This window comes from Delphinus delphis, chromosome 1 (genome assembly GCF_949987515.2).
Source record: "Delphinus delphis chromosome 1, mDelDel1.2, whole genome shotgun sequence".
In the NCBI taxonomy this organism is placed as follows: domain Eukaryota; kingdom Metazoa; phylum Chordata; class Mammalia; order Artiodactyla; family Delphinidae; genus Delphinus; species Delphinus delphis.
This window is the reverse complement of record NC_082683.1, coordinates 181,500,470-181,644,648: the sequence shown is the minus strand read 5'-3', so window position 1 is coordinate 181,644,648 and position 144,179 is coordinate 181,500,470. Positions and strand designations below refer to the sequence as shown.

General features: G+C 39.9%; 1 non-coding gene across 1 annotated transcript; it reads left to right on the top strand.

Annotated features, from left to right (window-relative positions):
* The first annotated feature begins 35,784 nt into the window (after window positions 1-35,784).
* LOC132416169 (U6 spliceosomal RNA) lies at window positions 35,785-35,888 on the top strand. The gene has a single exon (XR_009517481.1). It is a non-coding gene; the product is annotated as a U6 spliceosomal RNA (small nuclear RNA).
* The last annotated feature ends 108,291 nt before the right edge of the window (window positions 35,889-144,179 follow it).

Sequence of the window (144,179 nt, the reverse complement as noted above, 5' to 3'; positions counted from 1 at the left end):
CTTATTAAAAAGTTAAACAAAAAGTATTTTATATGCATGTAAGGAGAAAAAGAAATGACTTGTAAAAAATCAAGGTGCTTTAAGTCTTTTCTCCTGTAATATCAAAGATCAGAAGACAGTTCTGAGGGAAAAAGACGTTGACTCCCAAATTTTATACCCAGACACATAATTCATGTTCAAGTGCTCCAAGTTGTACGATTCTTTTTTCTACCTTGAAAAAAATTGCTTAACATCTGTCACCAGGTCGATGAGAGAGAATTGAGTTCAAGGATGGCCACTTCGTGCTATAAAAGAAATGGCAGTGAGTCGCAAAAACTTTTACATATAGAATTTAGAATACATACTTTTAAGTATTTGTGGAAGAGTTTAATGCCAATACAAATACCATTTTTAAAAGAGAAGACATAAAATGTAACAATTGGTTTGTGTAATAACCTGGGAACTGGGGGAGAAGTAGAGATGAGGGGGGAGCAAAAGAGCCGGGTGGTAAGAGCACATAGGGGTCTTGTATGAGGGAGACGCAGGAACAAAGCACAATTCATGCAGAAAAAGGTAGGAAAAATTCAGATTGTAATAACCTATAATGGAAAGGAATCTGGACAAGAATACATAAATATCAATATAAATATGTATAACTGCATCACTTTGCTGTACACCTGAAACATTGTAAATCAGCTATACCTCAATAAGAAATTAAAATTAAAAAAAAATTTAAAAAGTCAGCAAAAAATAAATATGGAAGTAAAAACAAATGTTTCAGTAATCAAAACTAGATGGGTTAAAATTTCAAATTAAAAGACAAAATTTCTCAAAGTTAAAAAACAAAATCCAACATACATGTATATATAATATTATTTATAATCCCTACAAAAGTTTTTAATTAAATGATGAAAAACATTCATTACAAAAAGAAAAGGGTGGCAGTGGTAACCTTGGGTTTACTAAAAAATAAGACAAATAGAATGGAAATGAACAAAGAATAGTATTGATTGGTAAAAGATAAAATTCACAAGCATGAAATATTTTTAGGTTAAAAACATAAGAAAAATTAAGTATAAGAAACAAATGATCTTTGGAGATGGTATTTTTCTTAGCTTTGAACAAAAACATCTTCCGTGACTATTGTGAATAATAGTCAATAAAGTGGATATAGTCAATAGCAAATATATTGCACTATTGTTGGTACATACTTGATCAAAACAGTAACTAATATATCTCAGATTTTGATAATTACTAAACATTGAAAGTAAAATTTTATTGAAATTGAGTCACTTCAGATGATGAATGTGACTATTGCATTTAAACAGGTGGAAAAATACCTATAAACTTGAAGAAAAGGAAGAAAACCGAAACAAACATAGGCACATAGTGATACTAATTGTGAGTCTGTGTGTGTGTCCATGTAAAATATGTGCCTACATAGAGAAAAAGGCTGGGAGAAAATAAGACAGTGTCAACAGTATATGTCTCTTGGTAGCATCGTTTTCTCTATCCTTTGCTTTATTTTTAAAAATTTCTACAATTCTAGAATGGTTCTGTACACTGTGATTGCATCTAAGTAAACTGTGGGTGCTTAACTGTGCATAAGGTATGAAAATAAGAATTGTATTAAGGCAGTAGTGTTACGGGATTTACTATTGCTTCAAATAATTTTAATGTGCTATTTTTAATTTTAACAGATCAGGAATTGATGGAGAGTTGAAGACAAAGACACTTGAATATTTCTGAACCCTCCAGTGAATTTTTTTGTTGGAAAACTATCATCGAGATAAAATCAGGTGAGAGCAAAGTAAACGTGGCTCCGTTTGCTATACTTTCTTGTGCTTGCCTGGGTTCAGGAATGAGGTGCAAAAATTTTGACTCACATCTTCCCTAAAAGAGCTTTGAGAGCCTAAGGACTCTGTGACACATTTTTAAACTGATGTGTGCAATTTTGTTTTGCATTAATGCCCAGAGTACAATAGTAGTCATTTTTGATGAATTGTAAATGTTAAAATTTTAATGTAAATTTATTAGATCACTCTTTATATGCATCCAATGGAATCAAAATAGCTTAGCCCTACAGTCTTGAAACGTGGTCCGTGGCCCCCTTTCTGGTCAACGCTCTTTTCACGACGGTCATTGTCACTTGGATGGGCATTTACATTGATGATGCAAAAGCAGTGGCTACAACTGCTGGCAGCTGAGCGTGAATCAGCCAGTGGCACCCAACAGTGCTTGTTATTAGTCAGTGTTTACTTCGCTGCCACACAGTCTGGTAAAAAATACGCTAGTTGCACCTAAGAACTCCTTCAATTTTACTAAAACTTGACCCTGAGTATATATCTTTCTGATATTTTGTGGGACAACATAGGAAGTACACACAGTTATTTCAAGGAAAAGCATGTGTGCAATGTTGGCAGCTGAACTAGCCTCTTTTTTTCCCATGGGAACCCATTTTTACCTGAAAGAACTATTGACAAACTATGGTTATGTAGACTTGGATGTTTATTAGACATTTTAAAAAAGTGAACCAAGTGAGCCTGTCATGTCAAGAAAATCAACTGACAGTAGTTGTTGCCAGTGATACAATTCAAAGTTTTTAAGCAAAACTTAAATTGTGGAAAATTTGTAATTGCCACTAGGAACATGGCGGCTTCCCAGTACTTTAAGATTTTCTGATGAGATTAGTGGTGATAACTAATGTGAATTTTTCATATTGTAGAGTGAGATGTGTCAACACTTGGATGATCTACTTAACTCAGTGGCAACATGTTTTCTGAGTGAACAGTGCATAATGTTACAAAGTCACGCATCTGTAAAACACATTCAAAGTGCAAGATAGATCAGTGGACTCCCATGTAAAAAGTATGATAACTTTATTGATATGGTTTCAGATTCCACATTTAAGAAGCTAGCACTTGTTGGGGTTTGGTGTTGTGTCAAAGAAGAATACCCACAGTGATACGAAAAGGCTATTAATATACTCCCTTTTCCAGCTACGTATCTTTGAGAGGCTGTATTTTCTTCATCTACTTCAACCAAATGTATTATCGTAACAGGTCACATGCAAAAGCAGATAAGAGAATGCAGCTGTCTTCTGGGCCAGATGTTAAAGACATTTGTAAAAATGTAAAATAGTGTCACTCTTCTTACTAACTTGTTTTGGTTTGGAAAGTGGACTTATCTTTCATAAAACATGAAATTGATATTAACATGGATGGGTTTATCATTACCATAAAATGAATTCATAATTATTTAAAAACTTCTTTGGCTTGAATTTTGAAAATGGTAAATATATATATATTTTTTTAATATTTATTTATTTGGCTGCACCAGGGGTTAGTTGCGGCATGTGGGATCTAGCCCCGTGACCAGGGATCGAACCCAGGCCCCTGCATTGGGAGTGTGAAGTCTTAACCACTGGACCACCAGGGAAGTCCCGAAAATGGTAAATATTTTTAAATGCTGACGTTAAAAACATCTTTTGTGACTATTGTGAATAATAGTCAATAAAGTGGATATAGTCAATAATAGCAAATATATTACACTATTGTTGGTACACACTTGATCTAAACAGTAACTAATATATCTCAGATTTTGATAATTACTAAACATTGAAAGTAAAATTTTATTGAAATTGTGTCACTTCAGATGATGAATGTGGCTGTTTTTCCCCTTCAGTTAGTTCATGTGTCTATGGATAAATATCACTCTTGCTGGTTTTGAGGCAACATTCAAGAAAAATTAACATTACAGGAAGAGAACTTACTGGGCTGCTGGGAAGTACAGCGCTTACAAAAGTTGCATTATTTTTAGGAGCAATTGTAACATTTGGATCCAAGACATCTTGACCTTTTGAGTAAATTTAAATTAAATAGGCGTATTGGAGGAATAAATATATGATCAGAGAAAAGGTTGAGGGTAAGCTGGAGACCAGATCAAGGTTCTTTTGGAATGTTCTTCCAAAATGTTCCAATGTTCTTTTGGAAAAGTAGTGAAAATGTTTCTTTTATGGGTTTGAACACATGGCCAATAAAATATAACCCCCAGCCCTCTGTGTTCCCTCTACCCAAGAGGTAATGTTGAGCTGTCAAAGGTCCACATGAAACTTTTCACCACCTTGAATACATGCAAAATATACAACCGAGAAGCAGACCCACATCTTGATTAACAGACACACACATTTCATGTTGTCCCTTTGCTGCCTCAAAGCACTCATACCCCAGGGGCAATGCACTGAAATAAGATTCGGAAGGGCAGGTGGGTAAGGGCAATTGTGCGAGGAGGGTGGGAAAGGAGAATGGGTATGATGCCTGACCGTGATTTGCTCTTGAGCAGGTCAGTTTAGGAGAGTATAGATGGCATATGTGGGTCTGAAATTGATGACCTTAAAACTAAAATTAATTGCTACATCATTCTTCTAAATTTATCCTATGGGATCCAAATATCTGAGCCATTTGTTACTCATTTAAAAGAATACATGGAAAAGCTCTTCTTTATAGTTGGAATGTACCATTTATTTTCTCACTTAAATTCACATTTTACACTTAAAAGCTTTTTACTAATTACTGTGCAGTTAATGTGCCTTCCACTGGGGATTAACTGGCCCCCTGTTTGAAGATCTCTGTCTTAGAAGTTCACGGTAGGAATGTGAGCTACACCTAGTGAGACATCTGGTTCTCTTGACTCCTTCTTTAACGCTGCCAAAACACTGCAATGGGACTCGTTATTTTGCTTTTAGTTTTGGCGGGTTTCTTACTTTAGAATGAAGGCCAACTAAGGACTACTTATACTTTCTGCAAATTCCCTTGACTTTGATTTCTATTTGAAATATTAAAGGCAAGGGTTTTTTCCCTCTTCCGCAACTTTAAGGGCGGGAGGTATTGACTACAGCTACGTATCAGTAGACTGATCCCAGCAGGAATAATGTAAGAGGTTGGTAGAGACTATTTTGATCTGAGACTCTCTTAATCCCAAATCCCTCCCTATTCAGGGCCTTGGTGCCTAAAAATCTCCCTGAAAGGATGCATTGCCTTTGACTAGTAATCTTGTTGCTTTTCTCAACCAGTGAAGTGATAGGGTTCCCTACACAATGCCAGCCGATTTTCAGACACCAGCGGTGTGTCCAAGAAGTTAACTCAATTCTGACACAATGTACCCAGAGATAACACCAGATTCCATGGGCTAAGGGTCCAGTCCTACAAGATTGTACACCCAGCCCCCTTGCCCCCAACTCAGATGCCAGTCTCAAGCCCAGGTTGTTACCTGTGCCCTGACTGACTATACATGAGAAGTTCCCATGACCCCCTCCTTGGGTTGGGTCATTTGCTAGAGCAGCTCACAGAACTCAGAGACACATTTTATTTACTAGATTGCTGGTTTATTGTAAAAGGATACAACTCAGGAATAACCAGATGGAAGAGATGCATAGGGCATGGTATAGGGAAAGAGTGCGGGGCTTCCCTGCCCTCTCTGAATGCACCAAGCTCCCCAAATCTCCACGTGCTTCACCCAAATAGAAGCTCTCAGAACCCTGTCCTTTTGGGTTTTTATGGAAGCTTCATTACACAGGCACGATTGATTAAACCCCTGGCCATTGGCGATTGACTGAACGTCTAGTGCCTCACCTCTCCCTGGAGGGCAGAGAGGTGGGACTAAAAGTTGGTTCACAGGGCAACCAGTTCCCTTCCCTAAATGGGGTCCAAAAGTCACCTTGTTTACATAACAAAAGACACTCTACGGCTTTCCTCACTTATAAAATTCCAAGCTGTGAGCCAGGAACCGTGAGCACAGACCACATATATATGAGAATGACCAAATATATATTTCTTCTACATGACAGGATCACAGAGGCCAAAACGCTAAGCAGTCCGACTTCACGATTTTGCCTCAGACTAACCTGTGAAACTATCATTGCACATTAGAAAGCCTAGTGCTAGATTAAAATCTCTATCAGGGCAGGCGATGCAGACAGGAAATTTTAGATGGGACTCCTAATATCTGAAAACCAATTTCAGTGAAGCTCTCATGTCAAGACATTTGAGCGATTTTATATTTTTATATATTAAGGAAGTCTTGAATTTCTTGTGTCTTATCATGAAACCTTTGAAAAGGGACAGTGTGGATGGTGTTTGGAGACAAACCAATTTGACCATTTAAACCAGGGGTCCCCAACCCCTGGGCCTTAGGAAACGGGCCGCACAGCCGGAGGTGAGAAGCTATCTGCCGCTTCCCATCGCTGGAATTACCACCTGAACCATTGCCCCTACCTGCCACCCGTCTGTAGAAAAATTGATTGTCTTCCACGGAACCGGTCCCTGGTGCCTAAAATGTTGGGGACGGCTGATTTAAACAGAGTTGAAGAGTTTTTCATCTCAATTGACCTGCCACCTCTTAAAAGGTAGGAATGTCAGTGCAGGATGACCATGGTTAGTAATGATTTTCCTCTGAGGGACACGTTTTCATGTGTCCCAATCATTTTTATTGCTTCTCTGACAAAGCGATGCCACAAGGCAAGCACAGCTCTCAACCACTAAGCCTATGTTGGAATTGATTTCAATTCATGGCGCAGTGAATGGTGGCCAGAGAAGACCTTCAGATTCACACATCTATAGAGATTCTTTTACGTGAACTGGGTCACACAGAAATTAATTTTTAGCTACAGTGTTAAAATCATAGGCTTTTAGAGTTGTAGGAAAAGTTAGATCTCTTTTAGCTTTATTAGTATTTATTTCTATACAATAGAAATAAATATGCAGTTGTAAAATTACATCATATATTAGCCAACTTAACAATTAAATATTTTATAATTAGTGTAATTGAATATATGTGTAGATATATAATTGAATATATGTATAATTAAAAAATGATTGAGTGCATAGTAGGTTTTGGAGTCCTGTTTTTTCTTTTCTTTTTTTTTTTTTTGGTACGTGGGCCTCTCACTGTTGTGGCCCCTCCTGTTGCAGAGCACAGGCTCCAGACACGCAGGCTCAGGGGCCATGGCTCATGGGCCCAGCCGCTCTGCGGCATGTGGGATCCTCCCAGACCGGGGCACGAACCCGTGTCCCCTGCATCGGCAGGCAGACTCTCAACCACTGCGCCACCAGGGAAGCCCTGGAGTCCTGGTTTTGAATCCCAACTATGCCACTTGCTTTGGACTTTGGACAAGTTACTGAATTTCCCTAGGACTCAAGTTTCCTGATCTGTAGAGTGGGGATAACAGAAATACCTCCATAGAGATGCTGTAAAGGTTAAATGAAGTAAAGCCAATGAAGCAAGTAGCACAGCATCTGACATACTACATGTTCGATACACATGAACCACATCATTTTTATTTATAAAATAAGAAATTAAAATAAACTGCTTCTTTTTTGCAGTGACGTGGAGTATATACTCAAGTAACATGGGGGTAGATATACACAAACATCTTATCTTTTCGGTTGATGCCAAGGGTAAAGAAATACATATATATTATATTATGTCTAAATAAATGGGTCAGCACACATGGGAGGCTTGGTTACGCTCAACAGACTGATATGTGCTAACCTGATCATGATGCTGTTGGGGGAAAAGGTCAGGACCCACCGAGACAAAATTAGGTCTGAAGGTACCAGGCTTTCAACTCACATTATATACAGTGATAAAGCCTCTCTGTTACATTAATACCTAAAGGTTTTTTTTTTTAATTTAGTACAAATCTATTTCCTTCTTTCATTCTTTTAAAAATATGAGCCAGGGGAGAATATTACAATCGTTCTTCATTGAGCATTTGCCTTGTAAAGACTGTTTTTTGTAAATGTCCACAGGAGTCCTCAGATGAGAATGAATCTATTTGAATAAAGCCAGTAATCTGAAGGTAATTAAAGTTGTTTTGTAAGGTGCAGTAAACATCCATTGTTGGGTCTACCGAGCATTCGTTTATGCTCTTGTGAAGATGATGTCTTTTTAGGCCGTGAGCTGTTTTGAAAAATTTCAGAGACCTCAAGTCTGAAAAAAACAAGGACAAGATAATGACTGGAGACACAATTAATCCTGGTGCCTCTGCACAGTACAAACTGTTAGGACAAGCAAAGGAAAAGCTGCACAGAGGTTATAGAAAGAGAAGTTAATGCATAGTCTTAAAAAAAAAATCAAAAGCCTAAATGTAGAGCTTATGTCAGTACAATGAATAATAGCGGAGAAATTAAAATAGCACAAGACAACACATTGTGCTCTAAAGACAGGGAAAATGAATTGAAAACGTTTTTAGAAAATAGGAAATAAATTTGTGTTGAGGTATCAGTGAAGACAAGATGGCAGGTAGGTAAACACTTTTATTTCTTTAGGCGTGACCCCAGGCAAGATTTCAAAAGTCTCAGGCTTCCCTGGTGGCGCAGTGGTTGAGGGTCCGCCTGCCAATGCAGGGGACACGGGTTCGTGCCCCGGTCCGGGAGGATCCCACATGCCGCGGAGCGGCTGGGCCCGTGAGCCATGACCGCTGAGTCTGCGCGTCCAGAGCCTGTGCTCCGCAACGGGAGAGGCCACAACAGTGAGAGGCCCGCGTACCTCAAAAAACAAAAACAAAACAAAACAAAAGTCTCGACTACATGACACATACGCCTGACTCAGAATTCTCACCCACCACATAAAGGGGTGAGGAGTGCAGAAGAAATTGCTGTGAACCCTCTGACGGTCAGCTTTTATCTCGTAGCAACTTCTATATGACTTTCAACTCTTTTTAAACTTCTTTCACCTTGACCTATATTTATGAGAATAAACAAGAATAAATAAGACGCTTCTGGATCTGACGTCTGTCCCAGAGGCCTCAAAATCAGGTACCGACCTGATTTTGGAAATTCGGTCTCAACTGTGAAATGTGAAATCGTTAGCTTCCCCACCCTGCTGCTTAATGGTCCAGCAGAGAGATTTTAGCTGCCTTTGCTTCCCATCCCTTCTTCCCAAAACAGATTTCATCAGAGTTTTTCCTTGTTTTAATTTTTTTTTAATTTTTATTTTATTTATTTATTTTTGGCTGTTTTGGGTCTTCTTTGCTGCATGTGGGCTTTCTCTAGTTGTGTCGAGCGGGGGCTACTCTTCCTTACGTTGCGTGGGCTTCTCATTGCAGTGGCTTCTCTTGTTGTGGAGCACGGGCTCTAGGCACATGGGCTTCAGAAGTTGTGGCTCGCGGGCTCTAGAGCGCAGGCTCAGTAGTTGTGGTGCACGGGCTTAGTTGCTCCGTGGCATGTGGGATCTTCCCGGGACCGGGGCTTGAACCTGTGTCCCCTGCACTGGCAGGCGGATTCTTATCCACTGCGCCACCAGGGAAGCCCCAGAGTTTTATTTTATTTTTTATTTGTTTGGCTGTGCCTGGTCTTAGTTGTGGCATGCAGGATCTAGTTGCACCTGGGATCTAGTTCTCTGACCAGGGATCGAACCCAGGCCCCCTGCATTGGGAGTGTGGAGTATTACCCACTGGACCACCAGGGAAGTCCCTCCATCAGCATTTTAGAAAAAGCTCATTTTTCACCCGTGTGGTCACCATTTCACATCGGATTTTAAAATACAACAATGGAGTATTCAGTTAGCCCCAGTGACCTCTTCCAGATTCCAGGTGGGTATTCAGGGTCAATGGTCAGTTGAACTCACTGTGACTTCAGACAAGTAAGAAGCACCTTTTCCTGCTCCTGCGTTCAATTGGGGTAAAGGGGTTTAGCTGGAGCTGGGCTCCGTCACAGCAGTCCTTCTCCAGGTTGCATGAAGTAGACGTGCATCTGATTCAGGTCAAGTATTGCCCCTCATTCTCACCATCCATATGCCAGGTTTTACCCACGGAGACAGCGGCATGGATTCCCGTATCTTGGGGCATATCTTTGCTTCCCTATGTGCAGAGAGCGCTCACCGCTGCTTCTGGGCTGAGTGCAATGAGGCCTCTGAAGGATCCAGCCTTGGGCTTCAGAAGAACCAGGCGGCCTCATCTGAGTGACCTACAGCTTGAAATGCCGTGTGCGTCAGGCACCGAAATCCTCTGCACACACAGTAATCACATTTTTCAAAATGCATCTCTGGCTGCCCAGTCAAAAGGCATTTTTTATCCAAATACCAGTGGTTCTGGGCTAAAGCTCTAATGCTTGCATTCCCTCAGAACAGGGTTGCCAGGTGCTGCAAAAGACAAACAACAATAACAAAACAGGATGCTCAGTTACACTTGAATACCAGGTAAATCCTGGTATTCAGGATTTTTTTTTTTTTTTTTTTTTTAGTGTAAGTATGTACCATTAATAGTACGGACATAATTATGCTAAAAATATTCACTGTTTATGCAAAATTCCAATGTAACCGAGCATCCTCTATTTTATCTGGCAGCCCTATCCTGGAACCATGATGGCTAACAGTTAGGAAAGATGGTCTCTCTTTCACAGCTGGAGTAATGAAGGCCCCGAGGGGTAAAACAGCTTTTCTACAATAATCCAGTGAGTTGCTGCGCTTGGTTATTTCACTGATGGCCCCTTTCAGGAACAGGAACAGAGGAGGCAAGATGATCACGGGCATTTTCACGTGCTCTGGTTCTCTTCGACGTTTTCCATTCTAGGTCTGCCACGCTTGCCATGACAGTACATATTCAGATAAATAGATACTATTTTGCCATTGTGGGTAAATGACTGATTCACTTTGTAAATGGCTTATTTACTTTTCCCTCATGGAGTGAATCTATATTGGTAAAATTTCAGGTACCAGTTAGTGATAGGTGGGAGAAAAAATGTGAGGTTGGGGTGTGTGTTCTCAAAATATTATTAGATTCGGCCAAATTTCAGTAGGTCCTAAATATTAAATCCTGTAAACTTGTAGCTGATGGCCTTACGAAATGCCACTAGGCAAACTGAACAGAATGTAGGTAATGCAGGTTTGTACCTCAGTTCCCCATTTCTGCCCCAGTAACTCTGGAATGGAAGACCCAGAATATATACTTTACCTCCAATATTGTATTATAAAAATTTTGAAAACAGCAAAAGAAAGAATTTTTGAATACAGCAAATTGAAAGAATTATAGTGACTACCCGGGTACCAACGGTCAGGTGTCACCAATGAACATTTTGCCGTGTAATTCGTCTTGCACTTCAAAGTAAGTGAACATTAGTTCACTTTACTCCTAAATATTTCAGCAGGTGTATCACCAACTAGAACTCATTTATTTAGGACTTTTAGGTTAAAATTACATATAGTGAAATGCACGACTCTTAAATGTACCATTTGGTACATTTGGACAAGTATGTACACTGGTGTAAGCTACAGGTGACACGGATGATGTCTGTGTAAGATATAAAATGTTTTCACCACTTTGGAAACTTTCCTCATCACCTGCTCCAGAACAGATAACTACCCTTATGATATTTTCTTTGTCACCACAGATAGTTTTGCCTCTTCTAGAACTTCATAGAAATAGAATCACACAGTGTGTGCTCTTTGGTGTAAGGCTTCTTTCACTCAGTGTTCTGAGACTTATTCCTGCTGTTGGCTGTATCAGTAGTTTTTTTCCTTTTTATTGCCGAGTGGCATTTCATACTATGAAGATACTGCAGAATGTTTCACTGTTCTCCTCTTGAGGAACACTTGGGATGTTTCCAGTTCCTGGCTATTATAAATATAGTGACTGTAAACATTCTAGTATATGTCTTCTTGTGGACATATTTCCTGCCCCTCCCTCTTCCCTCCTCCCATCCCCTTCTTCTGGGGTAAACACTCAGGAGTGGAATCAACCAGATACGGGAAGCATTTTATTTTATTTTTTACCATCTTTACTGGAGTATAATTGCTTTACAATGGTGTGTTAGTTTCTGCTTTAGAACAAAGTGAATCAGCTATGCATATACATACATCCCCATATCTCTTCACTCTTGCATCTCCCTCCCTCCCACCCTCCCTATGCCACCCCTCTAGGTGGTCACAAAGCACCGAGCTGATCTCCCTGTGTTGTGCGGCTGCTTTTGGGAAGCATTTTAGTAGCTCATGTTATTTTGGAAAATATTGGTTATCACACTGATTACCTACCAGCTGTGTTCTAGGGCACAGATCTAGACTGATCCTAATTTTTCTCATGGCTCCTTCTCACTTTGCTTTTCGAGCTCACAAGGACTTACATCCTCTCTCAAGGGCTAGGACCCTCCAGGACACTTTGGATCCCTGAAACTTGCTTGGAATAAATCCACGTTCTATTCCAGATTTGGGGATGCTCCTGGGAGGGTCTTTCTCAGAGTCAAATTATATCATGAGGATAAATGTGTCATTGGCTTATTATTTTCCCCTCCACTGAGTAGACGCTCTATGCTGTGCCCTGGGAATGTGAAGATGAATAAAGCTCGGCCCCTGCTTTGAAGCGCTCATAGGCCTGTGGACAGACAGACAGGACAAATGGCCATTTCAGTGCAATGTGGTAAAGACGAACAGGTACCTTGAAAATGCACTTGACCCCAAATGAGGAGATGAAAACTAAGTCATGCTATGATGAACCCAGGAACCGTCAAACAGCAAGTCGTAGAGGGAAGCGCGTTGCAGGCAGAGGGTTTCCTATGGGGTGTTGGGGGCGGAAGATTGTAAATAGCTTTTTTTGTTTGTTTGTTTGTTTCCTGTCTTTATTGACGGGAGAGAAAAAAAAGGGTCACAGCATTTCAGACTTTATTCAAACACACAAATGGTAACGAAGGGCAACCACAAGTGACAGGCATGGTCCCTAGGGCCTGGCTCAAAGGCCATGCTGGAGGGTGTGGGTGACTTCTCAGCCCTCCTCCCTCAGCATCTCTGTCCCTTCCTTCTCTGCACCTCACGGACACCCCTGAGATCAGTTAAAATTGTGCAGAAACTAAGTTACTCCGGAGGAGGTTGGGCCCTGCCTCACTGCCAAGAAAGAGGACGGGTTCTGAGAAGATGCAAGCGGGCTTCGGGGTGTAACTCAGGAGACGCCAGGCTGCTCCCTGTGGAAAGAAGCTCAGTGGTCACGGGTGAGGCTAGAGAGGGGAAGGAGGTAGATCGTGGTGGGGTTTTAGATTCATCTTAGAGCTACTTCATATTCCGAAAAGCTTCTGTGTACTTACATGTATGCATGTGAAGCGTAGGTCATAGACCACCAGTTATTTCTGTACTAATTTTTATAAACTGAAAAGGGCCCCCGTTTGGTGCCTTAAACATGGGTTCTGTCTTCAAAATAGGGCTCCCTTGAGTGTAAGATGTCCACTTGATGAGGCTGCATGAGATTTTCTTAAAAAAAAAAAACACAACCAACAACTTAGTTATTGGGTCATCCTTGGAGGGACATTTCAGAGTCTTGGCTGGAACTGGATAACTGCTGACCCCAGCATCCTTAAATTGACCTCTCAGGAAATGCAAGATTTATAAGTTGTGGGCTTTTCTTTTCTTTTGAAAAAAGGTCTTAATAATTCAAAGAACTTTTTAATGATTTGAAAAGTGCATGTTAAGTAGTTGATGGATTGGATCAATTCCTTCTTTGTAGTTGAAGTAGCTCTGTGTTGACGTCCTCCTCTCTACATATGGAAATTCGACAGATGTACAGAAATGCCACACAGAATGGGATGTTTCTTTATGACATTTCCTTGTGCATTGCATTGGAGAGAAAAATGTGTATCTGCACTTGATAGTTGGTCATTAACTATAAAAACAAGCTTGTTCGCAAACCTGCTTTGATCTGAACTTCCTGTGATTTATCTTGGGTGTCTCAGCATGCAGTGAATTCCTCATTGTTATTAACTCCCCAAATATTTATATCACTCCAGATAATCAATGCTTATCACAGTCAATGCAGATGTTACAGGATCCTAGAAGAAAGATGGCTCAGCATAATAACATTTTAATTATTATAGCATGTGTCCTCAACTGTATCCTCTGTTTATAGCATCAGCGAACACAGCTACTGTAGATATCTAATTCAGAGAAAGTATTAAAATGATTGAACATGTAAATTATAGCTTTTTCCCATCAAAGGCCGAAGCAATAGTGTGCCACTGCTTGAAGGTATTAATGCTTGTTTAATTCATGGAAATCATGCTGCTAAAACTGTATTTTCACTTTCTGTTCCCCTGGGCTTGCATTCTCTACAGGCTTACTCAACTGTTGTGTAAAACAAATTTGCTTGTGGATGTTTTAATGGTACAAAATATCTGACTTGAACTAGCATATCAGTTTTGTTAATGAAATCACAAGATAGACTATTGTGAGGAAAAATTCAAATTTGGCAAAAATCTGTTTGATTGGTAAATTTCACTTTTGAGCATCGTACACTTCACTTTTTAAAAAAATTTTTTAATTTTTTTTTTTTTTCCAGTATGCGGGCCTCTCACTGTTGTGGCCTCTCCCGTTGCGGAGCACAGGCTCCGGACGTGCAGGCTCAGCGGCCATGGCTCACGGGCCCAGCCGCCCCGCGGCATGTGGGATCCTCCCGGACCGGGGCACGAACCCGTGCCCGCTGCATCGGCAGGCGGACTCTCAACCACTGCGCCACCAGGGAAGCCCCGCCTGTATCTTTTTATATAAAGATCATAATAGATGCTTAATAAATGATACATCCAGTGTGCAGTTATCCAACATGGAAGCTCTAAATTAAGGTGTACATATATGTATATATTGTGAATTGTAAATAGGTTAGATTCATGTAGCAGTTCTGTTTGTAATACTCAGATCCAAGAACTTTTCCCCTCTTCCCTTGCCTGGTGACAAGGTGACAGTAAGTATCCTCAGTTGTTTAGAAAACTAAAGGAGTGGAAAACGATTGAGGAAACATGGGGTTTCAGTTCTCAAGCTTTAGCTTGTTAAATGGATAGAAAGGTCCAAGCAGCCAGTCATTTGTTACATGGACCATCCTGAATTGGTATGCAGTTGTCGTGTTGAAAACAATCCCAGTTGCTCAGTTAACCAGAGCAGCTTCGACTTAAGACACTCTTATTTCCCATCACATCCTAACTTTTTTTTTCTGAGTGTCATTGAATTTTGTTTTGAACAATCAATACATACTTCAGTTCTCAAATTCCAGATTTGCTTATGTAAAGAAATAATTATTTTATGATTGCATACTTTCATGATTTTTGTACGCTCCGTCTTGCTGGTTATTTAAGAATAAGACCATTTATCACTGGAAATGCCACATGTACTTAATAGTTTTCTGAATTGTTGTCCTTTGACATGGTGAAATGAAACCCACGTTTTTTTTGGAATTACACACGGAACTATTATATAAATGAAGTGTTAGAAATCAATTCAGATGTTAAATACAAAGGACATCCTTGGCTCATTAAGTAAAAATATCTCATTTAATGAGCAGAAAAGCACTGGAGCACACTGAACCCTGACACAAAGCAAATTATTTAAGTGATAAATTATATTTTATGGGGAGTGTAAAAGTTAATAATACTCAGGGGCCTGGTAATAAATGCAGAGGTATAACCAACTTCATCGACTGCTTTACTTACAAACATGCCATATGTACTTAGTTACTTGAGGTGATCATAAAAGGGCGGAATAGAAACCACACAAAGATTCAGAAAGTGACCTTAATATGCTTATTTTTCAGTGCATACTTTATATCATATTATTTTAAGAGTTCCTCTCTCTTTCTCTCTTTTTTTTCTTTCTTCTGTCATTTGCAGCATTCTGCTAACTTCATTTTTGTTTTCACTTTTGGTCAAGAATTTGACCTTGCGGCAGTTAAGCTGCAGCTTGGTCCTTATCTCTTGGCAGCCCTCATAAAATCAGCCATGTATTCATCCTCTCTGGTGGCCCACAGATGACCTCAGACCGCACTTGGAGAGGACCAGCCTGTAGTATGAAGAGATGGGTGGCTGAGCTCTTGTGTTGGCAGCCCCCGGGTTCTTCCCTAAGCAAACATTTCTCAGGTGTGTTGAAGAGATCCATAAACAAATGTGGTCCATAACCTCCACCCAGCTTTAGCTAAGATGCACAGAGACAGCTGTCTCCACACAACAGGGGAGCTGGGAAGAGCTCCAGTGATTGTCTGGGTAATTAGGATACAGACTGAGGGAGAAGTGGAAGGAAAGGAACTGCTTCGTTTTTTCCAATTTACTGTTTCTTTCTTTTTTGTTTTTCTTTTCTTTTTTTTGGCCGTACCGTGCGGCTTGTGGAATTTTAGTTCCCGGACCGGGGATCGAACCCAGCCCCTCGGCCATGAGAGTGCGTAGTCCCGACCACTGGACCGCCAGGGAATTCCTTGTTTTTTTCCAATTTAAATGATGCATTTTTTTCTTCTGCTTTGACTCTACTTTCAAATGAAACTTGTTCCTCTTTTTGCTTGACCCCTGCCTGGTTTTAGATTATGTGCGATTCTAATGCCACGTAATTTCGCCTCTGTTGAGGTAGACTTTCGATGAAAATGTAGCTTACTGATGCGACATGAGTGATGTTTTTCCTGGATGTGGAAAATAACATAGTTTTCAAATCTTTATTCAAAACTGGTTTTAGTCTGTGGACCCACACTGAGGCCAGGTGCAGAGCGGGACGGGGAGAATTCCTTCGTGTCGGAGCAGAAGTGCTTTCCAGGGGTGGCTCACACCTCTCACCCTCTGCGTGTCTGTTTCCTCTCCCGAGTTCTTCCTCATTCTCCTTCATCCAGCAAACTCCAACTGGTGTTTGAAACCCAGCTCCAAAGTGGATTCTTCTGCCCACCATCCTCCCCTCTCTCTTCAGGCTGAGTTAATTGTTCTTTTTATGTTACTTCTTATTTATAGCACTGCATTTTCCTCCTGGTGTTATACTTTATCTATTACTATTTCCCACTATGCTGTAAGATTCATGAGTGTAGAAATCTTGCCATGGTCACCATTGCATATCTAACACCTAGGCAGATAGTGGCCCATCACGATGGAAGAAAGGATGGAGGACGGAGGGAAGGAAGGAAAGAAACCTTCCTTATCACTGACAGCACCTTGTGCAAAGCTGGTCCTGTAGAAAAAGACCCTGCTCCCCCCAGACTAATGGTGCCTTGGCCATGACATGAATTAAAAAAAACAAAAACAAAAAAACAGATAAAATTCCCACCTTCATGGAACTTCTGCCTATTTGAAAAGATAAACAGAAAAACAAAACAAAACAAAAGAAACAAAACAAAAAATTTGAATATATAGTACCAGAGAAAGTAATTAAACGCTGTAATGAGAAAGACAGCAAGAGAGAAGGTTTGGGAACGCTAGTTGAGAGGGTGAAGAGTGTGAGTGTGAATAGGACAGTCAGGGAAGGCTTCCCTGATATGGAAACATCGGAGCAGGGCCCTAAAGGAGATGAGGGCGAGCCAGATGGTGGGCTGGGGAGTGCCGTCGGCAGAGGAAACGACAGGTGCCATGTTCTGAGAGGGGTGCCTGGGGTGTTCAAAGAACGGCGAAGAGGCCAGTAGGGCTGGAGCAAGGGGTCACATCATTCTGTTTTTTAATGGAAGTACAGTTGATTTACATGGTTGTGCTGGTTTCAGGTGTGCGGCAAAGTGATCCAGATCTATCTATCTATCTATTCGTTTTCAGATTCTTTTCCATTATAAATTATTACAAGGTTGAAGATATTACAAGGTATTGAATATAGCTCCCTGTGCTATACAGCAGGTCCTTGTTGGTTATCTATTTTACATATAGTGGTGTGTATCTGTTAATCCCAAACTCCTAATTTATCCCTCGCCCTCCTTTCCCCTTTGGGAACCATGTTTGTTCTCTATGTCTGTGAGTCTGTTTCTGTTTTGTAAGTAGGTTCATTTGTTTTAGATTCCACTTAGAAGTGATAACATTTGTCTTTCTCTGTCTGACTTACTTCACTGAGTCTGATAATCTCTAGGTCCATTCGTGGTGTAAGTGGCATTATTTCATTCTTTTTTATGGCTGAGTAATATTCCATCGTCTGTATGTACCACATCACCTTTATCCATACATCTGTTGATGGTCATTTAGGTTCCTTCCATGTCTTGGCCATTGTAAATAGTGCTGCTATGAGCATCATGGTGCTGTATCTTTTTGAATCAGAGTGTTTTATTTTTCCATTGCTGTTTCCACAATGTCTACAACAATACAACAATGGATGATATATAATAATGCTTAATACTGTATAGAATGAGTAAATGAAAGGTAGAAAATATGAAAACTACAGAAAGTATAATGCAGAACAAAGAAAAGCACTCATATGCTTACCTCTCAGAAGTAACATTTTGTTACATTGACTTTCAGAGTTTTTAGGTGTACGGTTTTTACTTAGTTGAAACAATGTAGCAAGTAGAATTTTGGGGAAAAGTATAATTCTCTCTTTTTAGCTGAGTATTACGATGTAAGCAATTCCAAATTATTTAACCTTTTAAATGATTATAGTCTCTGGTCTGGATATACCATATGGTCTACTACCGATCTCATACTGGTTGGGATTTAGGTCATTTTTAATTTTGGATTCTAGCAATGACACTATGATGAGTATTGCTGTGCATGAACCTTCATCTGTGCTTTGCAGTTTTAAAAACAATATACTCAAAGAAGTAGAATTATTGCATTTGAGTGACTGATGCAGGTTGCCAGATACGTTCCCCCAGAGAGATGGTATCCTATCACACTCCTAGCCATGTTACATGACAATGTTAATTCCACCTCATTCTCATCACCAATGAGTATTTTCTAATAAAACTAATTTGCTAGTTTGGCAGGAAAAAAAAAGTAGTTATCTTGTTTTAACTTGCACTTCTTTGGCACACAAGAGGAGGGGGAGAAACCTACCCCTGCCTGTTTAAATATGGGAGGAAGGATGGCAGTGGAGATAGGAGAGTCTGGGGTGAGGTACATCTGTCCTGATGTTCCCTCATTGTTGCCCATCTCTTGTCTCTGTGGGGCAACAGGCAGAAATCCCTGTGGATTTGGCTAAAGCTCATCTCCAGTGGAGATGATGTTCTTGCTTAGATTTTTTCCCTCTCTGCCCTATTATGCTTCTCTCACTCCGTTTTCCTGAGAGCACTCCATGAATAAATCATTTGCAAGGAATATCCATCTCAGGCTCTGCTCCTGGGGAATCCACTCAAGACATCATCTTAATAAGAATACATCTGGTAGGGTTAAAACCTATATGAGAGGTGTGAATAGTGAATTGTAAAGGGAGGAAACAGAGACAGCTTCGCTTACACAAATTATTGGAGAAGACCCAAAACAAGCGTGTGAGAAACTGAGTGGGAGATGGGTGGACAACAGAGCTGATGGGCATCGCTGGACCACGAAGTGAAAGTCAGGGCAGCAGGAGACGCGCTGGGATCCATTCTTATGCTTTCTTCTCCAAACTTCTTGTTCTCTTTCTCAGCTTCACAGCGCTTATCTCGTTCACTAATTATATTTTTCACTTGTGTGTGTGTAAATAATAACTGGCTTTTTGCCAGTAGATTGAAAGCTCTGTGAGTACAGCAACCTTGTCAGTTTTACTCTCCACTAAAGAGTCAGTGCCTAGCAGAGTGGATGTCCCAGAAGATCCACTATTTATTGAGTAAATAAATAAATAAATAAATGAAAGAATGAAGAACACACCAATGGGCAGATGGGGTGACACAGGTTTATGTATTTTGGTTTAATATGTTCAAAGTGACTTCTTCAGTTTAAAGGAAATTAAAAGTGAGAGGAAAAGGCTTTCGTCTTTGCCCCCATCTTTACCTTTTCTGGCACTTTCCACTCCTTTTTATGGATCCAGGTTCCCAGCATCCATTGTTTTCCTGCTACGTGAAGAGCTTCCTTTAATGTTTCCTACAGGGCACGTCTGTTGATATCAAATTCCCTCAGTTTTGGCTTATCTGAATACATCATTATTTAGCCTTCATTTTTTAATGACATGGGAATATGTTTATTGTTTAATAAAAATTCATGCCTAGAGTATGTTTCCATTTTTGTTATTAAACTTATAAACATGCAGAAAAAGATTTTTACATAAAAATATCAATATAACTGCAGCTATCTTCAGATGACGGGATGATAACTGATGATTTTTTTTAATTTTAAAAATTAACTGTATTTCTATACACTTGCAATGAGCAATCTGAAAATGAAATTAAGAAAAAAATTCCATTCACAATCACCCCAAAAGGAATAAATTACCTAGGAATAAATTTAACAAGTAAGTGCAAAACTTATATTCTGAAAACCACAAAACATTTGTAGTTCTTTTTTTTTTTGAATTTTATTTATTTTTTTTATACAGCAGGTTCTTACTAGTTATCCACTTTATACATATTAGTGTATATATGTCAATCCCAATCTCCCAATGCATCCCACCACTGCTGCTTTCCCACCTTGGTGTCCATATGTTTGTTCTCTACACCCGTGTCTCAGTTTCTGCCCTTCAAACCGGTTCATCTGATAACTGATGATTTTTAATTTCCTTTTGCTCATCTACATTTTGTCATTTTTTCTCTTTTTATTATGCTAAAATGTACATAACATAATATTTATCATTTTAGCCATTAGTGAGTGTACAATTCAGTGGTATTAAATATAGTCACATTAAATACACAGTCATGTGTAACATTACCACTCTCTGTACTCAAACCATTTCATTATCCCCCCAAAACTCTGCACACTAAGCAATAACTCCCCATCTTCTGCTTCCCTCATCCCTGGTAACATCGGTTCTACTTTCTGTCTCCATGAATTTGCCTATTCTAGGTCCCTCAAATAAATGGAATCATACAAAATGTTTCCTTCTCTATCTGGCTTATTTCATTTAACATAATGTTCTCAAGGTCCAGCCATGTTTTAGCATATATCAAAATTTCATTCCTTTTTATGGCTAAATAATATTCTGTTGCAGGGCTTCCCTGGTGGCGCAGTGGTTGACAGTCCGCCTGCCGATGCAGGGGACACGGGTTCGTGTCCCGGTCTGGGAAGATCCCACATGCCGCGGAGCGGCTGGGCCCGTGAGCCATGGCCGCTGAGCCTGCGCGTCCGGAGCCTGTGCTCCACAACGGGAGAGGCCACAACAGTGAGAGGCCTGCGTACCACAAAAAAAACCAAAACCAAAACAAAACAAAAAAATATTCTGTTGCATGTGTTCACCACATTTTTTTTATTCATGCATCCGCTGATGGACACTTCTGTGTTTCTACTTTTTGTCCTTTGTGAATACTGTTTCTATGAACATTGGTGTACAAATATCTGTTAAAGTCCCTGTTTTCAATTTTTTTTTTTGATATATACCTAGTAGTAGAAATGCTGGGTCATATGATAATTCTGTATTTAAGCCTTTGAGAAACTGACAGCTATACCATTTTATATTCCCACCAGCAATGTGCAAGTATTCCAGTTTCTCAACATCCTTGCCAACACTGTTATTTTCCAGTTTTATAAAATTATAGCGATCCTGGTAGGTGTGAAGTGGTATTTCATTGTGGTTTTCATAGTCTTTTTTTTTTTTTTTTTTTTTGCGGTACACGGGCCTCTCACTGCTGTGGCCTCTCCCGTTGCGGAGCACAGGCTCCGGACGCACAGGCTCAGCGGTCATGGCTCACGGGCCCAGCCACTCTGCGGCATGTGGTATCTTCCCGGACCGGGGCACGAACCTGCGTCCCCTGCATCGGCAGGCGGACTCTCAACCACTGCGCCACCAGGGAAGCTCTCTGTCTCTGCTTTGAAGATATTCTCTAATCACTGGTTTTTAGGAACTTGATTATGTTGTGACTTGGTGTGTTTTTGTTTATCATGCTTGAGGGTCTTTGAGGTTCTTAGGTTTATATTAATCAAATTTGAAAAAATTATGCCACACATCAAATATTTTTCTGTTCCTCTTCCTTCCTCTGTAATTTCAATTATGTATTTGTTAGATCATTTAATATTATTCCACAAGTTATTGAGACTTTAAGTTTTTTTCCCCAGGATTTTTGCTTTCTGTCTTTTAGTTTGGGCTTTTCTGTCTTTTAATCTACTGTCTTTTAATCTAATCTAATGTCTTCAAATTCACTAATCTTTTCTTCTGCAATATCTAATTTGCTGTTTGGTTTAGCTGGTGAACCTTTCAATTCAGATATTGTAGTTTTCACCACTTTAAGGTCCATTTGGTTCCCTCTTATACCTTCCATTTCTCTCCTCATTATGTTCATGTTTTCTTTTAAATCTTTAAGCATATCTATAACTTTTAATGTCCTTATCTGCTGATTTCATCATCTCTGCCATCTTAAGGTCTGTTTTAATTGATTGACTTTTCTCCTGGTTATGGATTCCATTTTCCTGCACCATTGCCTGTAAAATAATTTTTTATTGGGTGCAGGATTATAAATATTAGTTTATTAAGTATTTGATTTTGTGTTTTCATTTGAAGAATGTTGAATTTTGTTCTGAGAGGTTGTTGCAGCTTGATCTTGTTGCTCTCTGGTTCTCTGCCCCTCAAACTCCAGACACCTCACCCTCTCTGAAATCCCTTTTCTATCTCTTCAACTAGACAACCACTATAATCTGCTTGAGTTCCCCCTCTCTGCTACAATCTAAAAAGAACCTCTAGAGAGACAGCTGGGACAACGGTAGGGATTACCTTGTTTGTTTCCTTTTCTCAGAGACGCAGTCCTGTGCTTTCCATGTCCAGTGACTGAAAACAGTTATTTCATGTACTTTGCCCAGTTTTCTAACTGTTTATGGTGGGAGGGCAATTCCAATTACTCCATGACGGTTTCAAGCAGAAATGAGTTCTTCAACTTGGAAAATACAAATTCCTTGAGAAGATCCTCAAACTGCTATAGTTAATCTGCATGTTTACAAGGCATTTGGGTTATTATTGCTTTTGTCTTGTTCATTTCTATGTCCACTTACCAGGGACTATAGTGTGTTTCCTGGAATCAGATGCTCACTCCATCACCTTATCTTATACCCTTTTTCCTTATTAGACTGTTTTGAGTTCTATGTCAGCCCTCACTTTTGGCTACAGTGAAAGATCCCCTCTAAATTTGATCAGCATCTAAGTAGTATTATACAAACCTTGAAACCTTTGTTATGAAAGCTTCTTTGCTCCTGAAGTATCTTGCTTTTAAACAGCTCTGCGTATTTGTGAACTATTTCTGCACACCAGGTTTGATTGCCCTTACATTTTCACCTTATGGTATATTTTGTTCTTAGCCAGCTGTCCTCTGAGGAAAGTCTTAGGTCTAATTTCATCCATGATCAGAAGGCAGGAATCCCAGATTTCAATGACAGTCGTATTCCCTTTGGAGGTCTTTAAAGTATTATGGAAAAATAAGAGCCCTGAAGCTGGATAGATATAGATTTCAATAGTATATACATCAGATAGCTGTGTGACTTTGAGAACATTTTACTGCAAACGTGAGCTTTCTATTCTACTAAATGGGATTTACTGTACCCAATGCATAGTATGTGAATACGTACTAGGCGTTTAGTAAATGCTAGTTGTCTTCTGCTCCTCTCTAAACTGTTCACTCTGGTTATGCCAGTAGCCATGCTTTCATTGGTTTCATTGGCTGGTGGGTCTTTAATGAGTGCATCCTCTCAGCTATTTGGATGTTATTCTGACTCTTATCTCTCTGCAAGTGTTACAATTTCTCAGTGATGTCACTAAGCCTGTGAGTACAGTGGACACAACCATTTACCATCTCAGGGAAATCTATTTAGTGTTCAAAAAAATCACCTAAGTTTTAGGAGGCCATTTAAAAGGTAGACCCCAGAAAACCTAGGTAGACCATTTATTTACTCAATTTTCCTTTTTTATTTCTGATTTTTTTCTCATTGCATAAATGCTCCTACCCTCATAACCATGGTTCTCCAACCAGGTGCTATGACTATTAGAAAAACTAAATAAAACTATTTAATTGTTTCATACCCTGCAAGAAACTTGGGCTTTGAGGATCTGGAAGGGCAGGGCCTCACAGTGTTCCTCAGAGAAGTGGGAGAAGAGCTTACTGCCATAGAAATGGCTGAGGCTGGATACCCAGAGATGCTGAGCTGGGGTGATGACTTCAAAGACCCTCTACAGAAGCACCATGCACTGGAACTTTCTGTGAGGACAGATATGTTATAGCTGCTCCATTCAATACTGTGGCTACCAGCCAGCCACATCCAGCTGCTGAGCACTAGAAATATGGCTCGGGTGACTGAGGAACTGAATTTTTAATATTTAATTAATTTAAATTTAAATATCCACACGTGGTTAGCAGCTATCATATTGGACAATGCATTTCTATAGCAATCCTATTTTTAGTATAGGAAGAACTTATAAGGATCAGTATAATTCCCTACTGATGGTCCTGTCATTTTTCTATTGTAGCTTTGAAAAATGCTACCTGCAGAAAAGGTATTTGGATAGGTAGTATGGAGAAGAAGAAAAAACCATTTGGGAAATTGCATGTGATGGAGTCCTTTAATACATACAGAGGACCTTGAATTAATGAAAGAACTCAAGTCATATTAATTTGACCCATGGAGTTATGGGCACCCAAATTTTTAAGTAATATTTTTTGTAACTTTATTATTCTGTCTCTGTTATGTACACCTTCATCCTGTACTACATCTTCTATCTAAAATAAGTCCATTTATTTATTATTTATTTTTAAATTTTTTTTATGGCCGTGCTGCATGGCTTGTGGGATCTTTGTTCCCCAACCAGGGATTGAACGCAGGCCCTTGGCAGTGAAAGCGCGGAGTCCCAACCACTGGACCTCCAGGAAATTCCCAAATAAGTCCTTTTAGATTAAATTAAATTATCATTAGGAAAAGATGGAGAGAATTTGTGATACGTTAGAAAGCCATATGTAGAACGTTTCACCTTTAAAAAAAAGTCTTTGTCATTTTATTTCCTTCAAAAATCAATTTTCAAATAAAATAATTTCAGTAACACATTTAAATAGGATTGAATACTATTTTCAATCACATTCATATGTATTATCTCATTTATTCCTGTCATTAGCCCTATGAGTCAAGTAGAGTCCGTGTTATTTTTGCTTTATTAGATGCAACTGTTGTGGCTTCAGAGATGCTCAGTGACTTGTCCTTGGTCACCGAGGAGCTGACAAATAATTTTACTCATTGGTGTTTTTTTAATTGAAGTATAGTAGATTTACTCTACGTAGAAAATCCTAAGGATGCTACCAGAAAACTACTAGAGCTCATCAATGAATTTGGTAAAGTTGCAGCATGCAAAATTAACGTACAGAAATCTGTTGCATTTCTATACACAACAAAATAGCAGCAATAGAAATTAAGGAAACACTCCCATTTACCATCGCATCAAAAAGGATAAAATACCTAGGAATAAACCTAGCGAAAGGAGGCAAAAGACCTGTACTCCAAAAACTATAAGACACTGATGAAAGAAATTAAAGACAACACAAACAGATGGAAAGATATACTGTGTTCTTGGATTGGAAGAATCAGTGTTGTTAAAATGACCATACTGGGCTTCCCTGGTGGCGCAGTGGTTGAGAGTCCGCCTGCCGATGCAGGGGACATGGGTTCGTGCCCCGGTCTGGGAAGATCCCACATGCCGCGGAGCAGCTGGGCCCGTGAGCCATGGCCGCTGAGCCTGCGCGTCCGGAGCCTGTGCTCCGCAACGGGAGAGGCCACAACAGTGAGAGGCCCGCGTACCGCAAAAAAAAATGACCATACTGCCCAAGCCAGTCTACAGATGCAATGCAATCCCTATCAAATTACCAATGGCATTTTTCACAGAACTAGAACAAAAATTTTTAAATTTGTATGGAGACACAAAAGAAGACCGCAAATAGTCATCGTCTGTTTTTTTCCCCCAATATGCCTGCTTTACTAGCTAATGAAGCCACTTAATTTTTAAAATTAGAACTAGTTCTTTTAGTCTCTTCAAATCATCATGGCTTCAAGCTTGTGTGGCCTCACCCTTATAATTTCTACACTTCAAAAGGAAGAGAGCTTCGATTTATGTCAGGTGTTTAAAATTAATGGTATACTCATATTTTATTTAATAAATATTAATGGTTGGCTTTGGCAGAGGGGCTATTTTAGACCTTTACTGTAAAGAAGATCATTATCATGTCCCCAAATTTGATTTCTAGAGTGCTTATTTATCAATATTTATTAGGTGCGTGGGTTGGTTCTAATGATGCTTCCTAATTCACCCCACAGAATCCCTTGCAGGCTGTGTTGCTCCAGCTGAGTGTATTCCAGAGTGCACTTCTTGGGCAGTTTCGTCCTTCAGCAAAGCTTTGTTCCACCGTTGAGCCGTAACTCGGTGGAGGAGGTTTTTTCTGTCAGCACATGATACAATAGAAATCCTAAATCAATAACACTTTTTATTCCTACACGTTCGACGCATAACAGCCTTCTTCACATCGAGGTTTTAACGTGTTGTAAATTAATTACCTGGAATGAACACAGGGTCAATGGACCTTGGTACGACCAGGATGTAATGTTAAAGTCTTCCATTTTCTCCTCCACTTCTCAGCATCCTTAGCCTGTCTTTTGTGCATGTCACTTATGCCGTCTTCTGCAATAAGCTCCCTTAAGAGTAGTTAATGCCCCTCTAGGGATTGATCGATAGAAAAAAATTTGCTTTCCCATAAATTTGCTGGAGTATTTTCTGCCTTCCAGGCAATAACAGGGCCGTTTTTATTTGTAGTACACAGTGTGGCACTTTTGAAAAAAGAACATTTAATTGAAATTTGAAATTGCCCAAGTGAATATAACAGATTTTCTCTTAATTCAGAGTGATATCTAAAAGATTTGTGCAAATACAGGTGGATTTTATTATCTACCACTTCCTGTTGGAAATGAGGATAATTGTTTATTTTCCAGAATTCAGTTCAAGAAAAGATAACTTTATCTGTCCCATCATCTAAATGCGTATAAGATGGCAACCCCATTTCAAATGATATAAAATCAGGTATGGTAAAGTAGATTTTCCATCAGAAGCAGGGCAGTTAAAAAGCAGGAATTCACTAAGTTTTAAAGGACTCAATTTTCTATTTTCTTTAAAATAAGAATGAAAGAGGCAAACTCCATTATAGTTCCGAAGGTAGCTCTGCTATTAGTAGCTATAGAAACAAGGTAACCAGGTAGTGAATAAGAGAGAAAGAGAGAGAGAGAGAGAGAGAGAGAGAGAGAGAGAGGGAGAGGGAGGGAGAGGGAAATAGAATATGAAAAAGAAAACTGCAAACCTAACTGCAATGCTTAAATACTAATACCATGATTTAGGAATTAATACATTGGGAAGTAGATTGGCCAACGTCTTTGCTAGTTTGTCAGTGTGAACCGTTTATTGTTAATGCCTGGTTTCTCCAGGACATAGGCATATATGCAGCGCCCAAACAAAACGAATGCAGCCATCTTCAAAGAAGAGGTAGTGTAGAATAGAGGTGTAAATACACAATGCCAAATTGCAGGAGCACACGGGGGTCAGCTTCATGATTTTTGGCAGAAGCCCTTTCCCTTCTGTCAGGTTAAAGGGAGGAGAGAGCAACCAAATTGACTTGACTTCCCTTGACAACGAGGTCAACACCACTTGTAAATCTGAACTCCTCCCGCTGCAGCTGTAAGTGTCAAAGGTGGGGTGGGGAGTTCAGTGGGACGTGGAAATCGTCCGAGACAGAGCACGTTTTCCAAACTCCAACTTACCCACATGCCTGGTGGAAACGCCTCTGATCGTAGTTTAAGCCCCCCAGTAATATTTTCAGCTTAGACTTTGTCCCCACATCTGTCCTGGATCATCAGGCTGTATTACACTGTCGCTTGATCTTTGGAAACAAGCACCCTAACGACCAAGCTGGATGCCCTATGGGGGGGCAGGCTTTTGAGCTAACAGTGTTTTCTTGCTTATCGAGCGTCCTGGAGGACTGCTCACGTATAAAATATAGCCTCTGTGCTTCTCTTTCCAGAAGGTAGGTTATGGGATTTCCCAACAGACACTTCAAATGGCAGCAATTGCTAAAAACCAAGCTTTTATAAAAGGGACCCGTGCATTTCCAGTGTATCTTGGGCTACTTAACAGAATAACAAACAAGGAGGTCAGTGTGTGCCACGTAGCAACCAAGATACAGAAGCAACAAATAATTTCAGCTTTTCAGAATAAAATTAAATATACTAAGAGGCAGCATCATATAATAGTGGTTAAAGTCAGGCACTCCAGAGTCACATGGACCAAATCTAGTCCTCTGTCTGCCTGCTTTTGTAAATAAAACTTTATTGACACGACCATGCCTATTTGTTTATGTATCGTCTGTGGCTGCCTTCTCACTGCCACGAAAGACTCGAATAGTTGTGAGACAGACTGTCCTGCAGTGCTGAAAATACTTTCAAGCCCTTTATGGGAAAAGTTTGCCAAACCCTGGTTAAGCGTGTGAGCTTTTGTCCCACACTGTCTGGATTTGAATTCTGGCTTCAGCATTTACTGGCTGTGGTACCTGGTGCAGGTATTCTTTAGGCTTCAGTTTCTGGATCTATAAAAAAAATGGATTACTTTACAATGTTGGGTTAGTTTCTGCTGTGCAGCAAAGTGAATCAGCCACACGTATACATATACTCCAATAAAATGTTTATTTTTTATTTTTATTTTTGGCTGAGTTGGGTCTTCATTGCTGTGTGGGCTTTCTCTAGTTGCGGTGAGCAGGGGTTACTCTTCGTTGCGGTGCATGGACTCTAGTTACACGGGCTTCAGTAGTTTTGGCGTGCAGGCTCAGTAGTTGTGGCACTCAGGCTTAGTTGCTCCGAGGCACGTGGGATCTTCCCGGACCAGGGCTCAAACCTGTGTCCCCTGCATTGGCGGGAGGATTTTAACCACTGCGCCACCAGGGAAGTCCCTCCAATAAAAATTAATAAAAAAATAAAGACAAAGAAGAAAGCACACATTCAAAAATAAGTGTTTCACAAGAATGGGAAGATATATCTGAAGATACAGTAACTACACTCCTGCAAAATATAAGTAAATAACTATCCTGTTGTATGAATGCATTGAAATTAATAAGATTTTACTTTGTGTTGCTTTTATGTAGATCAAGTGTATTACTTTATGCTGGGAAATTGAAATTGAGGTGGCTTAAATAGCCACTGATTGATTAAAATGCGATTCTCATTTAAAGAAGAAAATGGATGTACTAATAGCCATGTCACAGGCTGCTGTGGAGGTTACATGAGATAGTGCATATCTTTTTTCTTACTTGCAAAATTTTTATTTTTTATACAAATAAATAAATATTTGTGAGATTAAAAAGAAATGAGTTTTATGAAGGCTTGCTGTTTTATTTCCTTCTGTTTATTCATATACTTCAAAAAAGCTGAGCTTTCTGTCTCTTCCCAAAAGATTATGAGATAATGCATATTATCCTAGGAGTCTGCCTGGTTGGGAGTAATCTATTCTACTGCTCCCCGATTCTTAAACCTCGAAAAAAGGGTCTAGATCTCTACTAAAATCATTTTGCATCTTATCCTGCAGAGGACGACGTGACTTTCCCAATAACACTGAATTTCTAGGCATTAAGACCCTTACTTCTTTTTTCTTTTTAAAGATTTTTGTGATGTGGACCACTTTTTAAAGTCTTTCTTGAATTTGTTACAATATTGCTTCTGTTTTATGTTTTAGTTTTTTGACGGCGAGGCATGTGGGATCTTAGCTCCACGACCAGGGATCGAACCCGCACCCCCTGCAGTGGAAGCGTGGAGTTGTAACCACTGGACCACCAGGGAAGTCCCAAGACTCTTATTTCTTAAAAATGTACACAAAAGCAGCTTACTTTTATTTGACAGAAGAGGTTACAAGAACATAGTCACCTATGGGATTTTCGCTTATCATTTTAAATTTCTAGCATTGTTCAGAAGTTCTTTTTTTTAATTAATTAATTTTTTATACAGCAGCTTCTTCTTAGTTATCTATTTTATACATATTAGTGTATACATGTCAATCCCAATCTCCCAATTCATCCCACCGCCCCCTGCACCCCACTTTCCCCCCTTTGTGTCCATATGCTTGTTCTCTACGTCTGTGTCTCTAATTCAATCGTTTGAACCATCCTACCTGGTAGAGGCCTAGGGTCAGGCAGACACAAGAGCTGTGAGGGGTTCATTTTTTTTTTTTTTTTTTTTTTTTGTGGTACACGGGCCTCTCACCGCCGCGGCCCCTCCCGTTGCGGAGCACAGGCTCCGGACGCGCAGGCTCAGCGGCCATGGCTCACGGGCCCAGCCGCTCTGCGGCATGTGGGATCTTCCCGGACCGGGGCACGAACCCGTGTCCCCTGCATCGGCAGGCAGATTCCCAACCACTGCGCCACCAGGGAAGCCCGAGGGGTTCATTTTGACAGGAGTCAACATCCCTCCACACGGGGGACCCTGGACTCACAGGGAAGGATTCTCAGTGGCTCCAGGCCAGCTGTGCTGGAACATCCTGCCGGGTTGGTACTGTACGTCCCCCGGGGCTTGACAGCCCCTTCCCCTGCCTGGTCCCCCTCTTCTCGAAGCCCTTGGCTGTTCACGGTGCCTAATGCTTCATAGCCCTTCAGGTTTCCCTGCCTCTAAAGTGGCTCATGTTCCAAATGATCCTTCTCCCCTCACCCCACTGGTCCCTGAGCAAAACTTCTCTCAGTTTGAGACCCACCTATACCAAGCCAGAAATTGAGCTGATCGAAGGAACTACTTCTCAAGGAATATTTGTATTTTAAAAGCAAAATGGAACTTCACTGGCGGTCCAGTGGTTAAGACTCCACGCTTCCAATGCAGGGGGCACTGGTTTCATCCCTGGTAGGGGAACTAAGATCCCACATGCTGAGTGGCTAGGCCAAAAGAAAAAAAAAAAAAAGGAGAACGTTTATTGCAAATGAAACTTGAATTAGGGAGGGATTTCTGAACAGAGGGACCTTCCAAGGGCCCGTTGTTTTCCCCACTCGCACCCCCTCTATTTCTCAGTGCCAGTAGTCAGCAACTTAGGATCCCTCTCTGCTGAAAGATTGCCAAACTGTGCACTAGGCCAGATTGTATTTTACTATTTCATTCACCGTATATCCCAAAGAACCATGTGGATGGTCAATTCTCCCCGTGCCATATTGGATCAAATGTGAGTGATGTCATAGTTCTAAGAGCTCCCTCAAACCCCCAAAAGGCCCAGGACTGTGCCTCACATGTCTCAAATACGTCAGTGTGCCAACTTAGGAGCATCACAAGAGCTACAAAATAATCATACTGAATTCCCTTTCTGTTCCCCTCTCAGTTTGGAGATTCCCTGTTCGATGGAGAATTTAGAGTACAATTCCTACGAGGCATCTGGAATTTGTGATTCTTTCTAAGTATTGCAGTTTAATCTGTGCCTCTCTAAGTCTCTGTTGAGACACTTTCAGGTCATTTCAGCTTGTTGTGAGTTTGAAGGAATCTGTAGAATACTTTCCATAAAATATCCTGTATGGTGCCAGGGACATGATCACCTAGCCTTTGTATAACAACATCAATATACACTGGTTAGTTGTGTTAGAACCCTGGGTTTACACAGCTCCTTTCTTCCCCAGAGTCTAACTTATTTTCCCAAAGGTCACTGTGCTTCACTTAAAACATCAGTGTCAGCTAGAGGCAACTTCCATGACTTTACATTTTAGAGGAGAGGCTTGGTCTCCAAGTGGCTGACTTATCCAAGGTCAACGCCTTTTCAGATATGGACTTGGGGTGATGACTCAGACTCCTTCTAGCCCCAAATGGTTCCCATGGTGACCACATCACTCACAGGTGTGTAGTCTTGGACTGCTACTGTGGCACCACGTTGATGGTGCTGCCCTGAACTCACTTTTAAAGAAATCATTTGGTTTGATAACTCAGCCCTTATATTGAATGTCTCCCCAGGGTGAGACGGAAGAGCTACAGCTCAGGGGAGCCTCCGCATCATCACTCACCAGCTCCGAGCAAGCTTCAGACAAACTTGCTTCTGTGTGGAAGGACTTCTTTCTCCACTGATACAGGAGATATGGACAATAACATCCTTTTAAGAGATGAACACAAAGTGCCTACATTAAGACTCTTTTTTTCCTAAGCCAAAGCCATTATCTTTTCAGATATCTATTTTTTTTTATCGAAGTATAGTTGATATACAATATTATATGTTACAGGTGTACAATATAGTGACTCACAGTTTTTAAAGGTTATAATCCATTTATAGTTATTGTAAAATATTGGCAAGACTTTCCTTGGAGAGTAAGTAGGCATATGTTACTTGGACAATAAGGTGTACAACACCTGATTATTTCAATTTCAGTGAAAAGTCAGTTTTCTTTGAAGGAGAAACCAGTGCCTGGGAAGGAACCAAAGCAGGGGTGGAGAGAAGGCGGCAGCATTCTGAGATGGTGGGGGTCTTTTCTGCCCACTACCTACACTGTCTGCTATGAACCTCCATTTCAAAGAGATCTGGTCTTACCTTTGGGTGAAGATCATGGCCCCTTTAAAACGTGCTCTTCATCTTACATCCCGCGTGGGCCGTCTTTAAGTGATGCTGGTGAATAGGGTCCTGAGTCATGTGGCTGTGTGGTGGCTCGTTGGTTTATGTGGACCTGGCTTCTCCACCTGTAGTGAGAGCAGAGACTAACAGCTTCCTAGATCCTCCAGGTTCAACCTGGAGAGCTCCTCTTGGGTGCACTTGACAGCTATGTAAATACAAAGTGAAAATAAAAATGCTTAAATGGCCCAGAGAGAAAAGAAGAGCTTTTATGGATGGCTCAAGTCAGTTCTTTTTGTGTATTTATCTTTTCATTATGTGTTAATATCATTCTTACATTGGAGATGCTTTCCTGATGATGACATTTATGATAAAATGTTGTGTCACAAGCAAGATGTTTCAAATGGACAAAAGATATAATAAAAGAGGAATCCACTTTGAGACAGGAACCAACAGGCAGACTTTTGCACGGTGCGGTTGATGTAAGAAGAGAAGATGGGGTCTGAGAAGGTGAAGAAGAAAAATATTTTTGGAAATTTTGTGAAGAATAGTAATGGGTTCTAGGGAGGATAGTGTCTTTGAAACATGCGTGATTGTCTCCTGTTCTCAGGATTCCCCAGCTTTGAATGAAATTGTTGATTAATTTCCTTTGCTCTAACTGTGCACCTGATGGTGACTCAGGCCAGTGGGTCAGTAACAGCAAAGCAGGTGGAAGAAGCTACAAATTTCAAACCATCTATAAATGGGTTGGTTGACTCTTGAATAACTGAAGGAGGATTATTGAACAAAAGCCTTGGGGGCTTTGGAAAGGTACATTTAAAGTACAATTTTTAAAGAAGAGTAAGGTAAGGACTCTATGTTTTCAGGAAGTCTTAATTTTTTTTTTTATTAGTCATATTTTGCAGGTGAAGAAACTGAGAATTTGAGGGACTAGAAAGCTTAACGAAGGTGACAGAGCTACCTAGCGGTGGAGCTGAGATTCAGGAAGGGGTCTGTTTGACTCTGAAACTTCTCACTCTTTTTATGGTATGAGAGAGAACACCTAACATAGAACAGGATACGTTACAGGGTGAGATGGAGGGAAAATAAAGCAATTCAGGAGACCACAGGTGGGCTTCCCGAGGGCAGAAGCTTCAAGCCTCTTGGAACTTTTGCAACTCCTGACGCCACCCCCCGCCCTACTACCGCCCCAAGTAAAATTGCAAGTTACTTACAACTGCAGCAGAAATACTTTAGTTATTTAAGGAGAAAACTTTTTTTGTTTTAATTTTAAGAATGCTTATTACAAAAACACAATAGCACTATTTTTCTCTGTTTTGCCTGATTACTCAAATGGAACAAAGATGTTATGTGAATATCTCACACTTCCTTTCCCTCTCTTTTCCTCTCCTTTAAATAGTTTGCATCCCAAGATGCAGTGTCATTAAATACATCAGTACAACCCCTTTAGGTTTGGAGGAGAAAGTGTCAAGAGAGTAAAATTCTAGGGAAGAATCCAGGTCCATATATTATAGCTCAAAATAGGGAAAATAGAAAATAGTCAAAATAGTAAATTCACCTACATCTAGCTATTACATTATTTCTGATTTAATTTAATTTAGTTTTTTCTTTTCTTTGGCTTGCAGAATAGGTCCAGAAGAAGAAAAAAGTTCATCCATAAGTAGACTTACTGGGAAGGCTCTGACAGGTGCTACAGGCTGACCTGTAATGCTGCCCTGGGCCCCTTCAGTAACTCTGATGAGGCAGGTGTGGGCTGAACTGTGTCCCTCCAAAGTCATATGTTGACGTCTTAATTCCCAGCACCTCAGAATGTGACTGTGTTTGGAGACAAGGCCTTTAAAGAGGTAAATAAGGAAAAATGAGATCATGTGTGTGGGCCCTAATCCAAAACGATTGGTGCCCTTATAAGAAGGAGAGATTAGGGCACAGACAACATGCAGACGGGTGGGCTACCATGTGAGGACACAGAGAGAAGGCAGCTGCCTAAAGCCAAGGAGAGAGACCTCAGGAGAAACCAAAGCTGCTTACACCTTGATCATGGACTTCCAGCCTCGAGAACTGTGAGAAAATAAGCATCTGTTGTTTAAGGTGCCCAGTCTGGGGCTCTTTGCCATTGGCAGCAGCTGAAGGAGCCAGGCCATTAGGTCAGGGAGATACAGGCTCAGTGAGAAAAGGGTCCACTTTGGACCTTTTCATTTTTGAAAGTGCCCATTAATTTTATTTTATTTTTTTAATTTTAAAAATTTATTTACTTTATTAATTTTTATTGGAGTATAGTTGCTTTACAATGTTGTGTTAGTTTCTTGCTGTACAGCAAAGTGAATCAGTCATACCTATACATATATCCACTGTTTTTTAGATTTCCTTCCCATTTAGGTCACCACAGAGCACTGAGTAGAGTTCCCTGTGCTATACAGTAGGTTCTCATTAATCCATTTAATACCTAGTAGTGTGTATATGTCAATCCCAATCTCTCAATTCATCCCACCCTCCCTTCCCCGCTTGGTGCCCATACGTTTGTTTTCTACATCTGTGACTTTATTTCTGCTTTACAAATAAGTTCATCTGTAGCATTTTTCTAGATTCCACATATAGGCGATATTGTATGACATTTGCTTTTCTCTGTCTGACTTACTTCACTCTGTATGACAGTCTCTAGGTCCATCCACATCTCTGCAAATGTCACATAAAAATGTTCCTTTTTATGAAGTGCCCATTGATTTTAGCATGTACAGGAGAGTGAGCAAACTTGTACCTCTGAGAAAAAGGAAATTAAACCTTGACTTGCCGCCCTGCTACCCCAGTTCCTCTTATGATCTCTCTCCTTCCTTCCCCTTGTCTTCCTTCCTTCCACATCTCCTTTTGCCCGCATCCTTTCCCGTGTAGGCTCATGCCTGCCAGTTCTGATACCGTTAACAAAGCTGTGTATAGGTCCCAAAGTTTGTGATGTATCTGTGAGCACTGATACATTTTACAGCACTGCTTAGAGGGAACCGTATCTTTGCTCATTAGTGAATTTTGACAAGTAGTTTCCATATTTCATATTTTATATTTTCCATATCTCCCATAGTCCATATTCCCCACAGAGACCAGGATGAGAGCTGGTACAGTCTGATCAAGGTGACCAGTGGAAAAATAGGGGAAAATGTTTAAGCCTAAGGGGAATCCAGAGAGTTCTCTTGAAGAAGCCAGAGCTTCCTGATTCCCTGTAAAGGCTCAGGGGTCCTGGGGGGGCAGGGCGGCTGTGGGTGACGAAAGCTCTAGGCAATGTCAGCTTGATTCTGTGGGCAGCATGCAATACTAAAGAGATTTACTTCTTGAGGGTGTCCAAGTTGTTTTTGTTTTTTTTAATAAAAGGTTAAATGTTTAATGGTGGTAAAAAGCACATAACATGAAATTTACCATCCCAACTGCTTCTAAGGATGCAGTAGTGTTAAGTATACCTACATTGTGGTGCTTTCTTCAGCAGCACATATACTAAAACTGGAACGATACAGAGATTAGCATGGCCCCAGTGCAAGGATGACACGCAAATACGTGAAGTGTTCCATAGTTTGGGATCAACATACACACACTACTATATATAAGATAGATAACCAACAAGGACCTACTGTAGAGCACAGGGAACTCTACTCAGTGGTCTGTAATGACCTAAATGGGAAAAGAATCTAAAAAAGAGTGGATATATGTATACATATAACTGATGCACTTTGCTGTACACCTGAAACTTAACACACAGCATTGTAAATCAACTCTACTCCAATAAAATTTTTAAAAAAAATATATTTACATTGTGCTTAAGTTCTTAAATAATGACTCATGTGGTAAGAATTCCATACTTTACATTATTGTTATTTTTTGGTTTAATCATTAGAATATGTATTTTAGAAGTAATAAAAAAAGTCAAAAACCGTCTAATGTAAAACTGGTTTGATTGTACATAAGTCTACAGATCTAGTCCTATGGTTGGTGGTTGATTAGTTTTTTTTTTTTTTTTTTTCGCGGTACACGGGCCTCTCACCGTTGTGGCCTCTCCCGTTGTGGAGCACAGGCTCCGGATGCGCAGGCCCAGCGGCCACGGCCCACGGGCCCAGCCGCTCCGCGGCATGCGAGATCCTCCCGGACCGGGGCACGAACCTGCGTCCCCTGCATCGGCAGGCGGACTCCCAACCACTGCGCCACCAGGGAAGCTCGGTGGTTGATTAGTTTTAAATGAGTCAATGAGAATACATAACTCCTTCTATTCATTTAACAAGCTTTTATGGAGCGCGCACTGTGAACACGCAGTGTTTAGACTCTGCCGATGCAGCAGTAAACAGATGGGCCAGGACCTGGTTCCCACTGAGCTTACGTGTCCGGCGTGAGGCGGCGGATGTGTAGAAGGTGGTTAACAACTGTGATGGCTGTGTGACAGGCAGCAACGTCATGACTCCTGGTTAGAGGTGAAGGCCAGCCTGGAATTCACAGCATCAGCAAGTCACCAAGTAGCCACTGTCTTCCTCGTTCCCAGAGCCCCGACTCCTCCAGCCAAGGAAGAGCTAGCTGGCCGTGCAGTGGCTTCTGTTCTAGGAGAGGGACCTTAAGCTCAGGGAACCCCGGTCTTCATTGATGGGCAGCAAGCATGCCTGACCACTGCTGGGTCAGGGAGACGTCAACTCTCCCTCCTGTCTGTGAACAGAACTGCCTTTTGCCCTGAGGAAGATGCCGTCTCCAGTTTCATTTTATTATTATTATTTTAAATTCTTTTCTCTTTTTTTTAAACCCCACATTTGTTTGTTTATTTATTTATTTGGCTGTGTTGGGTCTTCGTTTCTGTGCGAGGGCTTTCTCTAGTTGCGGCGAGCGGGGGCCACTCTTCATCGCGGTGCGCGGGCCTCTCACTATCGCGGCCTCTCTTGTTGCGGAGCACAGGCTTCAGACGCGCAGGCTCAGTAGTTGTGGCTCACGGGCACAGTTGCTCCGCGGCATGTGGGATCTTCCCAGACCAGGGCTCGAACCCGTGTTCCCTGCATTAGAAGGCAGATTCTCAACCACTGCGCCACCAGGGAAGCCCTTATTATTTTTTAATAATGTTCTATCATAGTATAATGGTAGATTTTCTTTTCTATTCTGTTTTCCACTTCTCCCATCATTTTGGCAAATTACACAGAACTTCATATTGACCCAAACGAATAGATTAAATGTCACTTAATTTATTCTAAAGTAAATTGTACCCGTTTCTTGTATGGATTAACTTGCCATACCTACATTTCATAGAGTATTTAATGTTCATTTTAGAGAAAAAACTGTTAGTAATGTGACTCCTCATTAATGCATACTAGTGGATATTTGCCAGTGAAGTAAACCATTTAATTATTAATTTCAGTGGAAAATAGCATTGAGAAGAAGTCAACAGGGTAAGAAACATTATCTTTAATTTGTTAACTTTCAGAGATATATTGCTGTATAAAAAGGTTATGACAAATTTCAAGAGCAACATAGTATAGTGGGAAAGACCACAGACGCTGGAGCCAGCTTGCCAGGGGTTGAATCCCAGCTCTGTTACAGACTAGTTGTTTAAACATGGTGAGCCGCCTAAGCTATGGGTGGTACATCTCCTTACTGGGAAAATGGGGATAATAAAAATATAGACCTCATGGAATTGTTAGGAGGGTTGAATGAGCTAATATATAAGAAGTACTTTAAAAAGCTCCTTGTGCACAGTAATATTGTACAAGAGCTGGCTATGGTTATTACTATCTTCTTAGCCACCTGACATGTGGTTCCTTTCCAATGCTGTGCTCCTCAGTTCTTCATGTGCACGGGAGTTGGGCCAGTGTTTCTGAGGCATGGCTGCAGGAGACCCTAGAATACCTTCTTCAACAGCATGATTCAAAAGAAATCACAGAAAAGAAAAAAAAAGAAATCACTACTTAGATTGAAATGTTTTGACTGGGTTTGTGAGAAGATCTGGTATTACTGAATGCTTTGTGCAAATCTGCTAAAGAAATATCTTCAAATTATATTTTCCTTTCCAAATATTCTTTGTCAATACAGGTGAGTATTTCTGACTTTCACAGCATTTACCAGTTTACCAATTAAGCTGTTCATGTTGCTCTGCTAGACTTACTATTTTAGCTGTGATAAGAATTCATTTTTAAAGCAATTTACAGCATTATACTTAGTGCTGGTCGTTTGCCTTCTTATTAGGTTTCTGAATCTTGAAGCATATATATTAAATTCCAGGCCCACAGAAATTTGAGGCTGACGGCTCTTTGTCCCCTATGCTCGATTGTTAGTCTTACATATTTGTTCAATAAAAAAGTCTACAAGTAAAAAATGCTGGAGAGGGTCTGGAGAAAAGGGAACCCTCCTGCCCTTTTGGTGGGAATGTAAGTTGGTGCAGCCACTATGGAGAACAGTATGGAGGTTCCTCAAAAAGCTAAAAATAGAGCTATCATATGATCCAGCAATCCCACTCCTGGGCATATATCCAGACAAAAGTATAATTTAGAAAGATACCTGCACCCCAATATTCATAGCAGCACTATTCACAATAAACAAGACGTGGAAGCAACCTAAATGTCCATTGACAGATGAATGGATAAAGAAGATGTGGCACATATATACAATGGAATACTACTCAGCCATGAAAAGAACAAAATAATGCCATTTGCAGCAACATGGATGCAACTAGAGATTATCGTACTAAGTGAAGTCAGAAAGAGGAAGATCAGTACCATATGACATCACTTATATGTGGAATCTAAAATATGACACAAATGAACCTATCTAGGAAACAAAAACAGACTCACAGACATAGAGAACAGAGTTGTGGTTGCCAAGGGGGAGGGCGTTGGGGAGGGATGGACTGGGAGTTTGGGATTAGCAGATGCAAACTATTATATATAGAATGGATAAACAATAAGGTCCTACTGTAGAGCACAGGGAACTATATTCAATATCCTGGGATAAACCATAATGGAAAAGAATGTAGATAGATAAATAGAGAGAGAGATAGAAAGATAGATATTTGTATAACTGAATCACTTTGATGTACAGCAGAAATTAATACAACATTGTAAATAAACTATAGTTAAATTAAAAAAACATAAAAAAATAAAAAAAGCTGGCCGTCTGATTCTAGAACCTCTCCCAGGCTCTTTAACACACATCACATCTGCCCACCGCTGGTGGCCCTGCTCTTGCTATTATGTTCCATTCTTTAAACATTTTCTTAAGCTTCCTTTAAGTGTGAAGAGACCTACTGTCAATGCACCTCACCTATTTCTGACTTTCTCTGCAGAGTTACTGGGGAATTTCTCAGTCTCTTATTCTCTAAATTAACAAGGGGAAAACATCGCCTCATTAATTTTTTAAAAGTCATTTTTCCTAAAAGGGAAATGGATGACTGCACTTCAATAACAATAAAAGGGCACTAAGGAAAAAGAATGGAAAAGGCTGAAAGCGTGCTGAAAACCACATTCTTCAAGAAATAGCAGTAGTGATGGTGGAACATCATTATGAGAACATAGATGAAGAAAAAAATTAAGGCAAATGGGTACTTTCTCTTTCACCCCATCATTTTATTTTATTTTGTTTTGGCCGCGGCATGTGAGATCTTAGTTCCCGAACCAGGGCTGAACACATGCCCCCTGCAATGGAAGCTCGGAGTCTTAACCACTGGACCTCCAGGGAAGTTCCTTATTTTTTTTTAAATTAATTTTTATTGGAATACAGTTGATTTACAATGTTGTGTTACTTTCTGCTGTACGATAAAATGAATCAGTTATACATATACATATATCCACTCTTTTTTAGATTCTTTTCCCATATAGGTCATTACAGAGTATTGAGTAGAGTTCCCTGTGCTGTACAGTAAGTCTTATTAGTTATCTATTTTATATATAGTAGTGTGTACATGTCAATCCCAATCTCCCAATTTATCCCTCTCTTCCTTTTCCCCCTTAGTAATTTTCCCATCATTTTAAGGAGGAACCTTTAAGACAAAGCTAATGTGTCCCTAAGTGCTAACTGCTTGAAGTACTCCCTCCCTCCCACAAAAGGCATCATTGACCCTGCCTCTGGGGCATTCATGCTAAATGGACTTGTTTTCTTCACCACTTCCTCCTGGGAAAGGCTGGGGCTGAGACCGTGAAGAAAGGCCACTGACCACTCATTAAAAGCCCAGAAATGAGAGGGTGTCGAACACATGTTCCTCCAACACAGAACTGATTGCCTCAGGTTTTCTCCCCCGACAGACAGGTAGAGTCATTTAAATGATAATTTACATATTTCTTAGAATCACCGTGGAGATGTACCTGCTGTTTTGATGCTTTCCTTTTAATAACGATACCTTTGTGATGGGTTGAAGCCCTTCCAAGAGTTCCGGGCTGTGCCAAAAATTGTAACCACGCTTGACCCATGAGATGCACGTGTAGAATCTGTGGCCCAAATTCAGTGAAGTAATAAGCAAAGTTTGCGTAATCACGCTACATCTCTAGACTGGATTCATTAGTTCCTTGGGTCAGTTAGAACAATCATCAGAACACCCAATACTGAGCTAAACAATTTTCTGCTTGTAGATTACTTTAAAAGGAGGAGAGAGAATCAGTTCGAAAAGACCTTCACTAGCTGGATGGCACAGGGTGGGGAAGGCACCACCTTGCCTTCAGCTGATTTTAATCACAGTTATGAGAATGTTTAGTTGTGTCAGCACATCCAAGAGGGACCTAAAAGACTCAGGAACACTGTGGGGGAAAAAGGCTTGAGATCAACCTGGTTCTGGAGGTGGGAGGATGCTCTTGAGTGGCTGATGCCATGGCCAGTCCACCAGCTGGGCTTCCAGGAGGTCCACCATGCAGTGGTACCAAGATATACTGATGGGCCCAACCCCCCAACGCAAGAACAGTCTGAAGCCAGGTGCGTGGGAAGACAACAGATCAGACCCAGTGGTGCTATTTTCGGTGGGGCACGTGTTTGTCTTGTATGTGTATTGTTGGAAGGGGTGTAGGTGTTGGGTTTCTGGCCACAGAGGTGGCCACGCGCCATCTTTGATATTGCAAATGAGACGATGATCTTCCAGATTCTGCGTACGTTGCCGTCCTTTCTCAATATTTGTGTACAGTTCTTTTCAAAGTCCACTGTCCTCAGGGTGTGGATTTTATGAACAATCCAAGGGATTGATCTCGGTCCTGTTAGGCAAAGATTAACAGCCCAATAAATAGAAATTGTGCACCACCATAACGTTAACACGAGGAAACGGCCAAGTTGATCTAAGCTCTATTCCCAAGAAAAGGATATGCACCCCCATCATTTTATTTTTTTTGAAGAAGACGAATTCGTCAATAATAAATTAATAACCATCATGTTAGAATTGTCACTGGGAGACACTCTATTTCCCATGTCCAGTAAGAAAGCTACCTATTATTTTGGTAAGAAATGCCTAAATTGAAATTCCAAAGGGCATTATGAACTTGAATTAAAAAGGTAATGGATTTTTTAATAAGTTCTGGGTCAAGATGTATTATCAAACTATTTTCCATAGGGCATAGAATATACCATCTATCCTTTTAATAATACCAGCCCTGGTCTTCCTTCCAGCAGCCAGCTGAGGCTGCTCGGCTATTATAGTCTCTCCCACCATCCCTAACAATGAACAAATAACTAGACGGCCCATGAAACAGTCTAAATAGAACCGTCTCCTGGAGAGACTGTGACTGCCAGAGACAGGTTCGATTCAGATCTGGATCCTCTGCTTTGGGAAGGAACAGATCAATGCCGTTGGAGAGTCAAGTCGTAGAGGGAAATATTAGGATGAATTGAGTGAATCATAAAACAAATGATCCGCGCGCTGACATGCAACCTTACTCTACCTGATGGCTCTGATTCAGGACCAGGCAAACGGTAATTCTGTGTGCTCTCCAGCTCAAAGGGCTTTCAGAAAAACGATTTGAATCGTACAAACCATTTATTAGTAAGGAAAATACTATGTCTGCGAATCCTTAAAGGCTGCAAGGAACTTACCCAAGCATTGGAAAGGCGGTCTGCATGTGCGAAGTTGTAGACGAGGTTTCTTTTTTTTCTCATTACGGTTTGAGTCCAGAGCCAAAGTTACGTCTTTAAATCATTCTTTCTGTCACTTCTAACTGTCTGACTGTGCTGTGCTCTATAAACCTGTCTTTTTTCTGTGTGCGCTGTTAGATACCTCCCTGGTACACACCACAGATCCTTTCTCATACCTCCGCTGGGTCCTGGGAACATGGAACTTTATAGGTAGCAATGGAGGAAAAGAGGGGCAGTAAACTTACTGACTGCAAGGTAGCAGAATTCACCAGAATTCAGTGATTCTTACATTCTCCATGAGAAAGTAAGCTATCAGGAGCTAATAAAGAGACAGAAAAAACTGCTTCCTTACATGTTTGGATACTCTACTGTCAGGGATAAACTAATAAGTGATGGTGTCATAGCTACATTCATTTTAGATAATTTTAGATTGGTGCACGAGTTGACTTTACAATGTAATTTAACATGGGAAGCATTAACTTCATTGTTAAAAATTGTCTTCTGTTTTCTGTATCTTCTAAAACACAAAGCTCTCGGTAAGATAAAAGAAACGCCTGCCTCTTTCATCATGGACACATGTGGAAAGAGAGTGGACCTGGAAAACAAATTTATCCTTTTTTTCTGGAAATGGGAACCCTCATAAAACACTTAGTGAGTCCAAGGTCTCTTGCTGTCGTTCTACCTCCTATTCGTATGGACTGTCGGCAACCCAGAGGTAGTCGGGGTAGGGGCATGTTTTTGGATGACTTTGTTTCAAATCTGAAGAATTTACAAAAACTCTGAATGACAGGCAAAAATAGACATTTTCCTTTTAAAAGAGGGAAGAGATTAATATTCAGCCATTACCATATGTAATTAAACAGAAAAATAAAATGAACTGCAGGCACCCAGAGTCAGTTTAAAATCACAATAGACCTGAAAGTCTGTGGCAAAACTTATTGATTTTGCCCAGGGCTGCGAATCCCTCTGAGGTCTTCTCACAGAGAGGAGCCCACTGCCATTTTTATGCGTGTAGTGAACTTGTTAACCAGCTGTGTTCAGGTGAGATGTTCAAACGTCTCCCTCTGTGCAACTTTACGTACTATGTGCCCTCATTAATTTTGGAAAGAATTTTAAAGAGTGCTCGAATAACACGTCCAATCAGCAACCGTTGTTATTATTTTTTTTTTAGGTGTTGAAGTGCAAAGCTCATTGAAATAACCCCCAGATGGTTGAATTTTATTCTAGAAACAGTCCGTGGTAAGAAAAAGACTAACTGATGTCTCGAGGTCTTGGTGAACCTTCCAATTCAGTTAAATTCTGTTCCTGCTGCCTTTCCCCTAGTTCTGGTCCCAGTTTCTTCTTCTTCTTTTCTTTTCTCTCTTTTTTTTTAACATCTTTATTGGAGAGGTCCCAGTTTGTAAGTCTTGTTCTTCATCTGTAAACTTTAGACCTTGGGCAAACCTACAGACTTCACTCTCTCTAAGAGATCATCAATTTGTGTTTTATTGTCAGAGCTCAATTGGTATTTCCCCCCTTGCCCCCAACCCCGTGAAGTCTATGGTAATTTTTCGAGGTAGGGTAGGGGACCCAGTGGTTTGGATGCTGTTTACAAGGTGCTGCTGAGGAGGCAGGGTGAGATAGCATATGTGTGGCAGAGAGGTGGTTACTAATGACTTTTACATTTCTGGAAGGCTTCCTGGAATGCAGCGGGAATATAAGAGCTCCTGGGTCTCCTGGTCCACGTGTGCAGTGAAGTCTGTCAGGGAGGGGGTTATGTAGAGTCTGGGGTCTGCAGAGATGACTGAGAATTAAGAGATGAGCAGTTGAGAGGAGGGAGTGACTTGGAAGTTGTCTGGATGCCGCTGTCCTTGCCTCTCCACCCTGAAGATGGGCATCTTTTTATTTTCAAGTCTCCCGCCTTCCAGGGCGCACTGACCTCTAGGGGAGAACCTTGGGGTATCTACTCCCAAACAGCCCACCATCTCCCCACTCCCAGGGGGCACAACTCCAAGTTCTCCAGGGCAGGATGTGAAGGTGCCCTCTTTGGTCCTTCCACTGCCGCTGCTCCCCAGACCCGTGCTACCCATGCCCCTTTGTCTCCTCCTCAGTCACAACCAAAGCACTTTCCCTCCCATAGTTATGGGGGTGATGTTGTTGCTTTCCTTCAAAAAAAGACCGATCACTTACAAGAAAAAATAATCCAGGTGATCAGGACAATTTGGAGCCACAAAAGCCATTTTCCCACTCCAGGTAGAGAATATTTTCCTAAAGACCTCCATGAATAATGCCATTGAATCAGCCTCCTGTTTCTTAAATTTTTATTATTCCCAGACAATCTTCAGGGTTTCTGCCAGGTCTATTTGTCACCTATTACTTCTGTAATATTATTAACTTTTCATGTTTGCTTAGATTTTGATTTAAAGGAAAATTTCAGTTGCTCCCACAAATGGGAAACCAATATTGTTTTCCTTTTTTTTAAAAAAAAGTTTATTGGAGTATAGTTGATGTACATTGTTGTGTTAGTTTCAGGTGCACAGCAAAGTGATTCAGTTATACATATACATATATTCATTCTTTTTCAGATTCTTTTCAATCGAAGATATGTCAATGGATAAAGAAGATGTGGTACATATATACAATGGAATATTACTCAGCCATAAAAAAGATTGAAATAATGCCATTGGCAGCAACATGTGTAGACCTAGAGATTGTCATACTGAGTGAAGTAAGTCATACAGAAAAGGACAAATATCGTATGATATTGCTTATATGTGGAATGTAAAAAATGGTACAAATAAATTTATTTACAAAACAGAAATAGAGTTACAGATGTAGAAAACAATCTTATGGTTACCAGGGGGGAAAAGGGAAGAGGGATAAATTGGGAGATTGGGATTGACAGATACACAGTACTATATATAAAATAGATAACTAATAAGGACCTACTGTATAGCACAGGGAACTCTACTCAGTACTCTGCAATGACCACATGAGAAAAGAGTCTAAAAAAGAGGGGATATATGTATACGTATAACTGGTTCACTTTGCTGAACAGCAGAAAGTAACGCAACATTGTAAATCAACTACACTCCAATAAAATTTTTTTTAAAAGATATGAGCAGTCAATCGAGTGACTCATGTCATTGAATTCGAGCTGGTTAACGGTACATGCTGAGGGCTTTGAGCCTGAGGGTTACTCTTTTCACTAAAAAGGAGTCTTAGTGAGAGTTAGGAGGACTTCACATCCTATTAGCACCAAACTAGAATTTCCCCTTGATTCAATCCTAAGGAGTAGAAAAGACTTAAACAGAGAATGCGCCTCTTAGTATAATTTCTATAGTGTTCAATTTTGTGTCCACATATCATTGGTGTCACCCATACCCCAGTGGTCCAGTCGCAAACAAGACTCTATAAGATGCAGATGTCAAACTAGAAAAGAAAGAAATCTCGAGTGTCTGGTGAGGAAGGGCTCCCTCCTTCCCCAGTTGGAGACAAGATTCAGAGAGAAATGATGGTCATTGTTTCTCATCTATTATTTCAGCTGTTTCCGAGAAAACCAGAGGCTCCGTGGAGAAGGACTGTCAAGAGAGTAGAACAAGTGAATACGGCAGTCTACTTAACACGTGGAAGTTTGTTGTGCACGTATTAAATGTGAGTTCTTCAGAAGGAAAATGGTGGGGTTGGCTCTATGTGAAGTTCTCTGTGTCGATCTGTAAGTTATGGAGGTAAAATCATTTTTCTCTCCTGAAATCTCACAAAAATCAGTTGCTTAAAATACAGATCGTGTTCTAGAAGAAAGTTTACAGGGATGGAAAATGCTGGGACAACCAGAAATCCCACCTTTTAGACGTTGGATCCACTCCTGTTAAGCCTTTGGCATCAGTAAATAAAGTCCTGGCTGACTGAATGTGTAACTTTATAAGTTTAAGTGCCCTTTACTCTGAAGGTCTGCAGTTCTTCTTTTAAAAATATTTTAAAGAAATTTCCAATTCTCTGAGTTTCTCGACCCTAAAGTCCGTGGGGCAATCCAGATTCTAGCTTCCGCTCCATAAACGTTAAATTTATGACAATTTTATGTCGTGGGTGAGTCTATGAATAATACGATTTGGGGATTCTGAATTTATGAATGAACAGGCAGCTTTGAAGTCCTTATGGGAACCGGCACCATATGCCTTTCAAAGGTAATTTCCTCTAGATTTACATTTCGTGTATTCATCTTGGGCCTCTAATGCCAAGCGCTGCGTCAGGCCTTAAAGGAAACATCACAGTGGAGAACAGGCCAGAGAAGGAGCGATAAAGGTGAAAAATGGTAGGCTCCTCAATAAATCATAGATTCCACGGACAGACACTGACCATCAAGCCTACACATTAGAGAAAGAGACGTAAAAGGAGGAAGTGAAAACAATAGTGAGAAACCCGCCACGACTCAGAGAATGAGAAAAACGAAGCACAAGAAAACCTGCAATACAATGAAAATCATTGTCTGATTGTGGGACACAAAGTCTGTAAGAAATAAGGTTGCCAAAGAGTTTTGAAAAAAAAAAATCGAGAATGGAAATTATTATGTATAATGATAAGAAAAGAGATGAAATCAGTTTAGGTTTTAAAAATGTCAAGGACAGGTGTTCTCAAACATGGTGGATGTTTTTTCTTTTAATTTCTTAATTTTGGCTGCGTTGGGTCTTCGTTGCTGTGCGCGAGCTTCCTCTAGTTGCGGCGAGCGGGGACTACTCTACCTTGCGGTGCGTGGGCCTCTCATTGCGGTGGTTTCTCTTTGTTGCGGAGCATGGGCTCTAGGCGCGTGAGCTCAGTAGGTGTGGCTCACGGGCTCTAGAGGGCAGGCTCAGTAGTTGTGGCTCACGGGCTTAGTTGCTCCACGGCATGTGGGATCTTCCTGGACCAGGGCTCAAGCCCATGTCCCCTGCATTGGCAGGCAGATTCTTAACCACTGAGCCACCACAGAAGTCCCAAACATGGTGGATTTCAAGTGGAAAGATGAACAGGTAGGGGCTGAAGAGGTGAGAGGTAGGAAAGTGACATGTACGTGCACATGTCAGTCCTGAAGGGCGATGTTTTCTCTTTTCATTCTGTCTAAGGAGAATTCCCACCTCATCCAGGTGGTGTGGGGTTTGAAATTTAAAAGATTTAAGAGAGAAAATACAAAATTATGAATAGACAAGTAGGCCTGGGGCCTTAGGAGGTGTCTGTGAAATTGAGGAGCCCTGTTTTGTACTTCATTAGTCACACAATAAATCCACCTCCAGCCCCCTTTGGAGACTCACATCCCATGTGAGCAGGAGAGAAGGGGGCTTTGGGCTGCTGCATGGGGCAGGGGGCATAGGGTCCACCTTCTTACATGGAGTGACTTGGGTCAGTGTATCCTCTTCATCAGAAGGGTAAGTTAGGCTTAGGGGAAGAAAGAGTTATTTCTGTCTGAAGTAGTAATTATTGTCTTATTATAGTGGTTCAGAAGTGTAAAGGGATCCATGAAATCACGCTTGTGTCTTCTGGGCCAGATACAGCAGACACGGGGGGGAACTTGGGTGCAGAGATAAAGAGTGAATGAGAAAGCTCACATCTGGGGATGGGAGGGGTGAGGGTTGGGAGGAGAGGCAGAAAGAGTCTAGAGCATCTCACTAGGAGATGCTAGCCTCTTGAGATGGAGCCTCAAATTCATCCATTTATAGAGACTCAAACCTAGATTTAGACACATACCTGCACATGAGTATGTGGACAGGTGATGAGAAGTACTAGGGAGTAGAATAAAGTAAGTTACAGGAGAATCATCAGTTGTGTGTGTGTGTGTGTTTGTGTATGTGGGGAGCTGTTGCTACTTTATATAACGTGATGAAGAAAGACCCTGATGATAAGAGGACACTCCCAAGGAGGCCTGAAAAAAGTGAGGAGGAAAGTGCTTCATGAAGAGCATCCCAGCAGAGAGAGTATCTGCGCACATGTCCTGGGGCCGGGGAGAACTTGGGGTGTCTGAGGAACAACCAGGAGACTGGTGGGGTTGCAGTAGAGGACGCAGTGGGCAGAGAGGAGGGAGACAGGGCAGAGGGGTGGAAGGAGCCCACCAGGAGCCCCTGTAGGTCACGGTAGGTACTTTGGTCCCTAAATGGAGTGGGGGTGGGCTGGAAGGAGCCGTGTGATCTGACTCCTGTTTTGCAAGCCTCTCTCTGGTGTGTGGAGCATCTGCTTTAGAACAACCTGGAAGCAAGGAGCTCCGTTGGGAGATGGCTGGAGTGATGGGGGTAAGAGAGAGTGGCTGGACCAGGTTGGCCACTGCAGAGGTGGGACGCAGCTGTTTTCTGCTCAGACATTCAAGGAAGAGCCAGCAGGCTGTCCTCACAGATGAGATAAGGTGATGAGAGGCAGTGTTCCTCCTGATCAACTAGAAGGTCGGAGTTTCAATCTAATGAGATAGGAGAACAGTGGGGGAGGTGGAGCTCAGGAGTGGGTACTGGAACTTCTGCACTGCCCTCAAGTTTGAGGTCTCCGTTAGACATTTGATGGGAAATCAAGTAGGACACTGGACGTGAGCTTGGCTCTCAGGGGACAGGCTGGGGCTGGAGATAGATATTTGGGAGCCACGAGTCATTTAAATACAGATGGTGCTTAAAGTCATGAGATCAGATGAGATCACCTAGGGAATAAATACGGAGAAAAATTAAATATAGTGTGTTTATTTTCCTGAACTTTTGGATATAATTATCATTGAACCTCCAATGGTGGGGTAGGGTATTTAGGAGCTGAGATTCCTGTCTTTTGTCTCTCTCTATATAAATATCCATGACTTATGGTTTATACACATGAACAGTTCATACAAGGCTTTCTTTCCATAATCTGACCAATCTACTCACTGGCCAGTTTCAGCCACACCAAACAGCAAAAATTGGTGTGTCTTAGCTCACGCATTTCTTAGTTGAACTCTGCTCCTAATCCCAGCCCACCCTCTGCCCCCTACACTTCTTTGGGGTAATTCCTACTCATATGTAAGACCCTGTGGGTTAACCCCATCGTTTATGCCCCACTATCCTGTGCTTGGGAATAATTCTCTTATCCCATTGCTTTAAAATTATGATTTCTTACTATTTGCCTACTTCTCCGTGCAGAGAGTATCCAAGGTGTTTGTGACTGTGAACCAAAATATTAATGGAGTAGGCATAGAGGGAACTTTCCTCAACATAATAAAGGCCATATATGACAAACCCCCAGCCAACATTGTTCTCAGTGATGAAAAACTGAAACCATTTCCAAGATCAGGAACAAGACAAGGTTGCCCACTCTCACCACTATTATTCAACATAGTTTTGGAAGTTTTAGCCACAACAATCAGAGAAGAAAAAGAAATAAAAGGAATCCAAAGCAGAAAAGATGAAGTAAAGCTGTCACTGTTTGCACATGACATGATACTATACATAGAGAATCCTAACGATGCCACCAGAAAACTACTCGAGCTAATCAATGAATTTGGTAAAGTAGCAGGATAAAAAATTAATGCACAGAAATCTCTTGTATTCCTATACACTAAAGATGAAAAATCTGAAAGAGAAATTAAGGAAACACTCCCATTTACCATTGCAACAAAAAAGAATAAAATACCCAGGAATAAACCTACCTAAGTAGACAAAAGACCTGTATGCAGAAAACTCTAAGACACTGATGAAAGAAATTAAAGATGATACAAACAGATGGAGAGATATACCATGTTCTTGGACTGGAAGAATCAACATTGTGAAAATGACTATCCTACCCAAATCAATCTACAGATTCAATGCAATCCTTATAAAACTACCAATGGCAATTTTCACAGAACTAGAACAAATATTTTCACAATTTGTATGGAAACACAAAAGACCCCGAATAGCCAAAGCAATCTTGAGAACGAAAAATGGAGCTGGAGGAATCAGGCTCCCTGACTTCAGACTATACTACAAAGCTACAGTAATCAAGACAGTATGGTACTGGCACAAAAACAGAAAGATAGATCAATGGAACAGGATAGAAAGCCCAGAGATAAACCCACGCACATATGGTGACCTTAATTTTGATAAAGGTGGCAAGAATATACAATGGAGAAAAGACAGCCTCTTCATTAAGTGGTGCTGGGAAAACTGAACAGCTACATGTAAAAGAATGAAATTAGAACACTCCCTAACACCACACACAAAAATAAACTCAAAATGGATTAAAGACCCAAATGTAAGGTCAGCCACTATAACACTCTTAGAGGAAAACATAGGCAGAACCCTCTATGACATAAATCACAGCAAGATCCTTTTTGACCCACCTCCTAGAGAAATGGAAATAAAAACAAAAATAAACAAATGGGACCTAATGAAACTTCAAAGCTTTTGCACAGCAAAGGAAACCATAAACAAGACCAAAAGACAACCCTCAGAATGGGAGAAAATATTTGCAAATGAAGCAACCGACAAAGGATTAATCTCCAAAATATACAAGCTGCTCATGCAGCTCAATATCAAAAAAACAAACAACCCAGTTCAAAAATGGGCAGAAGACCTAAGTAGACATTTCTCCAAAGAAGATATACAGATTGCCAACAAACAAATGAAAGGATGCTCAACATCACTAATCATTAGAGAAATGCAAATCAAAACTGCAAGGTATCACCTCATACCAGTCAGAATGGCCATCATCAAAAAATCTACAAACAATAAGTGCTGGAAAGGGAGTGGAGAAAAGGGAACCCTCTTGCACTGTTGGTAAGAATGTAAATTGATACAGCCACTATGGAGAAGAGTATGGAGGTTCCTTAAAAAACTAAAATTAGAAGTACCATACGACCCAACAATCCCACTGCTGGGCATATACCCTGAAAAAAACATAATTCAAAAAGAGTCTTATACCATAATGTTCATTGCAGCTCTATTTACAATAGCCAAGACATGGAAGCAACCTAAGTGTCCATCAACAGATGAATGGATAGAGATGTGGCATATATATACAATGGAATATTACTCAGCCATAAAAAGAAACGAAATTGAGTTATTTGTAGTGAGGTGAATGGACCTAGAGTTTATCATACAGAGTCAAGTAAGTCAGAAAGAGAAAAACAAATACCATATGCTAACACATTTATATGGAATCTAAAAAAAAAAAAAAAAGGTTCTGAAGAACCTAGGGGCAGGACAGGAATAAAGACGCAGATGTAGAGAACGGACTTGAGGACACAGGGAGGGGGAAGGGTAAGCTGGGACGAAGTGAGAGAGTGGCATGGACATATATACACTACCAGATGTAAAATGGATAGCTAGTGGGAAGCATCCGCATAGCACGGGGAGATCAGCTCGGTGCTTTGTTACCACCTAGAGGGGTGGGATAGGGAGGGTCGGAGGGAGGCGCAAGAGGGAGGGGATATGGGGATATATGTATACATAAAGCTGATTCACTTTGTTATACAGCAGAAACTAACACAGCAGTGTAAAGCAATCATACTCCAATAAAGATGTCAAAAAAAAAGAAAAGAAAAGAAGTCAATGTAACTCAAAAAAAATAATGTATTTAAATCATGTCAAAAAACAAATATTAACAGAGAAGGTGAGAGAAAAGTGAGAAGTGAAGCAAGTCCCTTGGTCCGACTGCGACATAACAAAAGCAAAACAACCCCCAGTTCCACCTGGAAGTCCTCAGCTAAGTTCCTCATGTCTTCTGCCGGCGCTGCACCCAGCCTGGTGTAATGAATGTGGAACAGCAGGCCCTGGATGATCAATCACAGGAAAACAGGAAACAAATCCAAATAAATCTGTGGAGGAAGAAGGAGAAGAAGGGAAAAAGGGGGAGAGAGGGTTCCATTCTGAGGACAACTAGAATGTTCCTAACTGCAATCAATCTCTCATCTGACTAATGAGAGTGTGTCTCAACTGGGGGCTTAAAAATAACTTACAAATATAAAACTCTTTGAGTCGAAGAGATAATTGGTTTTAAGCAAATATTGTAAGCCTTTTAAAATTCACTATTTCATGCAATCAAATAATTTCAAAATGTTGAAATCAGTTTTTTAAAAGTTACTCTTTTAAAAGAAATTTTTTCAAAATTTGATTCTGTAGGTCTTTTTCCTACGTTACAAAAGCCGTCATCCGTAAAGTGCTGATGGACCAGATTTCGGTTGGACGATATCGTGTACACTAGTTGCTTTCCTAATGCAAACCGGCTTTGACATCTTTTATTTATTACATCACTCGATTGTAAATTGCTTAAAAGGAACTAACGATATAGGTTCTAATGTATGCTGCGTTTAAATTTGAGGATGATTTGAGCACATTCTTGGCTTTTTGTAGAGCACATGTACATCATTTCATAATAAGATGCTCCAATAAGAGTACAGTCATCATTTATTAGCATTTTCATGCTGCACATGCTTTATCTTGTTTTATCCTCTCTACATTCTATTTTTTCAGTTGAGAAGAAGCAGATGTTAGGGAACTGTAAGCCATTTGCCCAGGCTTAGAAACCAATTTTGTCCAATAAAAACCCCTACACTTGTTTTTTTGAACTGTGCCTTGACGCACTGAAGCAAACCCTTAAAGGTTAGTGTATCTGTCCTACATATATTCAAGAATTCTATTAATTAGAAAATCCTAAGTATATAAGTACCTTTGAAAATCTTTATTAAAATATCATTCAAGTTTTTTTTCATTATTGAATGGGGGTGACACACTGGAGTTATTATCTCAAATATATATTAAATTGACAAGGTTCACAAAGAAGCAGTTATAATTGAATAAAGAGAATAGTTTACTGAGTAATAGGATTTCATACTTATTTAAGTTAACAATTAGGAGTGCCAAAGTATGTAAATCTATAATATAAATACACTAAGATGTCAGTGTGGTGACATTTCCTCTCTGAGAAACACAAATTGATGAAGAGCATACTTCTGGATTAATGTTTTCTTTGAGACAAATAGGTTTCTAATGCTTTATCACTTGCTTCTCATCACCCAGGAAATACATCTAATGCTTCTATTGTAACGAGCTATAAAATAAGTTGAGAAGGATGTTCTTTTGCTCAAGTTGGCATCTTTGCCTGGGATGTCTTTCCAGCCTGGCCCACCTAGAAAACATCTCCATATCTTTCAAGAATCTGCTTGTAACTCAGAAATCTGTATCTCAAGCCCAAACCTCCCCTCAGCCCCTGCTCGCTGGTCATCTCTACTGGAATTCTTCTGGGGTGTCTCAACTCACCAAGAGATACTTTTAATATAACCCCATAAGGAGACTAGATTATTCTCTTTTTGGTACCCTTACTGTACGTTGTACAAGCTTCTGGAATCTCTATTATAGGTCTGCAAATATTTGACTCACAGATCACCATCTTCATTCTTCCTTTATAGGACCTAATTCTTATAAAATATAAATAATAGCTATTTTTATTATTAATATTTGCTGAACTCATATGAGTATGGTAGGCAGTTAATGCCAAGAGATCGGAAGTACGAGGTCAGATAAAACCTGTTCACCATTTCTGCAAATGAAAAGTTTTTGATTCACTTTTATAAACATGTTAGTTTCTGATGGCAGTTGCAGATAAACCAACAAATCAATGAGTGAATATGTTTATGAACGTTCTATGCATTAATAAACAAGTCACACTGTTTTCTTAGAGAGGGTTTTTGGTGGCAAAACAGTCATTTTAGGGAACTCAGAGTCTGTCTCTTCAGCTTCTATGTGGGGAAGTTCTTGTCTGCTAACAGTCCAGCCCGCTTCTTAAGCAGTGTCTCACAGTAAGTTTAATGCTGAAAAGTTTCCCTTCTGAGTCAAGGGAAAAGGTGCACAATAACTGCCAGTGACAAGCATGCAATATTAATTGTGTAGCTAATTAATTTTTCATATCATGCCTGTTTAATTAGTAACCAAAGAGTGATGACTGCCTCACAGGGCAGAGCTTGTATATTATGTAGGTGTGAAAGCTTAGACTACACGAGGGGTTATAACTTCACAAGCACTTCAAGATTTATGAACCCTACATAATACTTAAAAAGTCCTCTCAAGCCAAATTATAATTATTAAGTAGTCAGAATTTTAATTACATGATATATTTCCTCCTTATAGAGGAAGATGTTATCTAAGGGAGTTTTGACTGCAGGAGGTTTATAGGATCAGAGCCTTTGTGGAATTTTGTTTTTCCATGAACTACAAACATATTAAAAAATGATGTCTCTATGAAGGAGAAAGAGAAAAAATAATTAATCACTAATCGGTGGATTGCTTTGGTCTTCCTATCCAGAGAACAATCTCAGTCCTGTCCTGGAAAGTCCTGAGTTCGTTTTATTTATTTGTCTAAAAGTTTCGAGATGATAGAGTTGTTAGCTCCTCTGTCTCTATTATTTCCTGTTTCCTATGTTATGGAGCCTCTATATCATTCTGCAGAGTCAGGTGGAAGGGAAAAAGGAAGCATTGTGAAACTGATTTTACAAAAGCAGAAGAAAATAACGGCTTTCCCCTTATAAGTTTAAAAGAGAAATTGGCTAACAGACTTCAGACTTGCAACTTTTTACAGCCTTTTTGTAATTATGCTCTTAGAATATATGATGTGTTTTTATTTTCATAATTAACAGGAAATACATGTTATATACTAAATGTGACACAAGAGATATGAATTATGCAGTCAGCTCGGTATGTGCTGACGAGCACAAAGCCCAAGGCACGTTCAGCAGAGTTTCTATGAAGATCTATAATGAGTTTCAAGTACATCATTTCCTGATGGAGGATAAGGAAACATCCATCAATGCAAATTTTTGCACAGTTTTTCAGCTTTTATGAATACTTTACAACTTCTAAAAAGAACGAATTTCCAAAGTGCGACTTGAGCAAATTCTGCTGGTAATTTTATATTAGACGGTTTAGGCTCAGCGGAACCCTCAGATACGCCAGTATATACACACAAGTATATTTAAGCTTATTACAGAGTGCTCTAGACGGAGATGGCCAGCTTAGCGTAGTCTGATGCTGTACAATTTAACATCTAGTTAAGATCTAAATCTATGACATTCGTTTATGTTGGAAAATAGACACATTGTACCATGGAACACGAAGCAAACATCTTTGCGAATGATATAGGATCTTTTAAATTCAAAGTTAAGACTTTCATGTCCATGTACAGAGTGAACATGCATATTCTATTTACTTAATTCTTTTGAAAGAGTGGAGATTAGCATGCATATCTTAAAGTTGAGGTTGGATTGAATTTTCATTTTCTATTAGGATAGCATTTCAACATATACTAATGAGGAGGGAAGGAAAGTGCTTAGGGAATAAAATTGTGTCGAATATTAAATAAACATGAAAAGTCACAGGATTCTGAGGTCCTTAGAGATACTTTATAGAATAACATATAGTTATTGTGTAAGAGTCCAGTAAGGCAACAGCCTCCTAATTGGTTCCCTTAGCACATCTCCACCACCCCATTGCACCCCCTGTTCCATCTTCCACAATAAAGAGTTGTCCCCAAAAGCTAATCTCATCACACGGCTTCCCTGCTTCAAGACCTCCGTGGGCCCCCTGGTACCTCAAGCATGAGGCCTTATCTCCCCAGCCTGGCCCCAGCCTGCTCCTCCAGCCTCATTTCCTGACAAACTGGCCCCCATGCTTAACCTCTGGCCCCCGAACTGCAGACTTGGGGCACAGGGGGCCCAGAGGGAGGGGAGAAGCTTCACAGGCACCCCTTCAGCAGGGCTTCTCCCCTTGAGGTGACCTGCCGCCTCTTTTATACTCAAGATAATAGGCAGTTTACGATGCACCGTTTTTACATGACTTTTTCATTTCATCCATCTCTGTTCTCTAACGGAGATAGCACAAAGCCACAGTCAACATTTCGTGAGAAATGTAAAGAGTAAATAGACCAGCGCTCCCTTCCCTTGTTTATACATTACATCGTGGATGTGGAAAGGGACTGGTACCCATTCCATAAGCTCACAGAGGACCGACTCACAGCCACGAGGAGAACGGCCGGGGGGTCCCCTTTGTCTGCTGAATCAGGACGGCCCGGGTCTCCACCACACCCCAGCTCCACACACTGACTGGCACCTCAGTGCTCAAGAGATATTTGTTAACAAAATGAACTTCACTGAGTGATGCCTTTTAGTAGTTAGTAGGTTGAAGGAAGTGGAAGCATTTTAATGATACTATGTCCAAGTTTATTTTAAATACCATATAATGTTTCTTTTCTACTAGTACCTCAACCCCTTCTATGATAAAGACTTTTATTCTTGGTTTAAGGGAAAAAAGAGCACAGATCGAGTGTCCGTTTATTAGTAATAACTACAACTTATGGAGGGACCAAATGGGCCAGGTGGTTTATTATTTTCTTCTTCGTGCCTCCACACAATTCTAAAAGTTGGTATTATGACCCTTGTTTTTCACGCTGAAGGATGAAGCAACAGACCCCAAAGCACTCAGGAAGTAAGTGGTGGCATGCGCAGTTGAGTCATGTTTTTCTTTTCTTTTTTTTTTTTTTTCCCGGTACGCGGGCCTCTCACTGTTGTGGCCTCTCCCGTTGCGGAGCACAGGTTCCGGACGTGCAGGCTCAGCGGCCATGGCTCACGGGCCCAGCCGCTCCGCGGCATGTGGGATCTTCCCGGACCGGGGCTCGAACCCGTGTCCCCTGCATCGGCAGGTGGACTCTGAACCACTGCGCCACCAGGGAAGCCCTGAGTCATGTTTATTTCATCCAAAGGAAATCATCTTGCTGTTGTGCCACACAGACTATTTATGTAAACCAGAGGCTTAAAAAAAGTTTCTCTCAAGCTCAGGAAATCATTGATATGAGACTCCTTACCAAGAATGCATTTTTCTCAATTCCCTGAAGTTTTCACATTAGAGACCAGTATTTGAGTTGTTGTGAAGAAGATGAGGGGAAACAGGTGATCTTCTATGTAATCTGAGCCTGTCCCTTTTGGATCTTTATGGATTCAGTTACAGATGCAAAAATGAAAATAACATTCTTACTATCTTAAAGTATTTTGAGATTCTTGTCGTGAGACGAAATATTACAAAAATACACTCAATATTAAATGACACATAAATGGGCACGGGCACAAATCAAATTCCCATTTAAATTTTATTGTTTAGGTAACAGTTTCTTTAAAAACTGTTAAACCCAAACCATGGCAGAGCACAAAAGCGCTTGTACATCAAGCATGCAGTCGAAAGTTCTATTATGCTAACAAGCTGGAAAGCTTGTCAACGTCTCCTGTGTTAACTATGCCTCCTCTTTGATCACCCAGAAAGCTTTCCAACACTGTAATTGGTCCTAATTAACAGGGAACTGTGATCTTCTTTTACTACTATATTTCACAAGTCAGGCAATAGACCACATTCTAACGCTCACTACTACTGCCCTATTCAAGTCCCAGTATCTCCCCAGATACACAACTGATTACGATTGTGCATCCTGTTTTAATAGTGTCTTTCAAGAGAAAGTTTGATGCTTCTTGTCTAAATATCCTCTCAGGGTTCCTTTAGTCAATTACGTTTTCTCATCATGGATTAAGAATGCCCCATCTGGACTTCCGGGAAGATGGCGGAAGAGTAAGACGCGGAGAACACCTTCCTCCCCACAGATACACCAGAAATACAACTACACGTGGAACAACTCCTACAGAACACCTACTGAACGCTGGCAGAAGACCTCAGACCCCCCAAAAGGCAAGAAACTCCCCACGTACCTGGGTAGGGCAAAAGAAAAAAGAATAAACAGAGACAAAAGCATAGGGACGGGCCCTGCACCAGTGGGAGGGAGCTGTGAAGGAGGAAAGGTTTCCAGACATTAGAAGCCCCTTCACGGGCGGAGACCGCGGGTGGCGGAGGGGGGGAGCTTCGGAGCCGCGGAGGAGAGCGCAGCAACAGGGGTGCAGAGGGCAAAGAGGAGAGATTCCGGCACAGAGGTTCAGGGCTGACCAGCACTCACCAGCCCGAGAGGCTTGTCTGCTCACCCGCCGGGGCGGGCGGGGCTGGGAGCTGAGGCTCGGGCTTCGGGCGGAGCGCAGGGAGAGGACTGGGGTTGGCAGCGTGAACACACCCTGCAGGGGGTTTGTGCGCCACGGCTGGCCGGGAGGGAGTCCGGGGGAAAAGTATGGAGCGAAATCAAATCAAATCAAAACTACAACGAGGTATCATCTCACACCAGTCAGAATGGCCATCATCAAAAAATCTAGAAACAATAAATCCTGGAGAAGGTGTGGAGAAAAGGGAACACTCTTGCACTATTGGTGGGAATGTAAATTGATACAGCCACTGTGGAGAACAGTATGGATGTTCCTTAAAAAGCTACAAATAGAACTACCATATGACCCAGCAATCCCACTACTGGGCATATTCCCTGAGAAAACCATAATTCAAAAAGAGTCAGGTACCAAAATGTTCATTGCAGCTCTATTTACAATAGCCCAGAGATGGAAACAACCTAAGTGTCTGTCATCGAGTGAATGGATAAAGAAGATGTGGCACATATATACAATGGAATATTACTCAGCCATAAAAAGAAACGAAATTGAGCTATTTGTAATGAGGTGGGTAGACCTAGAGTCTTTCATACAGAGTGAAGTAAGTCAGAAAGAGAGAGACAAATACCATATGCTAACACATATATATGGAATTTAAGAAAAACAAATGTCATGAGGAACCTAGGGGTAAAACAGGAATAAAGACACAGACCTGCTAGAGAATGGATTTGAGGATATTTGGAGGGGGAAGGGTGAGCTGTGACAAAGCGAGAGGGAGGCATGGACATACATACACTACCAAACGTAAGGTAGATAGCTAGTGGGAAGCAGCCGCATAGCACAGGGAGATCAGCTCTGTGCTTTGTGATCGCCTGGAGGGGTGGAATAGGGAGGGTGGGAGGGAGGTAGATGCAAGAGGGAAGTGATATGGGAACATATGTATAACTGATTCATTTTGTTGTAAAGCACAAGCTAGAACACCATTGTAAAGCAATTATACTCCAATAAAGATGTTAAAAAAAAAAAAAAGAATGCCCCATCTTCACAATAAGCTCCGTATCTGAATAATCCACATCTGAACTGATTCCATGTACATGGTCTTCCTGGGCAGGGGAAGGAGAGGTGAGGATGGGTGTGTGTGTGTAGGGGCTGGGGCGGTGGTTTCACCTGCATTAAGTCCTTCTTTTTTAATAGCCATAAAGAAAGAAACTGGTTGCTTTAAATATGTAAACCTCTTTTAGCAGTCAAGCCCACCCCATGAGATGGTTACTTTTTTAAATTGAAGTATAGTTGATTTACAAGGTTGTGTTTATTTATGCTGTACAGCAAAGTGACTCAGTTATACATACATATATATATATATTCTTTTTTATTGAATATAGTTCTCTGTGCCATACAGTAGGACCTTGTCATTTAGCCATTCCGTGTATAATAGCTTACATCTCTTATTTTAATGTGCATTTTAGAAATTAAGAAAAGAAAACTCCTTCTGTGCAAAGATGGAAGATTGAATATACGCCTCTAACTTTATTTCTTTTGAAACCTCAGTGAAAATACAATAAAGAGATTTTTGAAAAAAAAAACGACCGGGATGGAGAAAATGGGAGATGGTAGAACATGTGAAATCTGGAAAGCAAATGGGTGGGTGACAATGGGCTTGACAGACCCCAGAAAGCCAAATCCTTACTCAAAAGGTGGAAAGAAAGATCCAATCAGATGCAGAATCTTCAGAAGGCCCAGAAAGGCTCAGTACCAGGTGTTCCCGGAAGTGGGGTAACAGGGCGTTGGGGCCCAAAGCAAGAAGAGTTTACTGAAAACTCTGAGATCCTCAGATACCCTTTTCCACGGTTTGCTGCTGGGCGACTCCCATGAATGCTTCAAAGCTCGGGAGGAGGTGAAACCAAGCCCGTCGCTGGGCACCCCAGGAGTGGGTGACGGAGCAGATGCTCCACCAGCCCGGGGGATCCATAGACCTCTGTGTTTGAAGCTGACACCTTCAGCCCTCCTGAGCCTGCTTTGGATCCCAGAACTCCGCAGCTCAGACCTTATCCTCCAGGCAGGAGATCGGAGGAGCCTTCTCTGGGGCACCAGAGCAGGGGCAGCCCCAGAGAAAAGACCTAAAGATTCCATGTCACAGGGTGCCCCCCAAATGGACCAGCCAATCACCCTACAGTAAAGCTGGATGTCAAGGGGCACCCACTGCCCAGGGCTTGTTAGTCCTTGACACTTTTTTTAAAAAATACGATCAGAATATGACTTTATTAATATTTATTGCCCAAATAATAGTATAAACAGTGAAAAAGACATTAACAATCAAAATCAAAATAATAATAATACTTTTCTCATACTATCAGTTCTACAACGGGTCCCTAGATTTCATTGCTTTTGACCATTTCTTTTTTTTTTTTAACATCTTTATTAGAGTATAGTTCCTTTACAATGGTGTGTCAGTTTCTGTTTCATAACAAAGTGAATCAGCTATACATATACATATAACCCCATATCTCTTCCCTCTTGCGTCTCCCTCCCTCCCACCCTCCCTATCCCACCCCTCCAGGCGGTCACAAAGCACCGAGCTGATCGCCCTGTGCTATGCGGCTGCTTCCCACTAGCTATCTATTTTACGTTTGGTAGTGTATATATGTCCATGCCACTCTCTCACTTCATCCCAGCTTACCCTTCCCCCTCCCCGTGTCCTCAAGTCCATTCTCTACGTCTGCGTCTTTATTCCCGTCCTGCCCCTAGGTTCTAACCTTTTTTTTTTTTTTTAGATTCCATATATATGTGTTAGCATATGGTATTTGTTTTTCTCTTTCTGACCTCACTCTGTGTGACAGACTCTAGGTCCATCCACCTCACTACAAATAACTCAATTTCATTTCCTTTTATGGCTGAGTAATATTCCTTTGTATATATGTGCCACATCTTCTTTATCCATTCATCTGTCGATGGACACTTAAGTTGCTTCCATGACTTCTGACCGTTTCTGATTTTAGTTCTTCTGGTATTTATTTGTGTCACCCTTAATGTTACACTCTTATTATCAATATTCACAGACTACCTCCTATCAATGTAGAACATTTAGCTCACTTACATTTCCTCCCACTTCCTTTTCTTCACTCTGGGTTGTAGAACCTATCAAGTTATTTTTAATACACGTTTTTTAAAACCTCATTTTACTATGAAAATCAGCACACATATGGTAGAGTACATAAAACATATAAATAGCTGAAATCATTGCTATAACACATGCACTCCCCCAAATTCCGCCAGCACCTGAGGCTCCCTGCTTGTTCCTTCATCATCCCAGTACAGTCCTTCCCACTAAAGGTGACCACTGCCTTTTATGCAAGAGCTTATTTGCTTTTCTGTTTTACCAACTGAATGCGGATCCTTAAACACTCTGATTTAGTGTTACCTGCTTTTGAACTTTATGTAAAAGGAATGATAGAAGGGATGTTATTTTGTGTTTGGCTTTAGTTGTGAGATTCATTCAGGTTGTTGGTAATAATGGAAGTCTGTTCCTTATTATTGCTGTGTAGTATGCCGATGTATATGAGCATATCCCAATTTAGTTATCCATTATACTTTTGGTGGATGCTGGAGCTGTTTCTCCTTTGGATCTATTATGAATGATGTTCCCATGATATTCTGATATCATCTTCTGCCACATATGCTCATGCCTTTCTTTAGGGCACGGGTTGGTAAGTTTTTTTCTGGAAGGGGCCAGATAGTAAATATTTTAGGTTTCTCAGGTAATATGGTCTCTGTCACAACTACTGAAATCTGTGAGAAAGCACCCATAGACATAACAGATAATACAGAAGTGAATGTGCATGGCTGTGTTCCAATAAACTTGTATTTTCAAAAATAGGCTGCAGGCTGGATTTGACCTGAGGTCCTTGTTTCCTGATCCTTATTCTAGGGTATATACTAGGAATGGAGTTGATGGTTATAAGGTAAGCATATCTTTAACTTAAATAATATCAAACTGGTTTTCAAAGTAGTTGCACCCATTTATATTCCCACAAACAAAGTATGAAACTAATCATTGCTCAACACCTTCTACATCAGTTCTTGGTATTGTCGGATGTGTTAATTTTAACCATCCTGGTGAACTTGTGCTGGCATCTCATTCTGGCTTTCAGTTTCAATTTCCTGATCCGTTATGAAGATTTCATGTCAATTGAATGGTTGTTTTTTATTTTCTTTTGAGAAGTGCCTGACCACGTGCTATGGTCTGAATGTTACTGTCCCCCCCCCCCCCCGCAACAAATTCGTATGTTAGAATGCTAACTCCCAAAGGTGATGGTATCACGAGATGAGGCCTCTGGAAGGTGATTAGATCATAAGGCTGGAGCATTCATGAATGGGGTTAGTGTTCTTATAAAGGAAACCCCACAGAGTTCCCTAGCTCTGGGCACAGCAAGAAGGTGTCCACTATGAACCTGAAAGTCAGCTCTCACCAGAATAGGACCCTGCTGGCACCTTGATCTTGGACTTCCAGCTTCCAGAACTGTAATAAATTTTTGTTCTTTGTAAGCTGCCCAGTCTCTGGTATTTTGTTTCAGCAGCCCAAGTGGTTTAAGACACCATGGATTCCTCTTGCCCCCAATTTTCTGTTAGGTTTTCTGGTATTATTGATTTGTAACATTTATTTAAATATTCTGGATATGAGCCTTTTAAAGAGTTATTTGTACATAAATACCTTCTCCAATTTCATGGTATGTTTTTATACTCTATTAATAGAATTTGAAAATGAATGTATATTCTTTATTTCCCAATTGGTGTCATTTATCAAATTTTCTTTAACACTGGTATTTTTTATTTTTTTACATCTTTATTGGAGTATAATTGCTTTACAATGGTGTGTTAGTTTCTGCTTTATAGGAAAGTGAATCAGTTATACATATACATATGTTCCCATATCTCTTCCCTCTTGCGTCTCCCTCCCTCCCACCCTCCCTATCGCACCCCTTTAGGTGGTCACAAAGCACCGAGTTGATCTCCTTGAGCTATGCGGCTGCTTCCCACTAGCTATCTGTTTTACGTTTGGTAGTGTATATATGTCCATGCCACTCTCTCACTTTGTCACAGCTTACCCTTCCCGCTCCCCATATCCTCAAGTCCATTCTCTAGTAGGTCTGTGTCTTTATTCCTGTCTTACCCCTAGGTTCTTCATGACTTTTTTTTTCTTAGATTCCACATATATGTGTTAGCACACGATATTTGTCTTTCTCTTTCTGACTTACTTACTCTGTATGACAGACTCTAGGTCCATCCACCTCACTAAAAATAACTCAATTTCATTTCTTTTTATGGCTGAGTAATATTCCATTGTATATATGTGTCACATCTTCTTTATCCATTCATCCAATGATGGACACTTAGGTTGTTTCCATCTCCTGGCTATTGTAAATAGAGCTACAATGAACATTTTGGTACATGACTCTTTTTGAATTATGGTTTTCTCAGGGAATATGCCCAGTAGTGGGATTGCTGGGTCATATGGTAGTTCGATTTGTAGTTTTTTAAGGAACCTCCATACTGTTCTCCATAGTGGCTGTACCAATTCACATTCCCATCAGCAGTGCAAGAGTGTTCCCTTTTCTCCACACAACTGCAGCATTTATTTTTCTAGAGTTTTTTGATGATGGCCATTCTGACCAGTGTGAGATGATATCTCATTGTAGTTTTGATTTGCATTTTTCTAATGATTAATGATGTTGAGCATTCTTTCATGTGTTTGTTGGCAGTCTGTATATCTTCCTTGGAGAAATGTCTATTTAGGTTTTCTGCCCACTTTTGGATTGAGTTTTTTGGTCTATTTTATTGAGCTGCACGAGCTGCTTGTAAATTTTGGAGATTAATCCTTTGTCAGTTGCTTCATTTGCAAATATTTTCTCCCATTCTGAGGGTTTTCTTTTGGTCTTGTTTATGGTTTCCTTTGCTGTGCAAAAGCTTTGAAGTTTCATTAGGTCCCATTTGTTTATTTTTATTTCCATTTCTCTAGGAGGTGGGTCAAAAAGGATCTTGCTGTGATTTATGTCATAGAGTGTTCTGCCTATGTTTTCCTCTAAGAGTTTGATAGTTTCCGGCCTTACATTTAGGTCTTTAATCCATTTTGAGCTTATTTTTGTGTATGGTGTCAGGGAGTGTTCTAATCTCATACTTTTACATGTAGCTGTCCAGTTTTCCCAGCACCATTTATTGAAGAGGCTGTCCTTTCTGCACTGTACATTTCTGCCTCCTTTATCAAAGATAAGGTAACCATATGTGCGTGGGTTTATCTCTGGGCTTTATATCCTGTTCCATTGATCTATCTTTCTGTTTTTGTGCCAATACCATACTGTCTTGATTACTGTAGCTTTGTAGTATAGTCTGAAGTCAGGGAGCCTGATTCCTCCAGCTCAGTTTTTCGTTCTCAAGATTGCTTTGGCTATTCAGGGTCTTTTGTGTTTCCATACAAATTGTGATATTTTTGGTTCTAGTTCTGTGAAAAATGCCAGTGGTAGTTTGATAGGGGTTGCATTGAATCTGTAGACTGCTTCGAGTAGTAGAGTCATTTTCACAATGTTGATTCTTCCAATCCAAGGACATGGTATGTCTCTCCATCTATTTGTATCATCTTTAATTTCTTTCATCAGTGTCTTAGAGTTTTCTGCATACAGGTCTTTTGTCTCCTTAGGTAGGTTTATTCCCAGATATTTTATTCTTTTTGTTGCAATGGTAAATGGGAGTGTTTTCTTGATTTCACTTTCAGATTCTTCATCATTAGTGTAGAGGAATGTCAGAGATTTCTGTGCATTAATTTTGTATCCTGCTACTTTACCAAATTCATTGATTAGCTCTAGTAGTTTTCTGGTAGCATCTTTAGGAATCCCTATGTATACTACCATGTCATCTGCAAACAGTGACATCTTTACTTCTTCTTTTCCAATTTGGATTCCTTTTATTTCCTTTTCTTCTCTGATTTCTGTGGCTAAAACTTCCAAAACTATGTTGAATAAGAGTGGTGAGAGTGGGCAACCTTGTCTTGTTCCTGATCTTAATGGAAATGGTTTCAGTTTTTCACCATTGAGGACGATGTTGGCTGTGGGTTTGTCATACATGGCCTTTATTATGTTGAGGAAAGTTCCCTCTACGCCTACTTTCTGCAGGATTTTTATCATAAATGGGTGTTGAATTTTGTCGAAAGCTTTCTCTGCATCTATTGAGATGACCATATGGTTTTTCTCCTTCAATCTGTAAATATGGTGTACCACGTTGATTGATTTCTGTATATTGAAGAATCCTTGCATTCCTGGAATAAACCCCACTTGATCATGGTGTATGATCCTTTTAATGTGCTGTTGGATTCTGTTTGCTAGTATTTTGTTGAGGATTTTTGCATCTATGTTCATCAGTGATATTGGCCTGTAGTTTTCTTTCTTTGTGACATCCTTGTCTGGTTTTTGTATCAGGGTGATGGTGGCCTCGTAGAATGAGTTTGGGAGTGCTCCTCCCTCTGCTATATTTTGGAAAAGTTTGAGAAGGATAGGTGTTAGCTCTTCTCTAAGTGTTTGATAGAATTCGCCTGTGAAGCCATCTGGTCCTGGGCTTTTGTTTGTTGGAAGATTTTTAGTCACAGTTTCAATTTCAGTGCTTGTGATTGGCCTGTTCATATTTTCTATTTCTTCCTGATTCAGTCTTGGCAGGTTGTGCCTTTCTAAGGATATGTCCATTTCTTCCAGGTTGTCCATTTTATTGGCATAGAGTTGCTTGTAGTAATCTCTCATCATCCTTTGTATTTCTGCAGTGTCAGTTGTTACTTCTCCTTTTTCATTTCTAATTCTATTGATTTGAGTCTTCTCCCTTTTTTTCTTGATGAATCTGGCTAATGGTTTATCAATTTTGTTTATCTTCTCAAAGAACCAGCTTTTAGTTTTATTGATCTTTGCTATTGTTTCCTTCATTTCTTTTTCATTTATTTCTGATCTGATTTTTATGATTTCTTTCCTTCTGCTAACGTTGGGGTATTTTTGTTCTTCTTTCTCTAATTGCTTTAGGTGCAAGGTTAGGTTGTTTATTCGAGATGTTTCCTGTTTCTTAAGGTAGGATTGTATTGCTATAAACTTCCCTCTTGGAACTGCTTTTGCTGCATCCCATAGGTTTTGGGTCATCATGTCTCCATTGTCATTTGTTTCTAGATATTTTTTGATTTCCTGTTTGATTCTTCAGTAATCACGTCGTTATTATGTAGTGTATTGTTTAACTTCCATGTGTTTGTATTTTTTACAGATATTTTCCTGTAATTGATATCTAGTCTCATAGTGTTGTGGTCAGAAAAGATACTTGATAAAATTTCAATTTTTTAAAATTTACCAAGACTAGATTTGTGACCCAAGATATGATCTATCCTGGAGAATGTTCCATGAGCATTTGAGAAAAATGTGTATTCTGTTGTTTTTGGATGGAATGTCCTATAAATATCAATTAAGTCCATCTTGTTTAATGTATCATTTAAAGCTTGTGTTTCCTTATTTATTTTCATTTTGGATGATCTGTCCATTGGTGAAAGTGGGGTGTTAAAGTCCCCTACTATGAATGTGTTACTGTCAATTTCCCCTTTTATGGCTGTTAATATTTGCCTTATGTATTGTGGTGCTCCTATGTTGGGTGCATAAATATTTCCAGTTGTTATATCTTCTTCTTGGATCGATCCCTTGATCATTATGTAGTGTCTTTCTTTGTCTCTTCTAACAGTCTTTATTTTAAAGTCTATATTGTCTGATATGAGAATTGCTACTCCAGCTTTCTTTTGGTTTCCATTTGTATGAAATATCTTTTTCCATCCCCATTCAGTCTGCATGTGTCCCTAGGTCAGAAGTGGGTCCCTTGTAGACAGCATATATATGGGTCTTGCTTTTGTATCCATTCAGCCAGTCTGTGTCTTTCGGTGGGAGCACTAAATCCATTTTCATTTAAGGTAGTTATCGATATGTATGTTCCTATTCCCATTTTGTCAATTGTTTTGGGTTTGTTATTGTAGGTCTTTTCCTTCTCTTGTGTTTCTTGCCTAGAGAAGTTCCTTTAGCAGTTGTTTTAGAGCTGGTTTGGTGGTGCTGAACTCTCTCAGCTTTTGCTTGTCTGTAAAGGTTTTAATTTCTCCATCAAATCTGAATGAGATCCTTGCTGGGTAGAATAATCTTGGTTGTAGGTTTTTCTCCTTCATCACTTTAAATATGTCCCGCCAGTCCCTTCTGGCTTGCAGAGTTTCTGCTGAAAGATCAGCTGTTAACCTTATGGGGATTCCCTTGTGTGTTATTTGTTGTTTTTCCCTTGCTGCTTTTAATATGTTTTCTTTGTATTTAATTTTTGACAGTTTGATTAATATGTGTCTTGGTTTATTTCTCCTTGGATTTATCCTGTATGGGACTCTCTGTGCTTCCTGGACTTGATTAATTATTTCCTTTCCCATGTTAGTGAAGTTTTCAACTATAATCTCTTCAAATATTTTCTCAGTCCCTTTTCTCTTCTTCTTCTGGAACCCCTATAATTCGAATGTTGGTGCGTTTAATGTTGTCCTAGAGGTCTCTGAGACTGTCCTCAGTTCTTTTCATTCTTTTTTCTTTATTCTGCTCTGCAGTAGTTATTTCCACTATTTTATCTTCCAGGTCACTTATCCGTTCTTCTGCCTCAGTTATTCTGCTATTGATCCCTTCTAGGGTATTTTTCATTTCATTTATTGTGTTGTTCATCATTGCTTGTTTCATCTTTAGTTCTTCTAGGTCCTTGTTAAATGTTTCTTGCATTTTGTCTATTCTATTTCCAAGATTTTGGATCATCTTCACTATCATTATTCTGAATTCTTTTTCAGGTAGACTGCCTATTTCCTCTTCATTTGTTAGGTCTGGTGGGTTTTTATCTTGCTCCTTCATCTGCTGTGTGTTTTTCTGTCTTCTCATTTGGCTTATATTACTGTGTTTGGGGTCTCCTTTTTGCAGGCTGCAGGTTCGTAGTTCCCGTTGGTTTTGGTGTCTGTCCCCAGTGGCTAAAGTTGGTTCAGTGGGTTGTGTAGACTTCCTGGTGGAGGGAACTAGTGCGTATGTTCTGGTGGATGAGGCTGGGTCTTGTCTTTCTGGTGGGCAGGTCCACATCTGGTGGTGTGATTTGGGGTGTCTGTAGACTTATTATGATTTTAGGCAGCCTCTGTGCTAATGGGTGGGGTTGTATTCCTGTCTTGCTAGTTGTTTGGCATAGAGTGTCCAGCACTGTAGCTTGCTGGTCGTTGAGTGAAGCTGGGTGTTGGTTTTGAGATGGAGATCTCTGGGAGATTTTCACCGTTTGATATTACATGGAGCTTGGAGGTCTCTTGTGGACCAACACTGGTATTTTTGATATATTCTTTTTTAAATTGAAGTATACTTGATTTATAGTTTTGGGTTAGTTTCAGGTATATTGCAAAGTGACTCAGTTATATACATATGTAACTTTCCTTCAGGTTATTTTCCTTTATAGTTTATTGCAAGATATTGAATATAGTTCCCTGTGCTATACAGTAAAGTCTTGTTGCTTATCTATTTTATATTTAGTACTGTGTATTTGTTAATCCCAAATTACTAATTTATCCCTCCCTTTACTTCCCCTTTAGTAACTGTAAGTTTGTTTTCTATGTCTATGAGTCTGTTTCTGTTATATAGATTCATTTGTATTATTTTTTAGATTCCACATGTAAATGATATCATATAATATTTGTCTTTGTCTGACTTACTTCACTTAGTATGGTAATCTCTAGGTCCATCCATGTTACTGCAAATGGCAATATTTCATTCTTTGTTATGGCTGAGTAATATTTCAGTGTATGTATGTACCAGATCTTCTTTATCCATTCATCTGTTGTTGGACACATAGGTTGCTTCCATGTCTTGGCTGTTGTAAATAGTGCTGCTGTGAATATTGGGGTGCCTGTATCTTTTCAAATTAGAGTTTTCACCTTTTCTGGATATATGCCCAGGAGTGGGATTGCTGGATCATATGGTAGCTCTGTTTTTACTTTTTTGAGGAACCTCCATACTGTTTTCCATAGTGGCTGCAGAAATTTACATCCCCACCAACAATAATGCTGGTATTTTTGTGTTCCATTAAAAAAAGTACTTTCCCCACCCTGAAATCTTGAAAATATTCTACATTTTGTTTTAAACACTTGTTTAGACCTTGAAATTTATGTCTACAATCCATTTGAAATTTGTTTAAAATATATATTCTTAGCTATTAAGTCAGCTGTCTAGTTTTAATTGTTTTCCTTAAGAATATCTAATTCAGGGCTCCCCAATGCCCTCCCCCCCAGCCTGGGCCATACAGCAGGTGGTGAGCCTCAGGTGAGTGAGCAAAGCTTCATGCCACTCCCCATCGCTCACATTACTGCCTGGACCCACTGCCTCCCCCATCCATGGAAAAATAAACTGTCTTCCATGAAACCAGTCCCTGGTGCCAAAAATGTTGAGGACTGCTGATCTAATTGACCCAGCACCATTAGTTGAAGACACCACTGTCCTTGAATGAAGACATTTCTCGGCAATTGAAGTTTATCATGAATCAACTCTCCAGTCTGTGTCTGGTTTCTCTTGTCTGTTTTATTGGTCTGTTTGATACTTCTTGTCCCAATACCACACTGCCTCTCATGCTACTACTTTATAAGTCTTGATATCTGGTAGAACAAACTAACTCCCCTTGTGTTTCATTCCTGCAACCCGGATAAACTGAGGGTACTCATTTCACTGTTTGTCCCATTGTGATCTGCCCTTCTGAGAACCAAAGACCACAGCACACTGAGAAGGGACAGGATCTGTCTCCCATCCATATTCTTGCTGGATGTCCTGTACCAGGACCACACGTCGTCCTTGACAGATCCCCTAATTGTGATGAGTCCCTTTTTCCAGGACTTACTCACAGCCTTGCCTACACATCTTCCCAGGAAGGTTCTTGTAAACTCTCAGAGGATATAAAGACCAGCCATGACCTGAAGCTTTTTTGCATGCCCTCTTTTGGGAAATTTGGGCTTGTGCTCACCAGTTGATTTTTATATTCATCACCTTTCACTTAATTTTTTAATTTTTAAAATTTTTATTGCGACATAATTGACATATTATATAAGTTTCAGGTGTGCAACATAATGATTCAATATTTGTATATGTTGCAAAATACTCACCACAATAAGTCTAGCTGACACCTGTCACCATACATAGTTACAAAATTTTTTCTTTCTTATGATGAGAACTTTTAAGACTCTCTTAGCAGCTTTCAAATATGCAACACAGTATTATAAGCTATAGTCACCAGGCTGTACACTACTTCCCCCGGATTTATTTATTTTAAAACCGGAAGTTTGTACTTTTTGACCACCTTCACCCATTTTTCCCACCTCCCATGCCCCACCTCTGGCAACAACCCATCTGGTTCTCTGTATTTATGAGTTCATTTTTTCTTTTTTTTTCAAGATTTCACATATAAGTCAGATCATATAGTATTTGTCTTTTTCTGTCTGACTTATTTCATTTAGCATAATGTCCTCCAAGTCCATCCATGTTGTACAAAAGGCAGGATTTCCTTCTTTTTTATGACCAGATACTATTCCATTTTGTGTGTGTGTGTGTGTGTGTGTGTGTGTGTGTGTGTGTATATATATATATATACCACATTTTCTTTATCCATTTAACCACCAGTGGACACTTAGGTTGTTTCCATATCTTGGCTATTGTAAATGATACTGCAATGAACATAAGGTGCAGATATCTTTCGAGTTAGTGTTTTCTGTTTCTTTAGATAAATAAATACCCAGAAGTGGAATTGCTGGATCAGATGTTAGTTCTATTTTTAATTTTTTGAGAGAACTCCATACTGTTCCTATAGTGACTACACCAATTTACATTCCCACCAACCTTACACTTTAATTATGATATAAATATTAATCAGTACAATAATAAAATATTATATTAATAATTAATATTAATCCCCTGGCACTTTCGGCCTGCCTTGTGCGTGGGCAGAGAAGCCCTTCACGGTTGGAGGAATGCCCTCAGGCATGGAGACATTGGTACCAATGGCTAGAGGTCAGTGAGCACACACAGAGAACCAAGGAATATGACAATATCTGTGACACTGTGCATGCTTTAAAGGTCACTTAATACCCTTCTTTTTAATTTATAAAATGATGCTGTTTCTCTGACAACATTTTTCCCTAAACATAGTAGTGTCTTCTTGAATTATATGTTTTTTTGTATTTCTTTTTCTATTTGTCTTATTCTCTATTGGTGGCACCAATTAGGTATAATTCATCTTTTCTGTCTATCTTTTGTATTTACTACTTGCTCTCCATTCCTTTAAAACTATTTGTTCATTTCCATTTATTTTGCCAACGTTTTACAAAGCTTCTGTGCTTCTTGTCCTGTACCGTGCTGTATGCGGTGCATATTTGTCTATTTTTGTTTCCATCATGGTTTTTATTTACATAATGGGTTTTTTCCTTCTAACTTTTCCTGAACTCTAGTTGCTCATCTTTTATTTTCTTTCTGTGTCTTATCTAAACTTGCTTTAGCTCTTGTTTTAAAGAATTATTATTATTAATTTATAGAAGTACATGCAGTCCTAATTTTTTTCAGCTACATGGCAACATTTTTCTGGTGAACTTTCTTTTTCCACCATTTGTTGGTTTGCTTTTCTGTTCCTTTCCTTCTTTTTTTCCCCCCTTATATTATCTGTATACAGATCCTGTGCTTGTTCTATTATTATTATGACTACTGCTGCTGCTGCTGCTGCTACTACTACTACTACTACTACTACTACTACTACTACTACTACTACTACTAATCTTGAACTGAGATGAGTTCTTTCTGGACCAGCTTTTAGTAGGTTTATGGGGAAGGGTCTAGGGTGGCTTCCTATGCAAACAGTACTCTCTCTGGCTCTTAGGAAATTTCCTCATGGCACCATTTTATGTGGTTGAATGAGTTCTTTTAAAGCTATTTTTCCCCCTGGAAGGGGACCAGCAGTTACATGATTGCTGTCTACCCAGAGCCCCCCCTCCTCATGCCTTGCCTCCTGGCAGATGACTTTCAGCAAAGACCAAGCATCTGTATGTTCCCATGCAGCCCACACTCTGCTTCTCCACTTTGCCAGACGTGATCCTAGGGAGGTCCCCATCCAATTCTCCCAAATTCTCACTCAAGGAGAGGACTTGGAATCACTCCACAGCCTTGTTCACCACCTTGAGAGCCACTCTCTGCAGGCTTTCTCCAGCCACAGATGTCTGGTGTATCCCATGGACCTGTTAGATCCTTGCGGTCTTTTCCTCCAGTGGAAATTACATCTCACTTGCTTATTTTTGTTGTTGTTTTAGAGTGATTAGTGAGGAAAAAATGGAGCATAAATGTCTTTATCTCCTGGAATAAATAAATCTTCCATCTCCTGGAATTAGACTTCAGGCTTCTTTTATTCTAAGGTGGGGGGGGGGGTGGCTAAAGTCCTGGTTCTGGCCAGACTCAGAGGGGATGTGTTAATTTCTTTCTTTCTGCAGCCATTCACAAGTGGGCCTGGTCAGGAGGTTTCCTGTGAGCTAAACAAAGTAATTTTAGCTGAACACGCATTACCTGGGAGGTAGGGTTCCCGGAAATGGGCCATTATGTATAATTTAAGCGTATAGGCAATATCCCTTTAGTGATTGACTTGTAATGGAATACAAAATTTCTTCCCTATTATAATACTCTTGGGTTGTGGTGTTCCCACTCTCTGTCTCTAAGATAGATGGCTGTTTGGTGTTTATCATTTTGGGGATGCTTGAAGAACAGATTCTGATTTCAGAAGGGTCATCCAGGAGCCTAGGATGAAACTTAAACTATTACTCTGCTGTAAACATTATACAAATCCTCCTCTCATGCCTCAGTAAAATATTCGCCAGGTGATTTGCATCTGCACTCGTAGACTCTTTAGTCATAATTTGAAAAAATAAATAAGTATTCCATTCTTGGAACTCACAAGGCAGGGACACTTTTTTAGACTTAGGTATTTTCTAGAAATGCAGGGTGGAATAATAAAGAATCCTGGTGCAATTTTATTGAAGTGGGGGGAGGGGGGGGTTGTGGGGAAGGCAGTGCTTTTATCTAATGAATAAAGTTTCTTCCCAGTTTGCTACAAAGTATGTTCATCGTTCTCTACCAGTGTAGTCCTTTGCTGTTCCGGAGACAGGGCTGGATTGTGGGCAAACAGAAAGAAGAGCAGAAAAATAAGAAGAAAAAAGATAATAAGAGAGTCTGATTGGGTTATGGTAGCGTGAAGTCCCTAAGACTATTTTTCTGAAAGCAAGAAAGTTTATAAAACCAATTTCTCCCTTTCAAAAATGACACTGATTATGCTGAGTCAGGAGGATGCTAGGTTAATATCTAAGCCACTTTGTTCTGTTGTCTGGGAGGCTCATAGAATGATTCACCAACAAAGGTAACTTCCCGACCAAATAACCTGACTTCTTTGAGTTTCCTAATGTATCTGGAGTGAGTTGCTCATTAGCAATTACTAGTGTGAAAGGCCACTAACAGTTACTTCCTAACTGGAGTGAACTCAGGCCAGATCAGGAAGGGGTAGCTGGCATAGTAGACTATTTCCAAATGATGCGAGTGGAAGTAAGTGTAATTTTATTTTTTAAGACTCAGTTTAATTTTAGTTTTATAAATGCACTAACATTTCTTTCTCTTTTAAACTCTTTATGTTGGAATACAGTGGATTAACAATGTTGTGTAACGCACTAACATTTCTTAAACTTTGTTTATCCGATAATTTATATGAGTTTACCAGGAATAGAACCGTAAAAAGATCCAGAAGGTGAATCACATCAACTCATAATGCTGGAATTTTCAACTCCTTCATGTCGGTGGTGACACAGAAGGAAGCAGGATGAGCAGGGTGCGTGTGGGAACTTGATCTGAGATCTTCTGAGATGTGACCAATATAAGTTGGTCACGTAATTGTTCCAAAATAGCTCCAAAAAAGTGAAATTCAGATGAAGTCATTATGCAGGCTTTACAGCCTTCGGGGAGTCTAGGCCCGAGGCTAAGAAAATAAAAATGGACCTTACTTGTATGAAACCAACAAATGAATTAATTAGCTCCTTAAAAAGCTTTAAAAGTGTCATGTTTAAGTAGCCTTGCTCAGTTTGAGTAGGAGAGGGTGTTTTGTGAGTCAATCACAATCAGTGTCCATTGAAGGTGGAGAGCTTGTATCATATACATGGAATTTCTTTGTATTTTTCCCCCTTCATCTGACATACATTCTTAAGTAAAGGACACATATTCCTATAGCTAAATGTGTGTGTGTGTGTGCTTTAATAAATTTATTTATTTATTTATTTTTGGCTGTGTTGGGTCTTCGTTGCTACGTGGGCTTTCTCTAGTTGCGGCAAGAGGCGGCCCCTCTTCTTTGGGGTGTGCGGGCTTCTCATCGCGGTGGCTTCTCTTGTTGCAGAGCACGGGCCCTAGGCGTGCACGGGCTTCAGTAGTTGTGGTACATGGGCTCAATAGTTGTGGCACACGGGTTTAGTTGCTCCACGGAATGTGGGATCTTCCCAGACCAGGGCTTGAACCCATGTGCCCTTCGTTGGCAGGCGGATTCTTAACCACTGTGCCACCAGGGAAGTCTGAATATGTGTGTGTGCTTTGTTTTTTAGTTTTTATTTTTTGGCTAATGGGTGGTCCCTCCTTGTTTGACAGCTTTGGCAGAGAGGAGATAGAAGAGGAAAGAATTTTTTAAAAATTTATTTTATCGAAGTATAGTTGATTTACAATGTTGTGTTAATTTCTGCTGTACAGCAAAGTGATTCAGTTTTACACACATATACATTCTTTTTCATATTCTTTTCTATTATAGTTTATCACAAGGTGTTGAATATAGTTCCCTGTGCTACACAGTAGGACCTTGTTGTTTATCCATTCTCTGTACACTAGTTTGCATCTGCTAATCCCAAACTCTCAATCCATCCCTCCCCCTTGGCAACCACAAATCTGTTCTCTATGTCTGTGAGTCTGTTTCTGCTTTGTAGATAAATTCATTTGTGTCATATTTTAGATTCCACATATAAGTGATATCATATGGTATTGATCTTTCTCTTTCTGACTTACTTCACTTAGCATGATAATCTCTAGTTGTATCCATGTTGCTGCAAATGGCATTATTTCATTCTTTCTTATGGCCGAGTAGCATTCCATTGTATATATGTACCACATCTTCTTTATCCATTCCTCTGTCGATGGACATTTAGGTTGTTTCCATGTCTTGGCTATTGTGAATAGTGTCGCTATGAACACAGAAGTGCATGTAGCTTTTGAATTATGGTTTTGTCTGGATATATGCCCAGGGGTGGGATTGCTGGATCATATAGTAGTTCTGTTTTCAGTTTTTTGAGGAACCTCCATACTGTTCTCCATAGTGGCTGCACCAATGTACATTCCCACCAACAGTAATAGGTGGGTTCCCCTCTCTCCACACCCTCTCCAGCATTTGTTATTTGTAGGCTTTTTGGCGATGGTCTCTCTGACCAGAGTGAGGTGATACCTCATTGTAGTTTTGATTGGCATTTCTCTAATAATTAGTGATGTTGAGCATCTTTTCATGTGCCTGTTGTCCATCTGTACGTAGAGACATGATGTTGGTTGTCTCAAAGTGTTGGGGGAAAACTCAGAAGCTCACGGAAGGGGTCTCCAAGAGACTCTTGGTCTCCTCCAGAAATATGAATTATTTATGGTCAGGAGCTCAACATTATTAACATGTGTCAATAAGGCAACATTACACACAATACAGGATTCTTTTTGGTTTGATTGTGCATTTTGCTACAAGAGCAGGTAATGATACCCAAAGTAATGAACCTTAAACTATGAAGATTTTGTTCGTATGTTGAACTAAATCTACATGAAGTCTAATATATATTTAGTAAAATTTATAAACTGCATTGTAACACCTTATAAATCAACATAGATTGAAAGCTATGTGCATCCTACCATAGAATCTGAGAGGCTGGCTGGATTCAGATGACCCTAGCTTTCTCTCAGGCCCAGAGAAGGTAAGCTTTTGCCTGAGAACACACAGCTAGTAAAGATTCATACCTCTTCACCTCCTCAGTTTGGAAATAAATGTTTTTAATTAAAATATAAGATTTTCCTCCTTTGGATAAGAAATAAAATGAGATAATTTCTATAATTCTTTCAAAATCTAATAAGATCATGAACATTTTACCCAGTCCAATTTCATTGTGTAACTTAGTCTTCATAATCAAGGAATTTCTGCAAATAACCTGTTCTGTTTCATCCTGACTTCTATCATTACCATCACTCAGGTATACCCAACTTTTTTTTTTTGGTAAAATTTTTACGTTACTCTTTCACAATGGGGGTTACTTTGACCTCAACCACTTTTAAATAATTTAAGGTATGAGTTCTGTTCTTAATCCAGCCTTAAACAGTATGGATTCTTTCCATCATCTTACAAATCTCCTGAGAGCCTCTGCTTTTGAGCAGATCTCATGAGCCCCTTTTCTTCTCTCCCACCTTAATCTGTAGGTTTTTCTAGGTTCTGGAGCATGGGAAGCAGAGGAAATAGCCCAGACAGCGATGGACAGAGGGGAGGGGTGAGCTAACAGGAAAGGGAGCTGGAGAATGAGGGTTGGGGGAGGAGCTAAGGCTTTTCCAGGAAAGGAGTTAGGGAGACTCACTTGTTGATTCAGCATCTCTGGTTCCTTAAAAGAAGCCAAGTGTGTAACCTTTGCTTTTATGGAGTCAGGAAAGAAAGCTTTGCTTCTCAGCACAATTAGTCCCTGCCTCTCCCCACCCCTGTCCTTTTAAAAGAAAACAAAGCTTCCTAGTGCACAGAATTAAAAGGCTGAACACACTTGGCAAAGCTCACATCTTGGTGTTAACGGGATATGGGCAGGGAGGTAAATATGGGTGTCAGAGCTTTTCTGGTTTGATGGGGGCAGGCTCTCTGGGGACAGAAAACTCCAATTTTCCTGAAGTGCAGGGACTGGGGCAGAAGAGGTAAGACAGAGTCATTCAAGGCAAATTTCCTTGTTTTATGATTTGCTTGTGGCTCTTCCAGTTGTCTTCATCTGTGTACAGACAAAGCTGCGTGCAAAAATTCTACAGCTTGTGCCCTTACTATATACCCACACCTACATGAGAACCACGGACCATTCTGTAACACTCCTGGCATTCTGCAGCAGTTCAAAATGTACCTTTGCCTCTTTTACCTTCCTTTCTCAAAACATAATCTTCCCCAGCTCTACCAAGCACATGTAAATCATGAGAGGACAGATGACCTAAAAAGTCATTTACCCTGGCTAAGGTTTCACTTGGAAGACTCCTTCTGATTCTTTATTTTTCTAGATTGACCAAGAGACAGCCCACTGTCGGGATAGAAATTTGCAGCATCGTTTGGGTCAAAATAGCACAGTTGTGGACCCACAGTTTAAGAGGTTGTATGTCTTCATCTAGTTAACAAACTGTCTCTTGTTCTTTATAAGATGTAACACTACCCAAGAGTTTCTGGCCAGTGTTAGGATCAGACCATGGGTATAACTTTTGCACCTGACGAGTGGTCCTGTCCATAGTGCAGGAGGTGTAAAACAATACCTATTTCTTCTAAAACAGTTGGGGTGGGGAGGGAGGTTCAAGTATTCCTCTCATACCACCACTCATTTATTTCCCCTGAGAAACATGCAAAAAAACACGCAAAAACTTTTTATGCTACAAATGATGTACAAGCATTCTAGCTGTTTGATTGTTGGTTTATAGAATGTACTTGACAGAATGGTATGAGGTTCAGAGAGTCTGACTGTGTTACCTGAAACCAGGAGATTATGAACATCCTGATTTGTGGTATGAATATTCTAGCCAGAAATGGCAGTGTATACAATGAGATACCAACTCACACTGGTCAGAATGGCCATCATTAAAAAAGTCTACAAATAAAAAATGCTGGAGAGGGTGTGGAGAAAAAGGACCCTCCTACACTGTTGGTGGGAATATAAGCTGGTGAAGCCACTATGGAAAACAGTATAGAAGTTCCTCAGCGAAAAAAACCTGTAAATAGAGTTACCATATGATGCAGCAATCCCACTCCTGGGCATATATCTGGACAAAACCATAATTCAAAAGGTACATGCACTTCTGTGTTCATAGCGGCACTAGTCACGATAGCCAGGACATGGAAACAATCTAAATGTCTGTGGACAGACGAATGGATAAAGAAGATGTGGTACACATATACAATGCAATACTACTCGGCCATAAGAAAGAATGAAATAGTGCCGTTTGCAGCAACATAGTTGGACTTAGAGATTATCATGCTAAGTGAAGTAAGTCAGACAAAGACAAATACCATACAATATCACTTATATGTGGAATCTAAAATATGATGTAAATGAACCTATCTATGAAACAGAAACAGACTCACAGACATAGAAAACAGACTGGTGGTTGCCAAGGAGTGGGGGTGGGGGAGGGAAGGAGTGGGAGTTTGGGGTTAGCAGATGCAAACTAGTATATAGAGAATGGATAAGCAACAAGGTGCTACTGTATAGCACAGGGAACTATATTCGACATCCTGTGATAAACCATAATGGAAAAGAATATAAAAAAGAATGTATGTATACATATAACTGAATCACTTTGCTGTACAGCAGAAATCAACACAACATTGTAAATCAACTCTACTTCAATTATAAAAAAAGAAGAAGAAATGGCAGTGTGGTACCTAAGGAAAGCAGCAGAGAAAGAAACTGCTTCCATGTTTCTGTTATAACTCTCCTTGCTTGGTTTCTGCTGAAGAATGACACTTTGACATGCTTCAGGAAATTCACACCGCTGAGATTTTTGTGTTTTTTGTTATTTTTTAAATTTGTAATTGCTTAGGATGTGCATTAGAAAGGAAAGGCCCCTGTTTCCCAAATGCAGCGCATCCTTGGCAGCCAGCCAGCACACCGAGGCTGCTGTGGCATCACAATCACGTCCCGCTTTCAACAGCTTCCTCTTCTCTTTCGCCGAATTGGAAATGAACTCAACTGGGATACTTCAGTCCTAGCAAGTGGTAAGTAGTAAATTAAGGAAAACACCACGAGTATAATGAATTTGTGGCACTGTGGTTAGCCTCGCTGAGGGCAACAGCTCTGGACAGAGCTAACTTATGGAGTGCCTAATGCCACAACTCTGTGGTTAACTTGGACTTTGTGATTTAATTTAAAACTTTTACCTTTTTATTTTGAAATAATTTTTTTTTTTTTTTTTTTTTTTTTGCGGTGCGCGGGCCTCTCACTGTTGTGGCCTCTCCCGTTGCGGAGCACAGGCTCCGGACGTGCAGGCTCAGTGGCCATGGCTCACGGGCCCAGCCGCTCCGTGGCATGTGGGATCTTCCCGGACCGGGGCACGAACCCGCGTCCCCTGCATCGGCAGGAGGACTCTCAACCACTGCGCCACCAGGGAAGCCCTGAAATAATTTTAGACTTAGAAGAATGTTGCAAAAATGGAACGAGGAGTTCCCATATGCCCTTCCCCCAGCTTCTCCCAATGTTAACGATACCTGAGCCTGATACAATGATCAAAATCGGGGAATTCACGCGGATTTAATTCCACTCAGTCATCTTCAGATCTTAGTTAAATTTGCTAATTGTGATCTTTTTCAGGCCCAGGATCCAGTCCAGGATTACAGCTTACATTTAATGGTTGGGCAATAACTTTTAAAGGTTGCTCTACCATGTACGTATTTAATTTTAATTTTAAATTTTAAGCAATCAGGGAGCTTAAGTATAATGATGTCATAATGACAGTAAAAATGTCCAAGCCTGTTGACTGTGAATTCAAATAACTGCCCTGATGTGCTTATTCCAGATAGAATGGAAAACAAAAAGTCATCTCCCCGAGCACATTTACTTCTCACCCATTTTAGATGGGAAGTGCTATTATAGTCTTGGGAGCATTTTGCCCGGCCAGCACTTCCCATGGTCAACTGGGTCAGAAGCCAAACTAGAATTGCCTCCTATTTTTAAATCATTTTGATGAGTTCTAATATTATTACCTGACCCCTATCTTCATCCAAAAGTAGCCTTGGGTTTATCCCTCCAAAAAGCTTTTTAACCCCTTTTGCTTTGACATATCAACTGTTGAAATGCTCAGCCTGTATCAGTGTAGTTGGAGTGTTGGGGTACCAGTTGTGTGCATAACACTGGACTCATTAATATTCTGAGAAGTAGATTGGTTCCAGCCACAAAGAGCTGAACTCTTATAGGAAAGGGAGTATATATTCAGCTAAAAATTAATTACGTTGTATGTATTAGGGTGCTTCCGAGAAACAGAACCAACAGGATGTGTATATTTACATATACACACGCACACAGTCATATATATACACATATGGTCTCTCTATAAATATGTATACCCTCTCTCTACACACACTATATATATATACTCTTTATATATGTGTGTGTGTGTGTGTGTGTATATATATATATATATATAGAGAGAGAGAGAGAGAGAGAGAGAGGGAGAGAGATTTAGTATAAGGGATTGGCTCACATGACTATGGAGGCTGCAAAGTCCCAAAGACCTGCAGTCAGCAGGCTGGAGACCAGGAAAGTCGATGCTTTAGAGGCTAAAAGCCAAAACAGACCTATGTCGAGCTCCACTGTCAGGCAGGAGGGTTTCCCTCTTTCTCAGCCTTTCGTTCTGTTCAGGATGAGAGTGTGGACTGTGTACCCGCCTACGTGAGGGGGGCCACCTGCTTGGAGCCTCCCTCCTGCCTCCACTAGTGACGTCCATATAGTGCCTTTCCTGCAGCTTCTGCTACTGGGAGTCAGGGTAGTAATGTGACCATGGGAAAGTCACTTAGTGGCCCTTGGTTCCTATTTTTTGAAACGTGAGGCGATTGGAGGAGGTGATTTCCCAGATTTCTTCCAGTTTTCTAAGTCTATGATTCTTCTTCTCTCATTCTTCTTCTTGCCTCTTCTGCATTTGATCCGTTCTCCTACCTGCTTTGGGTTCCACTGAAGAACTGTCTTCATAAGAATAGATCCTGGCTATTGGTGAAGCTCATCCTTCTTCCCCCAGAGTGAGTGGGCCAGTCCGGGTGTCAGAGATGGACCCCCCACCAGGTCCTCCCTGATGACACCAGCTTTGCTTTCTTAATGTCCATCTATTGCCAGGTGTGTAGGGTTTGATTAACCACCAAAGAGGTTCTTTTTGGGAGGAGTTTCTGAAGTTTTTCTGGAGCTTAGGGGTTTTATGAGATTAATCTCTAGAAAGATATAGTTTTTACTATAATGACAATAACACACAAAATACTTCTCAAAGCATTTTTTTGTCATGTATTTTATCCCACTTTACAAAATGAAAAGTTACTGTAGAAAAAAGAAAAGAAGGGGCTTCCCTGGTGGCGCAGTGGTTGAGAGTCCGCCTGCCGATGCAGGGGACACGGGTTCGTGCCCTGGTCCGGGAGGATCCCACGTGCCGCGGAGCGGCTGGGCCCGTGATCCACAACCACTGAGCCTGCGCGTCCAGAGCCTATGCTCCGCAATGGGAGAGGCCACAACAGTGAGAGGCCCGCATACGGCAAAAAAAAAAGGAAGGAGGAACATGGTAAATTTTGTACGCAAGTACAAGGTGGCATTCTTCTCAAGCTCCCATGGAGAAATTTTTTTTTTTTTTTTGTGGTACGTGGGCCTCTCACTGTTGTGGCCTCTCCCCTTGCGGAGCACAGGCTCCGGACGCACAGGCTCAGCGGCCATGGCTCACAGGCCCAGCCGCTCCGCGGCATGTGGGATTTCCCGGACCGGGGCACGAACCCGCGTCCCCTGCATCGGCAGGCGGACTCCCAACCACCGCGCCACCAGGGAAGCCCCCATGGAGAAGTTTTAAAGCAATTAGTGAGGTCCTCTCCTGAAGTGGTTAACTTAGACCACAAGCTGGATGCAACTGAATTTTTAAAACGTCTGTAAAATTGACTATGTATAACATTTTAAGATCTTATTTATGATTTATGACCTACTTTCATCACGTTAGCACAATTTAAATTTTTCTTTAAGACTAGCTTGTTAAACGCACACAAAGAGAAATAAGCTTGAGTGATAAAAGTCAGAGAGGCTGTCTTCTGGGGTAAGCACGTAAGAGCTGACAAAAGGATCTTGACTGTCCAGGATCATTTAAAACCAATGAATTAAAAACCAGGAGGTCAGGGAGAGCCATACAGAGATGATAAGCCTCTCTGTATTTGTCTTAACAAAGGAAGCATTAAACCAGAGTGATTTTCCCCTTCGTTCTTTCTCCCCCACCAGGGAGGAATGTGAAACTCAATTTTACCCTTGGTTGAGAAGGTGCTAATTTGTCTGACAAGTTGTTGGAATCGGAGGATGCTCAAGGTATCCTTGACGTCTCAAACCTTCATGCTGAATGAAGCATGCTTTAAACGTGTCAGTGTTTGGGAGGTTTTCTATATCTCATTAGGTAAGAACAATATAAACCACATGAATGCAAATGGGGCAGGAACCTGTTTCCTCACAGTGGGAAAAACTTCAAAGTGTTCTAACCAAGGCAATTTTTGAATCACCCTCATTCAACTAAATATTTTATCCGAAATTAACTCTATTCTTTCATATCCTAGAGGACTTGAGTGAACTTTTTCTCCATTTGCTGCCTATTTCTTGGGAGGTGTGATCTTCAAATCCTTCCCTTTATTGATTGCAGTATCAGCAAGTATTTATCAAGAAGGTTCCTAAGAGGGAGAGCCATGTAAACATGAAAACGTTAATTCCTTTTCTTTTTAATTGTGTATTTGTTGATTTTTTCCCCTATACTTTCTAAAGCCAAGAATTAGCTGAATGAATGACCTTTGCATGTTAACTAAATCCTAGCTGGTAAACTGCCGCGTTATTAAGAGACAAGTCCTACTGTAGAAAAAGACTGTTTCCTAGCACACTATTCACCCTAAGTTGCATGGCTGATAGTAATAGTTAACACTTAACTCTTACTATGAGCTCGGCATTTTTCTAGGTGCTTTTACTTATACTAACTCAGGTAATCCTCACAATAACCCTGTGAGATGGGAATTATTATTTCAGCTTTACAGAAGCTGAAAAGTGATGACAAAAATAGCGTAGCTGTAAAGCAATGGAGCCAAATTCAGCCTCAGACTTTCTGGTTTCAGAGTCCAGCCCCTAACTCCTATGCTGTGCTGCTTTTTCTCGTATCACTTCTAGATGAACCCTCATCTAGAAGTGATAAAGGATGCTGGATAGGACTGGTGTGGTGTGGCCCAGGGAAGAATACCACTGTAGTCGATAAAACCTCCCTTGGGATCGGCTTGTGGCTGAATTTTCTAAAAGACAAAATTGTAATCAATTTTTAATATTTGCAATAACATTTATTTGCTATTTTTTTTTGACCAGCATTATATATTATATAAAGAGTGAGCTCTTGAAGCATTCCTTCTAAAATAAGAGCTATTACTTACTGAGTCCTTACTATGTGTGAGATATTTTATGTTCATTTCATTTCATCTTCGTGATAACTTTGTTATATGTGTTTTGTTATTCACATTTTGCATAGAGGAATATGAGATTCAGGGAGGTTAAATAACATGCCCAAGGTTACATGAAATGCTGGTTGTTTCCCCATATTTACTCTTTCCAACTTCATCGGTAATAAACCCTCCTGATTACTAACTGGCTATAAGAATCCCTGGAATAATGATTACTTTTAAAGCATTCCTTGCATTTAGGTGTTACCATGGGATTATGTTCTGGCCAATGAGGTGTCAACAAATGTGTGTGACTTCAGAGAAGTGTCTCAGAAGATTGTATCTCTGACACCTCCCCCCGATACTTTCTTCTTTCCTCTGGCAGGAACATAGATACGATGGCTGGTGCTCCAACAGCCTTCTTAGATTGTGAGGAGACAACCATTACTAAGAACTGAAAAGCCCTGACAGTATAGATTCTACAGTACAGAACATGATATCAGCTCTGGACCACCTACTTCTGGAATTCTTTTGAATGAAAGAGAAATACAAACTTTTATAGTGTTTAAGCCGCTATTGCTTGCATATTTCTACCTGCAATTGTACATAACCGTAATCAGCATACTCTATATCCAGTATATCCTTGCTTCTCAAATTGTCACGTGCATTCAGATCACCTGGAGGTCTTATTAAAGTGTAGATTCTGATTCAGTAGATCTGAGGTGGGATCTGAGAATCTGCATTTCTGTTAAGCTCCCAGGTGATGCTGAAACTGCTTGCTGGTCCATGAACCAACCACACTTGGAAGAACAAGGTAGAAAGAGCTGGTATCAGAATTAGTTCCTAGGGCTTTTGGATATCAAAGTCCATGCTTTTTCATTTATGTCTAGCAATCTCCCTTAGCATTTTCACTTTTGTAATTTCTCCTTATACCCAAAATATCATCATAATAGTTGAAACATGTTAATGCTTCAATAACTTGCTTCCTTAGCAACTTTAGGATAAAATGTGGGCTCTCCATGTAAAATATAATTGTTTGATTCAGGTGAGGTTGACATGGAGTGAAACTAAAGGGATGGTGTCAGGGTTCATCTGCTACTTTCAATTTATTTAATGATTGAGTTGAATATACAGTTAACTGTCTTATGATTGATTTTTTTTTTTTTTTTTTATGGTACGCGGGCCTCTCACTGTTGTGGCCTCTCCCGTTGCGGAGCACAGGCTCCGGACGCGCAGGCTCAGCGTCCATGGCTCACGGGCCCAGCTGCTCCGCAGCATGTGGGATCTTCCCGGACCGGGGCATGAACCCGTGTCCCCTGCATTGGCAGGCAGACTCTCAACCACTGCGCCACCAGGGAAGCTCCATCTCTGTTTTTACAGGTGGATTACAAGTTAAATTCTGTAATCTGTTTACCTTTGTGTGATTTAAGAGCACCAATTCAAGGATACCATGAGGATCAAAATCTACATAGATGGCTTTATTTTTATTTTATTTTTTATTTAAAAAATTATATGGTGCTTTATAATTTTCAAAAGTTTCACACATGTGATTTCATATAAGCATGGCCTTTACTTAGTATTGCTTTCTGTATGGTTCACTCTGGAGTATTTACTGTTCTCAGTATTTGCCCTGTTTTTCTACATTTATGTCTTAGCTCAACTTCTTACTTCTTAGAATTCAAGGTCTAGCTCAAATGCCGTCTCTGCCATGAAGTTTTCCCTGATTTTTCTCAACTGAAGGAAAACATGTTCTTTTATGAAATCTACCCCATTATCTACACGTTTTGTGGCTTTTTCCGCTTTACCTTGTGTCTCACACCCACACCTTGACAGCTGGCTGCCCTTGACATGTCAGCTATACTCTCCTGTGTTTTGTTTTTCTTACCTGTAAAATGGGGATAACAATACCGCCTACCTTGGTGAGTTGCAACGTTTGTGTCAGGCAAGGAAGGTAAAGCGTTTCAAGCAGTGTCTGGCATGTAACAAGCAATGCATGTTAGCTAGTTTATTATAATTGTACCCTTGTGATAAAACGGCATGGGCACACACTGTTGTTATTCTGGGGAATACTTCAGGGACAATGACAGATTCACCTTTGTATTCCCAGCACCGAGCAACCAGATCAGGCACAGAGTTGGTGGGAGGGTGGTAGTTGCTTAGTTCATTCATTCATTCATTTAATGAAAAGGAGGCAATCGGGTACAGAGACATATTTCCTGGGTTAAAAGTCTGGTTTCCGACACTTAATGTTTGTGTGATTGTGAGCGAACGCTTAATCCCACTGTGCCTCAGTCTTCTTATCTGTGAAGTAGAGATAATAGTACAACTCTTCCTTGTAGGATTATTGAGGTTTAAATGACATGATTATGTTAATCACTTAGCACCAGGCCTAGGATATTGCAAACATTCAATAAGTAGTAATATTATTAGAGGAATCACAAGATTAGAAAGCAAGTGGCCCAGGGAGAAGATCACACATGAAGCAGAAGTGCTGTGGCTTAATGATTATTGTATGAAATGTTTAATACATTGAATCAATGACAGTGAAAAAGCGTACTCCTGATAGATAAGGAAAGCATTTTGAGGTTGAGAGTTATGCCAGGACAGGGTATCCTTGTATAAAGCTGCTCTAGTGACGTGAAAAAGATTCATATAGTCTATCTCTCGCCAAAGGGTATGTCAAATATGAGATTTACACTTCCTGAGTGTTGTGGAGTGTGATACATGCCATTTATTTGTGTGTCAGTAACTCTGTAATCATCTCTATGGAGGACCCATCCACTTCTCGCTGACCTCCCCCATCGGCTCTGTACATTCCTCATTACATACCAGACGTGTACTCTGATGTATGGCCCAAAATCCAGGTGAAGCAGAGTGGAGGGTTGGAAGAGACAAGGGGCTGCACCCTGCGGTGAGTCAGTCTGATTACCCCCAAACCTAACTAATGGAGGGGTCAGTATGGTCGGAGAAGGGAGAGGGATGTGGCTTGTCTTTCTGCCTTTCTTTTTCCAGAGACTGACGCCAGTGAACTGTTGGGACTTGATAGCCACAATCAATAGTTTCTAAAACAATCCGGTCAGCACGGTAAAGATTCAGATTTCTTGCCTCCAAATGGAATGGAAAGAAGACTGGGGTGCTGAGCCATCGAGGTGAGTCTGACCTTCGCTGACTGACGGATGAAAGACTCTAGCAGAGGAAGAGATAAAAGAATAATACAGGGGAGCAGTGGTTGTAAATACGGTATCAGCACAATCCTGGTTTTTACTCTAGGAACATAGAGAATTGTTATTTTGCTGTTATATTAAAAGGAGAACATCTCAGCTCTGGTAAAACCCTAGATTCTTTAAGAAAGTTCAGAAATGGAGAACCTGACGCATATGTGTGATTTCTAATTAAGGTGTTTTCAACCGTCTTTATACATTTGAGTTAATTCCATTAATTCACTCATATTTCCTAAGTACTGAGTTCACCTAAAATTATATTTTAAAGACCAGAGATTGGTATTTCACAATTCTCACTGGAACTGGTAGTTCAGAGGTCAGATTTTTCTACCTTTAAAATACTCACTGGAGAAGATTACTTTTTATATCTATATAGCTATATATATATATCTGGATCACTTTGCTGGGCACCTGAAACTAACACAACACTGTAAATCAACTATACTTCAATAAAAAAAAATACACACTGAAGGAGTATTATAGGTCTGCATATGTCTAAATTGGGCTGCTCTGGAAATAGTATTTCCACTGTATCTCTGTGAAACATTTTAAAATTTGATTAGAAAATATGGAGGAAAGAAGTTGCCTTGTGGTTTAAATAAATGCTTGTCTCCGAGTTTAGACGTTGTTTCAATCACGTAGATGTAGATGAGCTGAAATTTGAAGTTCCACATTAGCTACAGTCAAAAGAAACCCAATTTCCTCTATTAAAAATGTCTTTAAAAGTTTTCTGAAAACTTTCTGAAAGCTTAGAAAGCTTTCCTGGTGATCAAATCACTGCCACCATCAATTCTCTTGGTGATTTGAGGGTAAACAGGCATATATAAACTTCTTCAAATAAATGTGGATTTAAAAATTAGAAGGAAAAGGTCTTCTTAGCGTGCATTATGCATTTGTTGAAGACAGATCATTAGAGAAAGGGTTCAAGGTGCTTGCTGAAGCTAAGGGGATCAGAGGGGGCATTTTGAGATGGTAAGACTGCTGAGGTTGCCACATCGCAGGGAACAGGCCCTAGCTTAGATGAAAAACAAAAACGTGGAAAATGAAACAAAGTTGACTTGTGGGTTGAATACAATTAGAGTTGAATTTATGGGAAAATCCTGCCCAGTACGACATGATGGGAGTTTATTTTCTGAACATAAGTAAATGCCAGTCCTCATCTGCACCTACAAAGCCAGACTTTCTCCCTTTTGCTGGACAGCTTCTGGGTTCGAATTTAGGTAAATATTCCAGGAGACCTGACAGCATGGGGTATGACCTACCTTGACAAAGTTAGTGACTACTGTTTCCTTATTATTTTCTTCCTTCTGATTTCCTTGTTCTTAATTTGCTCTCTCTCTAGCTTCTTAAGGGAGAAGATTAGTTACTGATTTGAGACCTTTTTTTAAAAACATATGTATTCGATGCTATAAAATTCTCTCTAATCTCTGCTTTAGCTGCAAAACTACGTATTTTCATGTATTGCATTTTTATTTTCATTCAGTTTAAAATATTTTTATTTCTCTTGAGATATTCTTTTTTGACATATGGGTTATTTAGAAGTGTGTTCTTTATTTTGCAAAAATTTGGGTTTTTTCCAGATATCTTTCTGTTATTGATTTCTAGTTTAATGAATATTATGTACATGAATGTAACCATAATACATATATCTTATTCAGACACACACACATGTATTTTTAACACAAGGGCATGGGTCATAATACACTTCCCTTATTGCCTACTTCACTTTATACAGACCATGTTGTCATGTAGATGTGTGTAGATCTATAACAGTCTTTTAAGTAACTACATTGTATTCCATTGTATAGATGAAACCTTATTTAAATAATGACTTCACCGTTGATGGAAATTTACATTGCTAATTTTTAACTGTTAAAAACAATTCTGATATGGGAATAGAATCTAAAAAAGAGTGGATATATGTATATGTATATCTAATTCACTTTGTTGTACAGCAGAAACTAACACAACATTGTAAGTCAACTATATTCCAATAAAAATTAATTTAAAAATTTCTTTTACATAAAAAAACCATTCTGCAACAATCATGAATTGTAATATATATTTGTATTCTTTTTTTTTGCAGTACGCGGGCCTCTCACTGTCGTGGCCTCTCCCGTTGCGGAGCACAGGCTCCGGACGCGCAGGCTCAGCGGCCATGGCTCACGGGCCCAGCCGCTCCGCGGCATGTGGGATCTTCGCGGACGGGGGCTCGAACCCGTGTCCCCTGCATCGGCAGGCGGACTCTCAACCACTGCGCCACCAGGGAAGCCCTATATTTGTATTCTTAAGCAAGTTTTCCATAAGATGAATCTTTAAAGTAAACTTGCTAAGGAATAGGGTATTCATATTTTCAATGTTGATGGATATTTCCAAATTTCTCCCAGAAAGGTCATACCCATCTCCATTACCACCAGAAGCATATGGGAGTGCCTCTCCCTACCTCATACCATTTCCAAACACTGCTCTCCCTTGGAGCCTATTCTCAGAGCAATAGGATTCTGCTGAAACCTTTTGTGTAGTTATGGATATGACAAATGCAATGTTTGAGGCATACTAGTTTGGCATTACCATTAAGAGGATGGATGGAGATGAGTGAATTTTGATGCATGGAGACATGTTGAGATCCAGGCTTGAGGATCTGAGAGCCAGCACCAATGTAGTTGCATAGCAGTAGGAGTCTACGGGAGAGATCGGTGTTTCAAAGAGAATGAAATAGGCCTTATTAGTGCTTGCATGTGAGGCTTGAGTTTGGAGTCAGAAGGCAAGTTTTGAATCTCAGATATGCCATTGTTACTAACTTAGTGATATTGATCAATTTTTCCAATTTTCATTTTCCTTATTTCTCACAGGTTTACTGTAAGGATTAAATGAGGCAATTTATATGCCAGTTTAAAAAACTCTAATGCCTCATGCAAATGCAAGATAAACATGATAGTGTGTGAGACTAGTGTGAAGGAGAAGAGAAAGTTAACAGTGATCCCAGTGTCTGAGCCAGGTGGTCCAAGAAGTGGAGGCTATTGGTAGAAGGAGATGATTAAATGAGGCAATGATGGGCTTGAATTTGGAACTGCTGTGTTTGAAGTAACTACAGAGCTTCCACGTGGAAATACCCATTAGTTAGTGGATACAACGGAATTAGAATTAAGGAGATAAAGATTTGAAATGAATTTCCTCTTGGAAAAGCTAGGGGCTCGCTCTCTGACCACACAGAGTCCCTCCTCCAATCTTTTATTTCTTTTTCTTTTTATTTTTTTTTGCGGTACGCGGGCCTCTCACCGTCGAAGCCTCTCCCGTTTCGGAGCGCAGGCTCCGGACGCGCAGGCTCCGGACGCGCAGGCTCAGCGGCCACGGCTCACGGGCCCAGCCGCTCCGCAGCATGTGGGGTCTTCCCGGACCGGGGCACAAAGCTGTGTCCCCTGCATCGGCAGGCGGACTCTCAACCGCTGCGCCACCAGGGAAGCCCTCCTCCTCCAATCTTGTAAGTGTAAGTAACTGACAAGTTGAACTTTCTTTGCCTTACTGCTGTTCTTCCAGAAAGGGCTCGAGAGGCCCAGGGTGACCTCCTGTAGCTGGAATCTGGCTTGTTGGCAGCATATTTCCACAGGTACCGTGCTCGGGATCGTTTGGAGGTTAAAGCTCAGTTTGTCGGCTTGCAAAGAAGGCATCATGTGTTTTAGCTTGAATGCTCTATTGATCAGAGAATTCTCTAAAAGATACCAGTTGATATCATGAGAATTAAGACTGAATATAACGGAATTGCTTGTCTTTTAGTTGATAGATCTTGCTAAGTATGTCATAATGAGAATGACGCCATTCCCGCCTTCAGGGAGTTTTCCATCGGGTAGGAAGAGAATTGACATCTGAGTTTAGTAAAATGTAACTGGTGTTCTGTTAGGACTGGGTACTGGCACAGCAGAGGGGGTGGTCAATTCCACATTTCGGGGGAGGGAGGAAAATGGTCAGAAAATTCTAGGGGGTTGTTGATTGAGCTGCGTCTCGAGGGATAGTGTTTGTGAGCGCACAACGGGGCAGGTCATCTAGGGGAGAAAAAGCAGGAGAACTAACTATGCGGATGTGAGAGACATTTTGAAATCCTCAGGTGTGACAACACCTGCAGTGGGTCGTTCTGACTAGAGGCGGGTGGGGCAGCCCGCATCGGCCAGGCCATGTTGGTGTCACACTCTTGTGTGACGGTGGTCTCTATTCTTCCCTCCCCCCGATTCTGCCATCTCCAGTCTTGACTCTTCCTTCATTCCAATAACGTCCTCTCCTTTCATTCTGTGCTGCAACCTTCCCCCATCCCCCACCTCCATCCTAAACCTGAGATTATTTGGAGCAAAACATGACTGGAGGGATTACACCATTGGTTCATAGTGACCTCACCGTGATATAGTGATAGTTATGCCCAAGGTTTATGTTGATATATTGGATAAAGTGAGGTCGTCTGAGCCTTGATATTTACATATTTAAAAGGAACGGGGAGAAACCCATACTGTAACTCCTAGAAAATGAACATATATGAGCCACTTCTCCCAAGCACAGCACTGTATGACTTATGTGGTACTGTAACCTAATGAAGCCTGAAGTGATTGAAAATACTGCGTGCTGCGTAATCATTCAGATGGATCGCTTGCTTGTGGTGGCTCCTGAGACTGGTGGACACCCAGAGGAAAGGGAACTGTTCCGTCTTTAGCATCTGCAGTCATGACCGGCTGCCCGGCTGCTGGCAGCTGCCCTAGTACCTCGATTTCAGGCTCGCCCCTCCACTCTCATCTCAATGATTTGCTCTTTCTCAGTATTTGCTTTCCTTTACTCTATTATCTCCCCCTCTTCTCTGCTCTCAGTCATTTGCTTATTAACCCATGAAGACTCAAGTTTGCCACCCGTTATTTTTTCATCCAAAGGAAATGTTACTTGCTGCTTATGCAGATTATTTTGACTTCATGACATCGTGAAAACGTATTTTAGGTTGAATTATAGTCTGATCTACAAATAGAGGCAGGCTTTCTTTCTTTTCTTTTTTTTTTTTTTTTTGCGGTACGCAGGCCTCTCACCGCTGCGGCCTCTCCCGCCGCGGAGCACAGGCTCCGGACGCGCAGGCCCAGCGGCCATGGCTCACGGGCCCAGCCGCTCCGCGGCACGTGGGACCCTCCCGGACTGGGGCACGAACCCGCGTCCCCTGCATCGGCAGGCGGACTCCTAATCACTGCGCCACCAGGGAAGCCCCAGGCTTTCTTTTAATGCATCTTTATTTAAATAAAGCAGAGCACACAATATATTTTATCTTTAGATCATTAGCAGCATGAAACATTCTCAGCTACCCCTTCATACAAGGTCTTTCCAGACGGTGTCTTCTGCTGACCTTGGTTCTGGACCACTTCTATCTTTTAACTGAACGTGGACATTTCCCCCAGGATATTGCTTCTCTGAGGGGCAGGCTTGAGTGGTGGCAGCCCTTTTTCTCATGTCTGGCATAGTTCTGGACTGGGACACGGATTCTGTACGATCTGTAGGGGGCTGTGACCTGGTGCCCAGCACTGAGTGCCCATAGCCCTTCCTTCTGCCATGTGTCACTCTGCCTCTTCTTGTCCTTGGTATCAGCGCTCCAGGTCGCTGTGTTACGTCCATTCCATCTAGCTGCCTGTTTTGACTTCACATAGTAGACACACAATGGGTTTTTGCTGAATACTTGCCAAAGGCAATGGCTGTCCTACTGCAAGGTGTTTGCAAAGGTACTTTAGACTTTAAATGATGAAGTTGGCCGTCTCAGCTGGTTGAGTTTAGAATACCTCCAAAGTGCCAAATTATCTCCCCTTAAGGCATTCACTGCTTCATTCTCAGGTCTCTTCTGAAACATCTTGTTCTCAGCGAGTGGTCTTCCTGACCACTCTATTTGAAAATTTCCTACACCTTTCTAGAGCTTCTTATTTCTGTTTGATTTTTCTTTTTCTTTTTAGCAGTTATCTGACATATCATATTCTTTCCTTCTTCCTTCCTTTCTTCCTTCTCTCCCTCCTTCCCTCCCTCCATCCTTTCTTTCCTTCCTTCCCTTCCCTCCCTCCATTCCTTCTTTCTTTGCTTGCTTCCTTCCCTCCTTCCCTCCCTCCATCCTTTCTTCCTCTCTTCCTTCCTCCTTCCCTCCCTCCATCCCTTCTTTCCTTCCTTCCTTCCTTGTATTTATTGTTAGCCTTGGGCAGCAGCTGTCTCGTCACTGCTCTGTTCCTAGAGTCTACAGCTGTGTCTGACCTGTGGCAGGCACTTAACAAATGTATCTTGAATGGATGGATGAGTAAAAAAAAAACAATAGCTACCTTCTCTTCTTTCTGTCTGCTTCCACCTTTTCTCTGTAACTGACGTTTTCTGTGTTTCTAGCACACGGAGGGCATGAATTCCTTCCCCGGCTCTCTAGTTCCCACATCCTAGCTCCGACCACATTCAGAGGCTGAGTTACTGTTTCTCAGTTTCAACCCCAAAATTTCCACGTGTGGAGATAAGATTGATGCCACTTACATCAGGAGTGCACCCAGTCCAACAAGTCATGACCAAGCTGCTGGGGACAGAAAGAAACCACTTAAGATGGTTTCCAGGATCTGCTTTTCTGGAAGGGGCAGGAAATTCCAAGAAAATGATAACTGTGCATTGAATGGGCATCAGGGACCAACAAGAGGACTGATGGATACTTTCCAAATCATTTAAAATTTCCTACTTATTTTAAAGGGGTTCACAAAAGGATATTGCATTAGGTAGCTCAGGTGGCCACAACAAAATACTACCGACTGGGTGGATTAAACAACAGAAGTGTGTTTGCTCACAGGTCTGGAGGCTGGAGGTCCGGGTTCTGGTGAGGGCTCTCTTTCTGGTTTGTAGACAGCTGCCTTCTTGCTCGGCTCAGTAGCAAGAGAGATGGAGAGTCAGAGCAAGCTCTCTGGTGTCTTTTCTAAAAAGGGTGCTAATCCCATCATGAAGATTTACCTCATTGGGAATTACCTGCATCTAATTATCCCCCAAATACCAAATCCAATCACATTGGAGGTTAGGGCTATTCGGTTCCTGGCAGGTGTTTTATTCATCTGTATATCCTCAGCACTCAACCCAGTTCCCGAGAGCAGATCTTCTGTTTGGAATTGACTTTATGCGTTATCCGCTGGTTTTAGGTGTTTTAACATCTTTGCTTTATTGCTGATGATGGGGAAAATGATAAAAATTGGAAACTTTTATCATTTGATAATGATGTAGTGAAAGAGGAAAATAAGTCAGGGCATCTATGGGTAAAAAAATAAGCAGTAACAGTGGGGGGCGGTTAGGATTTGACTTAGGGAAGAGCAAGTCTGTATTAAAATGCACACATTTACTTAGCGAGCTAACATTCCTGATGCACCTCTAAGCAAGGGCTTGACTGGGGGATAATAGGTCACAAGTTGTCTCTGCTGGTTGACAATGTTAATGGACAGGAAACAAGTGATGATTTATAAACCTATGTTGGAGCTGAAGTTAACATGTCTCCTGACCACATGGGACGTGCAGAAGGAAGGAGCAGCCCTCAGAGGGGGAAGGGGCTTCCCTCCATCCCCTGTTTTTATCTCACATGTTGTCTTCTGACAATACAGAGCCTAATGAGGAAGCCTTTATGGCAGGTTGCAGATAAAATACAGGATGCTCAGCTAAACTTGAATTTCAGATAAAGAAGAATTTTCCAGTATGACTGTCTTTCACATACTGCATGGGGGTAAACACATACTTAGAAATTATTTGTGATTCATCTGAAATCCAAATTTAACTGCGTGTCTTGTATTTTTATTTGCTAATTCTGACAACTCCACTTACAACCCACATCATTTCCTTAGAGGTCGTTAACTAACCTAGAGACAAAAGGTTCCTTTGGTTCATTCTCAGCAACCTGAGGGAAGGATAGGGGGCTTAAGACCAAGCACAGGTGGGAAAAATTCTGTTGTTATTAAACACTCTGAGTTGATGTTTGATAGTTTAAGAGGGTGACACCCTTTACGTTTCTGTGTTGGGAATGTATGGACTTTTAAAACATTTTTACTGTAAATTTGGAAGAGGAAAGCTGGTAAATCACAGAATGAACTGGACAGAAGGAAGCAGAGGCACAGTTCAGTCCCCCTCATCTTACAGAAAAGCTACTGAAATGGCAAAGTGGAAATAAAGCCTCGGGAGTCAAACCTGAAAAAACCAGGTTACATCACTTAATAATGGGGGGAACGGGAAGGTGACTTATGCTGTCTGAGCTTTAATTTCTATTCCATTTTATTTATTGATTTTTATTTTAAAATTTTTGATTGGAGTATAGTTGTACAATGTTGTGATAGTTTCTGCTATACAGCAAAGTGAATCAGTTATACATATACTTATATCCACTCTTTTTTAGATTCTTTTCCCATATAGGTTATTACAGAGTACTGAGTAGGGTTCCCTGTGCTATACAGTAGGTCCTTGTTGATTGTCTATTTTATATATAGTAGTGTGTGTAGGTCAATCCCAATCTCCCAATTTATCCCTCCCCCCTTCCCCCCGGTAACCATGTTTGTTTTCTATATCTGTGACTCTACTTCCGTTTTGTAGGTAAGTTCATTTGTATCATTTTTTTTAGATCCCACATACAAGTGATATTATATCACTTATAAGTCTTTGTCTGACTTACTTCACTTAGTATGACAATCTCTAGGTCCATCCACGTTGCTGCAAATGGCATTATTTCATTCTTTTTATGGCTAACATTCCATTGTCTATATGTACCACATCTTCTTTATCCATTCCTCTGTCAATGGACGTTTAGCTTACGTCTTGGCTATCTACTGTAAATAGTGCTGCTATAAACACTGGGGTGCATGCATCTTTTTGTTCCATTCCATTTTTAAAGTGGAAATGGTCGCATTTGCCTTACAGAATCCTAGATTAAATTGAGAGTCCGTAGGAGCCCCAAAGCTGCTGTCACAGGGATCCCACCCGCTGCTTCCCTGCTGTCTCCCAGCAGCTGGGTAGCTGGGAGGCCTGCCTGGGCTCCCACCACCATCACTGCCACACTAGGTCGTCAGAGGTGATGGCCGTCAGCCTCTGTTTATGATCAAGGTAGAGTACAGAGCACTTTGCGGGATTAATGGTAAGCTTTAACCTTGGCCCTAATGCCCAAAATATGCAGGGAAGAGGAAATAAACAACGCTGATCTGAAAAACAACACCCCGCCCACCAACCACCAGCACCGCCCCCCCCCCCCAAAAAAAAAAAGAAAAACGAAAAACTAGTGTCTGTCTCCTGGGGCTGGGAGAGTGTATTTCACTCAGGGAGCTCTGCCTGGGTAATCCAGGCACTGTTGTGAAGCAGGAGATCTCCTTTGGCAAGGAGATCTCCAAAACGTTGATTCTTTCCAACATGAGATATTTGTTTATCCCATCACGTCAGTTATTTCCCCCAAACTGCTTATTGTCACATCCTGTAAAGCGATGGGTCTCAAAATACGGTCCCTAAGCCAGTAGCAGCGGCACTGGAAACTTCTTGTAAATGCAGATTCTCAAAGGCCTGCCCAGGCCTTCTGAATCCGAGGCTCTGGAGCAGGGGCCTGTGTTTTCATAGCTCTCCTGGTGACTGCAATGCTGGCTGAAGCCTGAGGACCCCTGGTCCCAGCGCTTTGACTCCCAGAACCCTCAGGTCTGTCTGCTTCTTGCTGTTTTGAGAGTGATGGGGTCCGATCTGTCTGCATCTTTGCCTGCTCTATCTAATCACAATTTGAGGACACCCAGTAATTAAGTAAAAATATGGGAAGGAGGGCTGTCACATCCTTTAAGTGCAGAGTATGGGCCAGGTATTATGGTAGACACCTTACATCCATCCATTATCCCATTTAATGCTCACAGCAACCCCATGTAGTGGACGTTATCCCCCCACTTTATAAATAATGAACCTGAAATTCAGAAATGCCAAGTAATTTGTCTAAGCTCACAGAGCTCCAAAGTGGTAGCGCAGAAACTGAAGGCCGGTTTGACTTCCAACCTTATAAAAATATATAACAGAGTTTAGCTTTTCTACTAGGAACTCCGTGAAATCGGAAGGCCCCGAGACTCGCGGTGTTTTGGGAGAAGGGAGCTGAGAAGTTTCTCAAGCTTGTTGGAGGCAAGGGAACCGCAGGCTGGGAGGGGCGGCTGTCAGGGCAGCAGAGGCTGCCAGGGATTCTGCATCCACACTCTAGCTGGGGGAGGAGTAGGGTGCCCAAGCACATATTTCTCACAGCCAAGTTTAAAACAGTTTACATGAAGCAAAGTATTCAATTAGAAATGCTTGAGGGAACCAGGCACGTATCATCTGTGTCCGCAGTGAAAAGAGAAGAAAATATTTAGCCTTTGCAAGCTGTGACCACTCGGGCACTGTGTGATGATGTGGCCTCACGGAAGAGCAAAAGAATACATCGAATACCTTAGAGAGATTAATTTCCCCAGGAAAAAAAAATAAAACAAAGGGAGATCCTCTGATTACATTTAAATATTTCCTTGCCAATGCTTGGGGGAATTCTAGCCTTCCTCGTTTGCAGAGGAAAGCTTTTGTGCCTGGGAAAAAGGTGATTAGGGCACCGTGCCTGGGAGGATAGAGACAGGGAGGGAGGAAGGGGGTGTTTCCATAGCATCGCAGGTGCAACAGTTTGTAGTGAGTGATGGCCTTACAAATGACCCTGGCACGGAGCGGAGGAAACCCAAGGAGAAGATTAATTGAATTACAGCCACAGTATGTGTGCATTTTATTTCTGCGGTGGAGTCTAAATGGTTTGTGGGGCTAGCTCACCAGCTGGGGTAAGGTCACAGTATTGAGGAAATGGGAGGGGATGTGAATGAACAATTTTCCGGATGGGGAATAAGCTTCAGGTTGTTTGCTCTTGGGTAGAGTGTTTTTGGGGTCTGTAGGGGCTCAGTGTATAATTTCCTTTTTCTAAGGGCAAATTGTTTTTCATGCCAGGATGGCACTGCCACCTGAAGAGTTCACTTTAAGACAATGGAAGGTAAATTGGGATAAGGAGTAAACTATTTGCTTCATAACACAGTTTCTCCTTTCCAAGATAATTGACAATAGGATTTTTTTCCTGCAGGGCACTGAAAATATAATTTAAGTTTTAAGAAAAGTGAATATTCAGATACCTTTGATAGAGCAGCGTACATTGCCCAAAACATTTCCTTGTGGATAGATTTTATGATAAATGCAAATTTTTCTAATATTATCAATACGATTTCGTATTTCCTAGAAATGTTAATCAACTTAGTTAAGTGATGTGAACAAGCTGATGCCAAAATAATTGCCTAACCTCTTAAAAGCATGCATTCGTTTAGGTAATTAAAAGTTTAGGTTATCCAAGTTGCTCAATCTCTGATTTAGGTATTTATTCAATTACCTATTTAATTCTATTATGTAATATCTTGTGTCCACACATTCATTTGCTTTTTGAATTATGTATTTTAATGTTGTCTTCAAGGTCCCTTTGGATAACTTGGTAGGAAGCAGCCTCAAGTGTCTCAAGGTTTAGCAAACATGGTTCTGGCTCTGAAAATGTATATTACACTTCTTAATGTAGAGAGAGGTACTATGGGATAAACACAGAAAGTGAACATAGTAGGATGGGCAACAACATCGTTTTAAGGAATCACAAACTTTTAATTTTTTTTTTTTTTTTGCAGTACGCGGGCCTCTCACTGTCGTGGCCTCTCCCGTCGCGGAGCACAGGCTCCAGACGCGCAGGCCCAGCGGCCCTGGCCCATGCGCCCAGCCGCTCCGCGGCATGCGGGATCCTCCCGGACCGGGACACGAACCCGCGTCCCCCGCATCGGCAGGTGGACTCCCAACCACCGCGCCACCAGGGAAGCCCTATTTTTAATTTTTTATACAACTTTTAAAGGTTATACTCCATTTACAGTTATTACAAAATATGGGCTCTATTCCCCGTGTTGTACATACGTCCTTGAGCCTGTCTTACACCCATAATTTGTATCTCCCACTCTCCCACCCTTATGCTGTCCCTGCCTCCTCCCCCACTGGTAACCACTAGTTTGTTCTCTGTTATCTGTGAATCTGTTTCCTTTTGTTATATTTACTAGTTTGTTTTATTTTTTAGATTCCACGTATAAATGATCCCATACAGTATTTGTTTTTCTCTGTCTGACTTATTTCATTTAGCATAATACCCTCCAAGTCCATCTATGTTGCTGCAAATGGCAAAATTTCATTCTTTTTTATGACTGAGTAATATTCCATTGTATATATGTACCACATCTTCTTCATCCATTCATCTATCAATGGACACTTAGGTTGCTTCCATATCTTGGCCATTGTAGATAATGCTGCTATGAACATTGGGGTGCATGTATCTTTTCCAATTAGTGTTTTTGGTTTTTGTTTTTTTTGGATATACAACCAGGAGCAGAATCGCTGGGTCATGTAACAGTTCTATTTTTAGGTTTTTTTTGAGAAACCTCCATATTTTCCACAGTGGCTGCACCAATTCACATTCCCACAATAATCACAAACTTTCAAAAAGACAGAACTGTACTCAAATCTAGGCTTCATAGCTTCCTGAGCCAAATAACCTAGGGTAAGTAAGTTACTTAAATTCTGAGACTCAGTTTCTTTGTCTGTAAAAGTGAGCCCATAATAGTGTCTTATGGGGTTGTGGTGGGAATGAAATGAGGTCAGGGATGGCCAGCACCAAGAATGCTCTTTGCACATAGTAGGGCTTCAACAAAGGCCAATGCCCTCAACCCTTTCCTTGCTTTAAGACCTGTTTAAGAGAAAATATTGTATATTGGAAAGACTAAGGGCTGTGTCTAATTCTTTTAATTGAAATATAGTTGATTTACAATGTCATGCTAGTTTCAGGGGTACACCAAAGTGATTCAGTAATACAGACATATATATATATACATATTTTTTTTAGATTCTTTTCCCTTATGGATTATTATGAAGCATGGAGTATAATTCCCTATGCTATACAGTAGGTCCCTGTTGTTTATCTATTTTATGTATAGTAGCGTGTATCTGTTAATCCCAAACTCCTAATTTGTCCCTCCCCCTCCCCCTTTCCCCTTTAGTAACCATAAGTTTGTTTTCTATGTCTGTAGGCTGGGTCCAGTCTTAACCAAGCCATTTTAACCTGCCTGAGACATGGCTCACGTACGTCTAATACATCCTGAATCTGCCTCCTGAGGGCCACACTCGCCCAGAAGTCTGCCCCTTCCCGTTTCTTGCCGACATCCTTCAGGTTGCTGAGCCTTGTAAGGTAACTGGTTGGGTCTCCATCAGTGCCCGCCCCCCTCGTTGTGTGTTTATGTAAACTCTCGGAGTGTGTGTTTCACTGTGACCTTCAGGGATCACAGAAAGACATGTATCCGCCCTGCTGTTTAACAGGGCGATTTTGAGAAGGTAATAAAATAAGTGAAAGCCACTTACCAAGTGGAAAGTGCTAGACAGACATTCATTAAATCTTTGAGCCTTTATTCCTACAGCCCTGAATGCTCCGTCCTTCCTTTCAAAAACCTTAAATCACCTTGTGTGCTTGACTTCATTGAGTCTCACCACATCCCTTTAAAGTAAAGGGCTAATTGCTTGGTTTAATAAACCTCTCTCTTTTGACAGTCTGTTAGCTACTTTTCTCCCCTATAAGTTGTGCAGAGTGACAGCAGGATTGGTTTTGAGGTCTTCCAGGGTCTCTCCTTAGACTCTTTTCTAGGGAGTCTAACATCAAAAGTATAAAGGAAAGAGGGATGGCTTTTCATCTCAGTTCTCTCTCTCTCTGGCAGTCAGTAACATGCTTTGATAAGGTTTTTGAGGAAATACAAATTAAATTAATAATGAAAACAGTGGGCTAGAATCTGTCCCCTGAGCAGTTTTTTCCCTTAGGTTCATCCAGGCCCCCAGAATTCACAAGGAGTGACTGAAACAATGGAATGCTCTAGAAGTCCCATGCACCCCAGACTCACCAGAACTATGGTTCTGGAATCTATATTAGAATCATCCTGCAATTTAGGGCACATTACTTGGGAGAGTCTACATTTCTGTTCTGTGCAGGATTATGTTACGTTTATACTGGTAACCGTAGAATTTGCAGTATTGTAACTGTAATAACTCTTCCAACGATTGTATTTCTCATTAGAACCTTATGTGATTTAATTCATCACTATCCTCTACTAGACTTCAAATTCTTTGAGAACAGACTGCACCTGCCTGTTTCACAGCTTCCTCTTCAATGCTTAGCACAACGCCTGGCATAGAGCGGGCGGACATATCTGTTGAAAAACTGAATGAATACATGATCCCATTAACAGTGCGCCCAGAAATGGGGTGATACCCAGACCAAGGGCGTGTGTTGGATCTACTCATCTTAGAATTCCAAGTTCCACTTCTTGTTCCTCCCAGCATATGTGACACTCAGATGGCGTGCTTATTTCATTGTCAGTTATGAAATCAGGTATTGGCGATGTCATCGTGAAAGCAGTGCTATACCGAACGCATCGGATGCTGCTTCCAACACGTAGAAAACATACTACAATACGATAGGTCCTCACTGGGAATTTACCTGCAGCACAATTTAGATGGGGTAGGATCTCCCTAAATATGCAAACTAGTATTTCTTCAGAGAGGATCCTGTGTGGTGTGGGGTGTGTAGGAAGGGTGGTTAAGGGGCGAGAAATGGGAGTCAAGGCAACGTGAAGAGAATTCTGGGGAAGAAATCCTTGACTTGCATTGGATGTGGGGTGGGGGGAGGAACCATAGACTTTGCGACCACAAAAGCCAGGGATCAGGGTTCTCACTGAGTTAACGTAATTGACAACATATATTTATATTTTTCTATCTTCAGGAACAATTAACATGTTACAGCTAGTCCTCAGAAAAGATGATTATTTTGAGGAAAAGAGCATGTTTGCATCATAGAAGCAAAAAATGGTAGAGCTAGAAGAAAATTCGAGACTACCTAATTCAGTCTCTTAATTCTACTGTCGATGATATCAGGACTTTCCCAAAGATTTCTATGGGTCTTCTCTTAATGTTACGTCCCACATTATTTAAGGGATGGTGTGGAATGTTTGGTATTATGGTGAGATTGCAAAGTCCGTGGTGACGATTAATGTGTTGAACTGGCCTGGGATGATCCAAGAATTGGGTAAACAGTCATTTTACTGTTTACTTCCCAGAAACAGTAGGTGCCTTTTATCGGTCTTTTCTGTGGGAATGCTTAGGAACTTTTCTCACTCACACTATTTTACTGGGAAGAGGAGTTCAGTTCTCTTTAAGAACAGAACTAATTTGTGATTTTGGTGGCAACAGTCAAGGATGTTTTATCTTCTTAAGTCAATTTCCCAGGGAACGTTTTATTTTCAATACAGTCAGCATTTAAAATTTTTTTTTCTTTTCCCTTGCGGTACGTGGGCCTCTCACTGCCGTGGCCTCTCCCGTTGCGGAGCACAGGCTCCGGACGCGCAGGCTCAGCGGCCATGGCTCACGGGCCCAGCCGCTCCGCGGCATGTGGGATCTTCCCGGACCGGGGCACGAACCCGCGTCCCCTGCATCGGCAGGCGGACTCTCAACCACCGTGCCACCAGGGAGGCCCCAGTCAGCATTTTTGAGGGGGAAGGAAGGCTGTTCTATGAAATATTCTAGATATTCTGAATTTCTTACGTATATAAGAAATGATCGGCTTTTTGCGTCCGTTTCCACAAGCTAAGCCTTTGAAAACATTTCTCTCTGAAATTATTAGCACATCACTCTTTCTTGTAAACTGATTACTGTCACAAGTACCCCCAACCCAACTGTCCTCAACTAACAATGGCAGTTAGCAAAAGCCTGTATCTTATTGATGGCAAAACCATAGTTTTTCTAGACACAAGGCTTAGTTCACATCGTGTCAAATCCTAGGTGCCTCTGTGGTACATTCATACTGAATCAGGGATAGATTTAATAGAATTTCTGTCTGTGTCGTTCAGGATTAAGAATGTAAATTGATGCTAACAGCATGACTGACATCTAGTGGATATAAGCCAGTGGTGCTGTTTACAGCCATGTTTTCTTTTTCCCCCTTCAGAGTATTATTTATATGGAAAAAAAAGTCAAATTTGAGAAACCATTGTCTTAAGTACAGAGTTTTAACACTAGATAGTAGTAAAATGATAGGAACGGGAAGCTTCTGGAAATGAAGAATTCTCCCTTTATAGAGCTTTGAAAGAATGTACAGTAGCTTGAAGTGAAAAAAATGACCACATATCAAAATTTAGTTTTATTTAGTTTGTTGGAAAGGATTGAAATACACTGACATGATAGTAAAAGCTTGAAAATATATAAATATCTATACAGAATTGTAATGCTTGTTATTATTTTTTTACCTGTAATTTCTTTTTGCGTATTCACTTATCTGCTTGAGAGCTACTCTGGGAAAGTTCTCATCTGCTTATTCTGATATGAACTATTACATGTGATGGTGTAAAGTTGTTGAAACTGTGGTATTGTTGTAAGACTCAAGTATTGATAATTGACAAGTAGAATGAATTTTAAATTTTTTGTTTTTATTTTGACTCCCAGCAAAATTTCATTTATTACCATAAAAATATGCAAAAGAATTGACTGCGCCAATAGGAAATTTTAAGCACAAAATGTTTTGTTAAAAAGGTGACTGTTTTCTTATAATTAAGGTAGTGGAGTCCAGATGATTTAGGAAATACAATGCAGATTATAAAGTTGAAATCATCTTTAGGAAAGAGTCCTGGACTTTTTTAATTTAAGGAGTTATTGCATATAGAGAACAACAGATAAAGGTAGTTGTTTGTTTTGCAGAATGCCATTCCTGGGCAAAGTAGTTTTTAACTGCCAGTAGTAAGAGATAATTCGACATGCGATCTGGTAGATTTTTAAAATGTGAGTTTCCTTGCAGAAGTTTTTTTCAGAAGAAATGACTTTCCTCTTCATTCCCTCTGCTCTCTTAGGGTATATGAAACTTCCAGCAGAGATAGATCATTGTTTTAAAAGGCATTTTGTCAGTGAGAGCAACCCAGCTGTGTAAATTGCATTGTACGGGACTCGCATATACCACATAATAGTATTCACACTAAGAAAAAGAAATTTGGCTTAAGACTCAGGGCAGATGGCTCATGTTTTTTTTTACAGCTAACAGCAGGTCAGACAGACCTTATTCCTGTTCCTTTAGATCATCATTTACTCTAGAATGGTGAGGGAGGAGCTGGCCATGGTGGAAATTTTTAGCAGGTGTAAAGAAGTGGCAAAGTCAAAAGAATACTTACAAGCAATTTCACGCTAACTGAGGAGGAAAAGACTGCAAGTTTGCTAACTGTGTCTTTTATATACATTCATGGGCTGAGACTGAGAAGAGCTTCCTTGGTGATGATGTGAAAAAGCTGATTATTATTACATTGCAATTATAAAGCCAGGCCATTATCTGTCCTCTTATTTTTAAAATTTGAGGTATAATTTACACACTGTTGAAATGTGGTGTTACAGTTGAAGGAATTTTAACAACTGTAGGCACCTGTGTAATCCACATCCTGTATCAAGATTCAATATATTTTCATCTCCCCAGAAAGTTTCCTCCAACCTCTTCCCAGGCAAACTCTGCAAACCCCCCCTCCGCTCCCACCCCCCTTTTTCCAGGCAGCCACTCTTCTGATTTCTTTCATCATGTATTACCTGTTCTAGGATTTAATATAAACGCAATCTTAGGAATTATTTTCTTAAGTGTGATTAGCTTACTCAATTTAAATGCAGTTCAGTTGAATTTAGTTGTTTCTGTTTCCATTTAGTTTTAGTTTTTTTCCCCTTTCAATACTTGTTTTGAATATGTAGAATTTTATTAAGCATCCATCCCTATATATCTAGAAGCTCCACTCCCCTTCCTATATTCCCACCTGTTCCCCACCACCCACTATGTCTTCTAAGTAACTACCTCATTGTTTTCTCATTTATCCTTCCCGTGTTCCTGTTTCGCCATTTTTCCTATCAGTTTTTCCAGATGGAGAATTTTATTTTTTTATTTTAGTTTTTATTTTATATTGGAGTACAGTTGATTTACAATGTTGTGTTAGTTTCAGGTGTACAGCAAAGTGATTCAGTTATCTATAGACATATATCCATATTCTTTTTCAGATTATTTTCCCATATAGGTTATTACAGAATATTGAGTAGAGTTCCCTGTGCTATATAGGCGGTCCTTGTTGGTTACCTATTTTATATATAGTTGTGTGTATATGTTAATCCCAAACTCCTAATTTCTCCCTCCCCCCACCTTTCCCTTTGGGTAACCATAAGTTTGAAGTCTGAGAGTCTGTTTCTGTTTTGTAAACAAGTTCATTTGTATCATTTCTTTTTAGATTCTACATGTATAATATTATATGATATTTGTCTTTCTCTGTCTGATTTACTTCACTTAGTATGATAATCTCTAGATCCATCCATGTTGCTGCAAATGGCATTATTTTATTCCTCCTTGTGGCTAATATTCCATTGTATATATGTACCACATCTTCTTTATCCATTCCTCTATTGCTGGACATTTAGGTTGCTTCCATGTTTTGGCTATTATAAATAGTGCTGCAATGAACATTGGGGTGCATGTATCTTTCTGAATTATGGTTTTCTCCGGGTATATGCCCAGGATTAGGATTGCTGGATTATGATCTAGTTTTAGTTTTTTAAGGAACCTCCATACTGTTCTCCATAGTGGCTGCACCAATTTATATTCCCACCAACAGTATAGGAGGGCTCCCTTTTCTCAGTACCCTCTCCAGCATTTATTGTTTGTAGACTTTTTGATGATGGCCTTTCTGACTGGTGTGAGGTGATACCTCACTGTAGTTTTGATTTTCATTTCTCTAATAATTAACTATGTTGAGCATCTTTTCATGTCCTTTTTGTCCATCTGTATGTCTTCTTTGGAGAAATGTCTATTTAGATGGTCCATTTTTTGATTGGATTTTTTTTTGTTTTGTTTTGTTTTTTTAATATTGAGCTGAATGAGCTCTTTGTATATTTTGGAGATTAATCCCTTGTCGGGTGCTTTGTTTGCAAATATTTTTTCCCATTCTGCGGGTTGTCTTTTTGTTTCATTTATGATTTCCTTTGCTGGGCAAAAGTTTTTAAGTTTAATAGGTCCTGTTAGTTTATTTTGTTTTTATTTCCATTACTCTAAGAGACGGAACCAAAAAGATATTGCTGCGATTTATGTCAAAGAATGTTCTGCCTATGTTTTCCTCTAGGAGTTTTATAGTATCCTGTCTTACATTTAGGTCTTTAATTCATTTTGAGTTTGTTTTTGTGTACGGTGTTTAAGAATGTTCTAATTTCATTCTTTTATATGTAACTGTTCATTTTCCCCAGTACCACTTATAGAAGAGATGGTCTTTTCTCCATTGTATATTCTTGCCTCCTTTGTTATAGATTAATTGACTATAGGTGCATGGGTTTATTTCTGGGATTTCTATCCCATTCCATTGATCTATATTTCTGTCCTTGTGCCAGTACCATAATGTTTTGATTACTGTAGCTTTGTAGTATAGTTTGAAGTCAGGGAGCCTGATTCCTCCAGCTCCATTTTTCTTTATCAGGATTGCTTTGTCTATTTGGGGTCTTGGGGTCTTTTGTGTTTTCATACAAATTAAAATATTTTTGTTCTAGTTCTGTGAAAAGTGGCATTGGTAATTTGAAAGGGATTGGGGTGAATCTGTAGATTGTCTTGCATAGTATAGTTATTTTGACAATGTTGATTCTTCCAATCCAAGAACATGGTATAGCTTTCCATCTGTTTGTGTCATTTTCAATTTCTTTCATCAGCGTCTTATAGTTTTTGGAGTACAAGTCTTTTGTTTCCTTAGGTAGGTTTATTCCTAGATATTTTAGTCTTTTTTATGTTATAGTAAGTGGGCTTGTTTCCTTAATTTCCCTTCCTGATCTTTCATTGTTAGCGTATAGAAATGCAAAATTTTTGTATATTAATTTTGTATCCTGCAACTTTACCGAATTCATTGATGAGGTCTAGTAGTTTTCTGGTAGCATCTTTAGGATTTTCTATGTTAGTATCATGTCATCTGCAAACAGTGACAGTTTTACTTCTTTTCCAATTTGGATTCTTTTATTTCTTTTTCTTCTTTGATTGCAGTGGCTAGGACTTTCAAAACTCTGTTGAATAAAAGTGGCAAGAGTGGATATCCTTCTTTTGTTCCTGATCTTAGAAGGAATGCCTTCTGCTTTTCACTGTTAAGTATGATGTTGGCTTGTGTTTGTCATGTATGACCTTTTTATGTTGAGGTATATTCCCTCTAGGCCCACTTTCTGGAGAGTTTTTAACATAGATGGGTGTTGGATTTGTCAAAAGCTTTTTCTGCATCTATTGAGATGATCTTATGGTTTTTATTCTTCAATTTGTTAATGTGGTGTATCACACTGATTGATTTGCAGATATTGAAAAATCCTTGCATCCCTGGGATAAATCCCACTTGATTATGGTGTATGATCCTCTTAAGATATTGTTGGATTTAGTTTGCTAGTATTTTGTTGAGGATTTTTGTGTCTTTATTCATCAGTGATAGCGGCCTGTAATTTTCTTTTTTTGTGATATCTTTGTCTGGTTTTGGTTTGAGGTTGATGGTGGCCTCTTAGAATGATTTGAGAGTATTCTTCCCTCTGCAATTTTTTGAAATAGTTTCAGAAGGTTAGGTATTAACTCTTCTCTAAATGTTTTATAGAATTTGCCTGTGAAGCCATCTGGTCCTGGACTTTTGTTTGTTGGGAGTTTTAAAATCACAGTTTCAGTTTTGGTACTTGTGATTGATCTGTTCATATTTTTTATTTCTTTCTGGTTCAGTCTTGAAAGATTGTACCTTTCTAACAATTTATCCATTTCTTCTAGGTTGTCCATTAAAAAATTTTTTTTATTGGAGTATAGTTTCTTTACAATGTTGTGTTAGTTTCTGCTATACAATGAAGTGAATCAGCTATATGGATACACATATTGCCTCCCTCTTGGACCTCCCTTCCACTGCCCACCTGCCCCCCCCCCACCCCCGAGTCCCACCTATCTAGGTCATCACAGAGCACTGAGCTGAGCTCCCTGTGCTATACAGCAGGTTGTCCATTTTATTGGCATAAAGTTGCTTGTAGTGGTCTCTTATGATCCTTTGTATTTCTGTGGTGTCTGTTGTAACTTCTCCTTTTTCATTCCTAATTTTATTGATTTGAGCCCTTTCCCTTTTTTTCTTGGTGAGTCTGGCTAAAGGTTTATCAATTTTGTTTATCTTTTAGTTTCACTGATCTTTGCTATTTTTTTCTTCATTTCTATTTCATTTATTTCTGTTCTGATCTTTATGACTCTTTCCTTCTACTGACCTTGGGTTTTGTTTGTTCTTCTTCCTCCAGTTGCTTTAGGTGTGAGGTGAGGTTGTATTTGAGATTTTTCTTGTTTTATGAGGTAAGACTGTATTGCTATAAACTTCCCTCTTAGAACTGCTTTTGCTGCATCCCATAAGTTTTGGACTGTTGTGTTTTCATTTTCATTTGTCTCTAGGAGTTTTTTCATCTCCTCTTTGATTTCTTCAGTGATCCATTTGTTGTTTAGTAACATATTGTTTAGCCTCCGTGTGTTTATGTTTTTTACAGTTTTTTCTTGTAGGTGACTTCTAATCTCATAGCTTTGTTGTTGGAAAAGATGCTTGATATGATTTCAGTTTTCTTAAATTTACTGAGGCTTGCTCTGTGGCCCAGCATGTTATCTATACTGGAGAATGTTCCATGTGTACTTGAGAAGAATGTATATTCTGCTGCTTTCAGATGGAATGCTGTATAAATATCAATTAACTCCATCTGGTCTAATTTGTCATTTAAGGCCTGTGTTTCCGTATTGATGTTCTGTTTGGATGATCTGTCCATTGATGTAAGTGGTGTGTTCAAGTCCCCACTTTTACTGTGTTACTGTCAATTTCTCCTTTTATGGCTGTTAGCATTTGCCTTATATATTGAGGTGCTCCTATGTTGGGTGCATATATATTTACAATTGTTATATCTTCTTCTTGTATTGATCCCTTGGTCATTATGTAGAGCCCTTCTCTGTCTCTTGTAACAGTCCTTATTTTAAAGTCTATTTTATCTGATACGAGTATTGCTACTTGAGCTTTCTTTTGATTTCCATTTGCATGGAATACCTTTTTCCATCCCCTCACTTTCAGTCTGTATGTGTCTCTGCATCTGAAGTGGGTCTCTTGTTGACAGCATATATACAGGTCTTGTTTTCATATCCATTCAGTCATTCTAAGTCTTTTGGTTGGAGCATTTAATCCATTTACATTTAAGGTAATTATCGATATATATTTTCTTATTGCCATTTTGTTAATTGTTTTGTATTTGTTTTTGTAGGTCTTTTTTCTTCCCATCCTCTTTTGTTCTCTTCTCTTGTGATTTGATGGCTATCTTAAGTGTTGTGTTTGGATTATGTTTTCTTTTTTGTGTGTGTATCTATTGTAGATTTCTGCTTTGCAGTTGCCATGAGGTTTTGATATAGCAGTCTATATATAAACAAGATTGTTTTAAGTTGCTGGTCTCTTAATTTCAAATGCATTTCCAATATCCTTCATTTGTACTCTCCTCTTCTCATGATTTCTGGTTTTGACATCATATTTATATGGATGACTTCCTACCTTTACTGTATGTTTGCCTTTACTGGTGAGCTTTCCCATTTGTAATTTTGTTGTTTCTAGTTGTAGCCTTTTATTTTCTGCCTAGAGATGTTCCTTTAGCATTTGTTTCAAAACTGGTTTGGTGGTGCTGAATTCTCTTAGCTTTTACTTGTCTGTAAAGATTTTGATTTCTCCATTGAATCTGAATGAGAGCCTTGCTGGGTAGAGTATTCTCGGTTGTAGTTTTTTCCCTTTCATCATTTTAAATATATCATGCCACTCCCTTCTGGCCTAAAGAATTTCTGCTGAAAAGTCAGCTGACAACCTTATAGGGATTCCCTTTTCTGTTATTTGTTGCTTTTCCCTAATATTTTCTCTTTGTCTTTAATTTTTGTCAATTTGATTACTATGTGTCTTGGTGTGTTACTCCTTGGGTTTATCCTGCCTGGGACTCTCTGTGATTCCTGGACTTGAGTGAGGGTTTCCTTTCCCAGGTTAGGGAAGTTTTCCACTGTGATCTCTTCAAATATTTTCTCAGGTCCTTTCTCTCTCTCTTCTCCTTCTGGGACCCCTATAATGCATTTAATATTGCATTTAATATTGGTGCATTTAATGTTATCCTAGAGTTCTCTTAGACTGTACTCATTTCTTTTCATTCTTTTTTTAAAAAAAATTCTGTTCCATGGCAGTGACTTCCACCAATCTGTCTTCCAGCTCACTTATTTGTTTTTCTGCGTCATTTATTCTATTGTTTCCTTCTAGTGTATTTAAAAAAAATAATTGTCCTTATTTTTAAAATTAATTAATTAATTAATTTACTTTTGGCTGTGTTGGGTCTTCATTGCTGTGCATGGGGTTTGTCTAGTTGCAGTGAGCGGGGGCTACTCTTCATTGCAGTACATGGGTTTCTCATTGTGGTGGCTTCTCTTGTTGCAGAGTATGGGCTCTAGGTGCATGGGCTTCGGTAGTTGCAGCATGCGGGCTCAGTAGTTGTGGTGCATGGGCTTAGTTGCTCCACGGCATGTGGGATCTTCCTGGACCAGGGCCCAAACCCATGTCCCCTGCATTGGCAGGCAAATTCTTAACCACTGCACCACCAGGGAAGTCCACCTTCTAGTGTATTTTTCATTTCAGTTATTGTATTGTTCATCTCTGTTTGTTCTTTAAATCTTCTAGGTCTTTGTTAAACATTTCTTGTATCTTCTGTCTGTGCCTCCATTCTTTTTCTGAGATCTTGGATCATCTTTACTATCACTACTCTGAATTCTTTTTCAGGTAGATTGTCTATCTTTACTTCACTTAGTTGTTCTTCTGGAGTTTTATCTTGTTCCTTCTTCTGTGACATAATCCTTTGCTGTCTCATTTTGTCTAACATTGTGTATTTGTGGTCTCTGTCCTGCAGGCTGCAGGGTCATAGTTCCTCTTGCTTCTGGTGTCTGCCCCCTGGTAGGTGAGGTTGGTCCAGAGACTTATGCAGACTTCCTGGTGGGAGGAACTGGTGCCTTCCCACTGGTAGGTGGAGCTGGATCTTGTCTCTTTGGTGGGCATGGCCATGTCAAGAGGTGTGTTTAGAGGTGTCTGTGAGATCAGGATGACTTTAGGCAGCATTTCTGCTGATGGTGGGGCTGTGTTCCCATCCTGCTGTTTGGCCTGAGGTGCCCCAGCACTGGAGCCTGCAGGCTGTTGGGTTGGGTCAGGTCTTGGTGCCAAAATGGTGATCTCTGGGAGATCACACCAGTGAATACTTCCTGGGGCCTCCGTCTCCAGTGTACTTGCCCCCACTGTGAGCCACAGCCACCCTGCTTCCCCAGGAGACCCTCCAAGCCCAGCAGGTAGGTCTGGCCCAGGCACCTATGGAGGCATTGCTTCACTCTGGGTCCTGGTGTATGTGAAACCTTTTGTGTGCCCTCCAAGAGTGGAGTCTCTGTTTCCCCCGGTCCTGTCAAGCTCTTGCAATCAAACTCTGCTGGCCTTCAAAGCCAAATGTTGTGGGGTCTCCAGCTCCTGAAGCCAGACCCCCAGGCTGAGGGGCCTGATGTGGGGCTGAGAACTTTCACTCCTGTGGGAGAACCTCTGTGATGTAATTATTTTCCAGTTTGTAGGTCACCTACCTGGCAGGTATGGGATTAGATTACATTGTGAAAGTACCCCTCCTACCATCTCGCTGTGACTTCTTCTTTGTCTGTGGATGTAGAATATCCTCTTTGGTAGGTTCCATTCTTTTTTGTGGATGGTGGTTCAGCAGTTAGTTGTGATTTTGGTGTTTTCATGAGAGGAGGTGAGCTCCAGTCCTTCTGCTCCACCATCTTGTCTCTGCCCACTCCCTGCCAGCAACACCATATCATGGGAAGACATGCCTGCAGTGGGAGAAGGTGGAGGTTCAGCATATCCCAGGATTAACCCTACCCTTTAAGGGTTCACAGTAAAACAGTCCAGATGTTGATGTCTCAAAGACCCAACAGCTGAAACCACCTTAACAAGGTATTAACACTGCGGGGTGCTCATAACCTGTTACCAGCTGGAACAGGGGGAGAGCCAGGTGAGGCCCTGGAGAAGGAGACCCTCTGTGTGTTCTTTAGGAGATTTAATTTTATGCTGCGTTTAGCACCCGATTGCTGGCTTGTCTCTTTTGCCTTAAAATAGGGAGAGTTGCCTGAATTATACAGGTGAGTCCAATGTAATCACAAGAGTCCTTTAGAACAGCCCTGGTTAAAAAAAAAAAAAGAATTCTTTACACAGACATCCTGTAGAAGTCAGTTTCTGTTCTATTCAGAGAAATGAGTTGCTAAAAGCCTCTACGGTGTGTTTTCCTTGATGTAACAGTTCACATTGCCTCCAAATTCACACACTAATAACCACAGAAATTTAAGGCCTGGTCTCTCTTTATCAATGCTGTTAAAATACATCAGATGTAGAATTTTAATTTGTATCTTAAAAAAATAATTTCCATTTCTCTACTGAGAAACTACTTGACTTCACTTGATGTATCTGTATTTTCCCTGAAGTCCTTAAATATATTCACAGTGCCTTTTTAAATGTTCTTCTCTGCCATTTCCAACAGCTCTGTCATCTATGGGTCAGTTTCTATTGAATTTTTTCTTTTTCCTTTCCTGGTATCGGTTATTTTTCTGCTTCTTTATCCATCGAGTCATTTTTTTAGTAGTGGTGGAAAGCATGGCTACTACACTGTTGAGAGTGTGTTTTATAGTTTACCCTTGAGTGTTGAGCTGTGCTCTGGCAAGAAGTTGATTTAAGGGTAGATCAACATGTTCCTCTTGAGACTTTTTTTTTTTAACATGCTTATTGGAGTATAATTGCTTTACAATGGTGTGTTAGTTTCTGCTGTATAACAAAGTGAATCAGCTATATGTATACATATATCCCCATATCCCCTCCCTCTTGCGTCTCCCTCCCACCCTCCCTCATCCACCCCTCTAGGTGGTCACAAAGCCCCGAGCTGATCTCCCTGTGCTCTGCGGCTGGTTCCCACTAGCTATTGGTTTTACATTTGGTAGTGTATATATGTCCGTGCCACTCTCTCGCTTCTTCCCAGCTTACCCTTCCCCCTCCCTGTGTCCTCAAGTCCATTCTCTACGTCTGCGTCTTTATTCCTGTCCTTCCCCTAGGTTCTTCATAACCATTTTTTTTTTTTACATTCCATATATATGTGTTAGCATACGGTATTTGTTTTCCTCTTTCTGACTTACTTCACTCTGTATGACAGGCTCTAGGTCCATTCACCTCACGACAAATAACTCAATTTTGTTTCTTTTTATGGCTGAGTAATATTCCATTGTATATATGTGCCACATCTTCTTTATCCATCCATCTGTCGATGGACACTTAAGTTGCTTCCATGTGAGACTTGTTTTAACTTTTGTTAGGTTAAATCCGGAGTAGTCTTTATTCTAGGGTCAATGTGGCCCTACTCCTAATATCTGGGAGTTTTTGGCATTTCATTTGAATTCCTGGGGTGAGATCTCTCCTCTCTGGTTGGTTAGAAATCCTATGTCTCTCAATAGTGTGTAGCCTTCAGAAATACCATTGAGATCCCAGCTCCCACTGTGTTTTTTCTCCCTGATCTTGCAGATTTCTGGAATTCCTTCTTCCTACGGAGCCTTCCTCTCTGGTAGTATACTCTGTGAATGACTCCTGCTTCCCCAGCCCTGACTCTGGTTCCTGCCTTCTCACTTTAGCAAGACCACCCTGTCCTGGTTGGTCTCCACCACTCTGTGCCACAGTCTGGAAAGTTCCTTTAGGCAGAAAAAATGGTGGGCTTTACCTTGTATGTGTGTTTTCCTTCTTTCAGAGATCACAGTCCTGTGCTGCTTGTTTTCCAACATCTGAAAAGTGTTGCTTCATATATTTTGTCCAGTGTCCTAGTTCATGGCAGGAAAACTGGTTTGTTTCTAGTTAACTCCCCCATGGCTAAAAGCAGAAATTCCCAGCCACTATTTTTAATTAAGAATTTTTCACGGCATTGGGAATTTTAGTAACAATATAACTCCATTTGGATATTGCCTAATACGGCCTAGTTTTATTTGATAACAGAAGTAAGTCAACACTAGGGGTACAAAGGTTTTCAAATTTCCAACATCTAAATACTTGGCATATATGTGTATAACCCCAGAAAGTGGCAAAAATGGAACTTAAAACTCTTATTAAAGAAAATGACACAAAGATATTTCATGATGAAACATTGTGAACGTAGGACTTCGTTTTCACACATTTCTTGCATTTTATAATTGTAAGATTTTTTTAGATTTAGTATATTAGGAAGCCTTTAAAATACATTTTAAAGATAAGAAAATAAAGGTAGGATGGTTTAATGATACAAACGTTGTAAATAGAATTATAATTTGATGTTTCCTAATCATGTGCTTGTGTCAGTAGGATTACAGTATCATGAATGCTTTTTCTTCTTGAAAAGGTGCAGCTGACTAATAATGTCTCATCGTATTTTCTTTTGTGAAATCAAACAAGAGTGTTTTTCTGGAAATAAGATTTAAAAAATCAAGGAACAGTTTTCTTTTGTCACGTATGTCATGAGTATTAAAACACACTATACTTATATGTATATATGTACTCTCTGCTTTGGATCATTGTATGGTTGTATGGTGGTACTATGCTTAGACTGGAGTATGAATGTGCAGAGGTGAAGTCGAGAGTCGGGGGTAAGTAGAAATGACAGTCCAGGTGGACATAGCAACGGGAGCAGAAAGAATGATAAGACCCTAGAGAATATAAGATTCAGGAAGGAGACCCATGTGAGCTTACCACAGGGTAGGACTAGGGAACTGTCCTTTTGTGAACATTTACCAGGTATCAATTTTATCAGGCAAAGTGGCATTTTTCTGGTTTCAGCTCTGGTCACCAGGGAGCTTGCAGTCTATTGAGGAGACAGATACATAATAAAACTTCATAATATAATTATCAAAATAAATGTTATTGTGTCAGAGGTTAGCTTTTGTATCAGAGAGAACTATTTGCAGTTATCTCAAATTTATGTTAAAATTCAAATGGATTTCCCTTAACGTTTATGTTTAACTCACAAAGCTTGAGCAAATCTGTTTTACATTCTCTTCCACTTTTTCTTTGTGTCTATCTGATTATCTTAGTTAAACAGATTAAATCCCCTTAACAATTTGATCTCTTGTAGGAATTTAGTTAATGGAATTCCCTTAAATATTTTAAAATAATTTGTAAAGTTAACATATTTTCTTTTTAAGCATTTAAAATGTATAATGGGAAACTATAGAATTCTAGTAATAAAAATTCCCAAATACTTTAAACAACTCTTGACAATCTAATCAGTTACACTTGGAAATAAAATCAAGTTAAAAAAATGGTTTGACACTCTTAGCAAACTTAACCAGTTTCTGCATACCTTTTAGCTTAAAGAGTGTTATTTCAAACTCAATCATTTATTTAAATTAGAATCACAAGATAAATCTGTCAGATTCTCTAATAGATCTATCTTTTAAATATGGCAAATACTTAAAAACACAGATTATCATCAATTTGACAAAAAGGAATTAGTAATATGGGATTCCTTTATGTTATAATTGTTGTGTTTATTTCCAAGCCTTCCCAGACACTTACCTTCTAAAAGAGACAAGTGTCGTCATAGGTGAGCTGGGGTTGCTAGTTCAACATTTCATGACTATCACATGGTTATCACCTTGGGCAGTTTCTGGCCATGGGGTCTGAGTTTGAGAAGGAAAACCTGGCTATTGATTTATCCTGAACACAAATGGACAAAGGAACAATTTTGTAGTCACTATGCCAAGGGAAATCTCCAAGTCTATATAGCCTTCAGGATGATATTCCTTTTGCAACCTATATGCCCTGGGTTTTATCCTCTTACTCAACATTTCCCAACCTATTATAACTTTAATCACTTGCATGGATGAAATTCTGCTTCCCATACTCAGTTTCTGTCACCACTTGATTAGATTCTCCTAGACTATTTATTGCCCGATTCTTTTTACTTATGATTATTGGCTGCAGCTCCAAGCTCTTCTAACAATGACCTTGCTAAACAAACCAAAATAGAGATATGTGAAAAGTGTTGGGAACATAAGAAAGAAGACCTACTTCCTGTGGAGGTCAAATGCCCTCTCTCTCTGACTCTCCTGAAACCTGTGCTTACTTCTCTTTTAATACTTCCTAAAAGATAGTCTCTTCTTCTTCTTATTTTTTTCTAGTAGAACCTGTGAGCTTTTTGAGAGATTGGATTATGCCTTCTTTCACTTTGTATCCTTAGGACCCAGTGCACTGCTGCCATGTAATAGGTGCTTAACAAATATTTGTTGGATACAATCTTTAATATTTTAATGAGTGTCATATTGTCTAAATAGCTTGATTGGAGTGAAGTGAGATTGAAAGCAGGAACACCACTTAAAAGAAAATTTAAATAGTTTCAGTGAGAAATGATGTAGTCAGTGGGAATAAACAGAATAAGATACATTCAGGAGGTATCTATCCAGGAAGTAGGTTTGATAGGATTGATGCCTGGAGGATGTGAGCTCAAGAACGAATCAGATTAGTTTTTTAGAAGACTGGAGAGCTGATCATAATGTCATTAAATGAAATTGGGACTCAAGAAGCACAGCTGTATTTAGTGGAAGATACTGAGTTAAATTTTGAATACGTTGAGTTTGAGGTAATTATGACTTATCAGGTGGAAACTTCCAGTAGGCTGTTGGAAAGAAAGTTCTAAAACTCATCAATCTAGGCTAGAGATAGTATTCATAATAATGAGCCCACGGATGATAATTGAAATAGCGGAATGGTTCAGACTCTCAACAGGGAGTATGTTGGGTGAGAAGAGAAGAATGTGGTTAATTTAACTTTAGGGAAAATTAAAAATTGTTAACTTCCGGCCTGACAGACGTAGGGAGGTCAGGGAGGTCAACAGATTGAGGAGAAAGATGGGGAAAAGAGGGAGGAAAACACTCAGCCTGGTTGTTGTAGTAGCCAACAAGGAGGGATTAACAAAAAGTAACACATGTGTCAAATAAGGACCAAAAAGAGGCCTTTGGATATGGGAGCTGTGATGCCCGGAGACCAGGTGAGGAAAGGCCATTGTTCATACATTAGTGTATGGAAGTCCTACGCGGTTCCTGTGATTTGGTTGGGAGTCAGACCAACGTGAACTTGAATCCCTGCTCTACCAGTTCTGATGGTTTTGTCTCAGGCAAGCTTCTCAAGTTTTCTGACCCATAGTTTACTCAAGTGTGAGATGGAAGTAAATCCTCACTGCTGCTGTGAGGATGAAGGGAAGTAACCTGTGCTTTCTGGTTAAAGTGAATGACACTGAGAGGATGTACATTTTGACTGAGAGAGAGGATAGATGGGTGATTTTGGAACTTAGGAAGGAGGAAGCAAGTCTCCCCTCCCTTTTTCTCATATAGCCCTTGGCATCACTGTATACTAACCAAGTCCACACTAGCATGCTAATGTCTAATAATAAAGCACGGGTCTCAATTATTTTGTTGTTGTTGTGGACAGGCCTGAAATTATGACCACTTTTTATAAGCTATTTCTAGAGGAAATATTTTTCAAGTTATAATCACATCACACATGGACCTTGAAGTAAAAACTAGTTTGTAAGTTGAGGATTATCTACATTGGTTTGTCAGGTTGCAGTTATATTTCGCCCTAGTATATAGAAGTAATTCTCATTTTGGTAATTTTGGTAGAGTCGTGTGTGGTGTGTGGTGTGTGGTGTGGTGTGTGTGTGTGTGTGTGTGTGTGTGTGTGTGTGTGTGTGTGTGTGTAAGTATGGAAGTAAAATGGAACAGAGGACAAAAATTCCCAGTGAAGAAGGTGGCATTTGAGAATCACAATTCATATGTAATATGAGGAAGAAGCGTATGAATTTCAGGAGCCAGGAATATTTCCCTAAGTTTTTCTGAAGGTAAAACATGAATTAAATGCAAATTAAACATGACGTTGAAGCCCTTGTAAACGTTATAATGACACAGTTCAAAGCACTTTTAGAAACACGAAAGTTTTGAAGTTTCTTCAAAACTTTCAAGCGTCTCTTCCTATTTATGAAGGTGTGTTTCATGGCCACTAAGCTGAACTAAGAAAAAGGTTTCTTTTCTTTGTTGTCTTCCTCCACAACTCTAACCTCTATTTTGACTATCAGTTGTCTGGGAAATTATAAAGAGTTATGAGCAAATGGCAACTATTTAAAAGTCAGATACTCTAGAAGCCAGGAATTTTAGTTTTTGCAGACATTAACAATTTTATACATTTGATTTTTTTTCCTCTAAAGTCTGTATTGTTTTTCTGAACTCAAATGTAGCATCCAACCTTGACTCACAAGGATCTACTGATGTTTTGGGAGAAACCAGCCCTACTTATGTACCAGCTAAGTGAAGGGTATAATGAGAATTCAGCATAAATGAATCGGTTAAAAACCTAGTTTTTTATAAATGGCATCAGAGTTTCAACAATGCTTTATGAAATTAACTTTATAACATTGATTAAAAATAGCACTTTCAGGAATGGGAAAAATGGAAGAAAAGAGGACTCTCTCAAAATACTTTATTTTGGGTTTGGCATCCATATTTCCCTAAAGTAGGTGGGACCATAAAATGGATGTACTGTCCCCTCCTCTCTCCCACTCCAACTTCTGGTTCTTCACACCAGAACATACTGTGGAGTGTTGGCTGCAACAGTGTTCCTCACTGGCAGGCTTTCTTACTGGTTAATTTAGTACTAGGGAGTGATCAGTTCAGTACTGATTGTGGGAAACATCTGTAGGTGCTAGTAAGGTGAGTTAGGTCTTAATTCTCCTGAAGTATGTTGTATAATAGAAATGTTTAAATGGCTCTCTCTTTATCTGAACCCACAGAATCCCCTCTGGAATTGATACCTGAAATTCCTACCCATCTTAACTTGAAGAGTTCCTTCCTTGGTTCTCATCCCTGGTTACCTATTTTAATCTTTTGGTGGAGCTTTTAATGATCTCCATGCCCAGGCTGCCGCCCAAACCAGTTAAATCAGATCTCCAGGTACGAGATGCAGTACCAGTCTTCTTGTTGTTGTTTTAAACTTACCAAGTCTCTCCAAAGTGCATTCATTATTCTAAACTCTCTTTATGGAACTGGTATTGTAGATTTGGGACCAGTCAAAGGTAGGAGTGGCTCTGTGGCTGCAGGCTTTTAAACAAGTTGATTGTAGGAGGATGCAGGACAGAGATTGGTACCTGCTAAATTGTGTCCCTGCAAAATCCATGTGTTGAATCCTTTTCACTCAGGACCTCAGAATGTGACTGTATTTAGAGGTGAGTCTTTAGAGAGGTAATTAAGTTAAAATGAGGTCATTAGGTTGGGTCCTAATCCCAAATGACTTGTGTCTTTTTACAAAGAGGAGGTTAGGGTACAGACATTCACACAAAAGGAAGACCGTGTGAAGGCATGGAGGATAGGACCAGCTACAAGGCAAAGAGAGAGACCTCAGAAGAAATCAACCCTGCTGATACCCTGACCTCAGACTTCCAGCCTGCAGAACTGTTGGAAAATAAACACCCGATCTGTGGTACTTTCCTATGGCAACCCTAGCAAACAAATACAAGAATCAAAATGATTGTGGGGATGGGGAAGGAAGAAAAGGAAGAAAAGGAAGGAAAGAAGAAAAGGAAGAAAAGGAAGGAAGGAAGAAAAGGAAGAAAAGGAAGGAAGGAAGAAAAAAGAAAAGGAAGGAAGGAAGGGAAGGAAGAAAAGGAAGAAAAGGAAGGAAGCAAGAAAAAGAAGAAAAGGAAGGAAGGAAGAAAAGGAAGAAAAGGAAGAAAAGGAAGGAAGGAAGGTTGGAAGGAGGGAAGGAAGGAAAAGAAAAGAGAAGAAAAGAAAAGAAAAGAGAAAAGAAAAGGAAAATCCTTTTGAAGTACCCTGTGAAAACAAAAGTTGTTGATAGCAGCTCTGCCTTGCTGTGCGGACAGGTCTCCTGGGAAGTTCCCTGGTTTAACTGAGAGCAAATGGCTCGGGACTTAGACCTCTGCCTGATGAGTATCGTGAAGATGGGAGGAGGAGTGAAGGTGCTTCATTGATTTCTTGGCTGTGTGCTCTCCAGATACACACCTGACCCAGTGGTTTATAAACATTTAGCCATCAGACTACTCTTCTGGTTTTGTGCTACGATGTTTTCTACAAATGCTTCCTATGAAATTACAGTACAATAAACTATTCAAGGAAGAAAACCATACCCTATTCATTTTTATGAGTTACTATTAAATGACATATAGCAGGTACTCGAAAATGCTTATTGAATGAATGAATACATTGATTAATGAGTGAGTAATAACCTACTGTAAATGTTTAAATTATTGGAATTGGTTTTCAAAAGACTTTATTATCTAGATTCTTTAAAATACATCTTTTCTTCCACTTAGCCTGCTAATACTGAATAATTTCCCACACATTACTTCTGTATTGCTCATATTAAGTATGTGTGGTTTATGTATTTCCCCACCTGAGTTGCCTTCCACTTATGGAATTCTGTTGTTTTTCAAAGTTTGTTTCTCGTGTCTGCTTGGCTATATAAACCATGGATCCCAGTCTACACTCAGCAAAAAAGTACTGAGCCTCTATTCTCTTCCAGGCACTGTGTTACATACTAGGAATACACAGATAAATTCAACAAATCTCTCTGTTTTCCAGGGTCTTGCACTTAAACTGGGGAGAGAGACAGATGAATAGTTAAGATATAAAATATACGTGTAATAATAGAGGCAGAAGACAGATGCTGTTGGAAAATAGGGGACATAGAATTGAGATCTACATGGGGAATCAGAGAAGACTTAATAAAGTGAGTTGAATGGACTCTGGAAGGTTATGTGGGAATTACACAGGTGAAGAAAGTGAATAAGGGTGAATCAAGAAAAGAAAATAGCATAGATTGAAGCCCAAGAGATGTGAGACTTTGGAAGTTCTGTAGCACTTGTACGCTTTTATCTTGTGCAGTCTTGAAACCTTAAGAAAAGGGCACTATTAACACTCACCCAGCTTTCTTGTGAAAAGAGGGGAGTGCTAGTTATATAAAACACCCCCAATGTGAAAGAAACACAGTGGTAGAAAAGAAACCTGGGGTCATGCCGTTTCTTGATCTGGTCTCCAGGTGACATCACCAGCCCAAGTCACTAATTTTTGGGGGACTGCCTCTTGTATTTCCCTGTTTGCAAGGTACTTTTCCATACATTGTCTCCTTTGAGTCTCAGAACAAATCCTCTGAGAAAATAAGAGTAAATAATACTCTTCCCATCATGGGGATAAATAAATCAAGGTGCAGTAAGTTTAAGTCATTTGAGCAAACTGACGAGATAGGAAGATGCAGATCTGGGATTCAGAGCTAGGTTCTCTGACCCTTTAATCTAGGCTCATTTCCTTATACCATGTTTTCTTCTGTCAGACATATGAGCAGCTTGGGAGAGGTGAGATTATGGGATTTACTACCTGGAAGTGAAGGGGATTCCCCATGTCTAAAATTTAGGGAGTGATGTCACCTGACACGATGTTTCAGAAGCCTGAGTTCTAAGGAGGTACAATAAGAACAGATCATTGTTCTTATTGGAACATTATGGACATTGTGAACATATGAACATTATGGACATATGGATGTTATGGAAGTACATAATAGTCAGTGCCTCTCACATGTCCCTCAGTTTAAGATGTTTTGGTAATAGACCACATATTCATGGTCTGCAGTGTCTCAGCAGCAGTGAGATGACCAAGCACATGATGAAGAAAAGAGAAGAATGAAGGTTCTAGGGTCAGATTTGGGTTCAAGTCCTGGTTCCACTCTTGGTGGTTGAGTAAGTGTCTTAAGCGTGTGGTGCCTCAGCTTCCTTGACCTGTAAAATAATAATAATAATAAACAGACCTTTCTCGTAAGGTTGTTGTGAAGATCGATGAATCAAGGCATATGAAGGGCTTAGAACAGTTCCTGGCAAACAATTACTAAAAATACCAGCAATTATTACTATTATTATTATTCCTTCTCCCATCCTAAATCAGTGGAAGAAAAGGGACAAATCCCATGTGCTCTGACAGTCTTGTTCCAATATCAGTTGACACTGCTCGATGTCAAATACCACATCACCCTCTAAACCTGTAAGGACGTCCCACCCTGGAGAGCTTTGCGATACTGCTAGGTTTGGTAGAGATACATCATAATCTTATAGAACATTTGAATTTGACTTTTGTAGGCAAGTCTCCAGTTAGAATAATTTTCTACTAAATGTTAAGTTTTCAAATTGTGTCTAAGGTACAATTATTGAATAGCACTACTTCTAATATTTAGAATCAATTTTTGCTGAGGGAAATCTTGAGGGACTGACTAGAAGAAATTTGAAGCAGGTAACACTATGTAAAAGTGTATATTAGGGTGTAATTTTTGGAGATGAATGTAATGTGATGGTAGAAATGAGTTTAATTTTACACACTTTTTCTATTGGACTATGTGATAAGTTAAATTTATGCCTTGAAACAGCAAATGTCTTCTTAAAACATGCTATCTTTATAAATTGATGCCCCCCAAAATCTTTCATAAAAGCACAATCTGTACTTTCTTGCCATGCCAGTCTTGTCATCTGGGAAACATGTGATGTTTATACTGTTTTCAGTGCTCCGTTTGATTTAGTTAGGTGCCCAGAGACCTGCATGAATTGTTAATTTCATATTGCCCACCATGGCCATCCTATGAAGGTTTGCTGAGTTTATAGGAGATCAGTTACAAATGTGATTATACCAGCCATTCCTCAGACCTGACACCAGTTTCAGATTAAAAACTGACAGGCCTCACCCACTCCTGGGTTCACTCACAGGTCACCTTCTTGTCACTTCAGCTCTCCCCCCATTAAAATGACATCTGTGTTCATAAAGGGGCTGAGAGGGGCCGATGAGTTGTTAGAATTGTTGAGGAATAAGAATCAGGTGTCGTCTGCCCAGATAACGTAGGGCTCAGCCCCGGCCTTTAAGGGGCTAGGAGGCCAGCAACACCTGACTGTCCTTCTGGTACAAGAACAGAGGCCCAAGAGGTCACCCACTGTAGCCCACAGAACAGAACAAACGTGCCGTTATAAAGAATTGGTGTTCACTTCAACAGGAGGAAAGAGGCAAATAGAAGTAGCAATTTAAAATATATTCTTCCCAGACATTTAAAATAACGCAATGCTCACAGAAAACATGATACCACCTCCTTTCAAAGAAATATAAAGTGCTTGATAGATCTGATTTTAATTAACCAATTAAGGCAAAACGATAAGTTTTTCATTTTAAGATGGTATTTATTTTTCTAGATATAGCATAAAAGAGACAACTAGATAATATTTGGAAGGGTTGCTCTCAGAATTAAATAAAGCAAAATGTAGACTCATATATACTTACTTGATAGTATATTTATTACTATACTGTTGCTACTATGTGTAAAATGTAATGCTGGGCTGGCTGCAAGGGATTTGGAAACAGATTCTGTGCTCAAGGTGACCATACTGTAGCAGGTGCAATATGGTCACTTGTAAACTTCTCTGTCTGAGACAGACAATGCAAGTTCTGGGCTTTAGGAATCCACAATCCTGTGATCAGAGGATTAAGAAAAGTGTTACAGAGGGAGGTGGTATTTGCGATGAGTCTTAAAATATAGTTAGATTTTTGGGAGGAAACCAGGTGGATGGTATTTCATTGTAGAAGAGCTATACACACAAATATATATGTGTTGTGAACTAGATTTTAGAAATAATGAAGAGTTTCTGATATTTGTGTAAGATTAAGAATTGTCTTGATTACATTTGAAATTAGAGAGTGAATCAGGTTATGTACCTATGGAGGTTTATATAGTTTATATAAGCCAAGTTACACAGAGTCCAGGGTAAGGACTCTGATATTTCTTGACTGCCTATATTTATGCCAGACTAGTAGAAAGTCCAATAGTAATAAAAATGGTTATTTGTTGTTTTCTTACTAAACAACAGGCGGAGAGTTAACTACTTTACATGCAGTCTTTCATGTACTCCCCATGGTAACCTGGCAAAGGTAGATACTGTGATGGTCTACATCTTGTTGAGGAAGCGACTGAATCATAGAGAGTTATGGGACTTGTGCATGGTCACAAAATTAGTAAGAGACAGAGCCACATCTTTCTTACTGGAGGTCAAGCTACTAATAGTTCAATATGCTGTGTTACAAGATGTGTCAATGACATGGTGGTGGATGAGTAGATTTAAATAACATTAAAAAGGACCAAGCACTGATATCAGTGGTGCTTGTTTGGTGGAGAGGATGGATGAGGTAGTGATTGGGAGGGACCAGAGGGCATGTTTTAGGATGCTGGTGATGCTGTGTATCTTGTTAGGGGATGTTTCATGGGTATGTTCACTGTTATTCGTTAAGCTTACATTGAGGATTAATATCTTTTCTGGACAGAGATTATATTTCAGTTAAGAAGTTTATAAAAATTACATGTTTGCATCCAGGTTTGTCAAAGAGGTCCACTAAAACAAGTTAAGGAACAAAGTAAATTAAAAAACCGACTCAAATATACCCACACAACCTCCGGCCATTAAGAGTGATTCCTCCATCTCTATGCCACCTTCTCCATCCCTGCCCCGCCCTGCTGGAAAGGACTTCTAGAGACTACACCGTGAGTTCCTGGGATAAAAAAGCAGAAATGAGAGATAATATAAAGGCACCTGTAGTCCAGGTGAAGAAGATGAATCAGAAATGGAAAACCTCTGTATCAATGTTATGCTAAATATCTGGGTAAATAGTCTAGAATTCTATCAAATGTACAACTAATTGGTTACTATTAGGTTGTTTGAAGAAATTTAATTGATCACTGGATCTCTAATTTTTAAGCAGACGTATGGCAAGTTATATAAAAGCAATTGATTCACAGAAGTCTGGGTATACAATAGAAGAAAATGATTCTTTTTTGTGAATTACATCACCGGGGAGCAAAATATCATCATGGAAACATTGTGTATAGGTACCACTGGATTCTGTAGAGAAAGTGACAATAAGATAAACAAAAGAGCACCCTACATTTAGTAGAATTAAACCAAAGTGAATAATTTTATCTAGTTATTATGAAGTTATAAATATCCATAAATTATTAATAAATGCTGTAACCTTTCTGGAGGAATGCAGCGGGACTCATTAGAGGAGGAAGGGAACATCTGGAAACTCCTTTATTCCTGAGTTAAAAGTTTCTTATTATTTAGACTTTTGATTTCCTCATGCATCATAATTTTATTAATCAATTAGAAATTTGAAGAGAATCTACTTTTTCCCTTAAAAGAACTTTATTGAAGTATTCTGAAAATCAAAAGGACCAAAACACTTAAAGTCCTATAATCTCAAGAAACAGCTGTTACTGGCTTGGTTTACTGGCCTCTAGGATAGATTCTGTAACTCAATATCCCTTTAACACTGTTGGAAAGTAGAGATTATGCTTTTCATTAACATGTACAATATTATTGTTTAATTTTTAATAATTCTGGACTCTCTGATTTAAGCTCATAGCTTCTCTGCAAGAATGATTGAACTGAAAACCCCTTTAGCTATTCCACCTCTGGTACTCTGTGACTGCGTGGAATTTCAGGCACTGTCCCAGAAAGAGTGGCAGTTCATATTTCTGCTCCTCATATCTATACAATATTTCTTTTTTTTAATATAAATTTATTTTATTTTATTTATTTATTTTTGGCTGCGTTGGGTCTTCATTGCTGTGCACGGGCCCTCTCCAGTTGCAGCGAGCGGGGGCCACCCTTCGCTACGTTGCACGGGCCTCTCATTGCGGTGGCCCCTCTCACTGTGGAGCACGGGCTCCAGGCGTGCAAGTTTCAGTAGTTGTGGCATGCAGGTTCAGCAGCCATGGCTCTCGGGCTCCAGAGCACAGGCTCAGCAGTTGTGGCCCACGGGCCCAGTTGCTCTGTGGCACGTGGGATCCTCCTGGCCCAGGGATCGAACCCGTGTCCCCCGCACTGGCAGGCGGACTCCCAACCACTGCGCCACCAGGGAAGTCCCACTATACAATATTTCTAATGTTATCTTGAAGCATTCCTTGAAAATTAATTTTTTGAGCTTAGTTTTTGTTACAGGTGAAAATGATGTCATGTGTCCGTGTGTGTGTGTGTGTGTGTGTGTGTGTGTGTGTGTGTGTGTGTGTATATATATATATATATATAAATGAATCATTGTGCAGAGAGGAGGTGATTTATTTAGTAACAAAGTATCAGAACCATAGACTCTTTTCTTTCTTAGTCAGAATGACTTCGTAAAGAAAATTAGAATTGCTGTTGAGAGTTATACCTCGTTACTGGAGTTCAGGAGATGATAATGCTGCTTTCCATCTGCCATATAACACGATATATTTATTAAGTCCTAAATATTTGCTCAATAATGATTGACCTGTTGACTATAATAAATATGGATTTGCTTTTATGTTACATTCCATCTGCTTGGTTAGTATTTAATTATATAAAAAGACAGGCTAAGGTAACCTTGACTCCAGATCCGAAGAAGTGAAACAGCAAAGCAAAATGGTTTTGGAATGTGGAGGCAGGAGGTCTAGCTTTACAGTTTATTTTTACCATTTACTATGTTAATTTAGGTCAGTCACTTAATCTCTTCAAACTTTTAAAAGTGGAAACGATATAACATGTCCTTCAAAGGGTTAAAGTGAGGATCAGATGAGAGCTAATGAAGTAACATAGAACTGTGGTTCATAGCATATTTCCCATAAATGTTCTTTTCTGCAGGTCACGGGAATGGGTCCTCAGGTACCTACAGGATGAACCTCCCTGCTAGAAAGTTCTTTCAAATACCATTTTAGGGTCAGTATATCCTTTGTGCTTCATCTCATTCTGTGCTTCTAACGAACACTTCAGCATATTAAACATGTATCATCTTTGACCCATATGTTGTTGCTAAAAAAATTCAGAAAAATATTGGTTGTCATCTGGAAGGGCATTGGAGTGTAAAATCCAAACAAAAATTGGAGCACTGCCCTTTTAAAAAACTCTAGAATATAATATGCCCTATACCATGTACATACTCCTAGCTCATTCCAAGAAAATCAGAAAAGAGCTGAAATGTTTCCAAAAAGTATAACTACAAACATATATAGAAATGGAAGTGGTTGTTCTTTTTCTTTGGATGTACTAGGTAGATGATTTGGAAAGATGAGCTCTGAGGAAGATGTGATAGGTAGAAAATTACAAAGAAGTGTGAGCCTGGGATGAGATACTGAAGCTCTAAAGCATAACGGGGTTGACAACCTACAGCTTATAGACTAAATGCAGCCCACCATCTGTATTTTTTGCAGCCTGGGAGCTATGAATGGCTTTTACACTTTTAAATAGTTGAAAAAATAAAAAAGAATAATATTTTGTTTCATGTGCAATTTATCTGAAATCCAGATTTCAGTGTCCGTGAGTAAAGTTTTATTGGAACCCGGCCATGCTCATTCACTTACATACTGTCTAGTGTGGAGCGGGTACAGTGGAGAACATATTTGGCCCACACAGCATAAAATATTTGCTATCTGGCCCTTTGTAGAGTAGTTTACTGACCCCTCATTGAAGGCTCAGTGTTTAAGCCATAGAAAGGCAGTATAATTACACACATAACATAGCTCACTTATGGAGATCATTCTCTCCCATATACTTTGTTTCTGAAAATATCTGCATCTTTCAAATTGTTTGAGCTGCATATTGGTTATGTACAACATGCAGGCTCCTGGAAGCTTCCTTTGCTCTGACAAGGGAGCGACACTCCTCCCTACTCTGACACCCAGAGCACTTTGTAACTCTTAGAGCACTCACAATATTTGCTTTGGCTTCATGTTATCATTAGTGCTTATATTTTTCTCAGCTAGATTACAGTCTCCTCAAGGAACAAGATGGGTGTCTTTCACCCTACTTTCTCCCTTCTCATCCAGCACAGCATTTTGTCAAGGACGTTGCTCAATATTCGTTGAATGAACATCACTGACCTGATTAATTGCATATTTAAAGAAAATTTATTTTTAGGAGGTGACTTTTTGTGATAGACTTTCAAGATGACACAAAAGCCACCTTGTACATTGCTGTTTCCCAGAACACAGAGTTGGATGACACCCTTAAAGAAACTCTGGACCCAATGACATTGTTGTTCAGACACCAGCTTTTCTCTTGATTCACACAGCATCTCATCAAAGTATTTTCCTTGGTTTACTGCATGTTTTCTTTTCCATTTTTTTCTCTCTACATGAATCTCCCCTTGGGGTATATGTCGCTTCTTCTAATGGCCACGAGAGACAAGTGTTAGGACTTCATTTTCATTGGAAACAATGAAAATTTTGTTTTTCTTCTTTACTTCTTATACCATTAATGAATTAATTTAGCATTTAAAAAATACCCTGGCCATGACTTTTTCTTTTTCTTACATATCATGTGAATTAAAAAAAAAATTCAACCTGGAAAACAATAATTTTTTATAATCTAATTTTTTTTGTCTATTTCTTGTACTTTATCTGGACCACCTTTTCTTTATTACTTTCTCTTTTGTTTGCCCAAAGTATTTCCTTCCATATTTCCTTCCTCTTTGATAAGCTTTTTCTCACTGCAAATAGAAACTTCAGTGTAAACTCGAAGAATGAGAAATTCACTATCTAAATCCAAAGAAATTTTGTACAGCCCAAGTAATCAATATACTGGATAGATGAGGATAAATTAAATAAAAGTAAAGTGAAAACAGAGCGTGTATGCAATTCTGTGTCTAAAGAGAAGGATCTTTTCAAGGTTTGTAAAATCAGGCTTGGCAGAGGAAGAAAAATAACCAAAATAGATTTACTGAGGGCAACATTTGGAAAAGAATGATTTGGGTATTGATCATTTTTAATCTTTTTCCCCGAACAACTGGGAGATGTATTACCGCTGGAGCTCCGATGGAAAGCCGATCTGTTCTTTAACCTGCCCCAATTCACTTCGACATATTTTATATCTCGGAGGATTAGGCCACAAAGTCCATTAGCACTCGGGAGGCAGTCAGGTCAAATCAATTGTCCCCGCTGCAGACGGGGCCCCCATCATGGACGGTAATTCACCCGCACCGTGGAAGAGGGGAGGAAAGGTTAAAAGCTGTGCTACCATGAGCACGGCTCATCTGTCTCGCAGTATATTGGTGACACCCAAACATTGCTTAAGGTTCAGGATGTGCAACTTTAAATTACGTTGGATTTAGGCGCCCTGTGGGCGGTTGACAAAATGTTGATAATGATAGTTTAGGGGGTACAAAAAACTACTTATCAGTAGAAATGAGAAAATACGTTGCTCCTGAACAAATCTGAGTAATGTTTTGTGCTTGATAGGATGTATGCAGAGTATATGTAGGGCTTCATAATGAAGTCTCAGGAGACTCAGAATGGGTGGCGTAACTGATTTCCTGCGGCCCCCTCCCCCCCCATTCCCTTCATATTTGGCTCTGTGGGTAGAAGAGAAGGCTTGTACATCTGCCATTTATATTGGAGGCATAAAGCTAGGTCCTAAACAAGGAAGAAGACATTGAATAAAAGGGTCATTTAAAAAAATTCAGTTGATTTCTATGTTTTTAAGAAGAAGAAAAAACTCCTGTTTTGAGGATGACTTGCTTAAAATGTGTCAAATAATGTTTTATGGTGGGCATCCACATAGTACAAATGCATTCCTGACGTTTTTTAGTAGGGAGAATTGACTTCTGCTCTATAGACCCAACCCTGCTTTCTTGTGGTCTCAGTTGCTCCCTAGTCCATAGTTGGTGTACCTGTCCTGAGATTTGAAGCGAGGGGCAAAGCTATTGGCTGCTTTACAGAAGGGGGATGAATTAAAATGCATGTGAAAAAAAAATAGCCTTTTATTCTTCCTTTTTATCTTAGGGTTTTCTTTGCTTAATTTCTCTCCTGAGTTATATTTTGCACCATAAATTTCCTCGTGGAAAGCAAATAATTTTCGAGAGGATCCTATGTTTGTTAGAAAAAAGAATAGGATGTGAATGAGATTTACTTTTTGTTTGGGAGCCCATATATGACTCATCAAGAAAATGCTCGATCTCAGTGTAATCCATGCAGCCAATCTTTCCCAATCCTTTATGTGTGCTCATTTCTATTTAAGGATGGATGCAAAGAAACTGCATCTATAGAAACTGCATCTATAGAGGTACTATCCCTGGAGTAGAATAGCTTTGGTGATAGTTTAGATAAACAAGTGGTCTCATTTTACTATAAATAATAATAAAGCAAAAGCCACCTCTAACTGTTTATGTAGTTCCTTTCGACAGCACTTGGCTATGATGTTGCTACAGATTAGAACTTCTTTTGTTCCTCTCTGAAACTCCTGGTTTCCCCCGTCTTCAAGGCTCCCGGTGATTTCTGAAGGTACAGAGTGAGGGGTACGGTTGTGGCATGCAGCGAGGAACAGAGACACGTAAAAAGGAAAACAGCATAATGTAACATCAGCTACACACAGCAGCACATCTTAAACCAACCAATAACTAGGCCAAAACCCTAATTAGGCATCAGATAGTCACTAGTCAAGGATAAAATTTTCACTGGTTCCAGAATATAATAATGAATTAAAAAAAAAGATATCTGCTTTGATCACTGCATTTATAAATATACTGGTAAATATCAAATTAGTAGAATTTCAAAGCTGCTGCCTGAGGCAGTTGTTCTGACTTTAAGTCTGAAGGGTGGGAAATATAAATTCATTTCAACTCTCAAATCAGAAAATAGTTAATGCATCTTCAGACAAAAAAAACTTTGAAACTTGCATCTGGTCTAAAATTTTAAGAGCCAAATTTCTGCCTACTATGGTTTGCAATGGATGAAACAGTTCTGGCAATAACTGAGTCCTCAGTGGAAGTGGTGACTTGCTAGACTTTGAACAAAGCAGGGTTTCAGAATAGAGCTTTTCTTAAATAATTTGTTGTTTGAAGAGTATATCTAAAATGCATGTTTTTAGAAAACCCAAAATAATGGTTTCAGTTGGCCAAAGTGTCTGTTACTAGTTATGTCCTTATTTATGGCAAAGCCAAAGGAGAAGGGCGGGGGGTGGGTACAGTCTCTTCTAGGGAATTTAAACAAATGGTTAGACAAAGGATTGGACAGATACCTTTCTCAGATGGGTTGAGAAGAGCGAGAAAAAGATGCTTTTTTAAAGTTCTAGTAAGTGCTTTTTTAAAGTTCTAGTAAGCTCTGTATTTTCATTTTTTGGAAATTTCCATCATAACACTTTCAGAAAACTATGACTAGGAAGGCAGAAGGCTAATAATAAAATTCAGATCCTACTTGTGATTATCTATTTATCCGTTGAAATAAAACTCTTCCAGATTGTTGTAGCTTGGACAAAGTGGTGGGAATGCCTGAATATTAATTTGGTTTCCTGGGTGAATATGAAAATATTTCTAAGGAGTCAGGGCTTGGTTGTTAAGAAAGGGATGCCACAGCAATGCATTCTAATAGTGAAATTGGTATATATAGAATCGAGAAGTGTAGCCAGTATATTGAACGAATGGGATCTGCTCACATATACACACAAACACCATAGTTCTTTACCTCCTTTTTTTTTTTTTGGCGTGGCATGCTAGGTCTTAGTCCCCTGACCAGGGATTGAACCTGTGCCCCCTGCAGTGGAAACGTGGAGTCCTAACCACTGGACCACCAGGGAAGTCCCTTCCCTGTCCCTTCTGATGTCACCTCATCAGAGAAGGTTCCTCTGACCCTCCACCCTACTTAAAACACCCCCAATCCTTCTACTCTCTGTCCTGTCATGCTGCTTCATTTTTCTTCACTGAACTCCCCAACATCTGATATTTTGTTTCCCCATTTTGAATGTAAACTCTATGAGAACAGGAGCTTTGTTCTGTCCTCAGCTATGTCCCCAGCACTTAGAACAGCACCAGGGCACTTACCAGGACTCAAGAAATATTTGTCAAATACTGTGTCAATAAAGTTATTTTTTTTCTTTTTTGTCAAAACAGTATTGGGTGGCTTGATTGCCAACTTTCTTGAGTACATTTGGCCCAGAATAACTTTTGTTGTTTCCAAATATCAAACCTGTTGTTAAAGGCAAAGACTCGATATTAAAATATACCCTAAACAACATGCCACCTGTGTTAAGTGTAATTGTGGGAAGTTAAATTTATTACAATTATGCCCTGGAAGCAGAGGAACAATGCATGAATGCAAATGAGTTACAACTTAAAAAATGTTCCTTTGAAGTTTTAAGTATAAAATTAACTATTGAATCTTAGAAATTTGACAAGACATTGCATGTGTAATTTAGAGGAGGATTCTTTCCTTTCTGATTAAATACCTCTTTCTATAATATATAATTATCTCTTTTCATCATCCCTCAAATAAATGCTATCTAATAAAGCCAGGAAGGTGGTGGTCAGGGAATCCACACCGGAGACCGCGATCCTCACTCTCAACTTCTAGTCAAAGTACTGGTCAAAGGAGGGCCTCATGTAAGAATCTTCTCCATTAGTCCTTACCTGTTCCTCCTACCTTTGCTTTCTTTAACTAGATTCACAGGAGTCTCTCCACCCCCACTCAACATGGCTCATCCTGTGTCCCTCTATCCTCACCCCCAAGCCTCCTCCTGTGTCCCCCATCCCTACCCACCATAACTCATCCTGTGTCCCTTTATTCTCACCCCCAAGGCTCATCCTGTGTCCTCCATCCTTACCCAACATGGCTCATCCTGTGTCCTGTTGTGAACAAAAATAAACCCAAATAAGGAGTCATTTATGCTTTTAGTCCTCAATATCTAGCACTGTTTACACACCTCTGCTTCTCAAATTAGCTAGAAGAATAGAGTTGTGTACATCGAGGCTTTGCATTGTCATCCTTTATATCAGATTTGGGATCCTGTCAAATCATTGGACAGCTTAAGCAAAATGGTAATATCATAAAGAGGAAAACTTATTTTGATGAGTTCACAGGGAACAAGATGATTGTAAATATATAATGCACCCAATATCAGAGTGCCTAAATATATTAAGCAAATGCTAATAGAACTGAAGAGAGTAATAGACAACAATATAATAACAACATAAAAAGATCATTTGCATTTCTATACACTAACAAGGAACTATATAAAAATTTTTAAAAATCCTACTTACAATAGCATCAATGACAATAAATTACTTAGGAATAATTTTAACAAAGGAAGTGAAAGATTTATATCCTGAAAATGATATCACATTGATGAAATTAAAGAAGACACAAATAAATGGAAAGCTAGCCGATGTTCATGGATTGGAATAAGTTAATATTGTTATAATGGCATATTATTCAAAGCCATCTATAGCTTCAATGCAATCCCTATCAAAGTTCCAATGACATTTTTTTTCACAGGAATAGAAAAACAATTTTAAATTCATTTGGAACCACAAAAGACCTCAAATAGCCAAGTAATCTTGAGAAAGAACAAACCTGGATGAATCACACTTCTCGCTTTTAAACTATATTATAAAACTACAGTAATCAAAACAGTATGGCACTGACCTAAACCAGTGGAACAGAATCAAGAGCCCAGAAATAAACCCTCACATACATGGTCACTTATTTTGACAAGGGAGCAAAGAATACTCCAAAGGAAAAAAAAATTGTCTCTTCAATAAATGGAGCTGGGAAAATTGGATATTCACATGTAAAGGAAGGTGAAATTTGACCCCTATCTTACACCACTCACAAAATTAATTTGAAGTAGGTTAAGGACTTAACCATAAGACCTGATAAGGAAAAATCTCCTTGACATGGGTCTTGGCAATGAGTTTTTGGGTATGACACCAAAAGCACCAGAGGCAAAAGCAGAAACTAACAAATGGGACTACATCAAAAGTAGAAATTAACAACTGGGGCTACATCAAACTAAAAAGCTTCTGCACAGCAAATGAAACCATCAACAAAATGAAAAAGCATCCTACCAAATGGGAGAAAATATTTGCAAATCATGTATCTGATAAAGGGTTAACATCCAAAATATATAAGAAACACATACAATTCAATAACAAGACAACAAATCTGATTAATAATGGGAAAATGACCTGAGCAGACATTTTTCCAAAGAAGACATACAAATGGCCACCAGGTACATGAAAAGGTTCTCCACATCACATATCATCAGGGAAATGCAAATCAAAACTACAATGAGTTGTCATGTCACACCTGAGTGACTATTATTAAAAAGACAAGAAATAACAAATGTTGACAAGGATGTGGGGAAAAGAGAACGCTTGTGCACTGTTGATGGGAACGTAAATTGGTGCAGCCACTATGGAAAACAGTATGGAAGTTCCTCAAAAAATTAAAAATAGAATTACAATGGGATTAAGAGGTAAAAATTTCCAGCAATAAAATAAACAAGTCATAGGGATGTAATGTACAGCATAGGGAATGTAGTCAATAATATTGTAATAACTTTTTATGGTGACAGATAGTTACTTGACTCAGTGGTAATCATTTAGTAACATATAAAAATATAGAATCACTAAGTTGTATACCTGAAACTGATACAATATTATATGTTAATTATAGTTCAATAAAAAATAGAACTACCATATGATCTAGAAATCCCACTTCGGATTACATACCCACTTCTGATTTCAAAGGAATATGAAATCAGTATCTCAGATAGATATCTGTACTCCCACATTCATTACAGCATTATTCACAACAGCCAAGATATGGAAACAACAACCTAAGTGCCCATTAATGGTTGAATGGAAAAAGAAGATGTGGTACACATATGCAGTGGAATATTATTCAGCCATAAAAAAGAAGAGAACATGCCATTTGTGACAACACAGACCTTGAGGGCATTTTGCTAAGTAAAATAAGTCAGACAAAGAGAGGTAAATACTATGTGGTCTCACTGATATGTAGAATCTAAAAACATCACACTGATAGAAACAGAGTAGATTGATGGTTACCAGGGCCTGGGGCTGGGGAAAATGGGGAGATATCCATCAAAGGGTACAAACTTTTAGTTACAAGATGAATAAATTCTGGAGATCTAATGTGCAGCATGGTGACTATAGTTAACAATATTGTATTTTATACTTGAAAGTTACTATGAGAGTAGATCTTAAATGTTCTCACTTTAACAATAACGACAATAAAATGGTAATTATGTGAGGTGAAGGATGTGTTAAGTTAGCTTATTTTGGTAAACATTTCACAATGTATATGTGTATCAAATCATCACATTGTATACCTTAAACTTACACAATGGGATATGTTAATTATATCTTAATAAAGTTGGAAAAAAGAAAGTGAAAAACCCATAAATAGGAGGAAACGTATGCAAATCATATATCTGATAAGGGTCTTATATCTAGAAATATAAAGAACCCCTGCAACTCAATAATAAAATAACCTTTTAAAAATTAGACCAATGATCTGAATAGACATTTCTCCAAAGGTACACAAATGGCCAATAAGCACATGAAAATATTCTTGATGTCAATAATCATCAGGGAAATGCAAATCCAAACTTCTATGAGACACCATTTCACATTCAGTGGAATAGTTAGAATCAAAAAGTCAGACAATAACAGGTTTTGATGAAGATGTGGAGAAGTCAGATTCTCTTACATTGCTGATGGGAATATAAAATGGTGAAACTGCTTTGGAAAAGAATCTGGCAATTCCTCAAACAAATAATAACATTGAGTTGCCATATGGCCCAGCAATTTCACTCCTAGGTATGTACCCAAGAGATATAAAAATATATGTCTGCACAAAAACTTTTACATAAACGTTTATAGCAACATTGTCCATAATAGCCAAAAGGTGGCAACAACCCAATTGTCTGTCAGTGGATGAACAGATAAATGAAATGTGGTGTAGCCAAACAATGGAATACTATTCAGCCATAAAAAGGGATAAAGTACTAATACACATTATAGCTTAAATGAACCTCAAAAACATGCTAAGTGAAAGAAGCCAGACAAAAGTCCATATATTATATGATTCTATTCATGTGACAGTCCAGAGTAGGGAAATCCACGTAGATAGAATGTAAATTAGTCTTTTCTTAGGCCAGGTCTGGAGGGAGGTGGAATAGAGGATGATAGATAAAGGGTTTTGCTTTGTTTTTTTTTAGGCGATAAAAAATTTCTGAACAAGTAGTAGAGACACATTCTTCCATGGATTACTACTGATAATTTATGTTGAATTAAATTGTTAAATGGAGTCACTTTAAGTAAGATTTTGTTTGCTTTATACATTTTCCCTGTGTGATTTAAACATGAATCAGAAGCCTCAGGCTTCCTATGTTTTTAAAGACAATTTTCTCTTGCCAGTAACCTTCCTAACATCATGATTTCAGCTTATTGTCTTTTTGTCTCTGGTAATTTGACATAGAAAAGCCTTCTTTGGAAACCTTAGTAAGATTTGTCATCCAAGTCATCCATTTAAATGTTGCTAAATGATCAAGTATTTTCCTGATAAAGCTTATCAATGAAAAAAACAATCATTAGACTACAGAGAGAGGGACGTGACATCATTCAAAGGTTTGTGTATTCTAAAGAAATTTCTACTGAAGCATGAATTCCCACTAGGAATGAAACTACCTGTGCTAGGTCCTTTTGACAGTAGCAAGCAATATCTCCCAATATTGTGACAATTTTAACATCTAAAGTGTGACTTTTGTGTCATAGCACTATGATCAGTAGTACAATACATGAATATGAAATTAACGTAAGTTTTTATAGTTGGAGTGAAAACAAATGGTGTGAACAAATGGTGAGAACAAATGGTGTGAACAAATGGTGTGAACAAGTGGTGAGAACAAATGGAGTGAGAACCATTAGTGACAATAGCAATAATAGAAACATATCTACATAACAGAAATTAATAGTGTGCAAAAGTATAAATGCAGATGGATTTAGGGGATCCATATTTTAGAATAAAGGATAAGTAGAGATGATGTGAGGGGAGGTCTCTTGGAGGTCAGATTGAGGCAGAGTATTGAAAGAAAAAGAGAATAATGCCATTTATCAATCAGGGATTCTTATTTATCTATGTTTAACTAATTAGTTTCCATTAATGCTGTGCTTCAAGTGCCTAGAAAGCTACTCAAGAGGTGTACACATTTCTCTCTCTCTTTTTTTTTTTTTTTTTTTTGCGGTACGCGGGCCTCTCACTGTTGTGGCCGCTCCCGTTGCGGAGCACAGGCTCCGGACGCGCAGGCTCAGTGGCCATGGCTCACGGGCCCAGCCACTCCGCGGCATGTGGGATCTTCCCGGACCGGGGCACGAACCCATGTCCCCTGCATCGGCACTCTCAACCACTGCGCCACCAGGGAAACCCCACATTTCTCTTTTTGACAGACTGGTTACTTCATTTCCTAATTGACTTAAAAAGCAGAACCCAGACATAGGTACATGTATGGGTAAAGATGGACAGGTGACTATTTCCTGCAGCAGGAGTGAAAAGCAAGCAAACTGATTAATTAGGACTTCAATTGCATTTATTTGTCAAAGTAAATTATTTATTCTATCCAAGCTATTTTCTTCAATGAAGGGCAATAGTGTCCATGTGTAATCAATTGTATTTCTTATAAATTTATTGTAGTTTTCTTCTTATATTTCATAGTTGGGATGTAGAGAGAGCCCACTGTTGTATATTGCTATTGCAATCAAGAAATACAATCTTGGACTTCCCTGGTGGTGCAGTGGTTAAGAATCCACCTGCCAATGCAGGGGACATGGGTTCAATCCCTGTTCCAAGAAGATCCCACATGCCACGGAGCAACTAAGCCCGTGTGCCACAAGTACTGAGCCTGTGCTCTGGAGCCCGCAAGCCACAACTACTAAGCCCGTGTGCCACAACTACTGAGCCAGTGGGCCACACTACTGAAGTCTGCACGCCTAGAGCCCGTGCTCTACAACAAGAGAAGCCACTGCAATGAGAAGCCCATGTACTGCAACGAAGAGTAGCCCTCGCTCGCTGCAACTAGAGAAAGCCTGCACACAGCAACAAAGACCCAATGCAGCCAAAAATAAAAAAATAATAAATAGATAAATTTATATAAAAAAAAAGAAATTCAATCTTACTTCAACTATGATGCTTTTTCACCATGGGAGCAGGTTATATTTATAAATTTGCTAACTATTGTTTTTTCCTTTCCTTATGACCCAGGCTTGAACTTTATCAGTTTATCTAGAAATCCAGAGCAAATAATTTAAAATGCAATTTGCTGTGCACAAGTAATGTGCTTTTTCTTTAATGATTAGCAGACAGACTTTAAGAGATTTTTCTCTCACAGTTTAAGGAAAATCTTATTAAATTAATCTCAATCCTATTTCAGTATTTTTGCTGAACTGTAAAAGCTGGAGGTTGGCTTTGAACTGTGATTGACATTGTTAAGGAAGGTGGAAGATTTTTTGTTTTTTAAAAAATATTTATTTAATTAATTAATTTTATTTTGGTTGTGCTGGGTCTTAGTTGCAGCAGGTGGGCTCCTTAGTTGCATCATATGTTCTTCTTAGTTGCAGCCAGTGGGATCCTTAGTTGCGGGATGTGTGCTTCTTAGTTGCGGCTGATGGGCTCCTTAGTTGTGGCTCACCGCCTCTTTAGTTGTAGCATGCAAACTCTTAGTTTTGGCATGCATGTGGGATCTAGTTCCCTGACCAGGGATCGAACCTGGGCCCACTGCATTGGGAGAATGGAGACTTAACAACTGTGCCACCAGGGAAGTCCCAGGAAGGTGGAAGTTTTATACTGTAGGTGTTCCTTAGACTCTTACAAGGTGATCTGTTTCACGTAAGCAAGGTTACAGATTTTATAACCTTCTATGCAGAATGCCTTTTGTTCAAATTTAGGGAGATAAGATTGTGTTGTTGGAATACTTATGTAGCTCATGGTAGTGATTGTATTTTATAAATTTGGTGGTAACACTCTCCAAATCTATATTGATCATACTGATTTTAGCATCACATCTTTAATCATTGGGTCTTTGTAGAAATAATTCTACATGAATATATTCTAGATGTTGACATAGTAAAAAAAAACTGTTCCTTTCCAGATTCTAATGTGTATTCTACTTACAGTATTATCATGCATGCGTATGATAGTACGAAACAGAACGCATAGAACTGTGGTGCAAAAAAAGCACGGTATTTGGTATCTGAGGTTGTTTATTCATAACCTTGTCATTTATATGTAAGATATTAGAATTTTCTGAATCTCTATAAAATGAAGATATCTAAACTAAGCTCATGTGAGGGTTAAATAAAATTATGTATGTTAAAATACCAGTATAATGCCTAGAAAATAATAGATGTTCATCACAGATGGTTTTATATGTTAAAGTTTCAGTGAGATATCTTACTGTTTTCTGGGACCTGTGAGTTCCTGATAAAAATTTTAAAATTTATTGTTTTTACTTAAAAGACAATATAGAGGAATTAAAAAGGCATAATCTAGATAACCTAGAATCACGATGCAGTTTTAGTGCCCACATTAGCATTTGTGTTTACAATTATAGTAGTGCTAAATGAAGGTCAAATTATGTCATAGTACAGTATAAAAGCGAGGGATTTATGGTAATTTGAATATTCTGTACAGAAGATGGAGTGGCAGCAATGATAAGAAAACTTAATTTATACTCAAAGAATGAAAAATTGGTATTTCCTGATTTTAAAAAACAGTCTGATGGCAAAACGAGGAATATTTTCAGCAACACTTGCAAGAATTGAAAACTAACGTCAGCTATGATTTTCCCATTCTCAAACTCCATTAATAATTAGATAACCACTTAACAAGTTTTGATAAAATAAAATGACAACTTTATGCTCATGTAAGACATATTTATAATGTTATCAAATGATACTTCATTAAAAATGTATTTGTACTATTCTGTACAATCTACATACACGACTGTTTTGAAAATTATTAAGATAGATTTGCCTTTTGGAAAACTTCCTTCTGCCTAGGCATAGATTAAAATGTGTTATGGGAGGATTGCAAAGGAAAAGATTAGGGAATAATTAATTGCTACTCTTAAAGAAAATATGATTTTGCATCAGAATGGTAGCTTTGCAGGCAATGATATTACCTGACAAAAAGGGCATCTGAATTTCTCTAACTCCTCTTATAGCTGCTGCTGGTGAAACCATAATTTTTTTTTTAATAGATCTTCATTGGAGTATAATTGCTTCACAATACAGTGTTAGTTTCTGTTGTACACCAAAGTGAATTAGCCATATGCATACCTATGTCCCCATATCCCCTCCCTCTTACGTCTCCCTTCCATCCTCCCTATCCCACCCCTCTAGGTCAACCATAATGTTTTATAAAAGGGTGTTCCCAGGAAAAGGAAGAGACAGGAAAATATACCTTTTCTGAAGGAGAAAGTTCTGGGTAGAAAAACAGGAGGGACAGACATGCATTCTGATTTCTAGAGTCTGATAGGGGAATTTTTTGAGTAATGAAGTCAGCTTGGGGGATGTTTTTGCCTCCACTTTCCCCTTGGGGGTGTGGGAGGAAGGTGTCTTGATTGGCACTTCATCACGGGAACGGTAGGATCAAAATAGACTTGCTGGCAGAATCTGGTCAGGCAGGGGTCACATGGGGCCACTGTCTTTCCCACCCCACTATTGAATTCTATGAGTGGCATGGACCCGTGTTTCTGGATGGGGAGCTTGACAGGGGCATTGGGGCCATTTGGGGTGAGGTTATGATGTAGGCTGCTGTAACAGTGGCCCAAGACGATAGATGTCTACTTTCACTCACGCACTCACTTGGTGCCAGACGGGGGTGAATTTGTGTGAACTCTGACCCTCATAGCCAGTTGGGGTCCCAGGCTCTTTCTATCTGTGGCTTCAGACAGGACAGTCTTCCTGAGGCACAAGGTCTCCCAGATGCTGTCTGGGTGCCTACTTTTAACCAGATGGATCCCCATCCTCATCCAGAACCCCAATAGTACCTTCCAGCGGTCCAAACACATGGTGCTGGACATTGTAATCTGAACCTCAGGCCCCCTGCATGGAACAACCCCACAGGTTATTAGTTCCTCTTTCCTGATTCTCCACTTACCTGCTGGACCTGAACATCTGACCTTCCCAAGATCCTGTGGATGCTCTGTTAAATGGTCTGATAATTGTCATATCCTTTGAGAGAAAAGTCCCTTATCCTGCTAGAGGGCTGGCAAGGATGCTTCTTCTCTTCCATCAAATCCACAGGGGATTATTATTATCAATTAATAGTTATCAATAACTTTAAGTCTTATACTTTTCAGTATTTTACAGATTAATCAAAATATACTAAAATATCAGTTTCACTCAAAATGATGTTATAATTGGTGTTTTAAAACCTTGTGATTTAAGATGTCCTACTACATATTTCTTCAAACTGGAAAGATTAAAAAAATAATATATAATTTGTATTATTTCTATTTAGAGGGCTGCAAATCTACCAGATGCTCACTAGATAGATACACACATACCTTCCTTAGAGACCAGGCCATTTTTAACTAAATTATTATTATTTTTTTTTACTATCACTTTTTAGTCTCTTAATTTGAAGTTAAACAGTGTTACCAAACTCAGGTCAGGCTGCTTGCCAGCTGAAAGTCAGTTCTCAAGAGGCAAGTGCTGGTAGAAACAGAAAGTTTGCTTTAATCAGAAAGCAGGCAATCTGGGGAGAAGGTGGACTCATGTCCCAAAACCACCTCTGAAGAGTCTGCTCAGCCATGAAAGTTTTAAAGGAAAAAAGGGGAAGTCATCTCAGTGAATCACTGAGGCGAGGGGTCAGAGTTGTCGCCGTCCCCCACTGTGTGCAGGCCTGTCGAATCCTTGTGATCTTTCTTTAGATACTGTCTCATTCACAGCTTGTTCACAAGATAACTGAAGGGGAAGCTGGGGAAAAGATCTAGTCATCTGTTAATTACTTATTCTTTGTTTCTACTTCTTTGATCTGTGGAAGGAATCAACAGTTTAGGCAAGGTATTATGTGATCAAAAGATCTGAAAGATGTGCTTGGGCTGGAGGTGAGTTGAAATATAGCCTTGCTAAAGTGACAAGACAAAAGTTGTGTCCTACAGAGAGCTCTTTCCCGAAAAAAGCTGCCTACAAGTCCACTGTCAGACATCATTCCATCTCTATGGGATTAGGGGCAAAGGTCCCTCTTCTGAAACTACTTTATGCTGACGTAGGGCACCGTATTCTCAGAGTGGACTATGTTGACATGGGTCTATAGCTCCTCTTTGCTGACAGTTTTAGTTGTCCGCTGACATGTACGGGCAGAGCAAACTACAATTATTTTGATGCCCACAAAGATACAGATTATTATGAGCAATAGTGTTAATCCCATTCTCTTGAGGCCAGTTCTTGGAGTTGTGCTGGCCATAGATTCAGTACTGCTCAAGTTGGAGAAGCTTATGTCGTGGCTACAGTCTGGTTATCGTGCAGTAAGCTTTTTCCTCTGGTGTTAGTTATAGTGTCTGTAAAACAACTCAGGAATGTTCATCAGATACTGAGTCTGTGACTCTATTGTCCTAATTATTAACTGCTTGAACCTGTTCTTTTGTGACTCAGGGAGGCCTGGGAGACTTCAGCTTTTCTACAAAAAAGAGGCAGAGGACACTGAGGGACCTTGTACCACTCTGATACTCAATTGACATAGAAATTATACTATAACTGATATGACGTCATTTATCTTTTTGCTTAAACATAGTTGTCTCTGTTTTGAGCAATTTTTAGTCAGGTTGTCTAAACATGGTTATTGGTCTAAAGGGACTTGTACTGAATTCAGTTTACCAGTATTAAAAGAGTGCTCTCAGACTTCCCTGGTGGCACAGTGGTTGAAAGTCCGCCTGCCGATGCAGGGGACACTGGTTTGTGACCCGGTCCGGGAAGATCCCACATGCCGTGGAGCAACTGGGCCTGAGCCATGGCCGCTAAGTCTGCGTGTCCGCAACGGGAGAGGCCACAACAGTGAGAGGCCCGCGTACTGCAAAAAAAAAAAAAAAAGAGTGCTCTCCCTTCAGGTACAGTTAATTGGGCTCTAGATTATTGCCAACCTCATAGTATTCTATTTGGGTTGCTATTCTTAAATGCATAGATCAGCAATTTTGCTGTTTTGTTCTATCCAAGAGAGTATCTTTGTTTCCTTGTTAACCTCTGGCTTTTCGGTGCAAATTTTAGCTCAGATTGACATCCCTTAGTGTGACAAAAGGAAAGCAAGGATTGCTCTGACACGTGCTTCCTATAAAACAAGGCATGTCTGGACATTTGGAAGGAAATTGCAAGATGCACCCATACTCTGAAGCATGAAAATGATCTGTGAATGGTGGCTACTTCATCATTTAAGTTAAGTGGTGGAGGTGAACTCATCTGACTTTCACTTTCTATTGATCCTTTCTCTCCTGGGAAGAGCTGTGTTGATTCTTAGTGGTTGTTATTCTTGGGGTGGGAAGCCCATGGAGGGAAGAAGAGGGTGGTTACACATGAAGCCATAAGGACTGGATCATGAAGTACCTCGTATGAGGGGTTGACAAGCTGCAGGATATGCAAATCTTTGTTCTGGGCCAAAGTGCTTCATTTATGATGGCGATAACAATGAGAACAAAATGAAGTCGTCTAAAGGAAGAGAATGTCTTCAGGAGTCTTTACAGTGGTTTGGTCACAAGTTAATCATGTGGCCAGCCCTGCACAGTGAAATGCAGGATGGCATTGTCTTTTAACAGATGCCACTCATGTGTAATCCAAACAGGTCAATTACTAGCAAGTCTCTGGTGGTCTCAGTGCAGCAAAGAAGAGCCAAGGAAAATGCCCAGATGTGCAGACACATAAGAACTGAAATTGGGTACAAACCAATTTACAGAAGTGAAACTTAACCCTTAGAGGAATGAAAACAGCCTACTACATATTCATTTCTATCTTATTAATTATTTATGCAGGATATGAGCTTGCCACTTGAAGC